A 132,071-nucleotide genomic window follows, 5' to 3' on the forward strand; every position below is an offset into this window, starting at 1 on the left:
GCTAATGGACCTGCGAAAGCTTTAGTTTTCATTAAAATTATTTTTTATTATGAAATATGTGTCAATTATTGGAGATAATTACATTAAAAGTTACTTAATTATGTATTTAATTTAAATTAAATCACATAATTTTAATTTGTTTCATCCAATTCACTTTGGTATAATCGTCACAACCGAATAGTGGACGGGAAAGTGACATGTGTTAATAATCTATTTATAGAATGTGTTATAATTTATGTCCTAATGTGTTATAATTTATGTCCTAATCTCTTTTTTTTTTCTAATTAACTTTAGTTTTAACCTAACTTAAATTTAACCATCTCTAAACTTACAACTAACTAAAGTTAACTCAAAGTTATTCTTTCTGCATGCATCATTTTCTCTTTCTTTTCTAAATTACCAAATCAAAATGCTCTAGTCACTCTATAATGTATCAGATGGAGATTTCACTTTTTAACAAGTCCGTTAACATAAATATTGAGAGAGATATTCTAAATATTAATAGTAAAAGCAATACAGTTTTAAATGAGGGTGACGAGGAAAATGAAAAATATAATAAAGATGAAGAAAATGATACGAGTAGAATGATAAAAGTCAGATACCATGATTTGATGTTAATGGAAACCTGAAACAAATTAAAGTGACAATTATACAACCTAAATTAAAATTAAGTGACTTTAATAAAATAAATTAAATTCAAATAATTATTATACAATCCAAATTAAAATTAAATTATTTTTGCAAAATAAACTGAAATTAAATGATCAAATTGAAACTAAGCGCATAATTAGATGACTAGTAGTACACTTAATTTACAACATTCATATATAGTTATCACTACGTTGGAGTTGAAAACTATATTCTTAAGAATTAAAAAGAGTTAAATGAAAAAAAATTCTAAAGGGATATAATGACATAAAAGAATATATATATATATATATATATATATAGAATTTCTTTCTATTTTTTAAAGGAGCTAGATATCAATTTAGATATCAATTCAGAAACTAACTGGATTAGTAAAAGTTTTTACTCTTCAAAGTAAAAGTTTTGAATTTAAGTCTTGTCTGCACTTTTTATGAAATTAAATCTTTTATATAATAAAAAATTAAAAAATATAAAATTCATAATAGTGCATCCAACTCTTTAATATTTACAACTAATATATATTAATTATATTTTTTATTAGAAAAAAAAAAAAAAAAGAGAGCCGGACATTAAACATTTCATAAAATATGTAATTTATAGAGGGTATAGTACATAAGAGGCAATAGGGTGATGGAGGCTGGCCGCATAGGGAAATACCAGTTGCTACTTAAACATCCTAATGAGTTGTAATGTGTGTGGCTCATTGTTTGGTCCATCCTACCAGCCATCATGAATTTGTAATATTTTCCCATCTAACATATCTTTACCAAAAAAAAAAAAAAACTATTTCATTTTAGACCTTAAAAGAACCTAATTTTTAAAATAAATGCGATTTTCATATAAGAGAGGCAAAAACATAACTAAGAAAGAAATAATTGGTAATTGTTGTTCATTTGTACACTTATTTGTGCATACATTTTATTATTAATTTAAGTTGGTCTTATTGTTATAATTATATTTTATAAGCCTTGTATTAAAAGTATAGGACAGATCAGAGATCTGCTTTTCAAATACAAAACCAGCTCAATCCAACTAAATGACGACTCATTTCTTTCATCAAAAGGCAAAGATGTTAAATATATGGACAAAGGGTCAATTTACCCCTCATCTTGTATCAAATAATTAAATACATCAAATTTTAATATTTTCTTTAAAATTTGTCCATTTTCAAGTCATTTTTGCTCAATTTTTGCTAACTCTAGGTAGGGATAGTAGCAGAGTGGATTTGTTTTAATATTCGCCCTACCTCAACTCTAAAAGGACAGGTTCAAATATTTATAATAGGGTCTAGAATGAATTTGGTTTTGAACATATTGAATTTAGATTCAATACATTGAATATTCGCTATCTGAATCCGATTATATAATTTTAAGAATATTAAATATTATATTTAATCTTTATTTGATAATTTGTAATATTATTTTAAATATGAGGAATTTATTATGTTTTGAGTTGTATTTTTATATTGAAATTTTAATTTTGAATTTGATTAGTTTAGCTTTTGTAATTTTTTTATTTTATTGGTTTAATTTCTAGTTTTTGTTATCATTAATACTTACTAATTTATTTTTAAATTTAATTATTATAAATGGAATTGATAAAAAGATTATCTATTTAATTATGTGAATAGTTATATAATTGGGTATTTAATGGATAGAGTATTTGCTGCCCATTCAAATAGTCATAAAATTTATTTTAAAAACTATATCTTAAAATGGATTTTGAGGGATTGAGATAATATGCAGATATTTTTATTTAGATTTATAATGATTTAAAAAATATAATTTTTTAAATAAATAATTTAAATATATATATATATATATATAAATACTTTTTAATTGGATTTGGATTCAAATAGCTTTAAATGGAAGAATACACATCTCATTACCATTCATAACTCGAAGGCATACTAAAAATTTAAACCACATTTGAGGTTCTTTGGCTTCAAACCAGAACTGCACTCTTTACTTGTAAGAATTAAAAAGAGGAACTAAACCATTTATTGTAAATATTCATAGATTTTGACAAAAAGTAAAATTATAATTGAAACTAAAAAGGTGTTTGATTCATCGATCTTGTATATCTGATAGTTATTTCTCACTAAATCGTTATATTAAATCATCTGATAAAAATTTAAAAATTAACAATTGATAGTTGATTTACTCTCGATCAACTATTAATTATATTAATTTTATTTTAATTTTTTTTTAACAAATGATAACTGATTTAATTTTTTTATTTATTTTAAAAATATTATTTTTATTAAGACTCATTAATAATAATTTATTTTAAGTTGAAATTATATAATTAATTTCTATAAATTATAAATAATAATAATAATTTGATTATATTTAATAGTTAAATCATTATAATTTTTATAATTATGACATTTTAAATTAGAAAATTTTCATCAATGGAATTTAAAATTCAATTTTTATTCTCAAATAATTTTTATAACTACTTTTTAACGATAAATATAATTGAAATAAATAAATATTTTTAATTATTATAAATTAATTTTATTAATTTATATTATTAAAATAATATAACAATATAAAAAATACTCGTTTAATATACAACAATAACTATTAATGTGATTTTTTAAATGATTTAATTTATTAGCTACCAATTATTACTGGAACAAACTGGGGCGATTATCATATTGAGGAACAGAAATTACCCCCAGAAAGTGGGTAATGAGATTTAAATAATATTTTTAAATCTTATCCTCTACCCATTTTAAAGTGTAATGTAATCTCACAGTTGATTCTGCTGTGCTTTCTGTTAAAGAGTTTTGGGCTGATGAGTAAAAAGTCAGGGAGGAAGACATGCATTTGGCTAATGGCTCTTATATTTTGTTTATTTTTAAAAGGAGAAGTAAAGCCAATGGGAAAATTCTCTGATAAGAACACATCCTGATTGCCACTAAGGCTTTATGTGTTTCTCTCTGTAGGTATATAAATATAAAGAGAAGATCCATTGCAGTGAAGAGAGAACGAGATACTAGACAGTAACATACATACACAGCAAACGCCACAACACAACAAAAAGAGAAAGTCTCCCTCTAGATTTTCTCTCTTCTACTCAAAAGAGAAGACAACTTTTTCATCTTTTTCACTACTGTCTGCAGATCCCAGATTCCAGAATTCTCCCAATTCTCCATATAAAAGGTTTATTCAACTTCCACTCTCTCTTTTACCTTTTCTCTATCTCCTTCCTTTCACCTTATATGTATGTATAGAATACCAAGAAACAGAAGAAAGAACGGAAAGGAGCAGAATTGCATCCGCTTATCACTGTTATGAGGCTCTTTCTGTTTGATTGCTGAGAAAGTTGATAAAAAAAAATAAACAAAAGGGAAGTTTTCCATACGTGTTTTCAGTTTTAACCCTTTGCTCACTGTCATTCGTTTCAATTATCAGTAAAGAAAAGACAAGGGAATTCCAATTTTCATTGCATTTTCTCAGCAGCCAAACAAAGGAGAGAAAGTAGCTTGTGAAAATCCACTACTTTTGAATAGTTCAAACGTTAGTCCCTTGAAATTCTGCTAATCCACGCTTCCTTGTCTCTTTCTTTTCTTTACCTTCTATTTTTGTATTTAACGGTCTTCTTGTTAGTTATCATCAACCTTTATTATTTCCCATTTTAAAAGTTTCCAATTTTAGACCCTTTTAAAAGCTTGTTTGTATATTTTGCATCTTCTTTTATTCATTTTCTTAATTACCATTTTCCATCCAAGAAAAGAAACCTTCCAAAACAAGCTGATATGCATTTAGTTTCTTTCTTTCTTCTTGGCAAAATCTTTCTTTCTTTCTTCTTGGCAAAATCATTCTGCTGATAGTCTAATCACTTTCTTTTGAGGTTTGCTTCATTTCTCTTGAACTCCAATCTTATTGCCTTTATTACCAATTCTTGTTTTTTTTTTTCCCATTTTTATATGTAGCTCATGCTATTGGTTGCTCTTTGTGTAGTGAGTGGAGAAAAAGAGTGGTGTGATAATTGGGTTCTTTTTTGTGCAGGGGAATATCTTGGAGAGAGAGAGAGTAAGAGAGAGAGAATATATTTTTGAAAAATGAAGAATTCAGTTTCAGAACAGAGTTTTTACATAGAGAGTGAAGAGGAAGATGAAGAGAACAGAGGTGGAGAAGGTGGTGAAGATGATGGAAATGATTCAGAATCTGATGATTCTATGGCTGATAATAGGCAACAAAGCAAAACTGGTTCTTACAACACTTCTTGGCCTCAAAGTTACAGGTTTATGCTCTCTCTCTCTGTGCTTGTGTTCTGTAATAAGATCTTGATCAATTTTGGATCCTTGTTTTAATTCTGGATTACCAGTTGGGCTGCGATAAAATCTTTCCTAGGATTTGATTTCTTTATTAACCTTGAAACAAAGGTTAATTGATTTTATAGGGTTAATAAAGGTTTGATTGGCTAACTTTAATAGGTCTTTGCAAGAAGACAGAAAGTACTTTACTCATGCTGCACCAATTTTTGGCTATTAGTTCATTTGAAAATATTGGAATTTGGGGCTAAGTTTTCAAAATTAAATGTGCTGACACTGAATAGGAGAAAGATTTTTACCATCGCCAAGTAATTAGATTACTTTGGATTGTTTTGATTGGTCAATCTGTAAGATATTACTTTGAAGATGGCGTCACAAACTGTCAATTAAATCTTCAAAAGTTTGATATACTTAACCACCATTGTATTTTTTTGATTTTGTAGGCAGTCAATTGATTTATATAGTAGTGTACCATCTCCAAGTGTAATTCTTGGAACTCCTACACTATCAAGATTAGGCAGTTCATTTCTATCCTCTTCAATACTAACAAGAAGACACACTCCAGAATCACTACCTTCTGTGACAAAGCCTCTAATATCAAGGGTAGAAGATGAGGAGTTGCCACAACACAGGCGGAGTTCTCATTCTTTACTTCCTCCAATTCCCTCAAGAAGATCTTCTATAAGAAAGGATGAGAAAGCATCCCAGATTTCTCATGAACTTCCCATTTCTCGCCAAAGCTCCTACGGCCAGGCTGTGATTAATGGTAAGTTTGAGCTAACAGCACTACTCATATTTTGATTTTATCATTATTGTTTCCATCAAAGGTGTCATAAAAGAATTGTTTATCATAAAACAGTTAATTAATGCATCTACATACATGATAAGTAGTCAGTCAATCATTTAAGTTGAAACAATGGCATTTATGATCTATCTGGAACTATTGAAAGAATTGTGATTGTCATTAGCCCTCATCATACACCCGCCTGTCATGCCACTTGCTGCATTAGAATTACAACAAATTCCAAGCCTAATCCTTTCTCAGTCAGCACTTCAATTGTGAGGGACCACATAGACCAATCATGTAGTATGAAATATCTTATTACTTTTTTTTTTTTTGAAAGGAATATCTTGTTACTTTTTGATAACCATTCCCTACGGGGTCCAAAATTGAGCAGTGGTGTCTGCTACTATATCTTGTATTTTAGTATGTTCTTGATTCAGCTAATGCGACTTACATGTCTCCGCGGCTCAATTTAATGAATAAACTATTGTTTTCACCAATCATTGTCAGTAAACAACCAAAAAGCTGCCTTAAAACATGGTAGAATATGTTATGTTATTTCTATTAATAAATTACAGGTTGTCTGACCAGCCTTTGTCTATTGCCCATTATTTTCATCCCTTATAGACTTAATGACAATGTTGACCGCATCCTCTTGAATTGTGGTCTGGAGGCTTACTCTTATTGCACATGGTTCGCATGAAAAGACCAAGTAAAATGAAAAAATGTCTTGCCTGATTTATCCTGTTAGTTTTTCCTGTAGAAGTAAATATCTTAAATGTTACTAAAGATTTACATTTCACTAATTATAAGACGTCTGAACCTAATTGCATATAATGAACTTGAACCAAGAGGAGGTAATTTGATGGATAATATGTTCTAATTGTGGTTTATAATGTAGGCATGAATGTTCTATGTGGAGTTGGAATTTTATCTACTCCTTATGCTGCCAAAGAAGGAGGATGGCTTGGGCTTTCTATATTGCTTATTTTTGCAGTGCTTTCCTTCTATACTGGAATGCTTTTACGTTATTGCTTGGATAGTGAACCAGGGCTTGAAACTTATCCTGACATTGGCCAAGCTGCTTTTGGCACTATTGGTCGGGTTGCCATCTCTGTAAGTTTAGTTAAAGATTTTTACAGACATCTCACTCATATTATGTTCAAAATGATGTACAATCAATTCTTTATTAATTGAATAGGACAAGGAATCAGTGCCCCACCAAAGGCAGATAGGCCATTATGGATTTAGGCCACCCCATCATTCCTACCCATTAGATAAATTTGGTTAATACATTAACTTAATATTGATGGTCAAGTAAAAATGGCAGAGAACGAATAGCAGATTGATCTTATATCATGCACTAGTTAACAAATTTAATTAGCCACTAACGCTATCATCTTTGCTTTTGTTTTTTTTTTCCCTATTTGCAGATAATCTTATATGTCGAGTTATATGTAAGTACAGCTGGCTTTTCCTATCTGATTTGCTTTTTCCTTTTTGTGCTTCAATTAATTTAGCATACTTTTCAGGGAAGATGCATGGAGTAACTAAATTCCAAATAAGTTTCTGCACTAAGATTGTTGGGTCCCAAAATTTTGATTTAATTGACTGAACCCACCTTTGTATGTGCCTATGCAACTAGTAAACAAGTGACATGAGGCAAAGTACTAGAGACTTCTTCTCATGGTGCCTGCCTCACATTCTCTCTTATTTGTCTGTAGGCTGTTGGATTAAATTATTGACTACACATGTGTTTGCCTCTTAGTTGGCTCAAGTTTCCAATAAGATGCTTGATACTTGGTAGATCTCATCCATTGACAGTTGAATTGCATATATAATAAAAAGAATGGTTTCTTAACATGAAGAAATAGAGCAAGAGTGATTAAACTGACCACGTGTCTCAATCCTTTGAACATCTCAACATGGTGTGAGTATAGTGCACCTTGAAGGGAGATATAGATTCACATGGAGTTTCTTTTATTACTTTCTACAAGGACAATGATCCAAGCAAAGATATTCCCATATGATTATTCTATCTTGAAAGTCATCTTTGTTTGACTCTATTCATTTGATTCTGGATCGATCTTCTCTTTGATTTAGCATCAATAGCCACTGGAATATTTCTGAGACAGTTTGGCAATTTGTCTAGGCCCCTACAAAATTAAACTATTGAGCCTTATAATTTGTTTATACAACTAATTGTACTATATTGACAAACCAAATTAATTACATTGAATCATGTCCTAGATTCTTATAATATGAGAAGGAAAGTATGGTAATTGTTAGACTTGTGTCTTAACTTCTTCAATTCAAGTGTTCATTGTTGATGAATGCTAACACTGGAGAAAAGGAGAATACTTAAAGGTCAGTGTGCAGTTTGCCTGAATGGTTCAATGCATTAATTTTGTCCGGTTCCAATGTTGTCAAGTACTTGACTCATTTTGGGAATAATTCATAAGTACTGAGTTTATCATTTCAAATCTTCTTCATTCGCAGGCTTGTTGTGTTGAATACATTATTCTGGAGAGTGATAACTTATCCTCTTTATTTCCAAATGCACATTTAAGTTTTGGTGGATTAGAGTTAAATTCACACCATTTATTTGCTCTGTTGACCACACTTGCTGTTCTTCCAACTGTTTGGCTCCGAGACCTCAGTGTGCTTAGTTATATTTCTGGTGAGTGTTCTTAAACTGTAAAGCTAGTTTTTGGAATTGAAAACATTGTAATTTGAGGTCCAGAGAGCATCAATCAGAGTCCCTCTATCCCAGTTTCTATAAGTTGCAATAATCTATGCCATGGCATAATCTGGTGCAAGTTGGATAGGCAATAAATTGAATTGTTGCCCAGAATGTCATGATTGTATTATGATATATTAAATACTCATATATGTTCAAGTCCTTCATTGCCTATGTCTTAATTTCAGAAACTACGAGAAGCATATCCAGTTGCAAGATAGTCTTATCTTGAGATGTTCTTATGTCCCTTTTGCAGCTGGTGGAGTTATTGCATCAGTATTAGTGGTTGTCTGCCTATTTTGGGTTGGTCTGGTTGATAATGTTGGCATTCATAGCAAAGGGTCAGCACTGAACCTTGGAACTCTCCCTGTTGCTATTGGTCTTTATGGTTATTGTTACTCAGGACATGCTGTCTTCCCAAATATATATACCTCAATGGCACAGCCTAACAAATATCCTGCAGTTCTCTTAGCATGGTATCTTAAAAATGCTTAACCATTTTTACTTTTACAAAAAGAGTTCACTTCGATTTTAAGGATTTCTAAGTGCAACCTCACTTGATTTTCTTCTCGCAATCAGCTTTGCCATTTGTACTTTGATGTATGCCGGAGCTGCTGTTATGGGATACACAATGTTTGGAGAATCAACAGCATCTCAATTCACTCTTAACATGCCACAAGATCTAGTAGCCTCAAAGATTGCTGTGTGGACCACGGTATGTCCATTACTTTTGCTTACCTTTTCTATCACCTGTTTTTTGATATATTCTGTTCAGTGGTTCTAGGTATCTTCAATCATTTTCCTATATACAGTAAAACCTCTCTACAATGATAATAGGAATAACCTTTGCATAGTGATAAAATATTACAGTCCCAATTTGGGTCAATTATAAATAGAAATAAACTCTCTGTTGTAATAAGTCATAAATCTTTTAAATCCCGCCTTAAGAAAATATTCCTCTATATAGTAATATTTATATATGTAACTTTAAAAAATATATATTATGCTATGTTTTATCTTACTGTAATATTGTTTTGTCTCATCAATCTTATTTGTATAATATGACAAGATATTTACTTATTTTATCTCTGGTTTTTATCATTTCACCAACAATGATTAAGTATTAAAGTACAAAGAAAAATTTTGGTATTCAAATCTCCATTAAGTTATAACCTCCTCATAGTCATAAATTTATTTGGTCCCAAGTGTCACTATAGAGATATTTTACTTCTTTGTAGTGCATTGTTAAGAAATATTTGTTGGTTGCTCACCACTACGGTTGCAACTTTTTTTCTTAAACAATGTTACTGCACTATTTCTAAATAAGAATAACTATGATTCAATAGGTTTTCTACTTATTTGAGTTCCCTTGTCCTTTTCTAATTTCCAATTTTCTTTTTAAAGCATGTTCTAGATCTTTCTCTTTTATGATCAGTATACAGATTGTTGCTTACAAACTATTACTGTTTGTTCTTTTGCAGGTAGTTAATCCATTTACCAAATATCCTTTTCAAGAATGATATTCAAATTATGTGCAAACATTATTGTTTCCCTCTATGACCACTGCTCTCTATTCTTCTGAAAAATGAAAAACTCAAACCAGATGAATTACAGTCCCATATTTGTCTCTGCTTCTATAATTGAAGAAAAAAGATGTGCTCTTCCTTAATTAAAAGCACATATGCATTAACCATGTCCCCAGTGGCAATGAGTCTGGAAGAATTGATACCATCAGACCATCTGAAGTCTCACCTTTATGCTATCTGCATTAGGACTGTATTGGTAATCTCCACTTTGCTTGTCGGTCTCGCCATTCCTTTCTTTGGTAAGTCTCTCTTGATTCCTCGTTCATTTACTATTTCCTCCTGTTTAATTGAAAACCATATTGATTTTCTTCATTTTCTTAAGCATTTGAAGACCCAGTTTTCATATTTCCTGTTTCTTTAATTTAGTTGCAATTATCAATCCTCAACCAACACTTCATTTCATCTCAGGTCTGGTGATGTCACTGATTGGATCCTTACTCACTATGCTTGTAGTAAGTTTTATTTATTTGCAGCTTCTACTTCGAAGTACTGAGAAGATTAATTCCTTTGTTGAATTATACTAACAACTAATCTCTATGCAGACCTTGATACTTCCATGTGCCTGTTTTCTGAGCATCTTGAGGGGTAAAGCAACCCGGTTTCAGGTACTCCTGCCATCTCTGTCAGCTCCTCTAATCTGTACTTTCGGTTTTAGTGATCTGTTAAAACATAGTAATGCATTTTTCTACACTCCCATAAAGTGACGCAATCCCTTCAGGAAGGTAAAATATTAACACTTGCACACTTAAAAGAAAAGTTCTTAATTTCTTGTTAATCTTTTTTTTCTTTTCCTTTGTGCAGACTGCACTTTGTATTATAATCATTATAGTAGGAGTCATATCATCAGTCTTCGGGACGTACTCAGCCCTGTCCAGAATCATTGAGAATTTGAGCAGCTGAATTTTGTATTATGCCTCCATCAACAAAGGGTTTATCTTCTTATTGTCTTCCATTTCCAATTTTGAGATGATTTTCTTGTTTTTTTACTCTGTCCTCATTTCCCCATTAATGCATTCATAATCTGCAATTTTGGTAAATGTTTTATTGACATTACTTAAAGAAGGATCAGTATGGCTGTATCTGAAAGTAGTTTTCATTCAGCAAAGGCAAAATGTATTTTTAAGCTCTTGAATTTTTTAATTTTATTTTATTAAATTTTTTAATTTTTATTTTGTTTCATTGAGTCTTCTATACTTTTATTTTTATTATCGAAGACATAATAGTTTTTAGTCAAAATAGAAATAAAAGTATAATGGCTTAATAGAACAAATAAAAGTCTCACGAAATATTTATAAAAAGTCTTTAATAAAATTAAAAATAAAAATTTAAAACCTCAATACAATAGAATAAGAATTTAAAGGCTTAAAATAATTTAATAATTTAATAATAGATTTTGCCATCAGAATACTGTTGGTTTGTCTTAATGATAATAAGAGTATTACATTATATTATTTTGTTTTATATAATATAGAAATATATTATAATCCTAGTTGTTTGAAAGACTAATGTAACATCAAATAAGGCATAAAGATCAGCACATGTAACCAAATATCTAACTTGGCATTCTTATCTTCTTTATAGTTCTTTCCTCATCTTTTATAATAGTATATGTTTATCCCATTCATTTGAATTTGAACATTATTAAATTAAATATTTACTGTAATCAATGATTTAATCCAGATTTTGATTCTTTGGTTACTCTAATATTATTGATTAAGTATTTTAGCATCACATAAAATGGATTTATGCTTTTGAATAAAATACATAAAAAGAGATTTTGAAACTCATAGATTTAATCAAAATTTATGAATTTTTAAGATTTTATTATTTGAATTAAATATAAAAACAATAAAGTTTTATTTAAAATTAAAAATAATTTTGAAATAAAATAAATTTATTAGGGATAATATTAAAATAAAAAAAATAATTTAACAATCTATCGTTTTTTTAAAACGGTGGATTTTGGGCATTCTCACCTAGTAAGTGAGAAATTAAAACTCTAAAAATTAAAGGATTATGGATGACTGACTTTTTAAAATTTATAGATTTAGACCACATTTTTACTTGCCAAACTATAAATTCAAGCTAAATCCATAGATTTAACAAAATTTCTTATCCAAAATCTCTCAATCCAAACCACATTTTAAATTATTTGTGTTCTTATATGTAATACCAAACGACTAGAAGGATCTGATGGCTCTCCTGTAATATGATTTCTTCATACTTAGCCAAGTTTTCACCTTTCACTATTATTCTGTGTCTTTTATTCCGGGTCAGCCGAATTCAAGGAGTGATAGACTTCTCGGATGAACACATTTTCTCAATTGACTGTCCTGAATTTTTGCATGCCTTGATCCGAAACTAAAGGCAAAAACCCAGGAATTATAGATCTAAAAACACAATCCAACACAATGGTTATTAATAATTATACTTAGAATAACCTTGTGGATGGAGCAGAGAGGTGACAAGTTTTTCTCTCTAGGAGAGCTTCCAAACAAAATCTAGTTAAGGGTCACCGTTCATGGTTTTGCCATGAACAGTGAGCTTTCATTTTCGTGTTCTGTGTATATTTGATTTTTTTTTTTTCTTTATATAGTGCCTCTAAGTAGGCTTTGTCCTTTTGGTGTTTTGGTTTCTCTTATGGGTTGGAAGTAAAAAGGGACTCAGATAAGAGAGGAGTTATTGTTCTTCATTGATAGAATGACGTTGAGGGTTTGTTCCTTGTATTCACAGACAGTAGAAGAATTTCTCTTACACTCTCTGTTTACGGCATAGCCAGATCAAATGAAATTGATGCCTGCAGGTGTGTATTTGATGTTCCCAGTTGATACATGATCTTCAAAGGTTGGTAATGGCATTAAGAATCTTATTGGTCGCCCTGCAACTTGGTAAAGAATGAAGATTGGGCCATGTGGACTTTTAGGCATTTTCTTTTAGGATTTTATTAGGACTAAAAAAAGAACTTTCTCCTCTTAGTTCTTTCTCATTTCCACCGCTACCATCACCGTCTCAACCACCGTGATAACATAACAACTAAATCATACTTCCCTCTCTTATCCTTTTTTTTTTTTTTTCTCCTTCTTCCACAACACACCACAACTTAATATTTTTTAGGCAAACAACTTCCATATTATTTACAAAGACAACAGCCATTTTAAAAGTTTTCCAATTAGTAATTCCAGTGGACATGATCTTTCTTGACCGTGAAAATCGAATAACTACCATTTGAATTTATGGAAAAATATGGTGTAAAAATATATAAATTCAGGAAGTAATGGCAATAATTATGTTGATTATGGAATAACAATGATGCGAGTGTTAGAATTCCTTTATGTTGGGATTCGCTTCGATTCGATTCTAGAATCATATAATAGAGAAAATAATCAGGATTTTGAGTGAGGAAGCGATGTTTTTAAGTATAATTGCTAATAATGAGGAGATCCTACGGCTTTGTTCCTTTATCCATTTTATCTGCTTTAATTGTCTTTTCCCCAATTTATTTCAATTTTTTAAGTTTTGTATTTAGAAAATATTTTTTCATATAATAATATTATATATATAATTTTTAAAACTATATATTATGCTCTATTTTATCTTACTGTAGTATTATTTTCTCTTATCAATTTTATTTGTATAATATGATAAGATATTAACATATTTTGTCTTTGGTTTATATCATCTCACCAATAAAATTAAATATTAAGTCTAAAAAAACAAATTTAATTCTCATATATACATTAAGTTATACCTTATTAATATTCAAAGTTCAGTGTTAGATTTTCTTTTTTATGTATATATTTAAAAACAAATTTGATGACAATGGATGCTTTGTAACATAATGAGTAATTCGCAGGTAACTCTTATGCATCAAGATTTGTTGTTTTTAATGTGAGTTGGTTGCTTATGTTTTTGTGGTTATATGTAAAATGAAAGTGGCATCATCAAATTATGTTAATATGGACATACTATTTCAAATTGTTTTATGTCTAAAATATGGAAGGCATAAAACAATTTAATTTCTATTTCATGATCAAATGTATCTGTGAGACTAAGGAATGACAAATTACATGAATCACTAATAACAAAGATATTTTATATAAAAAGAAATGGTCCAACGTGATTATAAAATCATGGACTTAATTGTCAAAGATAATATTTTAAAAATTCAATTGAAAAATTATATGGCCATTTCATTTTTTTCACATTTACAATTTTACTTTTCTTTTCAGAATTATTCTAATATACTATATATATAAAATAGCCAGCAATACCCTGGGAAGTATCAGTATCAAGAAGCCTTTTCCTCCGCGTACTTCTGTTGGGAGCAAATTTGATAAGTTATATCAGCAAAAAAAAAGAATAAGATATTTTGCGTTTTATATATATATATATATATATAAATTTATAAAAATTAATTTTATTTTAAGTTTAATATAATTAAATACTAAATTAGTTTAATTATATATAGTATTTAGTTATTAATTAATTAAATATATTAGTTTTATTTATTAAGATTTATTTATTTATTTTTAAATTTTAATTAGTAATATTTAATAATTATAAGATTTAACTATAAAAATTTACCTCGTATAAATAATAAAAAATTATATATAAATTTATCAGTAATTTATATTAATAAAAGAAATACAAAATAAATAAATCATTTATAATAATATTAATTTATAATTAATAAATTGACTTAGAGTGTTCTAATGAAATTCAAAACTATATATAAACTAACTTACAATTTAAATTATAATATATATAATTAATAAATTATTTAAAATTATATTAATTAACTTTCATCATAATCGAATATCTTATAGACCATATCAAATACGAAACTAGTTTATTCCTTTTAATTTGGACACTTCCTTTTCAATTTTATACGTATAAAATACGAATAAAGTATTATAATTATTATGGACCCCCTCGGCCTCAAATCAGACAGAGAAAGGAGGGGGTCCATTGAGTTCTTACGCTTTCATGTCTACAACTCAGTTCACCCGATTACTTACTACTTACAGAGATGAATCCAATCCGGAATATGAACCATAAAAGAAAATGCCTATTAAACCGATCACAAGAATACCACTTACAGTACCTATTATCCAAAGGGGAATTCTTCCAGTAGTATCGGCCATTTATCCCACTTCCCTCCACATTTAATCAAGTGGTCGTGCTAGAGACATAAACAGTGATAGATAATTATTAGATGATATACTTCCGATGGGATAAGAGAATTCCGTAAAATGGTATAACTTTTTAAATGAATATCATTCTAAAATTTGGAATTTTTATCTTTTGCCAGAAAACTCTATAAAAAAATCATGTCGCTAAATTAATCCACATTGGTCTAAATTTATAGTTTTGAGTGCAATTAGAGTATATATTGACTATCACATTAAATGTTGTTAAGAGAAAAATGAACAAGAAAAAAAGAAAATAAAGGAAGAAATAAAAGGAAATACATCATCGATGGCAAATTCCAAGAAGAGCACATAAAAGTCTGCATTTGAAAAATTGAAACTCACTTGTCCCACAACACCAACTCTCCATTTCTCAATTCTTCAATAACTCGACAAATTCTTTTTTGTCTTTCTTTCTTTCTTTATGAAGGTTTTTACCTACATTTCTGTTCCTTCAACTAAATAAAAATCTGAGAAAAATAAAAATAAATAAAAAAAATCACTGTTTTTAACGAAAAAAGACGCATGGCCAAGACTATACATTTCTCTTCGTTGCCAAGATTTTTACCTTCAACATCAAACCCATTGCACATTCCTCCTGACATTTCAATCTTATGTCAAAATCTTTCAACAACTCCCACCTTCAAAACACTTTCTTTGCCCAGAAATTTTCTGGGTTTTTATTTTTCCGGGAAAATTCACGTTGTCGGAGAGAAAATTAAGGTTCTTGATGCTTGGAGTGGAGATGGGTCTTTGCAAGAGTTGGATGATTCCCCTGTATCAATTGAGCTGGTACCCATTTGCAGTGAGAGCCAATTTGATCGGGTTATAGCAGAGGCACAGCAACTTGAGGAACCTGTTATTATTATTTGGTATTTCACCATCTCTTTTCTTGATGTCAATGTCTTGTTTTTTCTCCTTATGGGGGGTTTCGCTTAAAGTGGTGTGTTTTTGGTTCTTTTCGTCTGTTTCTGTATCTGGTTTTATGTTTGTCTAATGGAAATGAAGTATAGCATTAGACTTTTTTTAACTCTTAATCCTGTAGATATGAATGATGATATGTGTCATATTTAGTGTTTTATTTATTATTGATGAGGTTTTTGGTTCCATATGGTTTAATGGATGATTCTGCTTTATTTAGATATTTAGCAATTATAGTTGGAGGAAGAGTAATCTAAAATCCTATGTGGACTTTGTACGGTTCTGAGTCTCACAATGCAAAAATCTCTGCTAGACTAGGACAAGTTATTTCTAATTCTGGGTTAGGTGAAGCTTCAAAAGTAGTTAAATGTCATTTGTGCTTTTGTTCTTTATCTCCTTTTCTTTTTGTTACATTTGGTTGCATTAATTCTTGGCTGTTACAGTACAAAGAGACTTGACAAAGACTATAATTTTACTTTAACTTGGAGAGAACTTAGCAGTATATGAATACTCTGTTTATTCTCTATCCAACAGTTTTCAGTTTGTCACTGTTAGCATAGCATTTGGTTTGTACGTGATTGACATTCTTGATCATATTGAGATGTTCTAAAATCTGTCAGAAGACTTTTCCTTGTTTAGAATTTTCTGTGCTTAAGCTGATCGAACCATTATTGAGCATTAAGACAACTCCAAATTTTTTTTATTTATTTATGTTATGCTGTTATGTTGAAATATAATATAGCTTGTCCATTCCCTGTTTAAATTAATCAACTTCCAGAATATTTGCATATTTTGCAGTGGATATATAAGGCTTTTCTTTGTCATCTGTTGTAGTGAAGTTAAGCAAAATGTATTTGTACTTGTAGGATGGCCAGTTGGTGCAGAAAATGTATATACTTAAAACCAAAATTGGAGAAGTTGGCAGCTGACTACTACCCAAGGTTTGGTTTATTTTCCCATTTTTAACTGCAGCATTTTAAACAAAAATGTGTCAACTTAGAAATTTGGAAAGTGAATGAATGCCAAATTGTATTAAAGTGTTGAAATTTGTCACTTTCGCTTCCTACCAATTTTTAATGAAGCTCTTAACATTAAAGGGGAATTTTAGTTCTTGTCCTTCTGTGTTACTGGAACAGTTGTCTTGCGATTCCATTAGTAGCTTGTAGGGAACCAAATGAGCTGATTGTATGTTATGTTTAGAGATGCTCGCCGAAGCTGTTTTACAAAAATTGGAAAAGTCTTCCTTAGGAGAATCAGATCCACCCCAGTACTAGTACAAGCAGAAATGAGAGTGAGGAAAGTGTTTAGCATTGGTTTTTTCAATGTTTAGCATTTTAAATGTGCATTATGTGTTCATTGGCTATATTCTTGCCTCCTTCCATTTTGTCATCCCTGAATCCTCTTTTGGTCAATGTATTGAAGACTATTTAGGACTGCTAGAATGTCATCTCTCTCTCCCTGACATGCGGAGAAGTTATTTTTTTGTGAAATTAAACAAGAGATTCTTCTTCCAAAATAAATGAATTGGAGAAGTATTGATCATATGTTTAAGAATTTGATTTGGATGTGTGAAATTTCTCCAGTTTACTTGGGAATTAAGATTGTTCCTTCTTTCCATTTAATCTTGTGATGCAGATTGCGGTTCTATTGTATTGATGTCAATAATGTTCCACACAAGCTTGTTGCATATGCTGGAGTCACTGTAAGTTCCATATTTCTATGGAGTTTGCACTATCTGTAATTTGTCTTGCAATCTGATTTTGTTCTTCTATATTTAAACCGTCAAAATATCTAATTTTGGATATAGCTTGATAGTTGAAAAGACATTCTCTCTTGGAAAAAAAGCGCTGGAGAGGAAGGATAGCTACATTAAAAATCAATTACTTGCTGAAATTCTGGTAGTCTTAGGGTCACATTCTTCTGAATATTTCTAGTTAGAAGTCCCAATCTAGTTTTAGTAGCAAAATTCCTTGGTGGATAAAAGGAATTATTCATGACTATACCTTGACCAACATAAGTTTCAATCTAGGTACAAAAGATGGTATGAAGTTCATTGATCAATTGATTAACAATGAAAGTTTAATTCATAAAATTATATGGCAGTTTGCTAACCCTGAAAAGACACAAAACTAAGAAATTTACTATAATAACACAAATGAAACAAAAAATAACATAAAAGCCATAGTCATTCCAAATTATGGTCCACCAACTGAAAACAATACTAAAACATGCAAAAATAGTGAACTTTGACTTTAGACTTGAATTGGTAAGCTGGTCGGGCTGGTTGGAGCTTTGAACAAGGTTTTTGTTAATACCTTGAAATCCCTGTAACTTCACCAAGATCAAATACAACTAATAATTATCTATTTTAAGACTATAGGCCAGTGTCTGGGCATTTAGCAATCAGCCTGCTGTAGTAACTCTTCCTTACTTATTTCATATTTTTCTCTACTCCACTTGTGAATGATGATGCCATGTATAACCAGTGCTTGAGCCTGGATAAAGGAAGAGAATCGTGATAGGTGACAACTAGCTGTATGTCATAAGGTTGAGCATATCAAAGCCTTGACACGAGAGAGTGGAAGACTAGACAGGTAATGGTAACAAGTGAAGTCAAATAAATCTAAGATACAACTCTGCATAGAAAGGGAGAAAAAAAATGAGCTATAACATTTACATCACTAAGTTTTGACCATATGAACACTTTGATACCTCTTGTTTGAAAATCGAAGTCAATGGTCACTGAGTCTTTTATCAAACTCAACACGGATAAATATTTTTATCAAATTACCATAAATTTTAATTTTTGTTTCGAACAAAGTTAATTATCTTAGCAATTTAATTTGTTTTAATTTTTCATTTAGCACAATCTAATCATAGTGTTTAAAAATACCAATCAGTAATTAATTTGAAATCAACATTAATTTCGTTTCAAATAAATAAAATATTATACCTAAATAAAAATTAATTTATTCATTTTTAATTTTTTCTAAGAAATTAAAATAATATAAAAATTTAATAGAAAATAAAAAATTATAAATCATAAATATATGAAATATTCATATTTTATCAAATTAATAGAAAATTAAATATATTGAACTCCTAAAATTCTTAAAATATAAGAAGTATGAATTTAATAAAGTATAAATATTCTCTAAAAGGCCTAAAATTTTTATTTTAACAAGTTAAAAAATTATTTAACTATATACTGTTAGAAATTAGGATTAAATTAAGCTAAAATTGAAATAGTTACTTTAACTTGATAACAAAGTTTTCTTTTTTGAGTTTGATACTCATTATATTAAGTTTAAGCACCAAATTGAACATTTTCCTTATTGATTAAGTTGACTATAACTAAAACATCTAATGGAGTGACTTAAACGTAGATGGAATCAAAACTAAGTGACCATTAAATTGGATTTTCAATCAAGAGGTATCCAAGTGTTAGTACGGTGAAAACTCGGTTATATAAATTTAATTCACTAAAAAATTAATCCAAAGGACTGACTCCAACTTTGCCATTGAAGCTTCAATCAATTGGATTATCTGCACATGATTATGTGTATTCTGTAGGTTTCGGTAGGTTTGGACTACTTGCCATTTGAGTGTTGTTTATGATGCCAAAGTCTACCTTGTCATATGTGTTCATTAAAGATAACTCTAGAATAGTTGTGACCAGAAATTAAAAGAATCCTTATGTAACCATGTTTGTGGGATACTTGCAAAGGAGCTGGACAACCAATATAAGATAGTCTTTCAACACTGTTAAAAGCAGTTATTAGCCGCGTACAAATTCAGTTTTAAACTAATTGTACCGTGTAAAGGTTTCAAATAAATTTAAATGCTGCATCTGCTGGTATCTAATTCTCCTTATAGTAAAATTTACTAGGCATACAGGTACTGAGACAAGCGGGTTTTTGATTGAATTGTGCTCGACTTCCCTGTAGTGTCAAAAGTTTAGTTGTTAATATAACAATTAACTGTTAAGATATAATCATATGCAGTCTAGGTAGCTTGGATCAATCACTGAAACATAAACTACATGAAGTAACTTCAACCTCTCTGAAAATGATTTATCCTTCCTCCTTTATTATGCCATGAGAGTCATTTCAATCTTGTTAGTCCTCTGCTATTGCATATCATTTACAATTGACAATTTGTCATTCTTTCTCATGTATTTGACTGTGGCGGACAACAAAACTTCGCAGAAAATGCCTACTGTACAGGTAATTTCCCTGAATCAAGTAGCATTTCTTGAATGACCCCCCTATTGAACCGTTCTTAATCTGAGCTTGGATAATCTGGCTTGCTTTAAAGTGTAATTTATTTATTTTATTTTATTTTTTCAAGAAAAATGGAAGAAAAAAAACAATGACAATCTTTGGTGTTACAGCTATGGAAGGATGGCAAGAAACAGTCAGAAGTGATTGGTGGCCACAAAGCGCATTTTGTCATTAATGAAGTTCGTGAAATTATTGAAAATGAGGGCACCATATGAAGTATGCTATTTCTAGCTTTGCTCCTTTCAAAACTTGTCTTTTTTCTCCATGTTTTCTTGAGAAGGATATATTTTCTCCAGAAAGGTAAACCCGGAAAAGTTATAGCCTCAAGAGAATGAAGAGTTGACTTGTGTTTTGCAAACCATCTTGTTTGTAGCAACAAGGAACTCTGCAGTCTGCAGAGATATACAATAAAAAGAAATTTTGGCTACTTAAGTTTATATACATATATGAATAGGCTCTTCTCATTCTTTTGGGGGACTTGTCAATATGATTATTATCTTTTTGGCTTTTAGAGCCTAATTAACATGCCAAAGGTGACATTTTTCCAAGTGAAAATAACTAGTCAGGTTTGTACAAGCATGGTTTGGTGTTCAGCTGGTAGTTGAAACTTGAAAGCCTGTCTGCAGGTGACTAATGAGTAATGGCCCTATATGCTTCAACATCTCCATGTGCCCCAATTTGATCATTTCCATATGTTTTGCTCCCAATCTATCTTATACAATGGAAACTTTTATATTTAATATTTAATAAATGATTTTTAAATAATTCTAAAAAAAATAATTATATAATTGAATATTTTATTTTATAATTATAATATAATTGAATATTTTTATTTATTTTTTATTTTATTTTAATATAATTCGATATTAATTCTATTCATTAATAAAAAATTTGAGAAATTAATTTCATTTTTGATTGGATGATTAAAAATTTTAATATTTATTTTAAAGAAGTTGTAATTATTAATTATTAAAGAAAATATTTAGAAAGAAAAATATTAATTACTTGTATATTATTTTTCTAATATATTTTCTGATATTGTGTTTGGTTGAAATGAATGATTTTATGAGATTTATTTTTAAATTTAAAATTTATATATTTGATTTAAATTAAATTTTATTTAAAATTTTATCTTATTAAATTTATAAATTTATTATAACTAAATTAAATTTTAATAAAATAGATAAAATTTTAATGAAATTTATATTAATAAGATAATATATTTTATTAGATTAATTTCATTTAATTATTTCTTCTTTTTTCATATTTTTATTTCTGTGATTTTTTTGTATTACAAATTATTTAAAATAAGATATGAATTTTTTGTTTGAAGTAAATTCTATAGTTAGTGACATAAAAATATTAAATAAAATAAAATTTCCAATGAATCCAATAAATATTATCGGTATCTATTACTTTATTAATTATTATTATTACTTTATTACTTATTATTAGTAGTAAATTTGAGATTTTAAAATTTATTAAATAAAATATAATTTTTTAAATTTAAAATCTAATTAAATTGTAAGAACGTTTGTTTTAGAAAATAAAAATTTTGAATTTAAGTTTCTACTTTTGTATTGAAGGAGTTTTTGTCTTTTTCACTAATATAAGGAGATGGTTATCTCCTAATCTATTGTATTTCTCATGAATTAAAAAAATATATATATTTTTTTAAATTATTAAATATAGCACATGAGCTACCAAAATAAAAGAAGTGAAACTAAAATATAATTTTCTAACTCAATCTGAAAGTGTTCATATGTAAGTAAACTATAATCTTGAAAATGACATCCTAATTATGGAAGTATGAAAATAGCTGTTCTTATAACATTTTCCTAAAGTTACTTTCATTCCATTTGAATTAGCTTTTTAAGGTCTTTTTTTCTTATAAAAAGTACTTTTATGCCAAAAAAAAAAAGTTAAAATAAGAAATTAATAAGATTTGAGAAAAATCTATAAATATTTTTTTGAGAGAATTTCTATTCTTTTTAGAATTTTGACTTTAACTATATTTTTATTCATAGTTTGAAGATTAATATTTGGTTGAAATTAATTAAGAGATTTATTTTATTTGAAAAAATATATAAGAGAAAAAATAATATGGAAATAATAAATTCGAATGAAATATTTTTATGTTATGGAATATATTGATAAAATAATGGGTAATTTATTTAAAAATTTTATCTATTTTGTTAGAATTTATTTTAACTATATAACTAATTTCATATAAATTTAAATATATAAAATTTTAAATTAATTCTCGCTTTATTCAAAATACATAAACTTTAATTTCAAAATGAATTGCATAAACTTTTTAAGTTTTAACCAAATGAATTGCATAAATTTTTTAAATTTCAACCAGATACAGTGTAAATGAAATCATCATTTATTATTAATTTTTAGTTTTGATATAAATCTTAGTCTCTAATTTTTTTACTCTAAATAATAATTGATTTAGTCCTGAGATGTTATTATGTTTAGTAATTAATTAGTCCTTAGGAGATTGACAAATATAGTATTTAATATATGGAACTAAAACATTTTAGAAACATAAGACTGTAACATAATGTGAAATTGGGGTATCTATTTAATTAAAAATCAAAATTAATTTTGCAGAAGCAAGATTCTGCCATGTATCCTATAATAAAAAGACCTTATAAATATTCTCCCACTATCGATTTTATTTTTCTAAATATTAATACCAATAATAATAATAATTAATAATAATAATGATAATGAAAAACTTCTTATCTTGTTCAAAATAAATGAATAAATCTTCTTATTCCTCCAAAAATGCCATAATAACGCTCATGCACGTAGAAACCGTCCATCACCGTCAATTTTACATCAAACGGTCCACGCATCTCCTTCTCTTCCTCTAAAACAAACAACCAAACAAAGAAACAAACACTTTGCTCCCTAAAATATAAAAATTTACTAAACAGAAGTTCAAGAACAAATTATATATGTATATATAATAAAGAACCAGTGAACGTTTCGAAGAATTTGGTTGTGTAATTTTTTTTTTTTTGCTTCTTCTTCTCTTCATTGTTGGACGCGGCAGCGTTTTGATTAAGCTTCTGTGAGTTTCTCGTAATTCTTGATGATTTAACCTTTTCTTTTGCTTTGTGTAAAGGAAGTTGTAATCTTGAGTTTTAATGTAATGTATCTTTATGTATTTACTGAGTTATTGGGTTTTTTCTTTTGGATTTAGTTTGGTAAAAGATTGATTTATTTTGTGATTTGGAGGAGTTGATGTGGAGATTGGTGTAAAAGGTATGGAATTTTCTCTTGATGCAATTTTCTGATTTGTTGTGTTTAATTTTGTTCTTGTTGGTTTTCGTAAAGCTCTGTTTGGCTGCTAAGAAAGCTCTAGAAAATACGAAAAGAAAATTTATTAGCTTTTGTTTGGTCGTGAAAGGTTTTTTTTTTTTTTTTTCTTCTTTTTAATCTTGAAAAGCACTTGAGTTCTCAAGTCTCAATTATGGGCCAATCAAACTAATTCATTTCTTTTTACTGGTTTTGATTTTTTGACAACCCAAAATAACCTTAATTTACCTTTTTTTTTTTGTTTTGATTGATTCCATGAGGGGATTCGGAAAAGGGGTTATCTTTTTAATACATTTTTTGTGTTAATCATGAATATGTATAATGTGCAACCCACTATGTGGATAACAATTTGATAATTTGCTGATATCTTGTTATTTTGTAGTTATTTTGCGGCCTAAAGTTTTGGTGTAAACACTCAACTACGTTTCATTTGAGCACTTATCCTACTTTGATGTTCAATTTTGTAGGAACTAGCCAGTTTTTGAAGTGATTTACCCTAAGTTCTTATTATTTAATTTTATTATTGGCGTATTCTGATGATCTTTATTTCTTATTTTCATGAAGTAAATCAAAGTTATAAAGATGGTCACTGGGAGTAACATAGATATGCTACTGAGCCTAGATGATCATCTACAAAGGCCCAATGGTAATTTGGAAGATAGTTTCCAAAGTGAGCTAGAGATGATACTACAAGCACAGCGCAATCAGCATTACATTGATCGTGAAAGAGATCTCAACATTTATAGGAGTGGCAGTGCCCCACCAACTGTTGAGGGATCATTAAGTGCTGTGGGTAGTCTTTTTAGGAACCCAAATTTTAGTGATGTTAGTAGCATTAGTAATAGCAGCAGAAGTAATACAGTTCTGAGTGATGATGAGATTCGCTCACATCCGGCATATCTTTCTTATTATTATTCTCATGATAACATTAATCCGAGATTACCACCACCATTGCTGTCAAAAGAGGATTGGCGTGTTGCCCAGAGGTTTCAAGCTAGCGGTCCTTTGCTTGGAGATATTGGAGACTTGAGGAAGAAAAAGTTCGTGGATGAGGGTGATGGTTCATCACTTTTTTCGTTGCAGCCGAGGCTTTCTGCACAGAAGCTGGATAATGATTTGATGGGAATACGGAATGTTAGAAATAATTTCTCCATGCAGAATCCAGCTGAATGGCTTGATAGGGGCTCAGGTGATTCGAATGGACTGCAGAGTGCTGGGCTTGGTGCAAGGAGGAAGAGTTTTGCTGACATTCTTCAGGTAATGTATTTGCTGTACTTACTGTGTTCATGAACTGCTTATACATAATACCTGTTGGTTGTATGTGCTTGGATATTCTCTTTTAGTACATGGTATAACTGCAAGGGGATACTTTTAATTCATTTATTGTCACAGGATTCTTGTTGCTGCATCCTATTTGTATATGCTGGCTTGATAATTTTATCATTTTGTGTGGTTACTTCAAAACTTCAATTTATATTTGGCCTACTTTTGTTAAAGGATAGATTAGATTTTTGAGGTTTCTAGGCTGTGATAACATTTTGTAGCACAGGCCATCCCACGTTCTTATTATGATATTCTACAAAAAGAAAAAAAGAACTGTCTCCTGTTATATATACTTTTATGATAAAACTGGTGAAATTTACATTGACACCTTAGGCCAAAACCTGGCTCTGCCACTGATAATTTTCCTTTATAGGATTTATAATTGGCTCATGGTTGCCTTGAGTTGATGCTCACACCTGTAATGTGGTGTGGTAGGCTTTGTTGATTGCTAACTTGACATGGGTGAGGGGGCTTTCTTTTTGTAATGGATGTGTGATAGAGCATCTTGTATTTCATAACAATTAGTAGTAGGGTAATCCATGCATACAGGCCTCATATTCCAACTTTTTGAGACGAGTGACTATGGTAATAGATTCTCAACATTTTGCAAGGAAATGGATGGAATAGTGTCTTTTGTTGTTTGTTATTAAGAAATTATTCATGAGGGATCTCTAGTTTTGATCAGAACACCCTAAGGACCATAAAGGTAGATCTAAAGACATCTTTTACTGCCATAATATCTCTAACTGCCTATGTTTTAGTTGTATTGCTTGGAAAACAAAATTCTACTAAAAGCCTTTTGACTCTCTGCATAATACTGCAGTGGTGTGTTTGCTTTGAGAAAGTGATTATAAATGAGAGGAAGAAACTAATCTTTTCCTTGTCTGAAAAGCCATATAACCTCTTATCACAAATAGATAAATTCTCTTTTGAAGGGCATATAAAGTTATATGCATTATATATCATTACACTTCTGCTCCATGTCTTACAGAACCAAAAAATGGAAGTAAACTTAAGTTCATTATTTTTCTTCCCATTTTAATTTCCTAGTCTCTGTTGGATAGCCAAGCATACAGCAAGAATTGGTATTTGGACATCAATTCTAATTCTATATCTGGACATTTGTTATTGTTCCCTGTTATACTGAAATCAGGTTTGCTAGTCTAGTAGATCTTGTTGCTAATAAGGCTTAAATTGTACAATTTTAATAGAGCAGCAACTGATATTATTAAGAAGTGGCCATAATCTGGAAGATTTGACCAATTTAGGTGATCCTTTATTGCAGATCAAATATCTGAGTTTTAGGTCTTCAGTCAAAGTTATGGATGTATGATTTTCATAGAAACCACCGAGATATAATTTTTGTGGTTACTCAAGTGTTGCTCTTTTTTTCTGTGAAGATGTCATTTCTAATTTTCTATTAACTAGGCATGAATATCAACAATGTGTTGACAATTTCATTATTGCTTTGCGATGGTTAACAACTGACAGTAGTGTGGTTTGCAGGAAGGACTTGATAGACCTGCTTCCTTATCAGGCCATCTATCGCGCCCAGCCAGTCATAATGCTTTTGGCGATCTCTTGGGCACAACTGGGATATCTGATTCCTGTCCAGTCGGTTTTGCTGGTGGATTAGAGTCCTTGGATGGCTTGCGTTCTGGATCAGCTTCCCCTGGCCTGGTAGGAGTTAAAAGCCATGGCACAACTGTTTCTCATTCTTTTGCATCTGCAATTGGCTCATCACTTTCAAGGAGTACAACACCCGAGCAGCAGCTAGTTGGAAGGTGTCCAAGTTCTGGTCTTCCTCCTGTGGGGAGCAAAGTTGCTTTTCTTGAGAAAAAGAATGCTGTTGGCTCTACTGCTCAAAATGGTCATCTTTCTGGCATAACTGAGCTTGGTGAAATTACAGCTACATTATCTGGTTTAAACCTCTCAAAACTTAGGCATCCAGAACAAGATAGTCTCATAGAGCTGGACAATCAGGCGGACTTTCTTTTTAACACATCCGATGGTTATAACCATCTCCAGCAACAGCTCAGAGACAAATCGAATGCTGAAAATTTCTCATTTTCGGCTAGCTACATTGATGTAGCAATGAAAAATGGTGCCATGCCAAACCTCAATGCCTCAGAGTTTAATACAAATGGGGAAGTTAGTATTCCCAAAAGAACTTCCTCTTTTACCAATCTTCACTCCAAACTGAATTCCTCTGGCCTTGGAGGTTTGCAAAGATCAAATGGGCATCTTCAAAATGCAAATATTCCAAGTATGAATTTTGTTAGTCATTCACCTGGTGCCTACACCAGCAATCAGAAGCTGGATTCCTTGTTGAAGAACCATCTTGATGCAGGTTAGTTCTGTTATTCCTTGTGAAGATTCACTGAAACTTACTTCCTTATGTGTGTGTGTGCAATTGTATTGATGTTTTCTTTTAAATTGTTCAGGTTCAGCTTTAGGTGGCAATGGAGTTGGACATAGTTTGAATAGGGCAGGAGATCAAGCCGGCCCTGAATTTCATTCTCAAGTTATGGACTCACGTTATGCTCAGTACTTGCGCAGAACTTCTGATTATGAAACACGTACAAATGGTCAACTAAGAAATTTTTTTGGTATTTCACATGGAGACTTGGATGAGGTCCAGAAAGCATACCTAGAGGCATTGCTTGCTCAACAAAACCAACAATATGAGCCTCTACTGGTTAAATCTGGCAGTATGAATCAGGGGTACCATAGGAATTCGTCATATGGCCTTGGCATGCCTTATCTAGGAACTTCAATGGCAAACTCTGTCCTTCCTTCTGTTGGATCTGGAAGTTTTCAGAATGAGCAAGTTGCACACTTCACTTCCACGGTAAGAAATTCAATGGGAGGATCCATTGGGTCATGGCACCCTGATGTTGGCAGCAACATAGAGAGAAGATATGTGTCATCCTTATTGGATGAGTTCAAGAACAACAAGACAAGGTCTTTTGAACTTTCGGACATTGTTGAGCATGTTGTTGAATTCAGGTATCATAAGATACTTGCTTTGGTATTTGTTTCACTTACCCTGCAACTGACTATTCAGCATAACTTTTCCATATGTACTTTGCAGTACGGATCAGTATGGAAGTCGCTTTATTCAGCAGAAATTAGAAATTGCTACTGCTGAAGAAAAGAACAAGATTTTCCCTGAAATTATTCCTCATGCTCGTACCTTGATGACTGATGTGTTTGGAAATTACGTCATACAGAAAGTACGGTAGTTCCTTATTTGGAAATATCTAGCCACATTCCTTGTGCCTCAGATTATTTACTAACTCGAGTATGAATGCAGTTTTTTGAGCATGGTACAGAAAGTCAAAGAACAGAGTTAGCCAACCAGCTAACTGCTCATGTTTTACCTCTTAGCCTTCAAATGTATGGATGCAGAGTAATTCAGAAGGTTCTTTCCTAAGCTCTTTGTGTCATGACTTCATGATCAAGTATAAGCTCATACACATGCCTAAACATTTATCCATGTTTTCTTGTTCTTGGCACATATTTTTTGAAAGGTTTTGCTTGAGGTGTTGTTTCTGCTTGATGTTCTTTTTGCATGTGATGCTTCCTTTCATTATAATCTTCTTTTGCATAAGACATAGCATCTCTTTGATATGAGGTTTCCAAGAAAGCCTAATCTCATAACACTTCAGTTAATGATTATTAATCTGATTTAGGTTGTTCATAAATGAGCTTATCTTAAGTATCACTTATGGTATGATATTAGTCTACTTGTTTGTCAAGATATCTGTATTTAAGCTTGCTGTTTGACCATCACAAGGGAAAACTATAAATTTCATTCAGATGACTGGTACACCTATCTTTCTTATGAGTTAGAATCTAGGGATAATTGGTATGTGGACAGGCTTTAGTTATATGATTGGGGACACTGTTACATGTACAACCTTTTATCCTTGTTTACTTCCAATATATGTTGGATGCTTATCAATGTGGGAAAGGAGCACATAATTGTTTGATAGTGGTGTGAGATGTGCGACATCGTCTTAAAGGATAACCATTGTTACTGTTGTTGATTTTGGCTGTGGCAAGCACTTAATGCTGTAGAAGTGACTATAGGCCTTGGAGGTGGTTGGTGTGGATCAGCAGACTGAAATGGTGGCAGAGCTTGATGGTTCAATCATGAAATGCGTTCGTGATCAGAATGGTAATCATGTTATTCAGAAGTGTATAGAATGCGTACCTGAAGACCGAATTCAATCTATAATCTCTTCTTTCTATGGGCAAGTTGTAGCACTTTCCACGCATCCTTATGGCTGCCGTGTCATTCAGGTCAGGAATATTTATACATTATTTTGTCCCCTTGTGGTGGGAGTTTATAACATTCTCAATTCTTTAGTTCTTTCTTCTGATATGAACAGAGGGTCCTTGAACACTGTGAGAGCATTGACACACAACAAATTATTATGGATGAAATTATGCAATCTGTGTGTGTTCTTGCACAAGATCAATATGGGAATTATGTAATTCAGGTATTGAAATCTTTCTAGTTCTGGTTCATGACTTTTATTTGATTGGGAATCAGATTCATTGTAGCTTTGGCTGGTTGGTGTTGTCCTACATGCTAATATAGATAAAAGGAATTTGCCATTTTTTCTACTTGATGACAAAAACTATAATACACGGGGAAGCATCTAAGCAATAATACATATTGCTTGCTGACAGAAGTACATCATATTCTTCTATTAAGCTTTATATTGCTGTAATAGTTTTATGCATTCTTTTTTCTTGGTGAACAAAAGCTCCTGAGAACTGCTCTCGTTCTTCATTTATACATGCACTATTACATTGCAATATTACTGTCCTGATTTTTATGCTTCTGCTCAATAGCATGTCCTTGAACATGGCAAACCACATGAACGTTCTGCTATAATTTGCAAGCTTGCTGGGCAAATTGTAAAGATGAGTCAGCAGAAATTTGCTTCTAACGTTGTGGAGAAGTGCCTAATTTTTGGTGGTCCTGAGGAGCGTCAAATTTTGGTGAATGAGATGCTCGGTTCTACTGATGAAAATGAGCCCTTGCAGGTATTTATCCAATCCTTGATACAAATAGCTTCTTAATTGTAGTTTTCTTGTGAAATTAGAGAAATGGTTACATACTGTGTGAAACGATTATTTTGCATGCATTTGTAATCCATGATAAAAAAGGCTAAATAGCAACCTGGAAAAGCTAAACAATTTTTTGACACACATTTGCTTATGTTTTCTAACCAACAGGAAAAAGCTAAAAAGATAAAATGGATGACATACTCTCTGGTTTCACATCTTATTGATATATCAAAGTCGTTTTGCCTTGTTGGTAATCTCTGTTTAGTTTTCCATTTTTAACTGGCTGTGCATAGTTAAAATTTTTGCTTGGTGATCGATATGTACGGAATTATAAGCAATTGAATAACAGTCAGACCCCAATGTCCTTTTATGTTGTTAAATGGGCTTAGCATTATATAAGCAATCCCGATCAGTAAGGTGGAGTGAACACTTAACTCTACAACATGACGGAACATCTAGCTCTTTAAAGGTTCAAAATACCGAGTCTTAAGCATTGCCAATACAATGTGGTAAACATTTTTATTCAAGTTACAATAAATTTCATTGGTCTAAAGGGTCACAATCTTTATTCTTTATGAAACTGGTGCTTGTTCGGTGATTATTAAAATATGTGAAATGCAAACGGCAGGTCATGATGAAAGATCCATTTGGGAATTATGTTGTGCAAAAAGTTCTTGAGACCTGCGATGATCGGAGTCTTGAGTTGATTCTTTCTCGTATCAAGATTCATTTAAATGCCCTGAAGAGATACACATATGGCAAACATATAGTCTCTCGTGTTGAGAAGCTCATTACTACAGGAGGTGAGTATTCTTCTCCCTTCTTTCATGGGCATAAAAAGAAAATGCTGGCAGGCTTTTTAAAGTATTTTTTTTACTACTGGCTTACATATAAATTTCCGGCATCATTTGCAGAAAGGCGCATAGGAATGTCATCCTCATTCTCCTCGTAAGGTACTTTTTAGCCAGAAACGTGGAAGGCACTTTTTCTTTGCCGCACAGGTGGAAGATAGTAAAAAGATGAAAGATACTTTGTACAGCTAACATGGAAGGCAATTTTCACAAGTTATCTCATCTTTTATCTTTTGCAGTGATTATAACTGTAAATAAACATAAAGCTATGAGGCCTATGGAATAAGATCTTTTTGTTAATATCCTTATTGTAAATTCAACTCTCTTATGTAATTAATAATGAGTCTTCTTATGAGATTAGGTAGAGAAGATCAGAAAGGCAATTTACAGTTTTATGCCTTTCCGAGAGCACAAATATCTAATTAGTTTGTAAAGAGATATTCAGTGTAAATGTCTAATTCGGATGATAAAAGGAATTTCATTGGTCTAACTCGCATATATATACATGTATATATTGCACAATATGTATCCTCTTGTTGCACTTTGGCCTTAAGATCCTTGTCCTAGTTGTGGCATATTTCGTGGCATGGGTAATGGAATATGAGGAATTATACCTGAAACAGACCAGACGTATTATTTTTAACATATACCATTAAGATGAATCCCAATTTTACAGTCTTCAACAATATGCTATCCAATGCCTGCCACTGCCATAGCCAACTTTAGGGGGTTGCTGACCATTCTAAGCTCCACGGCTCCAAGTTGATAATCACAGGATGCTCAGGACGGTTTCAGTAAATCAACTTTCAACTCTAATTAATACGAGTTTGAAGCTTTGTAATTCGAATCCAATTTTTGAGATTCAACAAATGAATTGTTCACCCTTCTCCTCCTCTTCTTCAAAATCACCTCTGATTCATTCATCAACTTAATGTATTTCTTCCTGACCATTACCAATGGATGCCTCTCTATAGCCGATTCGTCTCTATAAGCCTCTTTAAGAATTGCAGTGCAAGTCTTGTTCCTAAAAGACAAATAAAACATATGGGGATGCCTTTCAAATGCCCTGTGCACCTTTTGGGGCAACCCGTAATACTTCTTAAGGCACAAAAGCTTCTTCCTTTCTGCTGAATGCTCAACAAACAAAGACAGCAACTCATGAAGAAAGCCCACAACTCTTTTCTCTGAAATATCACTGTCAGGGTCTAATGAATGATCCTCGTAAGGTGATACATAAGGGAGCTTTTGAAACTTCTTTAACCAATCTTGAATCTTCATCCTCAATCTCAAACCCTTTGATGGAAAAAGTGGAAACTCAATTGCCTCCATTGGTTTTCCACAGTATACACCTTTACTCATTGCATTTCGTTGCAAAATAGAAAGAACCCTTTCTCCACTGTCTACACTCAATCCCTTTAAGCCATCCTCTAACTCCACTACCTTAAAAGACCCATCAAGATTCTTATCCGGGTTTTGCAGGAAATCCTCTGGCAAACCTATATACCACAACATCCCTTGGATAATCTTGAAAGGCACTACCTTTTCTTTACTCATCAATATAAACTTCTTTAACCTTTCTATCAAATCCCCTTTACACTCCTTAAAGACCCTTTGCTCTTCTCTATCAATCTCAATAGCTTCTTGGGTTAGTCTAAACCAAGGCAGATTGTACTTAGGACCAATAAACTCCTCAAAGATTGATGGGTATTGCCTGAAAAACCTAGTAACCTTGATTTTGACGTCAAACTGCAATCCTTTCTTTGACACATCAGAGATTGGGATACAGCCATTAGGGTTTTGGGTTATGATATTCTTTAAAGAAATTATGGGTTTTAGCTCTAGAGACTTGTGTATGTGCTCTATTGAGTCGTAATATGGATCCTTTTTCCATTTCATGTAAACATCAACATAATTTTGGGTTTGAATATACTTATACGAAGGTCTCTTGGGTTTTATAGAGGGAAAGATTGGACTTTGAGAGATGGACTGAGGAGTTTTTAGGGTTTTAGAGTTGGGTTTTCTGAGGTACATGAGGATTGCTGTGTTTGAGAGATGTATCTATCTGCAAATCGGTGCTCAAAATTGTCACAAGAAATATGATGTCGTTTTGGAGGAGTTTAGTATTGTGCAGTAGAGGTGTCGTTTAAGGATGCTTGTCCTTTCCTCCTCTCCGCCAGTTGAGCTGAGGTGGGTAATGTAATGTAAGGACAATTATGGGAGCATAAGGCCTGATGCAGGAGCCACTCATGCTGAAAATTGACCCAACTCTCTTTACCTTCCCTTTTAATCATAAAGCCTTAGGCTCTGCTTGGATTGGGGATAAGGAGGGGGAAGAGAGGGTAAGGGAAGGGAGGGGAGATTTGTACCCTTGTTTGGGAAGAAAGGTAGAAATTAAATTGAAGGGTAAGCAAGAGTACACCTTAACCTTCCATACAAAAAAAGTGCTCATTTTTGTTACACCCTAAATTGGAGCGCAAGGAAAGAGAATGAAGTAAAAAGAGTTTTTTTTATTAAAAATAATTAATAAGTATAATTTGTAAAAGACCAATAAATATGATTACGTTGAAGAAATTACATACTAATCTTATTATAAATATAAACTTTTTCTCTAAGCTTCATTAATCGTATTGACGAAATTATTGTATTTTAACTGCGATTTGCACATTAGCAAGAAACACATTTCACTCGAGGACTATATGAAATTATGCAGCTGTTTTTATTTTTTTCTAATTTTATCCTTATATAAAATAGATAATCCATTAATGCTCTTTATTTATTATAATTTCACCAATTCTTTAACTACATCTTTGCCCTATATTTATTTTTATCCAAATAAAAATCTTTCTATTCATCTTTCCGTACACAAGCTTGTGATATTATTTTTTATTTAATATAATAATATTTTATTATTTTATTATTTCAATAATAACGTCTATGTTATAAGGATAATATTTATATTTTTATTACTTTACTTTCTTTACTTACTTTTCCCTCTAAGCAAGGTGACACCTATTATCTTTCCTTACTCGAACTCCTCCCCCGAACAAGGGAAAGGTAACTATGTACATTTTTCCACCCTTCTCCTCCCTTGCCCTTTCTTACCTCTCTTACCTTCCATTAATTACTCTAGTTTTTTAATAGTAGAAGCATGCTAGTTTAGTTGATGTGGATCTACATTTAAAGTTAGTTTAGAAGCCATTGGGATGAAATATAAGATAAAGACATAGTGGAATAATGATTGGTTAAAGAAGATGGGCTAAGAACAAAAAGGAATTAATAGTAGAGTCAATTTTTAGAAAGAATGATACCATGTAAAGGATTCACCTATTTTAATCGGAATTCTTTAAAATACTATATTGGATAATTTTATCTAGACTTGGTGTATACACCACAACTAATAGAAAAATAACACATATTATGAGTGTTTTATTGGTATTGGAGGATTAACATATATGTCCTTACCATAATAGGCTTTGTGTATGTCCCCACCTATACACCAAACAGATAGATGATTGATATATATTCATTATATACCAAACAGATAGATGATTGATATATATTCATTCATTTAAAACTAATGAATATATGTCAATCATCTATCTGTTTGGTGTATAGGGGTGACATACATAAAACCTATTATAATAAGGACATACACAAAACCTATTATGGTAATGAATATTATAATTTTTGAAATCCATTTTTATAGTAATGAATATTAAACTCCTAAAACAATAACAATTAAACTAATAAAAGAAATAAAAAGTAACAATCAAACAAAAAAATTATAAAATTAGAACCAATTAAATAAAAATGCAGACACCTTCTACTTTTCTTTTCCTCCTTATATTAGTTTTGTTATTCTGTTAATCTGTGTATTTTGTGAGAAGTCTTTTCCTTATGTCGTGGGATTAATCTCGTTTGTTGCCTTCAAATCTTTATCTAGTTTTAACTTATTTTGATCTTGACCTTACTAAGGATAAAGACTTAAAAGTAGGTGTTGTAACTTTGTAGGTAGATCCAAACTTGTAACAAATCTATCTTTACAAGGCATGTTCTCAAAGGTGCAATAGAAAGTGAGTTCTGTCTTTTTATTTTAAATTTATGATTGAGTTTCAGATTTAATTTTTCTTGGTTGAAGCTTAGCCATGGTGTGTCCTTTTCTACTTGTAACAAATCTATCTTTACAAGGCATGTTCTCAAAGGTGCAATAGAAAGTGAGTTCTGTCTTTTTATTTTAAATTTATGATTGAGTTTCAGATTTAATTTTTCTTGGTTGAAGCTTAGCCATGGTGTGTCCTTTTCTACTTGTAACAAATCTATCTTTACAAGGCATGTTCTCAAAGGTGCAATAGAAAGTGAGTTCTGTCTTTTAATTTTAAATTTATGATTGAGTTTCAGATTTAATTTTTCTTGGTTGAAGCTTAGCCATGGTGTGTCCTTTTCTACTTGTAACAAATCTATCTTTACAAGGCATGTTCTCAAAGGTGCAATAGAAAGTGAGTTCTGTCTTTTTATTTTAAATTTATAATTGAGTTTCAGATTTAATTTTTCTTGGTTGAAGCTTAGCCATGGTGTGTCCTTTTCTACCTCCTACCATATGTCCTTGAGACTTTGATTACCTTGAAGATGATTTTGATCACCTTATATATTTCAAGCCCACAAATAAAGTTTAAAGAGCTGCATTTCTGACTTTTGGTAGTGCACCTCCTTACATTCTAGAGGTTTGATTGTTGATTTCTTGTGCCTAATATGTGTAGCTTTTGGACTACGCATTTAGCCTTGTATTCAGCCTAATGACTTGATGTATGTTTTGAGGCTCATACCACTTTTGTAATAGCACCTTTCGGTAATGAAATTTAATTAAAGAAATTTCACGGGTATTATTTTTTTAAAGAAATTTTTTATTTTTATAGTTTAAAAGGATTATAATTTTTTTAAATTTTTTTTTTATTTATACAGTATTTTTTTTAAACTTTCATAAAAAGAAAAGATACCAAAAAGATATTATTTTAATTAATATTATTGTAATGTCGGTTTTTATTTTATATCTTTTTATATTTTTAGAATTTCGTTAGAAAAAAGATACTAAAAGTATACCTAAAAGATATCTAAAGTTTATTTATTTAACTTGTATTATTATAAATTTTTTTCAGAATCTCGTCCAAAAGAATATATTATAAATATACTTAAAAGTTACTGAAAATATATTATTTTTAATTTATATTATTGTAAATTCAGTTTTTATTTTATATCTTTTTATTTTTCTAAATTTCGTTAAAAGAAATACTAAAAATATATTTTAAAGATATCAAAAATTTATTATTTTAACTTGTATTATTATAATTTTTTTTTTTAGAATTTCTTCTGAAAGAATATATTAATATATGATACTTAAAGGATATTACTTTAACTTGTATTACAGTAAAATCACCTAAATAAGCTAGGTTTATCATTTTTATTTTATATTTTTTATGTTTAGTATTCGTGAATTGAATGATTTTATAATTTTTAATAGCAACTAATGTGTTGTAATAACATGAAGATGTATATTTTAAAAGAGAGTTAAATGCAATTAAAATCACAACCTTTTATATTTTTTGCAATTTTAACAAAACCTTTCAATTTTGGCAATTAGAGGCATAAAGTAAAAAATATTTGCAATTCGAAGCAACCTGGTAAACACCGTTTAAAATTGTCTAATGTGGTTAACGATAGTGCAACTCACTTCAAAAAATTTTAACACATCAATAACACCTGGTGAACTTTCTAAACGCACCGTTTCTACTTGTAAAGCCCTAAAATTCAAAATCCTAATTCAAATTTGTAAATCCCTAATTCTCATTTCTCAAAAAATCAAAATCTTTAATCCCTCTCTTACAAGAACATAAACTAATTGACGATTTCTCATGTATTAATCTACTATTTTCGTAAGTGTCAATCACTAATTTATCCAAGACAACAGATTTCCTGTTTTTTCAAGACAACGAAAGTGTTTTTCATCATTGGAGCACTGAGCTATCGACATTGTCAATGGAGGTTGTATAGTAGCATGATCCCAAAAGAGCAAACTTTTGCTATCAAGTTCTATTATGGGCACCATAATTGCCATAGAGAAATGAAAAATAGACAAGTTATAACAACATGGGTGGCAAAGGAGTATCTTCATAGATTTAGGATGAACCCTAATTGATCTATTAAAGACTTAGAGCACGACCTCTTGGATAAATTTGTTATGAGCATAAGTAATTAGAAGCTGTATAGGGCCAAGTGGAAGGCGCTTAGAATGCTTAGAGGGTCTGTTTTTTATCATTATACTATGCTAAGGGCTTATAAGGCAGAGTTGATGAGGGTTGATAAAGAAAGCAAGTTTGAATTTTTATTGGATGAAGGGAGCAGTTCTCAAAAGTTTATTTATAGGATTTAGCTCATTGAGAAAATGATAACTTAAAGGATGTAGACCCATATTGAGTTTTGATGGATGCTTCTTAAAGGCCTTTTTGGGAGGAGCATTACTGGCAGCAGTGGTAAAGGACATTAATGACCAGATGTTTTCTGTATTCTAAACAGTGGTGGAGGCAGAAAATGAATATTTCTGGAATTGGTTCTTGGAAAAATATTCCAAGAGTTACAAGTAGGCGTCTTGGTTGGACTTTTGTTTCTAACCAACAGAAGGTATAATATGTTTATGCTTTATCCATTAATAGTGTATAAACTTTATTATTTGTAATATTGTGTTTATCTTACTGTCTTAGACTCATCAATACCATTAGCAAGCTAACACCATTTACAGCATCGCAACTGTGCAAGACACGTTTATTGTAACTAGAAAAAAAGTATAAAGGGCAGACATTAAAGAATATATTCTGGAAGGCAGTGAGAAGCATGTACAAGGCAGCATTGAATGAGGCATTAGATGAGATAAAAGCATGTGAGCATAATTTGTGGTTAAGAATAATTACCCAAGAAAGGAGGAATATGTCTTATTCTTTATCGGTGAAAAGAGCAACACCAAAATAGGAGTTTTCTATTTATTGAATGGTAATTGAGATATAAAAGATTCCTATATAAGAGAGAAAAAAGAGAAGAAGAAATAATCCATTCATCTTCAGGAAATCACAATTGACAAGAATACTTCTTTATCAAGAGAGAAAAGAGAGGAAAAACCAAGAGAGGTTATATTTCTTAGTGAGGATAAGCTCTTTTCTACAACAAACTTATGGTTTGTACAAGTTGTTGGTATATTCCTTCATATAGTAAAAATAAATCACCCGGAGGACGTAGGTAATTTGTCGAACCTCGTTAAATTCTTGTGTGTTCATATTAATTTTATCATTCCCTATTAGTCAAAGCTTCCGCATCTACTCAATAATTGGTATCAGAACCAAATCAAGATCTAAGGCGGTAAAGTCTGATTTTGGAAACAATGGCTGCTAGTAGTGAAATTGTTAAAGTGGGTAAGTATGATATTGAGAAATTTAATGGGAAGAATGATTTCTCCTATTGGAGAATGCTGATGAAGAATCTGCTAATATCTCAAAAGCTACACAAGTCATTGTTGGGTAAGGATAAGAAACCCGGAGATATGAAGGATAATGACTGGGAGGAGCTCGATATGGAAGCACGTGCTGCCATAGTCTTATGTCTCGAAAGAGATGTCGCATTCATGGTGGATGACGAGGAAACCGCGTCAGGTGTGTGGGCAAAGTTGGAGGCGAACTTCATGACGAAGACTCTAACGAACATAATCTATATCAAGTCTCAGTTATATACTTGTAAGATGGAGGAAGGAATTTCACTCCATGATCACATCAACAAATTTGATAGGATAATTTCAAATTTGAAGGATATTGATGTGAAAATTGAAGATGAAGATCAAGCTCTTATGCTTTTGCTTTCTTTGCCGAAATCATACGAGAATCTTGTTCAAACATTAATGCTTGTGGGAGAGACACTAACCATGGATGAAACTAGAACGACGCTTCTAGTAGATGATCCACGGAAGGTGGCCACTAGTGGTATGACTAATGCAAGCAATGAACAAGCACAAGGTTTGTTTTCAAGAGGACGGGGTAATGACAGAGGAAATAGTAAAAGGGAAAAGTCTAGATCAAAATCTAGATCTCTAGCGGAAACTCGTTGTTACAAGTGTGGTGAGCTTGGGCACTGGAAGAAGGATTGTCGTAATAAGAGGGTGCAATGGAAGAACAAAAACAACAAGAATAAGGGAAATCAAGATGTGAAGCACGAAGCTAGTGTAGCTTCGAATGAGTGGGACGCAGAATGTTATTCCTTTACGTATGAAAATTCAAGCAATTGGATTCTAGATACTGGATGCTCTTATCATATGTGCCCAAACCGGAAGTGGTTCACTTCCTATAAGCCTATGGATGGTGGAACTATTTTGATGGTAATGACCATGGTTATAATATGGTGAGCGTTGGTACAGTTAGGATCAAGATGCATGATGGTGTTTTTAGGAAATTAATGGATGTTAGACATGTCCCCGATTTAAGGAAGAATTTGATTTTTCTAGGTGCATTAGAATCAAGAGGATGCAAGCTAATTGGTGAAAACAAGATTCTAAAAGTTGTTAGTGGTTCTTTATTGGTGATGAAGGAAATTCGTCATGGAAATTTGTATCATCTTGTTGGCAATATAATTACAGGTGATGTAGTGGTTGGAACTAGTGGAGTAAGAGAAACCTAATAGAGTATACTAGGCTTTGGCATATGCGCTTTAGACATATGTCGAAAAAGGGTCTAAATTTACTTGGTAAAAAAGGCTTGTTAAAGTACATGAAGAAGCCTTGTATGGAGTTTTGCAAGCATTGTGTGTATGGAAAATCACACAGAGTTTCATTCTCAACAAGCAACCATAAAAGCAGAGGGATATTAGACTATGTGCATACAAATGTTTGGGGTCCGGCTAAAATTGCTTCTAAAGGTGGTTCCAGGTACTTTGTCTCGTTTGTAGATGATTACTCAAGATATGCTTGGGTGTATTTCCTTAAGCATAAGAATGAGGTATTTGAGACATTCAAACAGTGGAGAGAAATGGTTGAGAACAGAACGAATAAGAAGCTGAAAACTCTGAGGTCTGATAATGGTACAGAGTACACAGATGGCGCTTTCAAGAGGTTTTGTAATGAAAAAGGCATTGTTCGACATTGGATAGTCAGAGACACACCACAACAGAATGGAGTCATAGAAAGACTGAACCGTACACTACTTGAGAAGGCTAGATGTATGCGCTCCAATTCTGGGCTGGGTCGTGAATGGTGGGCTGAGTCGGCCACAGCTGATATATTGTGAATCGATCTCCACATTCGACATTAAATGGAGATTCCCTTTTTAGGGTGTGGTCAGGAGAATATGCAGATTATAGAAGACTTAGAGTGTTTGGATGCATAACATATTATCATGTCAAGGACAACAAGCTTGATAATAGGACCAAGAAGGCAATTTTCTTGGGATATGCAAGAGGAGTCAAGGGCTATCGTCTTTGGTGTTTTGAGGATTCTAAGTTTGTAATCAGCAGGGATGTTACTTTTGATGAGAACTCCATGACAGCTTTATCAAAAGCGGATGTACCCAAAAGTGGTGATGTTGTAACGTCAAAATCTCAAGTAGTTGAGATAGAAGAATCTGAAGACCAACCAGATTCTAATCATGATCAAAAGGAATATCATGGTGATAGATATTGTCAAGAAAATGATGAGCTTGAACATGAGGAGGTTCAGCAGGAAAATGCACAAGTACTACAACAACAACAGCAGAAGACCTTGGCTTCTACTAGGCCAAGGAGAGCTTATAAATCAGTTCAGAAGTATTGGGGCTGACGAGCCTCTGAAACATTACGGGCAAGTAAACTTGTTAGAATACGCTCTCTCAGTGGAGGATGATGAGCCGTTCACCTTCAAACAAGCTATCAAAGATATTGATAGAGAGAGATAGTTAGTCGCTATGGAGGAAGAGATGGAATCTCTCCATAACAACAAAACATGGGAGGTAGTCCCATTACCTGTGGGAAAGACTGCTATTGGTTGTAAGCGGGTGTATAAAAGAAAATCAGATTCATCTGAGCTTGGTGGTACAAGATACAAGGCAAGATTAGTGGCCAAAGGTTTTGCACAGAAAGAAGGCATGGATTACAATGAGATATTTTCTCCTATGGTAAAGCATACTTCTATTCGGGTGCTTTTGAGCATTGTTGCTCATGGTGATCTTGAGTTAGAACAACTCGATGTCAAAACAGCCTTCTTGCACGGAGACTTAAATGAGGAAATCTACATGTATCAACCAGAAAGGTACAAAGTAGAGGGAAATGAGGGTCATGTATGTCACTTGAGGAAATCCTTATATGGATTAAAACAGTCGCCTTGACAGTAGTACAAGCGATTTGACTCTTTCATGCTAAAGCATAGGTTCTCCAGAAGTGATTATAATTGTTGTGTCTACATTCAAAAGCTTCGTGGAGGTGATTATATTTATCTCTTATTGTATGTGGATGATATGCTTATTGCTTCAAGAAGCGTGGTGGAGATAAATAAGTTGAAGGTCAAACTTGGTAAGGAGTTTGATATGAAGGACATGGGCGCTGCTAGAAAGATACTGGGTATGGAGATCAGAAGAGAGAGAAAAACTTGTCAATTATCCTTGAGTCAGAATAGTTACATCGAGAAGGTTATTGATCGGTTTGGTATGAGAGATGCTAAGTCAGTGGTGACTCCGTTGGCACAACATTTCAAACTCTCTAGTAAGCAATCTCCTATTACAACACAAGAAAAGGCACACATGAATGGTGTACCCTATGCTAGTGCAGTTGGAAGTTTGATGTATGCTATGGTGTGTACACGTCTAGATATTTCGCAAGCAGTCAGTGTTGTCAGTAGGTTCATGGCGAAACTTGGTAAGGCACATTGGGAAGCAGTAAAATGGTTATTAAGGTACTTGAAGGGTACTACCGATACTAGACTATGCTTTGATGGAAATACATGTCAAGTTAGCGGTTTTATGGACTCGGACTATGCAAGTGATATAGACAAAAGAAGATCTACCACTAGTTATGTTTTCAAGATATATGGTGCTCTGATTAGTTGGAGATCAATGCTACAAGCTACAGTTGCACGCTCAACTACAGAGTCTGAATATATAGCTATGGCAGAGGGAGTGAAGGAAGCATTGTGGTTGAAAAGTCTTTTGTATGACTTGGGAATAACTCAGGATAGTGTGGATCTTTGGTGTGATAGTCAAAAGTGCGATTCACTTGGCTAAAAATCAGGTCCATCATGCTCGTACAAAGCATATTGATGTTAGGTATCATTTTGTTTGAGATGTCATAGAAGATGGTGATATTTCTCTTATGAAGGTACATATAAAGGATAATCCCGCGGACATGTTAACCAAAGTTGTGACAGGCAGTAAGTTCCAACACTGCTTGGAATTGCTTCAGATTGGCCCATGTTAAATTGCCCGAGAGGGGCATAATCCTTCGGGACTGTTACAGATGAGGTGAAGACTATATGGAGGACAGGTAGAACTATGGTTGGCTTGATCCCGATCAAAGGGTACGTAGGTAGTCATGAGAATAATGATGCAGCCCAAATGATGAAGTCTATTACGCATGCGGTTATTCTCGTATTCGTCCAAAATCTGAGGTTTTTTTAAATTGTGTATAAGGTGGAGAATTGTGAGCATAATTTGTGGTTAAGAATAATTACCCAAGAAATGAGAAATATGTCTTATTCTTTATCGGTGAAAAGAGCAACATCAAAATAGGAGTTTTCTATTTATTGAATGGTAATTGAGATATAAGAGATTCCTATATAAGAGAGAAAAAAGAGAAGAAGAAATAATCTATTCATCTTCAGGAAATCACAATTGAAAAGAATACTTCTTCATCAAGAGAGAAAATAGAGGGAAAACAAAGAGAGGTTATATTTCTTTGTGAGGATAAGCTATTTTCTACAACAAACTTGTGGTTTGTACAAGTTGTTGGTGTATTCCTTCATATAGTAAAAACAAATCACCTGGAGAACGTAGGCAATTTGCTAAACCTCGTTAAATTCTTATATGTTCATACTAATTTATCATTCCCTATTAGTCGAAGCTTCCGCATCTACTCAACAAAGCAGAAAATGAAGCTACTTATATTAACTTTCTAAACAGGGACCCTAAAAATTTTTGTAAGCCATATTATACTGTTATACTTTAGTCTGACATGGTAGACAATAATGTGTGCAAAGCTTTTAATGGTTACATTATGAAAGCTAGGTCTAAACACATTATTGATATGTTAAAAGATATAAGATGTGCTTTGTTGGAAAGGCAACATAAAAAGCTAATGGATATGAGTGGTTGTCAAGATAGTATTTGTCCTAAGATTAAGGTAAAGCTTGAGAAATATAGATATAATAGTAGATTATGTATAACCAAACCAGCTGTGAGGGGAAAATCTCAAGTGATAATAAGGAATATGATCGGTTTGTAGTGGATTTGATTCATAAGTCATGTACTTGTAGGGTTTGCGACTTATCAGGGATACCATGTATGGATGCATGCATTTCAGGAAACAGGACTCTGCATCATACATTGACCCTTATTATAGTGTGAGTAATTATATACAAATATACCAGTTTGCCTTAGAGCCTATAAATGGCAGGATATTGTGGCCAACAGTTGAAGGAGCTGCCATTAGACCACCTCTTTATCGAAAGATGCTATGAAGGCCCAAAAAAGCTAGAAAGAGAGCCCCTGAAGAAGACCCAAAAAACCCTTATAAGCTAACTAGATCAGGTATTCAGATGACATGCAAAAAATATGGCATAGTTGGCCATAACAAGAGATCATGTAAGACAAATGTGGAAGCTACCCAAAGACCGGCTAGACTTCCAATAAGTACATGCTAAAACTTTATGTTTAATCTTCATGATTAATATTGTTAGGCATGAATTGACCTAACTCTGGTTGAGCTATTTTAAGGTCAAAAAAGGCAGATCAAGGAAAACACCTCTACCTGACGAGGGGACTTCACAACAACAATCTACTCCAAAGTCAACTTAAACAATACAGAGGGAGACAACCAATATAAGTACAATTGAGTTCAGAAAGGTCAGATAAGGATATGGTGTGAGAATATTTGAAGAAACTAAGAATATATACACGAGGGTTTATATATTTGACTTGTTGTCAATTACTTATGATGTGTATATATCACTGGTTACTAATGTGTTTCTCTTGTTCTTTTGATAGATGCTCAAGAATAAAAGGATAAGATACATATCTGACATAAAACTGCAACAAAGATAACCATAACCAGAAATGTAAACAAGCAAATTGCTAGTGTACCAAATGTTGCACTCACTACTAGTGAAATAACTAGTATAACAATAGCTTCCTATGCAAGGTCTATTGTTTCTTCAAGGGCTGCCAATGCATCTATATCAGCTGGAAGAGATATGAGAGGGGGCGTAGAACACCAACTAGAGGAAGAAACTTTGGTAGTAGAGCTATTAAAGGCAAAGGCATAGATAGAGGCAATACGTCAACACAAATTCTAGGAATTCAAGAAAGCAATGCACACTGAAGTGAAAATATTTTCTTATTTTGTTATTACTAGCTTATGTTATTATTAATATTTATGTTGTTATCAGTGGCTTATTTTATTATTACTGGCAATATTATTAGCCACATTCTATAACTAAACATTTTAATTATGTATTGGATTTATTCCAGTTTGTTTCAATGACATTTCCATTTGTTGGACTTAAATTCCTTCTTATTGAGTAGGTTGTATGTTAGTTTGGCTACCAACAATAAACTCAAAATTTAAGCTTATGCAATACAATCTACTTTCATTCATTGTCAACATTTACTTTAACATTTTCAACTCTCGAAGCAGTTGAGTCTTCTGGCACTCAGCTTCTTCAAACTTCTTTCCCAAACGTACATTACTTAACATTAGCTCTTCATTTTTGCTTAGGGCAGCTTCAACTTTCTCGTTTATCATTCTCCATATTTTAGCTTTACATCTCACTCTCCTGCAAGCTATTCCTTTGAGCCTTCAACCTCAGCATTAACCCCCTTTAGAAGCATGATAATTCTCGATCAAACCATTCAAAAAAAAAACATTCGTCAAGCTTGAGAAAATTGAAAAAGAAATCAAATTAGAAAGCAATTTCTATAAACTCTAGAAAGAAAGCAACATCACATTACAGGAATAACCACTTACAATTCTTCTTCCTAGATTCTCTTCAGTCCATGAGATTAGAAAGTCAGCCACCATGTCATGGCCACAATACTTGGTAGGAATGGCACTTGAAACAGTGAAGTGCTTGAATTCCCAGAGCTTTGTGCTATTTTTGAGAGTATTGATTATGCTAGGGTTTCAATTAATTTCTTCCCTTCTATTTTAAACAAAACGTTGAGTTTTGAAAGAAGTCAAGATGTCAATGACGTGTTAGAGTGTTGTGATAAATTGGAAAAGCTTATTGGAACTTCGTTATCCATATCGCACAATTTCAAACGGTATTTACTAAGTAGTTTCAAATTGCAAAAATTTATAACGTTATGCCTTTACTTGCAAAAATTGAAAGATTTAGTTAAAATTGCAAAAAATAAAGAAAGTTGTGATATTAACTGCATCTAACCCTTTAAAAAATATATCTAATATACTAAAGATATATACCAAAAACAGTTTAAAATATATAAAAGTAAAATTAAAAAAGTCATTTGATGATAATAAAAATATACCAAAAAAGTGCAGTTCTAAAGAAAACGGTATAAAGAAATTATTTAAAAACAATTGTAAAAGAACTTTGAAAAGAAATCGTAAGAAAAAAATTGACCAAAAAAAAAAAATTTGCCGCTCCTAAATTAATTTAATTCTTGGTCCAAAAAAAAAAATTACTAAATATCCGCAGATATACAAATCCAAATTCTATGTAAAAATAATAAAATTAAACTTGAATCCACCAGACTTTGGAAAAAAACAAGAGGCAAAATTTCTCACACTTTTGTTCTCTCGAGCCACACAGACGAACAGAAAACCTAAATTGTAGTTTTATTAAAATGACAATTCCTAGTATCAACAGTGGTACATAATTTGTCCTGATTTGTATCCCAGCTAAAGAATGCTGGTGATTCTGATTTGTACACCAGCCAAACAATGCTGGTGTTACCATCAGCTTAGCAAATATCTGCCTAAGGCAAGGGCCTATATACAATAAGAAAATGCAAAAGCAAAAGCAAAAATAAAAAGCCAGAAAAGAATAAAGAATTAATTAGAAAATCTATGGAAAAATGGTATGTACAAGACATCTCTACCCTATTCTTTCTCACAGTAAGCATTATAATTACATCTGGCACTACGTGAAAGCTTTCTACCTCGTATGAGTCTTGCTGTTGAAAATTCTTAGCTTCCAAGCATCCACCATCTTTTCTTTTTCTTAGTCTCAGGCAGAGGTAGCTCTGTATGGTAAGAACAACAACTAAATAAATGTACAAAAAGGATAACAAAATCATAAAGGAAAAAGTTAATTCGCTTACTTTTTTTTCCAAAATATAATCAATATAGAAACTTGAAATAAGCAGTTTATTCATGTAAATACAATAATGTATATGAGTTGTAGAAAGTTTACCTCCTTCTGGATAAATTGAATTGTAGTGCACCTCTGCCCAAAAGCTTAAGAAAATAACTGGCCAAAACAAAGTCATAAGCATCTTAATAGTATGGCATGGCACAAGGGTAAAAAATGAAAGCTTCCAAACACCAGTCCATATTTTCAATCCAACAAATAGCATTTAATTGATCAATAAGCCAGTCTTATTTGCAAAAGAGTAAAACCGGTTTTCTGAGGTTCTTCATTTACATGAATTCATAACAGCAAACAAAAAGCTTAGGAAATCTTTCTTACCCCGTTCAGACTTCAAAGTTTGCGGAAGGATCTCAATGTAACATGTATCCCGAAATGAAGTTAGCACAAATATCTTGACACCATACTGCAATTACGTGAAAACATACACTGATTATCCATAAGAAAAAAAAATTATAATAATTGCAGGATCACGCAAAGCACTTTGGTTCATCTAAATATGCAGTACAGTTTAAAAAAATCCAGATTTCAAATTTAAGGTCATTTATTATGACATATAACCAAAATGGAGTGACATTGTTTGAGTTTGAGTAGAGATGCTTTGACCATGTACAAGGCAGACCCTTAGAAGAACCAAAGGAGGGTCGTGACTGCCTTCAAAGCTGAAGACATGGAAGGACAAAAACGAATAAACATTTCATGGAGAAAATGGACATAGATAGGTACGGCGCAGTAAAAGGTTTTGGACCCACATCTAACTTGAAAGCAAGACTTCATTGAGTTTCATAGAGTACTAGATCAAAACTTCCTGTCCTGTAACCGATTCTTTCTATGAGCCCTTCAAAATTCAAATGGACAAGGTTTTAAATTGTTGTCAGAAATTTGGGCCCAGATTGCAATGGCTGTAGCAATCTCAAACTTCGCTTCACTCTTCCCAATTCTCTTCCTTTTAATGGTCATGGCTATAACTCCAGGACTGCTGGCTCATGCCCACAAAGAAAACGCCAAAAATACCTGTTTTGTAGCATATTCATTCCTGTGTCTTAGATGGCATGTAACAGCTCTTTCACATATGATTAGAAATTTCAGTAATATCCGGCACATATGCTACTGGAAAACTGAAACTCGTTTCAAAGTGGAATTGACCTTATTTGAACAAAAAAGAATTTAAATTGTATCAACAGCATTAATACAATAATTAACTTTAGGTAGCAGAACAAGTAGGCTTAATTAGATAACCTCTTTATAGAAGATTTTGAAATCACATATAATAGGGCATTTGATGTGATAAAATCATATATAAATTCCTTAAAAGTTTAAGCTACTAAATAGGACAAGGGCCAAATAACAACATTGCAACCAGGAAGTACAAAAGGTGTTAGGTTGTTGCCCATACCGAATCTGCAGCAGCTTGCAATGTGACATGATCACCCCATTCACCCGTCCTTAATATATTACATAACAGGTGGCAAAAAAAAGAAACAAATGAGTATAATCTACTTCAATAAAGTTTTAACAAACAAAAGAAATAAAGGTCAGCAACAAACTTGCTCATTTTCTTCAAATAGTCACCATAAGCCATAGGAACATAACCCTCATACTTTTCTGGGCAAGTCTTCAGCTGATGATAATATGATGTCAAAAATTAGCAGGAATCACCTTTCTAGGTTATCATGGGGCATGGCATGATAAAAATCAAACACATTCAAACATAAATAAAGTTGTTTACACCATCAAAAACCTGAGAAATAACTCGTTCTCTTATGATTTTGTGGTGCTCAGCAGAACGATAGAGTTGATCTGATAAGGCACGGAACTGAGGAAATATGAAACTAATAAGACAAATTTCAGTTGATAACATGTATGAGTAATGAGGGGGAAAAAGAGAACAGCTTTTTAAACCCAGAAAAGAAATTTCCAATTTAGAAGGAACCAACCTGACAGTTTCCATCTCCTTGGACTTTACTCTCAACTAAATCATACAGCTTCAACCTAAGACCAATACAATGATGTAGATGTTAACTTCCAAAACAAAATGAATAGTCTTCTACTAAAAGGTCAATATGAACACACAGCACTAAACTTGGCAGAAGTGAAACATTAAAAAGAACTATACTTTGCAAACCCTACTACAGTATGTTGAGAATATGCGAATACATTATACATCATGCAGAGATTTAAAAATGCCCAAGAGATACTAAAATGTTACAACGATAGTTTTAGCCTTAATAATTAAGAGAATCCATCATAATCAATGTTTTTGACGAAACGCTCTGAATGGCACTCAACAATCTACCACCTGACAAATTGTTACCTCTTGTACTCCACCATAGTAAGTTGTAAACATAAGAAAAAGAGAAATATTTGGACCTCTACTTAAAAAAGCATGTTTGACCAATACATATTTTCATAGAGATTAAGCATAAACAGCATTTAAAGAAGAAAGAAAGAACATCAGACCTGTCTAACAGCCTTTGATGATCTGATACGACTTCATCTTCAGATGGTATTTCTCCATTAATTTTTGGAACATGCTGCAAAAAAAGAAAAAAAGGAAACATATGAGAAATTCATAAAAGTTAATAGTCAGCCAGTATCATAGTGTGACTAACAAATTAGTATATTAAACTCCCATGCGTAGACTCTCCCACTCTTCATTTCAGCTCAATAACAAGTACTACTATAAAATCCCAAAAGAGGTACTGCAACCCAGGTACACAGTGTTTATATAGGAAAGCATCAAAAAACAGCCAAGGTAATCGACCTACCCAGCGGAAGTAATCACTTGAAGTGGTTAATATCAGTAAGTATTCTATGGAACTAATTGCCGGTGACATATGGATGTGATGCATTCATTAAAAATTGGAATAAGTTACTACTGCAGCAACTTGGAATTCATTAAAAAATGGTACAATTTTTTTTTTTTTTTTTTTTTTTGCATTTATTAAGCTCTTTAAATCTAACCATCAGTCATTCCCCACTGGTTTTTGTATATCATGAATTATTAAAATGTACTTTGCTGAAGGAATTTTATCTTATTTTCAGATGAATATGATGTATTGCAGTTATACTTACAGGAACAGGAACCATCTGATTTAGCCTCTTGCCCACTTCACCATCAAGAGTAGACTCATCTGCTATTTCCAGGAGATGTGACAGGTCTTGCACTCTAAAGAATTCTTCTCCAGTGCTACGAAAAGATTCTTCTCCAGTATTAGGAGATGAAAAAGAAACCTGTGCTGCATCATTATCTTCACTTCTACTATTGCTAGAAGAATCTGACTCCTTTTTGCTGCATTCATCAGCATCTATATTGTATTTGCTGTGACCCTCATTTCTGTCCTCTACAAATGGTGGATACTATTCAATAAATGAAGAGGATAAAAAAAACCCCAAAAAAAAGCAATGAATTAAACAGGAATGAATTCCAACTACCAGAACTATTACTTCTTCCAGGAGAGGCAACCCAGTTCTGTGCAAGAATTGATTCTTGCCCGGTATTATGAAACCCAGATGCTTCTGCAGCATCAATACGTGAAAGCTCCTCTTGAAGGGCACGTGCAATAACCGCATCATTCTCCACATTATTTGCATCTTCATTATAACCTTCTATAACATACCCAACTTGACATTCACTTGTACCATAATGGGTAACACTATTACATGGGCCAGAATGCGGTGCACAAACATCTATTAGGGTATGGAGACCCCAGCGAACAACATCGGGATCTTGCTCATGCACAATCATCGTGATTGCATAATTAAGAAAATGTTTCAGAGCTAATCTAAACAGTCTTGGTGATACAGCTTTATGTTCCAATACAAAATTTTATTAACTACGGGAAACCTGTAAAATAACCACGATAAAATAAAGCACAATGATTCATTATTTGAAAGAAAGAAAGAAACTCACACATAGAGAAGAACAAAACTGGAGTTATAAGAACATAGATGAACTAAAAATACAAACGAAAAGAAATCATAGATACGGGTCCAAAAGAGGCTTCAAATGGGGTTCGTCATAAATCTTCATGAAGAAGAATAAAAACCAAAAGAAATTAAAAAAAAAAAAAAAAACATAAGCATAATTAAATCAATAGAATTCTTCTTACCTATAAATTTATCCATTTATTTACTTTGAACATCATGTTTAAACTAAGAAATATTGATCATGCCAGCACCTTTAAATTTAAACAAAGCACCAATCCAAAATTAGAACATACCAAATCAAAATTTTTAATTAGATGTATCACCCCCTGGTTCCAACTTTGAAATGGATGAAAAAGAAAACATGAAGAAGTGAATAAAACACATAAAATTTCTTGGATTGAAAAGATAAACAATGAACAAAACCAAATAATGTACCTGAAAGATAATATCAAGAAGAGAAAGAAAAGAATCCTTCTCGTTGAAGAAAATGGCGGTTGTGATTAAAGGTCGAACAAGTTTGCGGCTATTTGTTTTTTCTTTGAAACGAATTTATAGGTGATTGAATATCGTAGATTAATTGGCGTCTATTGAAGCGTCTTTTCTTGAAAATCGTTATCTTTTATACTGTACATATTTAACCCAAAATTTAAAAAGTAAATTAAAAAAATGAAAAGAAAGAAAGGGCACGCCAAAGCGGACATGACCGGACAAGGAGAAAGGATGATCCTTCGCCGTTAGATTGGAGGCTGTTGTCGTTACTAATCGTAAATACTTAAATATTATAAAAAGATAAAATTAAAATACTTATTAGATTAAATCAAGAATTAAAAATATTTAATAGATTATAAAAATAAAATTTAGATATTTATTAAATTAAATTAAAATTTTGAAATATTAAATAACTAAATAACTAAAAATTTATATGTTTAAATATTATTATAAAAAAATGTCACGTTGCTATGATTGTTTTATTTATTAATTTATAATTTTTTAAATAGAAATATTTTTAATGTTTAAAATTTAGAAATTAGTATTACAATTAAAAAATTTAATAAATTTTGGGGTTAACAGTTGTCAAACAAATCACTTGATTATTGTATTTATTATATTAAAATTTACCAAATATGACTTTTGGAAATAAATTTTTGAGGTTTTCTAAACCTTTTTAATTTATTTTAGATATTAAAAATGGCTTAAAGTGTGTATATTATTATGTTTAAAGTGTAATTTTCTCAACACTGGTTACAATAACAATATTAAAAACATTATCAGTCTAATTGAGAATATTTCAGCTGGTATTAGCTTACTATTGAAGAGCAAACATACTACAACACCCCCATGTTACAGATAATGCAAACAAAAGACTATGAGGCAGAGAATGATATTCTCAAAAGAGTTGAAGGAATTTTAACTGTTGTCTGTTTTCGTAGCAGAACTGAGAGATTATTAGGGTGGATCCCTCTGCTGGTCTCTTGGTTTAGGCTCAACACAGATGGTGCTTTTAGTGCGGTGACCGGGCTAGCTAAGGCGGGTGATAGTGTGGTGGTTTCTCTATGAACCTTAGTGCTTGTTCCATTACTCATGCTGAGCTACGAGGGGGTTTACAAGGGTTTGCTGATGGCGTGGGAGTGTGGGTATAGGAAACTTCTGGTTGGGACAGTGCTTGCGTTGTGTCGTTGATTCTTGGACAGGATGATGTTGTGGGTTCCTATGCTTCTTTTATTAGAAGCATTCGGAGTTTGCTGTCTCAGGCTTGGCAAGTTAAAGTCTATTATGTGTAGAGAGAATCCAATTTTGTTGCAGATATATAAGATGGCTGGAACAGCCAACGAGCTTCCCCTTGGCTACCGCTTCTTCCAGGAGCCTTCCCATTATATTCTTCAAAGGCTTTTTCATGATAGATGTGGGATTATTTATCCCTGCATGATAGTTGAGTAGGTCTCTTAATTTTTACCTACCCTGGTCATAAAGAAAAAGACTACGAGGCAAAACAAAAACCTAATTCGTCTTGCACGTTTTGGTGCTTTTCGCTCGTTATAGCCAAAATATAATAATAATAATAATAATAATAATAATAAGGGAGAAAAAAAATATTATGTAAAAAATTATATATTGTTAATAATTTTGACAAAAATAAATATTTTATTATTAAAAAATATCGATTTGTAAGGATTCAGCTATTTTAACTTTGATTAGACATCGTTATCATATTGTTTATATTTGATGATACGAATTTAAAGGTTAATAATTCTTAATTTTATTATTTTACCGTCAAATTGTGATTTAGAAGTCATAGATCTAATAAGATTGATTAACAGGTAAACAACAATATTTTGAGTTGTAAAGCTCTAACCTCATTTCAAACATGAACAATATAATAATAATGGCTTATCGGAGTAAAAATGATTAAATCATTGTGAATCGCTACTTTTAATAGTAAAATATATTACGACCCAATCTGTGGGTCTGTGACCGATGCTAGGGAATATGTAGGGTTAAGGCCATCGAAACCCGTAGTAAACCTAACTAGCCAATGATCCAAATAATCGCATACATAAATATATACTATTTAAATAAACCAACAATTCTTTCACAATTCCTCAAATAGTCAAAATAATCCTAATTAGATTACTAGAAAATTTCCATAATCTTTAACAGACCAAGATAAAATATAAAGTACTAAGTACACTATTGTGGAGAGTATAGAATTTTAAATAATTTTAAAATACAAGAGTTGAGATTTCATTACAATGAGCCTGGGAAAAGAAGTTGGGCTGCAAAAAGAAGTTGGCGGAGAATTTAGCTGTCATCTGAAAAATTTAAAATTGAAACTGTCAATATCAAGAGTGAGTTAAAATCATATATCTAAAGTAAAGCAGCCATAAATATAAATATGCAATCGTTGATAAAATAATGTGAAACATCACAAAATAATATGTGTGCCATAGAATAATTTAAAAATAAATGATTTTTAGCTCATAAGAGAAGAGCACTTCAGCAAAACCCTAACCCCAATACTAGCAGCCTTTCAGCTCTCTTATTCCAATAGAACTGGCGCCCAAAGAGCGAAGCTCAACCAGAGTCCTTAAACCAGTCTGGTCACTTAATTTTCAATATAGTCGGCGCTCATAAATCAATGCTTGACCAGGGACCTTTCCTCCGGCATTCAAATTCTCACAGTCTAGAAAGTTATACTTAACCAGGACACATTCTAAAAAAATTTTTTTGCTACCTTTCTCTGATTAATACCGATGCGCACGCCGTCCTGATGCAACTCCTCATATGGCATGTTCTATTACCGTCTCATTCCGAGTCAATATTTAATTATAATATTGACAATATGGAAAATGATATAAATATCAAGAAATTTAACTATTATTCAATAACTTATTATATAATATTAGATAACACATATATTGCAGACATAAATTTAATTAGTTAAGTAAATAGTAAATAGATAATTAAATTCATAATTCTATTATTTAGATGAATAGTAATTAACTAATCTAAATTTATAAATTCATAAATAGGATAAATAATAAATAAATTGTTTAGATCTATAAATTAATTATTTAAATATAGAATAAGGGATAATAATAATAAAAATTCATGCAATATCCACAACAATAAAATATATGTTAATACGATAATAATGTTAATAATATACATAATAATTATTAATCGAAAATGCTACATAAAAATTTGGCAAGGTACATATGCAGAAAATATATGACTTTAATTCATAGTTATGTAGTGCTCCACAGTCTGCTCCTACGCCTCGAATGGAGCCGGCTGGACTGACTGATTATCTATTTACGAAAATAATTTAATTAATAAGGTTTCTAGGCCTCGACTCCTAGATTAGATTGCCTAAGAAATACCGACTCGGAAATTCTATCGGAAATATGCCAGAATCACCCCTAAAATATGAACGTTTATCTCATATATAACGGGTCTAAAACCTGCTAGAAATACTTCAATTATTTCATAATTATTTAACAGAAGTCCAGTCATCAAAACTGCATTATTTTCCGACTCCGCAATACAAGGCAAATTACAATGCAAAATCAATAGTCCGGCAAAATAATAATATCATTCTCAAAACAACACATAAATATTTTTCTTGCATTTAATTTAATGAATCACCGCCTCAATTTACACAATAAAATAATAATTTCTTTTATAATTAATCTGCAGTATTTTTAGTGTAACGCCTGCATTTTCTCATCATCCATGTTATGTGCATTTACATTTAATCATTGGGCATATGATGGTATATCAATAATATTTTTATTTTATGAGAACAGATATATATTAATTATAAGTAGAGAATAAGAAGCATGATATTAGATTATTAATTTAGATAAGTTGATTAAGTACTTTGGTTATGTGTATTAAGCCTTAAGACTTAATTGAACCAATAGTTGAAGGTTGGGTAAATAGATTGGACTTAAAAGATACAATTAAAAGTTAGTACCTATATATGGTTAGTAAGAATTAATTTAGGATGATAAAACTAGTTTAAGTAGGTGATGGCATTGAGAGATGAATCTTGGAAATTGGAACCATGAGCAAGCTCATTTTACCTCTTCATTTCTCTAAAATTCGTACATGGCCAAAAAAATATAAAATTTGGAATAAGATAGAGGAGTGGAATACCTAGAAAAACTTAAGATTAAGATAGGATTTTGCCAACTATTGAAGGAGCCAAGCTAAAGCTAAAGAATTTAAGCATATTAGCAACCCAAAAGCTGAAATTGGTAAGTTGTTACTTGAGTGTTATTAATTTGTCATTAGGGTTCTTGATTACAAATTGGAAAAACTTCATTTGATGCTCTCATTGATTAATTAAAGGTCTGATTATCATGAATTAGTAGAGTATTGAATGATTGCATAGAGATTAAGCTTGATTTAAGTTTAAGTATGTCAAGATAGAAAACTGTCAAAATTCCAGCAACCTTGATGTTCTATATTTTAGGCATAACATGGGTTATATGAGTCCAAATTAAGCTTAATTGGTGTCTATAGAAATTTTGAAGAGTCCTCTATAACTTTGTAGTTTTGTGATTTCGCTATTTTTGCCGTTTTAGTTGCTTAAATTGAGCAAACAGATTTCTGCTCGGGTACAACTAGCCGTATGACCCTTGCTCAGTAATTTGAAGATAATTAAATCTATAGAAGTCGGAATTGAGTAATTCTTTTTGGAGATGAAACTAGACGCATAGCCGGATATGTCTATTTAATATGAGATTTTTTTATTAAGCCAATTTTGCCCAGCAATAAATATACCTTGGTACTAAATTCTGTCTAGAAAATAGAGATGTTGTAGATTAGTTTTATGCAATTTATTTGATGTTAATTTAAGTTAAATTGGTATTTAACTAGATGAAAAATGTTTCTACGATATTAAAACAATAATTGAGAGTCTTAGAGGAAGAGTTAATATGAATTAGCGAGGGGATGATCTTGTAATGCATTAGAACTAGCATTTACATGAATATTTGGAATATGCATGAAATGTGAATTGATGAATGTGTTGACAGGTACTCAAAGGCCTGGAAAGGAAGTTGTGGAGAAAGGAGGTTCTTATATGCTAAAGGAAAAAGTGTATTTTGAGTAAGTAAATAGTTAATATTTGCTATATCCATATATTTAATTAAATGTTCTACGAATGGTTGTGTTTGCTTAATATTGTGTTGTGTTTGAATGAATGAGATGGAAATGATTGGTGTTGAGTGGAACAATTGTTATTGCTTGAATATGATATATAAGTGAAATGATTGAATTGTGATGTTAAGTGCATATGTGCATGTGAATGGTGGATTCCCCTGTAAAAAAAATATATATATCTATATATAAAGCCTTGGGAAGCTAAAGCCTAGAGAGGCTATAAAAGTGTATTATGTGAGAATGAGGCGAGTACGTGTCGATAGGTGAGGATGAGGCGGAGCAGCATTAAAGGGATCCACAAGTCGTGAGAACTAACCATAATTGTTGAATTGTATTTCTTCTATGATGGTTGTACTGAATTGAGTAGAATGGTATGAATTTATACCTAAACTATGAATCATGGTAAGTTATGTGATTGGGTGGAAATTGTATTAAGTGTATGTGATATAAATTATGTTGATTATTTATTTACTGAGCTGGATACTCACCCCTCTCCAAAATTTTTTTTTTCAGATTTATAAATAGTAGTGCATCCGTTGGTTGTATCCGAAGTCTAACTTTTAGCAGTTCTGTCAGGTTGGGCCAGTTTTGTGAAGTCTCCTCCTGATGCATTTTGTATGCAGTTATGTGATATATATAGAAGTGTGCCTTGTAAGGCATAAAAAGATGTTTTGAATACTTGTTAAATGATGTTTAAGTATAATTATATGTTTATACGTTAATAACCTTATATCTTGATTCTTAACAATCTGCATATTGACCTATCTATATGTAGTATATAGTTTACGACGCTTGTATGTTTTCTGCCTAATGTATATTGGTTAGCATGTAATGGGGGTGTTACATTTAGGATCAGACGACTAATTAATTAATAATAACCAAGAATTGATACACCAAATATTTTCTAATACTTTTTAAATAATTTTCAAGGTCTAAATAAAATTATGCTCAACTGAAATCTGAAATTCTACGCCTCCAAAATCTGGTACCGCCAACGGTGTCGGATTTCGAATGCAGAGACGCCCATGCGAATCTTGAGTTGCGAGGAGTTCAAAAACACCAAAATCACCGCCTAATCCTTGCCGAAAACCGCTAGATCGCGGTGAGAAGGGAGTTGCTCCGATGAGACTCTCCTAATGCTGCTGGTGGAAGAAAAATGGCGGGGGAAGCTGGCTTGGGATTGTCGATGGTTGGGAGCTCGATTCCGGCATCGGACAGCTGAAAGGACGGCGGTAGGAGGCGGCACTTACAGCGGCAGCGAGAAGGAGCGATCCTCTCCCCGAACACGACGTCAACAGCAAGAATGGGAGAAGAAGAGGGCAGCGCCCACGACATGAGGGGGAAAAAAGAAGTCTGCGGTGGCTTGTAGGAGGTGCAAGCGGCGGAAATGAAAGATATGGAGGAGGAGGAAGGGATAGTGTCGGGAGAGAAGAAGGAAAGGAGAGAGGGGTCTTAATATAATTTGTTTAAAAATGAGGAAAGATAGGAAAAATGTACATAAGCCCTCCTTGATTATGATTTTTATTGTTTATTAATTTAATTTTATTGAAAAAATATGTCTATCATAATATAAATATTTATAGTATAATTTTAACTTGATTTATTTTATATTTATCAACAGTACAAGGACAATTTATATTATGTTTATATTATATAATGTTCATTTGAATGAAATAGTGAGTATGATTTTCATTAATGACGTATATCTATTGACAAATTAATGAATAATATGTCTATAAATAATAAATATTTATATCAATCATAAAAGAATTTCAATATGCATCACAAAAATAATAAAAGCTTTCATAAATAATCAATATTTTTATTTAAATATATTAATGAACATTATACGTAAAGATAATGAACATTGCGGTACCCGATAATGAACATTAATATTAATATTGATGAATAATGTATGGAACAAAATAAATATGAACATTAACCGTAATAAATATTAAATTTACAGATAATGAATATCTCAATATAAAAAAAAATTAATTACAATAGACTATTACATCTAATGGACATTATACATATAGAAAATAAATATTTTAATACATGTAAATAAATAAAATAAATATTAATAATGTCTATGGTCAATCAGAATCGGCAAAATTGGACAGAAAATATTTGGTAGTCATAGACACCCCAAACTTCCACATGGAACTGCCCAAAGTTTTTCCGGAGGTACACCCCAACAAGAATATGAGTCAGAACCAGAATATGAAGAACCTGCTCCTCAGAATGAGCCTTCCAGGCAAAATAGTGAGCCTAAACGTCAGGATGGGCATGCCTCAGGATATGGTGGAAACGGACCTCAGCAAGGATCCAGCTCAGGATATGGTGGATATGGAACTCAGTATGGGAATGACCCAGGATATGGTGGACCTGCACCTCAGAATGAGCCTGGCACAGTTGATGGCTATGGTTGGCAGCGTGAACGAATTCCAAGGTTTGGAATGACAAGTGGATATACTGAAGATGGGAAACCAGCCTATGCACCTTAGTATTTCAGTGATGAAAATCCTAATGCATGCCAAATTATGTGAGCTGCTTATTCTATGTTTTTCTTTATCTTTCTATAATAAGAGAATAGTAAGAGATAAATAAATATGCAGAGTAATAGCTTGTTCTAGATATTCTCTTTATCTTCAGAAGGATTGATTATGTTTTATTTAGATTTTTAAGTTTTGAATATTAACAAGACAAGCACTCTAATCCTTTTTTTTTTTTTTTTTTTTTTAACCATTAGTATTGAACTCATCAAGTGGCATATTATCATTTTATTTCGGCCTCTTCGGAGAACAAAAACAATTTGGTCAAGCCCAAATAACCCAATAGGCAAGAAACAATCATCAAGCAAGAAAATAATCATCAAATCCCAATAAGAGAACTGTTTCTATGCATTGTAAACTAATAAAGTTAGTAATGAAATTTCCACTTCTCATGTTTATTATTTTCCTTTTTCCCTATCCTTGCAGTGATTAAAAGATTTCATTTATAAAAAATGTTGACAACCAAACAGGTATGTTGCAGAAAAGTATAAGCAATATGCACCAGGTCAAGTATATGACTATGAGAAACCATTTTGAGAAAGGCTATTCAAGAACTTATTTATATTGGTAAAACCTTTACAATTGTATTTCTCAGTACAGAGAAGAGTAATTTACATGTATATCAAAAAGGCTGTCTCACTACTCATCAGAACAGGACTATCTCACCTGGTTTTCCTTAACATGCCCTCACTAGCTTTGGTGTCCATCTTCTCCAAGCCAGCCACACTTTCTCTCCGATTTCTTGATTCAAAAGCTTTCTTTTTAATCGTTCCCGTCTAGACATTTCAGATGCATCTTTGGGAGCCAAGCTCTTCATAGGGAGTAAGGGGCTTCCTAAATCTGTTGTATCCACAATTTTGCTAACCATTGCCAGAACTTCACTCATTTTGGGGCGTGATTTGGCCTGACGAATCAAGCACCGGTTGGCAACAGCAGCAAGTTTTTGGGCGGACTTCAGATTATACTTTCCCTCAAGTCTTGGATCCAAAATCAACTTGAACTTCTTTAGATCAGACAGGTGTGGCCTGACCCATTCTAAGAGTTTTTGCTCCTCCTTGGGGCGATTACGGTCCAATGGACGTCTGCCAGTGATAAGTTCATAAAGAAAAACACCATATCCCCACACGTCACTTTTAGATGTCAGTCGCCCAGTCTGAATGTATTCAGGGGCTGCGTATCCAATGGTTCCAACAACCTGTTTCCGAGTAAGAAAAACTGTTTCCTCAGTTGCTCTAGGTCTATGAAATTATACTTTACCAGAACTTAAAAACGAAAATGGGAAGGCATAAAGTTAGGAAAATGAGTCCACTTCTCTGTAAAATTTTCAGAAGTTATATTTGCAAATACAAGAGCTGTTAATTGGTTGGTATATTACTTACAAATATATTAATGATCACTTTGAACTGTTATAAACATACCGCAGTTGAAACATGACTTAACCCATCTGAAGGCCCCAACCTGGCCAACCCAAAGTCTGATAACTTTGCATTCCACTGGTCATCTAGCAGTATGTTGGAAGACTTGAAATCTCTGAAGATAATCTGCAAAGATAATGAAGTGAAAATGGTAAATGCAGTAAAGGTGAAGCGAAACACTTTGATACTGTTGCAAAACATTATTGGAGTATCTGAACAATTGAATAGAAGAGACGGAAGACAGGGAAGCAAAACAAGAAAAGGTAAGCATAATGTTAATCTGTGCTTGTTTCCAGATCCTGATAGATAAAATCTAGTAAGCAGGGTAGAGGGACATGGTAGTGCTTAATGAAACTCTTCGTTTTCTTAAAGAATGTGAAATCACCCTCCGTAAGGGTCTACATTAACTATTAACCAGAGGGAAATTTGAAGGATCTTATTTGTCGTAAACTGTTTTGTGGTATTTGATCCCAGAATGTTGCTTTCATTTTTTTGCTATTGCTTTCTCTCTTTCTTTTTTTGTTCTTATACACCAGCTCCTTGAATGCTAATCTTTTAGTGCTTAAAAGCTTAATTATTATTTTACCATCTCATTAGTCCACTGAAATTAAACCAGCCAACCACGTATTATAATTAATATGACAGAAAACAAAATTTACCTGAAAATCCATTTCTTCATGAAGGTATGCTAAGCCTTGGGCAGCATCCTGGGCAACTTTAACTCTAGCAGCCCAAGGAAGAGGTGTCTGAAATCGACTTGACAAGTGATCCTGAACACTTCTGTTTGGCATATATTCATATACTAGTAAGCGCTGGATTCCTCTCTCGTCGTCCTCAGCGCAATAGCCCACTAGTTTGACAAGATTTGGATGTTCAACAACTCCTAAAACTTTCACTTCTGTCACCCATTCCTTGTGTCCCTGAAGAAATGAGTGAAGGCATGTCAAAATCCTGTACTTAAAATGTAAGAGTAAAAAGAATATATTCTAAGAGTTTTTTTTAAATTTCTTATGAAACAGTATATGCCAAGATTTACAATGCACAGATAAGACATGATGATGAAGGAGAAGAATGCCTGCCTGCAGCCCTCTTCTACTGAGTTGTTTAACCGCAACATCTATCTTCTTATTAGGATCTTCAGTGCTCCGAATTACTCCCCTATACACACTTCCAAATCCACCCTCTCCAACCATGAGAGAGCGGCTGAAATTCTTTGTGGCAGACTTCAACTCAGAGAATGTGAAGACTCTAAGATTACTTTGTCTCAGAGACAAAGCTGCAAATGAGTTCTTTGTAGAAGACTCTGTGCTAAAATCTGAGACATTCTGGGAATTGAACTCAGACCCAGATCTCTTCAAATCACGATCGGTTGACATTGACATGGAAGTAGAAGCCGTAGAGCGGCCAGAAGCAGATTTTGTAGTCTTTGGTTCTTCATTTTTCTCTCTATTGGAGAAGTAAAAGCACTTCATAGCACCTAAAGGACCAATTCCTTCACTGCATACCTCCAATTGTAGCAACATTAAGACAATGCTATGATTAAAGCTAAGGACAAATACGTTCCAAATAAAGAAAAGTGCAAATTACAAGTGCAGATACCAAAATATTTGTTAGACAGTATATTGAATTACAACAGTAAATAAGTATGAAACGTTCAAGATCAAAAACACCAATCAGAGACCAACTTTCTTGAGAATACATAAGCTAGCAAATAATCGTACAATTAATTCCCAAAAATCAACATTTTGATTCCCCTTCTTGATTAATTACCAAAAACTAAATGAAACAAGAAGCATTAAGAACAAGGCAGTGATTGTTCTTGTATTGAAACCCTTTAAACAAAGCAATTGCCAAGGAAAATTCTCAAAGGTAACCAAAATACATTATCAACTAACATGATCCATAAAGTTCCAAAGAAACTATCAAAACGATACTGATAATAATGATGATACAAACCCAAGTTTCATTCAAGAATCCTAAATTCCAAAGCAATAAAGTTCCAATCTTACCAACTAAATATAAGGGAGAAAAAAAAAAAAAAACATCTCACCTCTTATATATCTCAGCAGAAATTTTTTTTTTTTTTCTTTTGTCTGAAATATGAAAAAGAATAATGAAAGGAAATGATATCCTTTGGGATTAGAGGTTTTCACATTGAGGGTGGTGGTGATGGATTTTAAGAAAAATACAGAATCCAAAAAGAAGAAAAGAGAGAATCCCTGAACCCAACGACGAGCATTCCATGATATAAGGCAAGTCAATACAAGGCAGCTGGATTCTAGCTCACCAACCAAGAACCCCATATTTTTTTAAAGAAAAAAAGAAAAGAAACAAGAGACAAGATTGATTGAGTAAACCCCAAAAGAAAATAATAATAAAAATAACAATAACAACAGCTAAAAAGCAAGAAAAATATGGCAAGAAAAGTTAAAGGTGTGAATAGGGGTGCTGTTTCCTTTTTCAAAAAACAGAGAGATAGGCTTGTGGGGTTGTTTTCTTGAAGAGATGGGATCCTTGAAGGTGAAAAATCAATGGAGAATTAGTCATATAAATGGGCAATTAGGCACAGATAGATAGCTACAGTTTCTTTTGTAATTTGCAGCTAAAAAATATTAATTTAATCTCCGTGAGTGAGTACGTGGATGTTTCTAATTTTAATGTTAGTTAGAAGTTGGAAACCATGAACTAGCTAGCTGTTCTTTCTCTTTTACTTTCTTCTCTTTTTTCTTTTTTTTTTTCTTGTCTCTCTTGTTAAAATATTAAATGGGCTGTGGGGCAAAGGGAAAACAACGCATTGCCAATAAATTTCTTAAAAAAAAAAAAAGGTGATGAAAGATTTAAAAGTCAAAAGGGATAACTCGGTTTATGATGTGGATATGAGAATGTTGATGATCGATGGTCAGGATTTTCTGTTGCTCTTTTCACTTTATTAATATTACTTGTCTCTTAAAAGATATATAAAATCATGATAAAAAAATAATTTCACCTTCTATTTTTTTATTTAATTTATAATTTTTTTTTATTTTCTTATATGTTTATTTATAGCCTGATTTTAGAAATTCTTGTTTAATATGTAAATATATATAGCAGTGATATATAAATTATTAATAATGACATGTTATTCTATTTTAATTGAGATTTTAATTTAACTATAATTGTAATCAATTAGCTAAATCGAATTATTTAAATGAGATTAAAAAAATAACCAAATTCAGAATTAAACATAAAATATCAAGCTAAGTATAATGATAGTAATTTATATTGATAATTGATATATGAGTATTAGACTAATTGATATGAGAATATTTAATTTATTTTTAAATTATAGTGAACTTATCAAAACTATAAATATTTTGATAATTTTAATAAGACCGATTCAAACTAACCACGTGATACATTATTTATTATTTTCGGTAACTAAAATAATAATTTTTAACTGTTGTAAATAAAGATTTATTGATAAAACTAAACTTCGTTTTTAAAATATTTGTAAAAGATGATTCAGATTTAATGATTTATTTTTAAAGTATGATTTTCTAATTTGAATCAAGAAAAATTAATCTAACTTTATTAGACTTTGTCAAAAAAAATCTCATATATTTATATATATGAATGTCAATGAGTCTCGTATTATGTTTAAAAAAATCAATTAATTTTGATCGGATAAATAATTGGCAAAGATTTTATTAAATTTAAGAGATTGGGTATAATATTAAACTGCTATAAATTTTCAATATTTTTATACTAATGAACATTATAATAATGTTGTATAACATTTATTGTATAACTAATCATGTATTTTCATGCAATTTACTTTTATTTTTCTCAAAAGAATTAAACTTTATCTTAATAAACAATTACTTTTAGAATTGAATTACTATATTATATCAATCATTAAATATCAATATAAACTACTAAAATCATTTTTTTGTTAAATTTTAAGTAAAGGTTCATTCTTTTGCTTAAATTTCAAATTCTTAAAAATTTATAAAATCTAGGATTTATAAATATTAAACTTATGAGATTTTAGGACTTATTTTCTTGTTATTTGAGATTTTAATTATCTAGTTAAAATCTCACAATCATTTATATATTAAAAAAAATTATTTTAAAATATATTATCCTTTCGTATGTGATTAAATATAATAGTTAATATTTGAATAATCTCAACCTTTAATTACAGATTAAGTTTTAATAAAAAATACTTATTTTATTGAACATTCATTTTGAATTAAGCTGTAGAGATATTATAAACATAGTTTATAATTGTTACTAAAATACTAGAGAATCTTAATTTTATTTATTGATCGCAAAAATTCAAGAATTTTAATTCTGATATAATCTCAAATTAAATTTTCATTAGGTTTGTTGTTTTAGGAATTTAATTTTTTTAATTTAATTGTCTAAAAAACCAACTCAATTTTATAAAGCTTTGATAACCTATAATTTTAATTTTTTATTAAAAGAATGAAACCTAAATTAAAAAATAAAAAATTTACAAGAATATAATTGTGATACTCTACCATCAGAAAAATTATTTTGTAATTATAGACAATCATTATTATCTTAATTAATCTATTAATTCTATATATTCTTCTATTTAATTTAGGATTTTGCTAAAGTACTATAGTACTTCACTATTATAAATAATTAATCATTATTTTTTTATTGATTCATTTGTTTTATATCCTTTTACCAATTTAAATTGTTAAAAATCCATACATAACCTTCAGTTTTTAATGGTTCTTCTTTTTTGGTCCTTCCAAAAATGTTTTCTACTATAATTATCAAGTCCAGTATTCAAACTTTAGAAAGAATACAAACTTCAACACAAGTAAGTTATGGAGGAACCAAATCCATCCTGTAAGAACCACCTCATAGGAGCCAAATCCATTAACTATAGGAGGCAATTTGCCCAAGAACTTTATGTACTCAATTGATTTAAACCTAATTGCAGTGGTCACTATAAAATCCTCATTTCCATTAACTATTTGCTTGGTTAGGGTTTTTCTTTTTTAGGAAAAGAATTGCAGCAGTTGAGAAAGAAAAATGATGATGATTTCTTTTCTAAAACTAATTATAGATCATAATTTTTAATAATATAAGAAGAAGGAGAGAAAAAAAAAAAAAAAAAAGGAGGAGAGTAAACTAAAATTGGAGAACCCACCAGCTAACCTTTTCACTATTATTTTTCTAATTTCATTTAACGGTTGACTAACTCTGATGTTAGTCAAAGGGGCTCGTTTCTATTTAGCAAAAGAGATTGAGGACCCATAATAGGAAATGTGAAAATCGAAGGCTTATATGAACTTTTTGCAAATAGTTCAGAGGCTTATTTGTTTAATAATATTTATAGAAAAGAAAAGGTAATAAGGTACAAGAAAAAATTTCGAAACTAATTGAGGATGTGCAATTAAACCCTCGTTAGTCAAAGTGTTTAATTTTTGAACAGGATTAAAAAAACCCAATTGTTAACAGAATAATTACTTTTATCTGTAGTGCGTCCCTTATAAATATCAATCAAGGATATATCTCATTCTCTTTATGCTTTAAAAGAAATTAAATTAATTAAATCAAATAGTGAAATATAAATCGAAAAAGCTCTAATCTAACTCAACCATTAAGTAGCACTGCCATTGCCACTTTTTCTTTTTTGAACAAAGAAGAGTGACGAACAACAAGCAACAATAAACTGTGGGCGATGAACAGTTGATGATGAACTTTGAGGCGATGATGGGGACATTTGGCGATGGTGGTCTCTTACTCTCGCTACTAATAATCGATTATTAGTAGCTACAATCAATGAAACAACGAGAAAAATGATTTAATTCTTGAGTGATTTATCCTGTTAGCCTAGATGCTTTGTCACAAGGCTAAAGTCCCTAATTTTGATTTTGACAATCAAATTAAGGCTTTGATCTAGTGTTTCTATAAGTGTTGTTGTAGCATTAATTCAAATTAAGAATTCAAGATTACCTCAAAATCGTGACCGTACCTTCTTATGGCGCAACCTCGAAATTGACAAATGTAAGGGCAAAAAGATGTGAAGTCTTATAACACAAAACCGCGACCACAACACAAGAGGCGCAGCCGTGAAAGTCGAACTTTTCAAGGCAGAAATACAAGGGTTGCAATGGTCAGAAATCGTGACTGTGCCCAAAGGAGGCACGACCGCGAATTTCATGAAGCGTTATTGATTGTTACAACTTGCCAATAGTTATATTTTGAAGTCGCCAATGCCTGAGTGCCACGTCAGCTAGCCGTTGGAGCAATTTCAAGAACTGCGACTGTGATTTGCATTCTGACAGTGCATTTATTACACTATCTAAAATCAAAAATTAGATGAATTTCTTGGGATACATAAATAATGAATCTTTAAAGTTTATAGAAAAAAAAAAAAACCCACCTTAAATGGTCTTTAATGGTTGATCAACAACCTCCAAAAGCTTTCATTACTATACATTCAATTTCTCTCTTCTTGTAATCTATTCTAACAATCTTTGGTTGTTGTAAGAGCTTGAATACTCTTGTGAGGTTTAAGTATTAGGCAAAACACTTGAGATTGGGTTTGAAAATTAGCCTAGAAATTTTTTTTATTAAGGGTGTGAACCTAAAAAATATAAAATTATATATTAATGTTTGATGTGAGCCCAAAACATTAGATTAAGAGTGAGCTTATTAAAACTCCACCTATAAAGATTAAAAATATAATAAATATCTAATTAAAGACCGGAGAGTACACATAGAGTTAGTTAACACTCGAACTACTGTCATTTGTTACTTCTTCTCTATCTCAAAATCCTATTCTAATTCACCGATTCAACTTCGAAATATATCCATTTCTCTCTCACAATGCCATATATGCCATATATGGACAACAATATTTATGTATTTTTCATCTTTTTATTTTTATTTTGCATTTTTTCTTTCTTTTCTATTATATATTTCCACAATGAATTTTTTTTATTCTGCATTTTATAGATTTTGATTAGTTTTTATAATATTTTGGGTGTTTCGTGTTGGATCACTAGATTCTTTTCATGATTTTAGGTGATGGTAATAGAAAGAAGAATAACCACGGTGGTATTAGGCGGCAATGGAGGCAACAATAGTGGTAGAATTACTGTTATTATGTAATTTTTTAAATTTTAAAAAGTATTAATTTTGGAGTTTAATTATTTATATTATTTATATTTAAAATTATAATTAAAAATATTTAAACCCACATTTCTGTATACTATTGGCTTTAATTTTTACTGGGCTGCACTACTGACAAAGAAGTTAATGAGCCCCAATAGATTAAGCTTATTTAACCCTTTTAAAAAATTAAAAAAATAAAATTAAGCCATATTAGAGAACGATGCTTTAATTTCATATTCCAAATTAGTTCAAAGATATTTTTGGTACCTCATGCTAAAAGAAAAGGCAAAAACTTGGCCAGCACCAGCGGTGAGCACGGTTCAGTCAACCGGACTATACTCATAGAAAAACAGATCAGGTAATTTTGGCTTTTTTAAAAATAAAAATCATTAATTAAATTTTTAAAAATAAATTGGTCGATTCAAAATTGTTTGAGAAATTTAAAATTAGTTTGATTACGTTATAGTCTTAAAAGTCTTTTTTTTTTTTTTAAAAAAAAACTTTCTTTTGAAGTGCCCTGCATGTTTGTGCACTTTCTATTGCTTTAATTTTTTTTTTTAAATTATTAACTGATATAAGAAATATAAAATCAAATCAAATCTTGTTTAATTTAATCTAATCTTTTTTTTTTCAATTTTATCATTTTATAGGTCCTAACTTTTAAGGTAAGTTGGTCAAGGAATCATATCAACATACTTTACTTTTGAATAAATATTAAATGCTAAGTATATATGGTATCTGGTTAAAGGCAACAAAAATATTCAACTATTAACCTATTTAGGGTAATTAGTTATTTGAGTATTAGTAACTCTTTAAATATGTAAAGAATCTTCAATGTTTGTGAGAAGATTAATATATGCTAAAATAAGTAAATTATTTATGGAAATTATTTTTAAAAATAAATAAAAACAATTTAAGTAATTATTTCAGATTTAGTCTGGTTATTTTCTTACTTAATTTTGGTTGTTACTAAATAAGAGAGAATAATAATTTTGTCGAGTATAGAATAAATAAATATCTCTTTTTTTTTCTTGTAATATTTTTTAAGAATTGATGACAATAATTAATGTTTGTAAATTAAATGTATAAAAATATAGAACTTGCAATTTGAAATTGTTTTTATTAGAGAACTAAAATGATAAAAATTAATGTAATTTATGAAGATTCAATTAAACTGAATGATTTTAGCAATTAATGTCAAAGAAGGCCATATAGAAAAGGAGTCGATGATTTTCATTCTCATTTTGTGGAAGTTTTCTTTCTTTATTCTTTTTGTTTCTTTTCTATCAAAATTGAAGAATATGTTATTGAGGAACTTAAGTAATTGTAAATTACATATTGCCAAATGCCATTCAAATGGACAGATAGAAGATAACCAAAACATGAAAGAACCTTCCTCTCCTATTTATTCTCCTGTCTTTATTCTTTTTGGGAAAGTTATGGATAAATCTCTAATTTTTTAGTAAAAATATAATTAAATTTTAAAGTAATTTAATTATAAAGTTTGAAAATATAATAATTATATTTTTGGAACTATTTTCTATTTTAACGGCTAATGATTATGTCGATTTTTCTTTGTCAAGGTAAAGAAAAATTATTATTTTATAATTTTTACTATTAAATAGAAGAGTTAATATTTTTTTATGTTATAAAAATATAAATTTAAAAAAATTAAAGTAATTTTTTTAAACATTTTTCATTATACTATAAAGTAAACGAAGTCAACTTTAGAAATATAAATATTATTTTTAAAATTTTATTACGTCTGTGTATTCACATAAATATATTAAATTTTAAAATTAAATGTTATGATCCAATATATGAACACGTGATCGGCGCTAGGGAACGAGGAAACATAAAACTATCAAAACCTATAGGAAACCTGATGAATCGCTAACTCAATCAAATTATAATTTTATCCATTATAACACTATTTCATTACTAATTTTTAACCACCCCAAACAATACATATTTAAATCAGCCTGTCAGCATAATTAGGTAATAACTCCTCGGTTGGTTTAACATGCCAAAACAAAATAATAAATTTTAGAATCACTACTGCGAATAATCTAAAATTCTAATAATCAAATATGCAAATAAAATTAGTTACATTAAGCCTAAAGATGAAGGAAGTCGAGCTGCCAAAGGAGAAAAACTGCAGCAAACCTAATAGATACCTGAAAAATAAAATTTGAGACTGTCAGTCTATCATAAAATTTATTTTGCAATTTTAGACAATTATTGATATTATTTTAATAAATTTATTAAGAATTTTGCTAAAATACTATTATAGTACTCTATTATTAAAAAATTATTTTTAATTATAGATAATTAATCGTTATTATTTTAATTAGTTCATTAATTTTATATCCTTTTACTAATTTAAATTGTCTTAAAATCCATATATAACTTTCAAGTCTTCTTTTGTGTTTCATGGTTCTTCTTTTTGCTCCTTCCAAAATTGCTTTCTACTGTAATTATCAAGTAAAATGTTCAAACTTTGAAAAGAATACAAACTTCAACACAAGTATGTTGGATCATTTTAAATAATTACTAACTTATTTATGGAGGAACCAAATCCATTCTAGGAACCCCCTCATAACCTCAATTCTAAGAGGAGCCAAATCCATTAACTATTAATTCAGTTAATAAAAAGAATTAGATTTATAACCTTGATTTTTTATTAATAAAAAATTAAAAGAAAACTGAAATGAGAAAGAAAATGATTTTGTTCTTTAGTTCTTTGAGTTAACGGATAAAAATATCAAAAATTGTTTTTTAAATATTATACAAAAATTATATAAAAAATTCATATCCATCTGAAGTATATAATATAAAAATTAATATTAACAATATAACCGGTCATTTAATTAACTGTCAATTTCTTAAATTGAATATCATTAACGGACGGGTTAACTGAATCTTTTAAAAATAAAATTAAAATTGAACCGTTCGATTCAATTAATCAATTTTTATAATTCGATTCCGGTCAGTTTGTTGATCGACTCACCTATAGTCAGAATTGTTCTTCCTCACACGTACATAAAATTATTTGGGAGATTTCAAATTAGTTTGATGCCTAATATTTACAAGCTCTGGTAGTTAAGGGCCGAGATACTGTTGGTCAATAAATTGATATGGCTTGTGAAGTACAATAATTATTAGGAAATAATTGAGTTAGAGTTGTAGCTATGAGTACTACAGACGGTCTAATGAGAAGAATGTAAGTGATTGATACGGGAGATCCTCTCAGTGTTGTTCTAGTCGGCAGGGCGACTCTAAGATGAATTTTTAACGTGATTGGAGAACCTATTAATGATTTAGGTCCTGTAGATACTCGCGTAACATCCCCTGTTCACAGATCTGCACCTGCCTTTATATCTTAATTTTTTTTTAATAACTGCTGCATGTTTTTGTATTTTTAATTGCTTTATTTTTTTGGTTAACAGATAATATAAAAACCAAATCTTAGCCTAATTTAACTGAATCTATTTTTCTTTTATTCTTTTCGATTTTATCATTTTATAGTTCCTAACTTTTAAGGTAAGTTGGTCAATAAATCATATTAGCATGCTTTACTTTTGAATAAATACTAAATGCTAAGTATATATGGTATTCCGGTTTAAGGCAACAAAAATATTCACTTCTTTACCTATTTAGGGTAATTCATTTTTTAGCATGAACTTAATAATTCATCTCTTTAAAAATGTAAAGAAATTTTAATGCTTTGTGAGAAAATTACAGAAATTATTTTAAAAATAAAATAAAATAAATTTAAATTTAAAGTAATTATTTCAGGTTCAATCTAGTTATATTCTTACTTAATTTTGGTTGTTGCTTCTTACAAATTTAGTTTTTAGGTATAATTCATTCAATTACATGTTCAAAAATAATGTAAATTTTGTTTAGTATATAATAAATCTCTCTTTTTTCTTTTAGTGTTTTTTAAAAATTGATGACAATAATGCATGTTCATAAATTAAATATATATAAATATAGAATTTGCAATTTTAAATTATTTTATAAGAGAACTAAAAATGATAAAATCAATGTAATTTATAAAAATTCAATTAAACTGAATGATTTTAGCAATTAATTTCAAACAAGGCCATATAAAAAAGGGTCAATAAATTTAGTTAGTTTTCTTTTTTGTTTCTTTTTTTTGAACTTTTCCTAAAATAGTCTCATCTTAATATAGGCAAATATAATTTTCAGTCTTATTTTGTGCACAAACCTCGGAAGTTTTCTTTCTTTATTCTTTTTCTTTTGTTCTTTTATGTCAAAATTGAAGAATAAGTTATTGTAGAAAGAAAGGACAAATTACATATTGCCAAATGCCATTCGAAAGGAGAGTGTCAAATATTTGTTGAAAGGAGATGACCAAAACATGAAAGAACCTTCCTCTCCTATTTATTCTCCTGTCTTGGTTTGTTTTATTGAATGAATTATTTTGTTAAATTACATTTAAATCTTTAAACTTTAAAATAGCTTAATTTTTACTTTTAAAGTTTAAAGAATAAAAAAATTATATTTTTAGAGTTAAATATGTTCAAAGTTCAAACTAGCCGAGCTTGAACTTTTCAAGCCTAGATCTAAATCCCGCCTGATTTTATTATATAAACCTAAAATTTTAATAAAATATAATCCGTTATAAGAAATATAAATTTCTTTATATAATTTTTAGAGCGGACCAGATTTATTGAGCGGGTCTCGAGAAAATAATATTTCAAAATCTAATAAAAAATAATCGAGCTTTTTCGAGTTCGAGTTCGAACAAACTAAAATTTTTCGAGTGGACTTAAACGGGCCATATGGATATCTAAGCTCATGAAGTACTTGGAGCTAACTCTTATTTTAACTATTAGTTATAGTGTTGATTTTTTTTACTAAGATAGAGGAAAAATTATCATTTTATGTCTTTTTCTATTAAAAAAAAGCTAATACTTCTTTAAATGTAGAAGATATAAATTGGAAAAAGTTAAAAGTACTCTTTTTTAACGTCTAAAATTAACCGGTTCTCATTCCATTACATTATACAATAGAAGAAATTAATTTTAATGATGCAATTATTATATTTTTAAAATTCTAGAAATATAATTAAATTACTTTAAAACTTATAATAAAAGCTTTAGTCAAAAGTTGAGGGACTTATTTGTAGGTTTTGCCTTTATTTTTGTTTAGTTAGTAGCAAATGGACATGATTGCTGGTATTTCTATTAGTGACCAAATTAACATAAACAAAAACAAAATTATTACGACACAACAGCCGGCAAGTGGCAACTATTTGCCAATTCCTTAACATTGACCTTGAACTAACCACATGCTCCCTTACCTTAACCATTTCAAAGGGCCCAATATATCCCACTTCGGAACTTCAAATTCTCATACCCAACCAACAGCCAATCTTTGATTCATCAACTTCCCAGTATTAGCTTTGCTTTCTTTTCTTAGCTCAAATCTTCGCTTGCTTGATTGATTTACTCATTCTTTTTCCCAATCTTTTATTTCTCATTTTACTCTAATTGCTCAAAATGAGCTATCCTTCCTGGAAAAATAATGACTTTTGTGTTGCATTGACTTATCTTTTGTGAGTAAAAGTCTTGACTTTTTGGGTTGTCTTAATCCCAGAAATGAGCCTAAGGAAGCCAAAAATCTTCACTTCTTGTTCATTGCCATTGTGGGTTATTTTTGTTTTTAGTTTGATAAGTTTTGCGCAGTGTCAAGATGTTGGTGACTATAATGAAGTTGAAAACCCTGCCGTTCTTCCTCTCATCACTCAGCTTGTATATAGCAGGCTATCAAACCTTACCACAGTTCTTAGTAGAGATATCAGCAATCGGTCTGGTTTCTGTGTGAAGGATCCGTGAGTTGCCTTTTCTTAGTTTATGTTTCTTTGTGATTGTTGTTCTGGATTCTGTGTTATCAACGGATTTCACCACATTAAATATGCACTACTTTTCTCAAGTTCTGCTTCTTATTTTGTTGGGTTCCTAATAATGGTCTTGAGCATTGGGTATCACCTCTCTCTCTCTCTCTACAAAGTTTAGCTTATTGTTTGCCTATTGAGTTTTGTGTTCTTGATATCGTTCACTTTAGGTGTTTTGACATTTTATTCTCTGAATAATATTGTTTTAAGATTTTTGATGTCTGTGGCACATGCATAAGGAGTTTAGCTTAAAATCTTATTTTGTTTCAGGGAAGCTGATTGGAATCAAGCCTTTAATTTTTCTTCCAATTTGGATTTCTTGGCTTCATGCATTCAGAAAACTAAAGGTATAGATAACTTCAATTAGACAGAAAAATGCTGAAAAGAGAAATAAAATACATATAAATACTTAGACACTTAATTTATACTCTTCTTTGGTTCCCATTTAAGTAACTCTACTACAACGAGGCTGATAATTAATTGAGCTGAGGTTTTCACCTCTGCCAATAAATCAATGAATTGATAGCTTTTGAATTTGCTAATTGGTATATCTGACACTATGAATGAATTCAGGGTTTAACGAAATAAAAGATTTAAGAACAAGATTACCTTGGAGGACAAAGAAATATTCCATGGGATCTTATACTAGGTTTTATGTGTTGAAAAGGTGTTTGCTGAATTACTACATTTTGCTCTATTTTCTGATAAAATCACAGTAATTATGTTGGCTATTTGGTTCATCAGTGAAATGTTGGTAATTTTTGATGGTACCACCCTAGTGTTCTTTATTATCCACTGCACTCTGCAAGTTATGAGAAAGTACATTATTAGGCCATAAGCAGTGTCGCTTTAAGGAATTTAAAAGGAGTATCATGGACAGAACTCTGCATTATATGCTACTTGTTCATTCTTATTTTCTTGTCTGTTCATTTTTATTCTTTGCTATCTGAATTAGGATTTTCTGCTATAATCTGCTTTTTCATCTCAACATTATTCCTTAGTTTTGTCATAAATTGTGGTTAGTTGAATCTGTTGAATAGGAGATATCACAAGGCGGATATGTACGGCAGCAGAAATGAGATTCTACTTTAATAGTTTCTTTGATCCATCAGCAGTTGACAATTATTTGAAACCTAACAAGAACTGTAACTTAACCTCGTGGATTCCTGGTTGTGAGCCGGGATGGGCTTGCAGTATTGGACAAGATCAGCCAGTTGACCTTGAAAATTCACGGGTCATTCCTGCAAGAACTCACAGTTGTCAGACTTGCTGCGAGGGTTTCTTCTGTCCCCATGGTCTTACATGCATGATACGTAAGTATTTGTAATTAAGATGCTATATATGTTTTGTAACAAGTGCTTTCATATATGAATTGACAAGCATTGATGCTAACTTTTACCTATTTGCAAATGCTATATGTAATTGGTGGTAATAAGTTATATATGTGTGTGTGTGTGTGTGTGTGTGTGTGTGTGTGTGTGTGTGTGTGTGTGTGTGTGTGTATTGCATGTATGTGTTTGTATATGTGTGTTCCCTAGAACCAGGAATTCAAATTTTATCATCACTTACATGAAAAAATAGAAGAATAAATGTGACAGTATGTAGTTTTCTATGTCAAAGTCAACCATTGAATTTACTGCTCACAAGAATCAAGTTAAACTGTTACTTGATTTACTGAGATGTTTGTTTGCGTACTCTCTGCCTAAGCTCTAATGATTTTCATCTTCTTGCACTTGCATTGTGTTCTTGAAGCTTGTCCACTAGGTTCCTATTGTCCACTTGCAAAGCTCAATAAGACAACTGGTGTGTGTGAACCGTAAGTTCAAGTTCCAGATCCTCATGTTCAAAGTTTAGTTCTCTAGTTATAAATTAATGCATCTGAATGGCCCATAATGTGCAACAAATTATATGGCTTTGCAGATATCATTATCAGCTACCTCCGGGACAGCCAAACCATACTTGTGGAGGAGCAAACATATGGGCTGATGTTGGTAGCAGTAGTGAGATATTCTGTTCAGCTGGATCATTCTGTCCAACAACAGTCCAGAAAACTAATTGCAGTAGTGGGTATTAATTTCTTTCCCAGCTTATTTCACCATTAATGCTCATCACAATTATTCCATATAATGTGTTTGCAATCCGGTTGTAATACTTTAACGTTGTATTCTGTTACATAGCTCTGTAGTTTTGGTTCAAGCATTTCTGGTTGTCTTTCATATATATTTACTAACGTGGCTTCATGTCTTCATGCAATTTTAGACATTATTGCAGGATGGGCTCCACATCTGAAACAAGTAAGAATTCTGTCACTATTATCCTTACCATCATCAATTTCAGTGTGAGAATTGAATACTATGTGTGCGTGCACATTGTAGTCTATTTTGGATTTGGTGAAGGGTCATAATTCATATACTTGCTGTTGTTAGATATCTTCTTTCTCTATCTGGAATTTTGTATTTCATCTCTCCTATATAGCAGGCTAAACTCTTGATGTCTAACTTGCAGATTGCTTCAAATTGACATCATGCAAAGCAAACTCTTCAAGTCAAAATATTCATGCATATGGAATTTTGCTCATAGTAAGCTGTTCACTTTATGGCTGAAACAGATCTATAATAACTAAATCTTTCTTTGCTTCATGCCCACATTGTTACTTCCCAGCAAGACAATTATTTGAATCTTGATGAAAGTGAAGTCCTATTTTATTTTTGCTTCTAGAACCTCATTTAATGCAATATATTTTCCATATTTTAGTTTTACATTTTCATGAACATAATGTGCTGGATGCACTACTCAAAGTAGCTGGTTAGTTGACATAGGTGCCAATTGTTTGCTTTGCAGGCTGCACTGACTACTGTCTTGCTTATTATTTACAACTGCTCGGACCAAGTTCTTACCACTCGAGAGAGAAGACTGGCTAAATCCAGGGAAGCAGCAGCAAGAAGTGCAAGGGCAACAGAAAAAGCGCGACAGAGGTGGAAAAATGCAAAAGATTCTGCCAAGAAACACGCAAGTGGATTGCAAGCTCATCTCTCACAGACTTTTTCTCGTAAGAAATTTGACAAGCATCCTGAAAAGCTTAGGATTTTGAATCAAGATAAATCTGAGGTAGAAGATGATCTGTATCCACCTACACACTTAAGTACTTCCTCTACATCCCTGCCATCATCTGCCCCATCAAAGGGAAAGAAAAAGGAACCTAGTGGCCTCATGCAGATGATGCATGAAATTGAGCATGACCCTGACGGTTATGAGGGTATCAATCTTGAAGTTGCAGATCCAAATGCTAAAGGACATACACCAAACAGAAAAGAAATGACTACTCACAGCCAGATTTTCAAGTATGCATATGCTCAACTTGAGAAAGAGAAAGCTATGGAGGCACAGCAAAATAATCTTACCTTCTCTGGAGTAGTTAAGATTGCTACAAATATTGAAATTAAGAGAAGGCTTTTAATTGAGATATCATTCAAAGACCTAACCCTTACTCTCAAAGCCAAAAACAAGCATCTATTAAGGTGTGTAACAGGGAAAATCAAGCCTGGTCGTATTACAGCTGTCATGGGTCCATCAGGAGCTGGAAAGACAACCTTTCTTTCTGCTCTTGCAGGGAAACCAATTGGATGCAGGGTGAGTGGTTTGATTCTTATAAATGGAAAGAATGAATCAATCCACTCATATAAAAAAATCATTGGTTTTGTGCCACAAGATGATATTGTGCATGGAAACTTAACAGTGGAAGAGAATCTGTGGTTCAGTGCTCATTGCAGGTATACTTCACAATGCTTCTTTAACATTTCAACATCAAATTCATGCATATTTATAATTCTATGGGCAGAATAATACTGTATCCTTTTGGGGCAGCAAGAGTTCATGACCAATAAGCAATAGCATATGTTATATTGCCTTTTGCTAAATAATAACCAAGCATGAAATACTTTCCAAATTACCATTCCTGTCTCCATCCCTTTGGTGTAATGATATTACCAACTTGCTCCAATTAAATGATGGTTCTGTTGAGACTTATTAGTAGTTGTATGAAGTCGTACTAAATTGAAATTCTTGCTTCTATTGCTGTTTTTGTATTTATCTCATCTATTTCTTTCTGCAATTTTTATGATGGCTTCTCAATAATCCCTATGTACTTGTTGCTGCTCATTTTCCATTATGCACTCATGCTATTTGAAGACTATCTGCTGACTTGCCAAAACCGGACAAAGTTTTGGTTGTTGAAAGAGTTATCGAGTCGTTGGGGTTGCAAACAGTTCGGGATTCGTTGGTTGGGACAGTTGAGAAGCGAGGAATTTCAGGAGGCCAGAGGAAGCGAGTAAATGTTGGCTTAGAAATGGTAATGGAACCTTCACTTTTGATCTTAGATGAACCCACCTCTGGTCTGGACAGTGCATCCTCTCAGCTTCTTCTTAAAGCACTTAGGCGTGAAGCTCTTGAGGGGGTGAACATCTGCATGGTTGTTCACCAACCGAGGTATCTTCGATAATAATTGATCTTCATTTTAAGATACTTCTTGTTTCATTGTTTGAACTTGCATTTCAATCCTGTGGTTGCAGAAGTGATGTGTACCATTTAAATTAAAAAAATTAAGATTTCATTACAGTGGATGAGACAGGGTTAAAGTTCAAATGTGGCTCTATATCAACAGTTTCAGATAAAAACTATCACACATCTTTAACAAGGATGGAGTCTTGATAGCAATCTATACATGCCATTATATGATATTACCAATTACTATTTAATACCCCTCTCATTCACCATGCCTGGGGTGGTTTAAAATTTCTTGAAGTTAAAAACTATATTTGTGTCATGAATCATTGCATTTCAGATAGTAGTATTGGTAGAAGTATTGCATATTCTACTTGTTACCAAGGCATCCTTGCCTGGTCCAAACAAGCCTAAATGCTTAATCAATTTTCAAGAGGTATGAACTCGGTATAAAAGGACCCCCTCAGAACTCTTTGTATTCTTGGATAATGTGAGTATGGTTTCTTCTGATGTTATTTTGATCTGATAGCTAGAAATTCTTTTTCAGCTACACCTTGTACAAAATGTTTGATGACTTAGTGCTGCTGGCAAAAGGCGGCCTTACTGTCTATCATGGTCCAGTGAAGAAAGTGGAAGAGTACTTTGCAGGCCTTGGAATTAACGTGCCAGAGCGTGTTAATCCCCCTGATCACTATATTGACATTTTGGAGGGTATAGTGATACCAAGTGCAAGCTCAGGCGTGAATTATAAAGATCTTCCTGTCAGATGGATGCTTCACAATAGGTACACTGTACCCCATGATATGCAGCGGTATGTTGCTAGACTTGAAGCCCCTGTAGTTATAAATCCAACCCATGAATCAAATCTTGGTGCTGTTGGAATGGAGGAACAATCTTTTGCAGGGGAATTATGGCAAGATATGAAGAGTCACGTAGAGTTGCATCGGGATAATATACGCCATAATTTCTTGAAGTCCAGGGATGTGTCAAATCGGAGAACTCCGGGTTTATTCCAGCAATACAGATATTTCCTTGGCAGGTAAATTCTTGTTTATATGACATTTTAAGGTGCTTTTGAGTTTCTTTTTTCTTTTCTCAAGAAATGTCTTTAGAATAATTTTTTAAGTTGATGGAAAACTAGTTAGATTCAACTCCGGTGACAAGATATTTGAAGCAATGTGTTTGCTACACATTGTTTATCTGTATGACAAGATACATGAGTGGCTTTTGCTTGGAGACTTTTTAAAAGATTATTATCATAGATTATTTTTAAAAAAGTGTAGTAATAAATTAATTTCCAAACCTGTTGTAGATCTAGCTATCAGCATTACACTATAAATATATATTTGGAGGAGTTTTGCCAGAAAAGAAGGGGAAATGTGATTTTGCATCTTGGCTTGTTAATAAATATGATGAGTGGTACTGGCAACTGTCTCTGTTTTTAGTCTATTATCTAACTTTTTACCCTTGAAATCTTGCAGGATAGGCAAACAGCGACTAAGGGAAGCTAAAATGCAAGCCATAGATTATTTGATCTTGTTGCTTGCTGGAGCCTGCTTAGGATCACTAGCAAAAGCGAACGATCAAACTTTTGGAACAGCTGGTTATACATATACCATCATTGCAGTTTGTAAGTTGGAAAAGCTCTCAAGCTGTGGATTCTTTTTTTTCTTTTTGGTTCAATTCAATGTGCTATCTTGATTTGCAAGTGCAGACATTCAAAAACTATGAAGATTGGATTTATTTAGCAATTTGAAATGAACATATTTGAACTTGATACGTTACATTTAGTGTTTGTAATGTATTGACCTTTTTAGGTTGGATAGATTTTTTTTTTTCCATGAATGCCAATTGTAACTTGTTTGGGTATAAATTTGACATATCTGGTGAAAAAAGAAGCAACTTCCAAATCCATTCTATTAGATTTGAATTGCTTTCATTTCTTTCGTTCACATTTCTAATCATAAATTTCAGTATTTTAAAGTAAATACTCAAATGAATACTCGCCTTTCAAATTTCTCGATCCAAATGCACCCTTACAGAACTTTGACTTGTGTATCCAGCTAAATCATGTTTTTTACACCTCTCCAAACGGGATACATTCTACCCGATCTGTAGTCTTGGGGCAAGATGCCCCTCTTGCAAATCAGCCAGACCATAGAGTGTAAAGTTGCATATAATAGACTGTTTCACTTTGCAATTAAAATATCATTCAACATTCCATTCTATATTATGCACAAAATTTTCTTCCTTACCATTATTTTGTCACTTGTCTCAGCTCTCCTTTGCAAAATAGCGGCTTTGAGATCATTTTCTCTTGATAAGTTGCAGTACTGGAGGGAAAGTTCCTCTGGCATGAGTAGCTTGGCTTATTTTCTTGCCAAGGATACGATTGACCATTTTAATACAGCAATTAAGCCAGTGGTGTATCTCTCTATGTTCTACTCCTTCACCAACCCGAGATCTTCCTTTGTGGATAATTATGTTGTCCTGCTCTGCCTTATTTACTGTGTGACTGGAATAGCCTATGCATTGGCCATCTTTTTTGAACCAGGTCCAGCCCAGCTGGTGAGTAATGGTGTCCACAGTGACAAGATTCTCTTAATGAATTTGGATTTTCATATAGGTCCCTTACTCATAACAACAAGCTTCATTTCATGCAGTGGTCAGTTCTTCTTCCAGTTGTTTTGACTCTCATTGCAACAAGGCCAAAAGATAGTAAAGCCTTGAAGAATATAGCAAACTTATGTTATCCTGAATGGGCTTTGGAAGCACTTGTGATTGCAAATGCTGAGAGGTATGATAATCATCTTCTTTATTAATAAATTTCTTAAAAATATAGTTATTTACTCCTTGGTCTATATAGGTATACCTTTAAAAGGCTCTAGACAAGGTAAATCTGGAAACACTTTGAGCATACAAGATCGTGCTACAATTTATAATAATTTTACTTCGTAATCTCAATATAGATTCATTAGTACAGTCTCAAATTCTGAATAGTAGCACCAGCATGCAGTTCTTCACTGCAGTGAGCTATTACACTTTTCTTTTGACAGTTTCCTCTAAGCAAACCTCCCAGCTGGCATACATCCTTTACTTCCTTTTATTACTAACTGAAAATATAAGTGATTTCTTAAATTGGCCCTTAATTCAAACGAAGTTGTTCTTTAATGGTGGAAAAAATTGGATATGTGTTACCTAGACATATACCCATTTTTAAACGAGAATGCTTTGAAATATACCCACCAAAAAGAACAAGAACAAATTTTCATAATTTGGTTCCAGATTATCTATTTAGTAATTTCAAATAAAAATTCTCATTCTTAGAATTAAGTTACTCCTCTACGTGGCCATATGCCATATCATCGAAGACTAGTGGGTTCTTCTTTGGTCTCGCTTCAAACCGGAAGAATATCTTCATGGAAGATAAACATTAACATTGTGTTTGGTTGAAATCTATAAAATTTATAGAGTTCATTATAAATCTAAAGTTAATGTGCTTTCAATAAAGTGAAAGTTAATTTAAAATTCTACATAATTAAATTTATGTAAAATTAGTTATAACTAAATTAAATTCTAACAAAATAGATAGAATTTTTAAATGAATTCCACATTAGTAAGTTAATATATTTTATAACACTAAAATATCTTTTTCGACTTTATTATTTTTAATTTACTTTTTCTCGAACGAAATGAATTATTTAGTGGATTTAACCAAACATAGCATAAATATAAGGCATGTCAAGCACGTTATCTGTTCACGTGGTCTTATAAATATTATGGGAAATAATGCATGTTAAGGGAGGAACGAAGAAAACAAAAGTACTCCTTGTTTATTGCCAAATCCTTTTTTATACTCAAAACTAGCTACTAAATGCATATAAATTATAACCAAGGTCAATTAGATGAAGAGATTATTTCTTTAATGAACCTGTGTAACCATAACCATTTCAACATGGGAATAGAGTCTACTACTCTTGAGCATTACTAAATGTCTATTCTTATGAAAGTTAACTTCAAACTTTGAAGCTCTATCCTTCAACTCAAAAATTTATCTTGGAAATGTATACTTGGTGTGGAATATGTATATTGATCAAATTTTGTTTTTGTTTTTGTTATTTTTTTTTTTTTAATTCAGGTATTATGGAGTGTGGCTGATAACTCGCTGTGGTTCACTTCTGAAAAGTGGGTATAACCTCCATCATTGGTTTCTTTGTATATTCATCCTCGTCTTGATTGGTGTGGTTACTCGTTTCCTAGCATTCTTTGGTATGGTGACATTTAAAAAGAAGTGATCGCATACTTTAAAAGCATCACTCTTTTGGTATTGTACACGCGTTGCATGTGCGTACGTATATGTATATCCAAGATGCAGAATTCTGCAGCAACAGGGAGGCAATATCTCCAGCAACATTCAAGGCAGTGGACAAATATCAGGATGACGAGTTGAGTAACCCAGGCCATCATCGCGCTTGGAATTATTATAAAATAGATATCACCAGGTCTTACAGTATAGGATAGGACATAACAAGGGCAGCCACCAAAGAACATTATCTGTGACACCATAGATCAATGTTTCTGCTCATCTTTTGCGTGATAAAATGACATGGTTCATTGTATTTGCAAAATGTCAGATGGCTTTATTTTCAATGTTTTATGGCCGTCAGTGCCACCAGGTAGAGTTGCAAGATGAAATGAAAGGGGTTATGCTGCAAAGAAAGATTTGTAATTTATACATCTTTTTTTCTTTTTTTCTAATTTAACAATGTAATTCTACTTCTAACAAGTACGTAAGGTTGTCAGGATCATCAATTAAAGACGTACATATCAGCCTCTAAACCTACTCCTGTGACACCATAGATCAATGTTTCTGCTTATCTTTTGCGTGATAAAATGACATGGTTCCTTGTATTTGCAAAATGTCAGATGGCTTTATTTTCAATGTTTTATGGCCGTCAGTGCCACCAGGTAGAGTTGCAAGATGAAATGAAAGGGGTTATGCTGCAAAGAAAGATTTGTAATTTATACATCTTTTTTTTTTTTTTCTAATTTAACAATGTAATTCTACTTCTAACAAGTACGTAAGGTTGTCAGGATCATCAATTAAAGACGTACATATCAGCCTCTAAATCTACTCCTGTGACACCATAGATCAATGTTTCTGCTCATCTTTTGCGTGATAAAATGACATGGTTCCTTGTATTTGCAAAATGTCAGATGGCTTTATTTTCAATGTTTTATGGCCGTCAGTGCCACCAGGTAGAGTTGCAAGATGAAATGAAAGGGGTTATGCTGCAAAGAAAGATTTGTAATTTATACATCTTTTTCTTTTCTAATTTAACAATGTAATTCTACTTTTAACAAGTATGTAAGGTTGTCAGGATCATCAATTAAAAACGTACATATCAGCCTCTAAACCTACTCCTGTGACACCATAGATCAATGTTTCTGCTCATCTTTTGCGTGATAAAATGACATGGTTCCTTGTATTTGCAAAATGTCAGATGGCTTTATTTTCAATGTTTTATGGCCGTCAGTGCCACCAGGTAGAGTTGCAAGATGAAATGAAAGGGGTTATGCTGCAAAGAAAGATTTGTAATTTATATATCTTTTTTTTTTTCTAATTTAACAATGTAATTCTACTTCTAACAAGTACGTAAGGTTGTCAGGATCATCAATTAAAGACGTACATATCAGCCTCTAAACCTACTCCTGTGACACCATAGATCAATGTTTCTGCTCATCTTTTGCGTGATAAAATGACATGGTTCCTTGTATTTGCAAAATGTCAGATGGCTTTATTTTCAATGTTTTATGGCCGTCAGTGCCACCAGGTAGAGTTGCAAGATGAAATGAAAGGGGTTATGCTGCAAAGAAAGATTTGTAATTTATACATCTTTTTTTTTTTTCTAATTTAACAATGTAATTCTACTTCTAACAAGTACGTAAGATTGTCAGGATCATCAATTAAAGACGTACATATCAGCCTCTAAACCTACTCCTGTGACACCATAGATCAATGTTTCTGCTCATCTTTTGCGTGATAAAATGACATGATTCCTTGTATTTGCAAAATGTCAGATGGCTTTATTTTCAATGTTTTATGGCCGTCAGTGCCACCAGGTAGAGTTGCAAGATGAAATGAAAGAGGTTATGCTACAAAGAAAGATTTGTAATTTATACATCTTTTTTTTTTTTCTAATTTAACAATGTAATTCTACTTCTAACAAGTACGTAAGGTTGTCAGGATCATCAACTAAAGACGTACATATCAGCCTCTAAACCTACTCCTGTGACACCATAGATCAATGTTTCTGCTCATCTTTTGCGTGATAAAATGACATGGTTCATTGTATTTGCAAAATGTCAGATGGCTTTATTTTCAATGTTTTATGACCGTCAGTGCCACCAGGTAGAGTTGCAAGATGAAATGAAGCTGCAAAGAAAGATTTGTAATTTATACATCTTCTTTTTCTAATTTAACAATATAATTCTACTTCTAACAAGTACGTAAGGTTGTCAGGATCATCAATTAAAGACGTACATATCAACCTCTAAACCTACTCTGAAAATTTCAAGCTCTCTAGAAGAAATTGGCTTATTCAAGTCAGTACATACTAAAAGAACAACAATCATACAGACAACTAAAGATAAAAGGTCAAAGCAAAGTTTAAGACAATGAGATGCTTCTCCTTCAGATCCCTCGAGATGGGTTTGCACCAAGCAAATATACCATCTGGATCAACTGTAACTTGCCATATTGGGGGATTCACCTTCTTCCATGTTTTGTAATTTCCACTGGAAAAAATTGCTTCCCATGTAAGTTGCTAAAAAAGTGTAGCTGGAAGATCTGGTTCGTGTGAACATCAATATTTTGATTTTGTATGGATGATTTGATTCTATGTGTATTAAAGCCTACCAGAGATTAAAATGTCCAACAATATATTGCTACATATTTTACAGATACTCATTTCCATATAATGTCTCCTAAAAATTGAAGCGCCGGAACACCCCTGATCTCTACATCAACTAAGGGCGCCCGTATCAATGTCAAGCTGGAGAGTTCTGGATCGCTTTGTATCATATCAAGAGCACGCGTCTGATCCTGTTTAAACAAAAATGATTCGCAATCTTTGTCTCAGAACTTATCCACAATTCCATGATTTAATTAAATTTAAATCAAAAGGAAAAATAAAAGCTTCAGTTTTTTTTTTCTTCTCAAGTCTTAACTGCATTATGTGCTCACAGTTTAAGGTATCATAGTTTGCTCATGCTGCTATTAGAAGTGTAAAAGCTGGAAATGAAAAATTAAAATAATACCTTTCTTTTCATTGCACAGAACTTGCAGTCAGAGGCAGATGGAGGAAGAATTTGATTAACAATAAGTCTCTTAACTGGGACATTCTCCTTCTTCAAGGAGGCATGCAACCTAGATGATTCACTAATTGCCATTACCTGAGAAAAATAAATCAAATGGTAATGATAAAGCTAATATGCTGAAAAGTATTCTTCTGGCACAAAGTAAGTTAATTAGCAATCTGATGTTTGGAAATTTTAAGATGTGTTCCACTGCAAAAATATCAACACTGAATAGCTTTCCCCAATTCTTAAGCAAAGCAGATATTAACCAAACAAAACAAGAAAGAACCAAACATGGATTTTTTTATTACTTGAAATATGAAATGAAAAAATAGATTTCCAGCCAAGTTTACAAGAAGAAATTTCCAATTTTACTCCAGAAGGCTTATAATTGAAACAATTTAAATAAAATTCTAAAAATTTATTACCGTGGGAATTGTTACTACGACAAACTCAGTGGAGTCAGTATCACGAAAAAGCTCACGGACTTTTATCATCCTTTCCCTCAGCCGTTCCAACTTATCAGCCTGTGTATTTTTTTTTAAGAAAAAGGAAAGAAAAATCAGGAAAGAAAACTAAATGAACTGAGAGCATAAGGTCTGCTCCAAGGGATTTTGGATTTACAGCATCCTGTCGAGTTTCTTCTTGTCCAAAAACAGATTTGATGGCAGATGTGGCGGAAGATATTTTTTGTTTAAGCTGGAATAAAATGCAACAGAATTTTAGAATCATTTCACGAATAACCAAATAAGAAATGCTTTAAATTGTAATTCCATGTAAAACCATATTAATACTAAAACCATAATCCGGTTAACACAAAAACTGATGCTGTGGTCTTCTGTACTTGTCGGCCATATTTTTTATGAAGCAACACATATAGAATACAAAAATTTAACCAACTAGAATTTTTCAAAACTGATAGGATTATTAACATGAACAAGTAGGGGAAATACCAAAAGAAGCCCAAAAAAAAAAACTCAAAAGAATAAAGAAATTTGATACTTCACTGGTTTTGACAAGCAGTATTAGTGAGCACCTCAATTGTAAAAGATGATTGACTCAAATAAAAATGAAATTATAATATGTCAATAGTTAAGCTAAGATGTATTAAATAGCAACAAAAAAGGATAAAAGAATATCCACAAAACAGAAAAGAGGGTCTTGTTATTCAGGTAGCTCACTCTCTCTCTCTCTCTCTCTCTCTCTCTTCAATGAAACATAACAACAAAAATCCACCAAACAAAGAGAAGAATTTGTTAGCATACTTTCACTCTATTTAAAATCCAATCAAACCATACTATCGACACTGTTGAAGATCCAAACACTAGAAAGATCTTCCAATCTCCAGTTGCTGATTCAACCTCTAAATTTACACTTTTCCAAGTGATAAATACTGAACTTTCACGGTCAAATATATCAGCCAAAGTGCTTTTACCCTTTACAATTGTCCCTTGTGAAATAATACCTTCATTATAAACTTCATTTTTTTGGTTCTAGCTCAAAGGATAGACATTGTGATCTTCGTCCATTAATAAAAACATAGATGAAATTTGCCAGCTATACTCCTCAATTGTTAAAGAAGTAAATAAACATTTAACATCCTAGTAATTTGATAGATGTTCTATTAATTTATTTGAAAAAAGAAATATGCAGATTAGCATGATTCAAGATGGGATCTCTACCTTCAATATCTTGCCTATGGATGCATCCAGGAAGTCTGGCAAGGACAACAGTCGCAATGTATGTCCCTATATAGAACAATCAGGAACCTCAATTGATCAATTTTAGAAATTTGTCATAAACTGATATAACCATATGGTGCTTCCGCTCACCGTTGGGGCAGTGTCAAAAACTATTCGAGTAAACATTTTATATTCTTGTGATTCTAGAAATTGCATCACCTGTCAAGAGTCTTTAATCAGCAAAGAAACAAGAACAGGGCAGGTGACATGTAGAAAAAGCATAATGAGCAAAGCAGAAGACGTACTTTTGAAATTGCTATAGCTTCATCCAAACCAGGAGGCGGTGTGTCCAGTAGCTCTCCCAATTTCAACTCTCCTAACTTTGTCAATGAGGGATAAAAACAGGTCAAAAGAAGAAAGAACCACAATAAGGCAAACATTTGCAATTACAAAACTACATTTGGCACCTGTATTTGTGTAAAGAAGGGATCAAATTATAAGATGGGTTTCATAACAGTATAATTACAACTCTCCTACAATTTTGCAGCAGTACGCCTATTTAATTAGACTAATGAAAACGCCATGCACTTATGTGATGGAGCATGTTCCATATCATTGAGGCCGTCAAACTTTGAAATCATTTGGGACAAAAATACAGAGCTTTGCAGTCCTATGGGACAAAAAACAAATCAGATACTATCTAAGGTTGCATCGCCCAACAAATATAGATGAACTAATACCTGTTCAACAATCATTCCGAGGCCCATGCCTTCCATGAAATCTTTGACCCCAGTTCCTCCATTTTTCTGACTAGCACCGCGAAATTCTTCCCTAGCCTTTTCAGGGTTTATCTGTTGTAAAATAACAAATCCTACTCAGCATGTAAACAGGAAAACCACCACAAGCTTATTACAAATCTTTTCCTTATAACTAGTACGGAGTCAAAGGAACACAAAGATAAGGTCATCAAAATTGACAGGAAGGTTTAGCAAGCATACCTCAAGTGCATACAGTGGATAATCAGGTCCTTCAACTGGTACTAATGTCCCTCCAGCTAAATTCTAAATGAGAAAACAATGGCAGAAGCATTATCAACTAGTTTATGTCATGCTGTACTTTTTAAGTGTGAAGAAGAATTTCTTAGAAAATAAAAGAATAGAGTACTTTTCACTCTTTTACCTGAGCAAACGAATCACTCAAGGAATGTGCTGGATCAGTTGAAACCACTAAAGTGGGGTGCCCATTATTTGCGAATTTCACAGCAAGTGAAGCAGCACAGCTCGTCTTTCCTACTCCTCCCTTTCCACCAAGCATGTAATACTTCCGTTGTGTGCCAGAAACCATCTCATCAAATCCAGCAACATCTTCTGCTGGAGCAGCCACTGATCTCACTGACATAAATAATAAACAAGAAATTTTGATATTCATCAGAACAATGCATTCTTAATAAAGCACAAAACAAACTTTTATTTGAAGCTTATGTTTAACTAGAAAAGCCTAGGTAAATTCAACCATTTATGATAAGATAAATCCTAATGACTCCTACCATGTACGGTGCCAAAAAGGTCACAATCTCTTTGTTGCTGTGTCATCTGTTGTAATAATAATAAGTTTTCCTATATCTGAAAGTTTAGCCTAATCTATGATCCATGCTAATACCAGTAGCTTTTACAGGTCATGGAAGGCTCTCAAACAGAAAATATTTAGTCATTCACATTCTGAACCTCTGTTCCTTTTCTTTTCTAATATATTCTCAGTAATTCACTCTGCAATTGCTTTTTTTTCTTTTCTCTTCTGTCTTATAGAATATGATATTTTGCTGAGAAAGCATGAAAGCGGAGTACCCCATTGAGGAGAAGAAATCCTCCAATGAGATTGAATTAATTACCATAAAACAAAACAAAACAATAAGAAGAGAAAAGAAAAGAAAAGAAAAAATAGCTAAAAGAAAAGGAAGAGATAAAAGTAATGCTCTTGAATCAAGTAGGGCTCCGAAGAAACCACCATAAAAGCGCAGGAATCATAAGCCCCCAAAGAACCTAAAGATCCTATCTTGTCCCATGCTAAAATTAGGACAGCCTCTGCTTTTTGCATAAATATGCATTTCACTCCATCTAAAGACTTCACAACATATCAAAAGAAAGCATAATTTCTAAGAAAATTGGCATCTTTCCTGCTGCCAGAATCCTGTCGAATGAAATTTGTTCTTTCACAATTAAAATAGAATAACTAAAGGTCCGGACATCTTCCATAAGATGCCACTAGGAGGATCATATTACTCTTTGTAAACTCGTCCTTACTATATTGTGTTGGATACAAATGATCCTAAAGGAAGAGAAAAAGGCTAAACTGTATTTAAGTCCTCTCAGTTTTATATTCAATCTGGACTAATAAAATAAAGAAAAGACCTTTACAGAAGTTATTTTAAATCTGTGATTTCCCAGCTTTTCATCCAAACATATGGAAACTTGTTTTAACAGGAAAGATCAGTTCAAGTTTGAAGTCACTTCAGCTGAATGTTCCCTTTTTGGATTTTATTTAACAATTCATAACAAGAAGGTAGAGGAAACCTTCTACTCCAGTCCTCACTCTTCATAATTATTTATTCTTCCTAATAAAGCATTGCAAGCTATTGTATATCTATTTATTCTCATTGTATGCTCCAAAAATCCTTCATTCTAAACTAGAAAACTTTTACCAACCAGAAGTGTATAATTCCAATAATTAAGTGTTATTACCACTCAACCAAAGAGATACCCGAAATTCATAATTCATGTAAGAATGACAGGTTATAAATCAAGCCACAAAACTCTATAATTGGACTAAAAGCTTAGCTCAATACGACTAATAGCATGAAAATTAAGTGAAAATAGATAATACCCAATAAAGAAAACACTTCGAAAAAACTGGGTATTAAAAAGAATACCTTGAAGTGAATTCCTGCCAGGCTTTTGCTTGACAGAGAAAGCGATAAGGCTTGTAGCAAGAGAGGGAGAGGTGCCGGTTCTTGGTGCAAAAGAGAGCAAACCCACCGCTGACATAGAGTTTCTTGGAGTGAATAGATTGTGAAGAGAAAAGGAAGAAGTAGAATGAGTTACGATACAGGAAGCGATAGTGGCCATTGTATTCTTTTCTTTTGTGTTTTCTGGTGATGGACAGAGGCGTGTTTTTTCTTTTTTTTTGGACTTGGTACCTCGCTATATGTTATGTAACTATTTATACTTTTGTATTTTTGTTTTCCTACTCAGTTGTCGCTGGGTTCAAACCCGAACCAGACTGAAATTGGTCTGATTACATCCATAATCGGACTGGTAATCGTTCCGGTTCATAAACTGATCCAGAATCCTGAGGGGAGTGGGGCTGGTTAAGAGGCCACTCTTCCCTTTAACCGTGAATGGATTTCGAATTGAAATTCCCGTTCGGAGTCTGTTCAAACCAAAAGAAAAGTATATAATGAATTAATTTTGTCAATATCAATATCTAACTTAATAACTAACATTTCTCTTTTTCCTAAAAAATATTACGTTTAAAATTTAGTTCTTTTGAAATAAAATTATATTGAATCGGTTACGATATTTTAATTTAGAATTATAAATCGAACCCAAATCGATAGTTTCAAACTGATTCTTTTTTTGGTTTATCCTTCATATTTGGTAGTTTCAAAATGGTTATGTTTCGAGTTTATTCTTCATACTTGGAGAATCAAAATTATCATTTCAGAATAGTTATCTTTCAGGTTCACTCGTTGGACAGGTTTGTTGTTGCTGCTGCTTTCAAAATATTCAGCCAATAATTTTGAACTCGAAATCTATATAATCAAGGATCCAGTAAAAGCATCAGGATATGAAATTGTGCAAAATGTTGCAGTTAGCGTACTCAATGGCTCTATTATCGTTAATGTTTTAGGGTTTCGGGGAAATATCAATTGTGTAAGTTCAGAAAATTTAAGGGCTAAATGATGAAGGATTAAGAATTTATAAAAAATTAAGAAAAGGCATAAGAATTGCCTGCCCCACTTGATTGCTTTTAGGTTTGAAAAGAGAGGAGCAATTTGGATATTCAATAACCTAATGCATCAGAAAATTATATAAAATCTGGAGGGTTCGTTGCACAGTTGGGGGAACTAAAATAATTTTGAACTTCTTGACCTATTAAGTTAGCTGCTCTATTGATTAAAAAAAAGGGGTTAGCTGCTCTATTACTATTGGCAGTCTTCCTAACATAAAATTGAATCAATGCATTCTGTAATTTCATTTCAAGGAACATCACTATGTGATTGAAAATTGAAAAACAGGTTAAACAGAATGCCATTTGAGTACAACCTAGGGTGTTAATTTCTTTTTCAAGTATTGTTGGCAGATGATTTACTCTTTCAAGATTTTGTTTCCAGCTAAATCCTCGAGAGTTAAATTAAGAGTATCTGTAGAACCTTTTCTCACTTCCTCCCCGCGGGCAGCCAGGAAGTCCTCAATGCTTCCTGGTTCTCCAAACCATCCAAGGCGATCTGCTATCAGGTGTAGGTTATTACAGCCACCACAACGTGCCACCACCACGCCTTTCTCGTATGATTCACGGCAAATTGTCTTGACAGATCTTGTCTCACAGACCTTGCAGGTAAAGATCATTGCAAGGTCATGCCTTGGTGATGTTTTCAAGCTGGATACAGCGGAATACTTCACAGGAGAATCTTCATTGCTGTTTATATCGGAAGGAGCATTATCTGACTCACAATTACGATTTGGACAACTGCTTTCATGATTTTGTGAATCCTCTGGTTGACTGGCTGGATTTGATTGCGTCTGAAACCTTCTTCTATAAAAATCATTCCTAGCGAAGATTGAAGTTGTAGAAGGAAGAAATTGCCATGCTGGTTCTGTCAGCAAGAGTTTCATTTATCAAAAAAAAAAAGAAAAAACCAAGATACAAAGTAAGATTGCCCAAATTTCAAATAAAATGCATAAATATCAAGGAAGAATACCAGTACTATGAAGGTAAGAAGCTCTTTTGCATGTATGCTATGCACATGCGCATACACACACACGGATAGAGAGACAACCAAGTACATTATATTATATCAGCTAAAAGTCCATTTCTATATCTTGTCTTTCCTAATTTACCCAATCCCCATGAACGTGCAGTCTCCGACATCCCACCTACACCCAGTATGAAGTACCTTAGTCATCTATAAATTGCTCATCTTTGCTCTAAAGCATTTAGAGAGTTCCTACTTCATCAGTGTCTACAATATATCGTGCTCTCATCTAATTTGGTTTCTTAACATGGTTAAACCTTAAGGGTTAATAACTAATTCTGTAAGGAAGTTCCAAAGTTTGCATACTTGTCATCAACTTAAATTTTCATTGACAGATACTATGAGGATGTGATCAGTCAAAAAATCGTTATATGGCTAAAAATCATTATACTGTTATTGTCTGTACAATGATCACCAAGTTTAAACAGTAGTGCAATTTCCTTCCTCGCTCTAGACTTAACTAAGTGTTTAATATATGGCCAAACGTCGATAATGCTTATGGTACAAAAGCTCATTCGAACTTCAAATCCACCCTAATATGATAAACCTTTGATAGGGGCCCAATCAAATGAGAAAACAATTAACTTTTTAAACTACAAAGTGGCATAAGTTAAATTATAGCATTCAAATGCTTTGCTTATTATAAGCTTTGTCAATCCTAAGTATAATGGTTTAAGCTGAGATGGTTGACTACATGAGCAGCTGACTAAGATAAAATCACCAATAAGCAGCTCATCTGAGGTTCGTAAGAACTCACCGGTCACCACGCACTTGGTCAAAATATAAGTTAAAGACTGAAGCATGGCTAAGACCCAAAATCTGTCTGAGTTCAAGTTAACCATTGCCCACTAAACTTACAAGAAAAATGAGCTTATATATTAGAATTTCTTGTTTCTAATGAACAGTCTAAGCACAGTAGAAAAATTACAGACAACTAGCTTGACAGTGTGTAACTAATTGAAATTCGTTTTATTTGTTACTTTGAGGGAATACTATCTTTTATACTTGAAACTGGACCTGCGGAGATGGATTATGCATTCAAGCACATGATTTGAAAAATACATGAAAAGGCTCATAATACAGGATAAAGAAAGAGAATTAATGAATTCCATAAAAATCTTATTTCTTATCGACAAAGTTACACGTAATTGATATGTCACATAATCAAGTCCATGGTAGCAAGTGCTGATATATATGTTCTTGTATATTAACTAAGCCATTCAACATTTTCCAAATTCAACCATCTAATCCAACTATACGAGAACGGTCTCATTCACTTGCTAGACTCAAAACTAACATATTAGAGATATCCAACCTCAAACATAGAAACTTGCAACTTGTAGAAGATCATTAAACTTCGGAAAGGCTCTCAATTTGATCTACCAAACTCAGCACAATTGCACATCTTGTACTTTTCTTTCATTATGCTCCTAAACAATTCAAGCTACGCTAGATCATTAAATTCACAATAGCCATGTCGATTTTAATTGAATTTCCAAAAGACCCATATCCCCTTCTTCGTTATAGAACTCAGAAGAAGCAAATAATCTACAAAATTATAAACAGAGCTCTAGCTTTTAAAACACAGAAACCAAGATATCAAAGAACTAACCTTTATTAAAAGAAGAGGTGCCGAGCTGGTTATTATGTGTAAGGACGGAGAGCACTCGTCTTATCTGCAAGAGGTTTCTAGCTGCCGCCATGAGTACTTCCTGTTCAAGCTCGCAGGCTACTGCCTGGAACAAACTAAACAATCTTATATATAAAACGAAAGATTAGGGGTGACATTGACCTATAAGTTTTAATTAGGGGTGAAAGTCTTATATGAATAATAGAAGGGGCGGTAGTTTTTCAATTTGGCCCATACTTTATGTGAAAAATATAAGTCCATCCTTTAATGTTTTTAGTAATACGTCATAATTTTCTCAAAGTTTAGTTAAATATTCTTTATCCATTTTGTTAACAGACAAATTTATTCTTAAAATGTTATTAAATTTTATAAAATGAATTACTACGACTCCTTGTTGTGCTATGTTACTAAGTATCAAATTTATGAGAGTTAAAAGGATAATTAAAAATGAAAGTTTTGTTATATCTTCAAAGTAAATTATGATTATGATAACTTAATAATAATTATATTTAATGATATTGATATTGATATTAACAAAATATCTGCAATTATATTTTTATCATTTAAACTTTATTTCACTTAAAAATATATATATAATATCAAAAAAAAACTTATATCAAATATTATAAAAAGACACTTATAACTTTATTGATTATTTTAATATTGTAATATGAAACTAAATTTACTAACATTTTAATAACTTAATAAATTATAAAGAGTCTATAACAAATTATTTAATTTGATTTTAAAAATATATCAATAAACTTATCGTGTTTATTTTATTTTTTAAATCTAAATAACTATTAAAGATTTCATTATCATAATATGAGATATTGAAGTTCTTATTATAGTTATTTATAAGAAATCAAAAAATATAATAAATATTTATTGTCATTTATCTTGTTATGTTAAATATATTTCACTAGTTGATAAAAAAATAAAATTTTAAGATTTAAGAATCTATTGAACGAGCAAGAAATTGTAATATAAGTCGAAGAAATTTTTATAATATTAAAAGTTTATATGTTTTGAGTAATAGAATATTTTTAAAAAATTTAATGAAAAATAAAAAGTATATCAAAATAATTTTCAAGAAAGTTATAATATATTATTGAAAAATAAGAATTTAACTTATGTATTTTATATAACCTCACAGGGTCATAATGATTTACTCTTTCTTTTATCTTATGATTGCTTTTTGATACATAACTTTTGGATATTGTGAATTCGGGATTAAAAACAAACTAAAATTTAGTTATATGTTTTAGAAAGCACATTTTTATCTTAATATAAATATTAAATACGAGATAAAAAGAATCTATCAATGCTAATAAAGCTGGATAAACTTAAATAATATTTAAAAATAGTAATTCACCGTTAATATATATTTTTGAAATATTTTTAAATATATTAAACTCTTTATTAAATAAAGATGAGCCATAAAATCAATATCGAATGACTTTTCTTTATTTCAAATACAAAATAAGAATTTTATATAATTAATTATTAATTTAATTAGTTTTCTAGTTTTGCTGGTTTGAAGCCGAGATTGCCAGTCGTTCTATCTAAAGCAGAATCAACTCTAAATCGACCCTAATAATTCCATGCCGGTTCGACTCCAGTTTCATTCCAAACTAATTTTAAAATTATCCGGTTCTAGTTAGGTTCAATTTTGAACCGGCCCGTGGCCAACCCTACTGTTCAATAAGAATTGATCCTATTATCCAAATAAAACGAGGCCTTTCCGACCTGTTTCTTTTTTGTTTTTATATTTTTTAGAAGGACGTGTTGCTCATTCGTTTTCTTGTCACATGTTCCTTCTTCCTTTTCTTCTGGAATATTCTCATTCAACACCAAAACTTGAAGGATAAGTTACACTCACGGTCCCTAGCTTTTAGTCCAATTCTTGACATCATCCCTAAGTTTCATTTCGTAAAACAAAACTCTTCCAATTTTAATTGGATTTCTAATAAAATCTTTAAAAATTGTTATGGGAAGATGTTAGAAAGCATGAGTATTTATTTTTTAAATTTAAAATAAATTATTAAATTATTAAAAAATATAAATTTTTAGTTTTAATTAATAATAAAAATTTATAAAATTTTGGTCAAACTTAAACAAAGACATGCTGAAATCAATTTCTAACTTTGAGAGGTTTTATTTACCTTTAATAACTTATCAAATTTATAAATAGTTGTCATCCTCACTGAAAAATAAGTATCCCATATAACAAAACCTTAAAGAGAACACCTAGGAGTCATTTGGATTGAAAAAAAAAAAATTCTAAATGAGAGATTTTATAATATTTATGAATTTAACATATATTTATTATAGCAGAAAAAATAATCTAAATTTATAGATTTTAAAAAAAAATCATCCTCTAAAATCACTTATTTCTTAAAGTTTTAATTAACCTATGAGCATCTTCAAAGGATTCATTATAAGAGCTAAACTCTTTATTATAAAGAGCCATTCAATAAAATAAGATTCCAAGACACTCTTTATTTTTTTAATATAAAATAAAGAGTGGATTTGACTCTCTATATTTGGAGAGTCAAATCTCAGAACATCCCCAATGGTGCTTTTTATTTTAAAGAGTAAGTTTTATAAACATTTTAAGAAATATTCAAATATAAAAAGTAAAATATTTTATTTAAGAGCATCCCAATGGTGCTCTTTATTTTAATGAGTATTTTTTATTTAAAAAAGAGCATATTTACTTGTAAAGAGTGTGAAATTTTACTTGAGTCCGATGGACTCTTTATATTTTCATCTCTATTTTGTTTTATTCATAAATATTAATATTTCGATTTGTCCCTCTTTTCCTTTTATTAGAATTCTCTCCTTTTATTTCATTACTCTCCATCTATTACTTTAATAAATTCAACCATTCATTTCATATTCACATCCAACTTATTATAAAATTTTTGTAACTCTTTTTTCTAGTACATCATGCTTTCTACTTATTTACTAATTACTATGCTTGATGATTTTGAATCGGATGATGATTTAGAGATGGCAATACCTACTATATTGCTCAAAAAAAGAAGAAGGACAATACTATATTATGATTCAGTTTATGGGCATTGCCTATATATGGCATGATAGAGTTCAAGGTCATCACAAGCTTTTTCATGACTACTTTGGAGACAATCTTGTATATTCTCCAAATTTATTTTGAAGGAGATTTCGAATGAGTCGATTTCTTTTTCTTCGTATTCATGCTTTAGAAGTTCATGACCCATATTTTGTTTAAAAAAGAGATACTGTTGAATTTCTTGGTTTGTCTTCTCTCCAAAAAATCACTGCTGCAACAAGGATGCTTGCATATGGGGTTGCAAGGAATTATGTTGATGAATATATAAGGATTGGTGAAAGCACTGCTATTGAAAGTCTCGAAAAAATTGTTAAAGTAATAGTTTTAATTTTTTTAGAGAAATACATGAGATCTCAAAACAAAATTGATATTGGTAGATCGTTAAAAGAAGGTGTTAGCCGTGGTTTTCCTGGAATGTTATGAAGCATTTAGTTGCTTGGAAAGGGATGTATGTCAGCCAAATTCATGAACCAACTATAATCCTTCAAGCTATAGCTTCTTATAATCTTTGGATATGATATGCATTCTTTGGACTACCTGGATCACATAATGACATAAATGTTCTAGAGCGATCATTTTTCTTTACAGATCTTGCTGAAGGACATGCTCTACCAATCAACTATTCAATTAATGGTCATGATTATACAATAGGATACTACCTTACTGATAGTATATATTCTCCATGGTCAAATTTTGTGAAAACGATTCCATTTCCATAAAGTAATAAGCACAGACAGTTTGCTACAGCTCAAGAGTCGACAAGAAAAGATGTAGAACGAGCATTTAGGGTATTACAAGCACAACTTTTCACTATGCATGGACCAACACGTTTTTGGCATCATGAAACTCTTAAAGACATTATGAAAGCTTGCATCATATTACACAATAAGATTGTTGAAGATGAAAGACATATTAAAGATTTAGATTTTAACTATGATGCAGTTGATGCTATTCCAAACATATCAATTTCACATGAGCATATGGTGGAGCTTAAGGAATTTATTCAATGTCATCATCGCATTAGAGATAGAGACATTCATTCTTAACTACAACAAGATCTAATTGAGCATATATAGAAGATACATGAGAGATATATAATAAAGAATTATCAATGGATAAACTAAGATAATGTATTATGTTATTATTTTGTTCTTAATCGATATTCTGTTTTTAGTTAATGAAAGTGAAAAAAAACTCTTTTTTTTTTCTTGATTGATACATTAGACAATCAGGTTGGAGCAAACTAATCCTAGTTAATTTGTATTTTGATTATCTGAAGGTCAAGTTTCTGTTTTAATTTGATCGGTGTTGTCATTGCTTGTCATGTGTAAAAATAAAAAATAGTAAAATAATTATTTTTTAAAAAAGGACTTATAAGTTAAGCAACTGACAACTTGTGAGAATTGAGATAATTGAGGCTGCAATAGAATTAGGAGTTAAAATCAGTTAATTTTTTTTTAAAGAAATGATAAAGAAAATGGTTTGAAAAATAAAAGTAGCAATTTAAAACTAGACATGCATAGACAACAAAACTAGTCATGCATAAACATAAAAATACATTTTCTTTTTGATTCAGCAATAAACTAACAGATCTAATCAGTTAGTAGAATTTATTATTGTTAGATCTCCTTTCAAAATTTTCTTTCTGGCTTTGAATATAAAAATTTGCAAGCATTTTAAGGCATCCCTATTGTATCTATAGCTATTATCCTTTCATCTTCTTTCATTTGTTCTAATCAAAGTTTTTCTTACTCATAGGTAAGCCTCTCTTGTCCTTGAGCATATGCCCGTTCAAATAATTATAATTTCTTTTTCTTGAATTGTTTTTTTTCCTCTCATTTCTTATAATAAGTTCACGTAGGAAATTGAGTCATTTTTCAAATCTTTGCCCTTCCTTTTCTTTCTATCTTTTTCAGCTTTCCTTTCAAGTGGTCTCTCTAAGTCCATAAAGTTAGATCTTGTAATATTGTCATCTTCAAAATTCACTTGAGTTTCTGAAGTAGGAGTAAATATAAGGACTTTTGTACTTGTGTTTTGCTAGTTTTTTCTTTTGGCAATCTTCCATCCATTTTGGCTGAAGTCTTAACAAATCTCAACAATGTTCAAATTGGAATAGAGATTTACCATTATTTAGTTCTTGGTATAAGAGTTTTGCTTTAGCAGTCTAGAAAAGAAAAGAAATACAAACTAAAGAATCTAAAATAATATAAATATATTTATAAAATATAAAATGTTAAATACTTTTTCTTGGTCATTAATACCACTTTGGTGTCTAGATTCAATTTGAGCATAGCATCCACGGAATTTGCTTGTAGCTAACTGAATTATTGACCAAGGGCTCATCAAAGGAACTTGTATTCGTTCAGATTCAAAAGTTTTGTACCTATGAAAGTACTCCTGCAATCATGCCCAATATACTTTATGTTTCTATTAATTTTCTTGCACAATATCTAAACTAATATTAAGCTATGCTGACATGATGAGAAGATCTTCTTCTACAGTAAAGTTGCCACCACGTGAGCTTTTAGAATTAGATTCAACTAAAGTAGATAAGTGAAATTCTTGAGTATTGGTGAAAACAGAAATATTATCAGAGTTTGGAAGTTGGATTGAAAATTAAGAATTCTCAAAGGAGTCATTACCAATTTGAAATTCCATAGTTTAAAGAAAAGAAAACAAAGCATGAATATATAGAAATCTTGAAATCAAATTACAGTTGTAGAAAGAAAATGAAAAATGCTATTTGAATACATGACTATTGTGAGAGGAAAAGAAAAAAAATCATTTTTGAAGAAAAAAACCTCAAAAATAAGAGATATTAATTAATAAACTATATAGGAACTTGTAGTGTATTAATTACAAGAATGATAAAGAGTGAAATTTGGCTCTCTAATGCAAATAGCCAAAGTCACTCTCTACTTTATATTTTAAAAATAAAGGGTGTATTTTGGAGTCTTGTTTTATTGAATGACACTTTATAGTAAAGAGTTTAGCTTATATAAAGAGCCCTTTGAAAATGCTCTAAGTCCAATGAACTCTTTATACTTTATTCATTATTTTATTTTTATTCTATAAGTATTATGGTTTTATTTCTCTTTCCTTTTTTTTACTAATAGAAAAATAAGAACTGTAATATTAATTAATCAAGCCCATAGAAATTTATTGTGTATTTATTAAATATAAAGTAGAGAGTGAAATTTGACTCTCCATATATAGAAAGCTAAACCAACTCTCTACTTTATATTTAAAGAATAAAAAATGTAATGAAATATTATTTTATGACATGATTTTTAAAATAAAGAGCACTGGAGATGCTTTCACTCTTTATCCTTATTGTAATTATCCACTACAAGTTTCTATATATTTTATTATTGGCCTAATAACACAAAAAATCCAAACATTTATGTTCAATTGTGAATTTGGTCCATCCTTTTAATTTTTACTTAAACGGTCTGATTTGGCTAATTGATTGTAATTATAGTCAAATTAAAATCTCAATCAAAATAGGGTGACGCGTCATTATCAATAATTTACACATCACTGCTATATATATATTTACAATCACACACGAGTTACCAAGGTCAGGTTATAGATAAACATGAAAGTGAATGACAAGTGAAAATCATGAATCAAGAGGAAGAATGAAGGATGAGATAATTTTTTTCTCATTTTCATCGTAATTTTTATGTATTTTTATTTTAAGAAGCAAACGATATTAGTAAAGTAAAAGAGATTAGTATATAAAGTTAAGAGGGTAGCATTCAATTTTGACCGTGATTTTAATTTAGCTGCGATTGCAATCAATTAGCTAAATAAGACATTTGAGTAAAAATTTAAATGATTGACCAAATTTATAAAAAGAGACAAATGTTTGAATTTTTAAGCTGTTCATCCTATAATCCTCATGCTGTAAACTCAAGGCAGGAGAAATCCTCAAGCTAAGACTGTATAGAGGCACCTCGCCATGTGAGGTCTTTCTGCTCTTTTAGATTCTTATAGCCGAGTTAGCCCTTTTGGATCATAGAAGAACATATCGTGCAAGCAATTAGTTCATTGCCAATGGATCGAGAAGAAGAGAAGGAAGAAATTTAGAAAGCCATGAGAGAGAAGAATATTAAGCTCATAGATGAAAGGAAAACTTGCCTCTTGAATTTTATACCATTGGGAAGAATCTGGAGCTTCTGAGCCTGATGATAAACATCAAACCCTATCAGAAGGTCTTTACTTGGAAGATCAGAACTAATGATATGCGTCCATACCACGCAATCATGAAAAAACTGTATCCCGATTTTCTGCTTTGTGATCAGAGTAGTCTTGAAGGTTTGACCATTTGCTGCTCTGAAAAACTGATCATGAGGCTTCCAGTATTCAGATGGAAGGACTTCGGGATTCATCATGCTTCTTTGAGCTCCAGTGTCAAAGGAAGCTATAACTGAAACAGGTTTTGCATACTTTGAAGGCAAAACTTGTATAGGAACATAAGGGACTGGAGGAATTTTGGTAGCAAGCTGAGATAACTCAGAAAGTGGATATGGAGAGAAGGGATACTGCATTACATCTCTCAAGATATCTTCTTCTTTTTCTTGTCTCAAAGAGAGACTGATCATTAATATTGGGATCTTGCTGTCATCCGAGTCTGAAATGGACTCTCCTGAGGATTCAGTGGAGTTTGAATATTCTGCCTCGATCCCAAAAAGACTCTCTGGAGTAAGATTATCCTGTTATGATAGAAGTGACTCTATATCCTCTTCAAATGAATCTGGAAAAGACATAGACATGCTGACTTGTTGTATCATCCTTGCTGATTTTTTCGGATTCTGGGGACAATTCTTAGCATAGTGTCCCTTTCTTCTGCAGATATAGCATCTGTCAGATTTGTGGCCTTGATTCCGCTTTTTCCAGAAATATCTGAACCCTTTTGAGCGCATCTTTCTTTCTCTGAATTCTTTGTTTCTGCGCGGGTATTTTTGAAAATGATGCCCAATCTTTTTTTTATGGTTGGAGCAGACACAGTTTGAGGCCTTGCATTTAATATTGAGATGATTTTTGTTACAGGCCTTTTGAACTATCAAATCTCGCTGAGATAACCTTCTGAACAATTCTTGCTGGTCACAGAGTCTCTTGATGGAAGAGAGAGTGAATTGCCAAATTTCTCCAAGAGTGATGGAGGTGACCGGTTTCTTTGTCGCAGCAATCATGTTGTTGACCTCTGGTTGTATCTCATCTGGTAATGAGGTGATGAAAGTATACTTCAACGTATCATCATCGTCATGCCCTCCAGATCCTTTATTTTCAACGAACAACATTTTCGGTCAAAGTATTCTTGTTTTTATTGCCGTACAACAAGATCATAACTTCCAAGAAACTGATTATAGAGGCTGTTAAGTGTTGTGACTATCGTGCCAATTACTGCATGTTCGTACTTAAGATATCTGGTGTCCAGCAGCGACATATGGGCCGTAACCAGTAGACCCATCCTACCATGATATGAGATAACTAGTCTGACAGCTCCGATATAGAGATGCGTATATCCCTGTTTCCTCCATTGTTCTATGAAAGAAGTTGGGATCTCAAGGGTAACATACTGCTCCTGAGTGGTAGCAGTGAGAGAACATTGAGAAAGGGAGGAAGATTGAACATATTCTTTAACAGATAAGGGTTGTTTGTGGATGATTTGGTTGAAGGTTTTCTTAACAAAATTTTATTTTTTGAAGATATTGTATGGGTTCATGATGGGTACAAGAGTGTTTTCAATTTGGAAATTCTCAGGAATATGAGAAATCTCCATAAGATGGTCAATCTTATTGGATATGGTTTTTCTGCAAGAAGGAGAGAGTTGTAGAGTAGAAGTGTGAGTAGTAATCTCTGAAGTCATGATAGTTGGGTTTCTTTTCTCTGTCACCAAGGCTCTGATACCAAAATGGGAGCCGAGAATGTCCTCATTACCAGATGAGATACAACCAGAGGTCAACAACATGATTGCTGCGACAAAGAAACCGGTCACCTCCATCACTCTTGGAGAAATTTGGCAATTCACTCTCTCTTCCATCAAGAGACTTTGTGACCAGCAAGTTCAGAAGGTTATCTCAACGAGATTTGATAGTTCCAAAGGCCTGTAACAAAAATCATCTCAAGATTAAATGCAAGGCCTCAAACTGCGTATGCTCCAACCATAAAAAGAAGATTGAGCATCATTTTCAAAAATACCCGCGCAGAAACAAAGAATTCAGAGAAAGAAAGATGCACTCAAAAGGGTTCAGATATTTCCGAAAAAACCAGAATCAATGCCACAAATCTGACAGATGCTATATCTGCAGAAGAAAGGAACACTATGCTAAGAATTGTCCTCAGAATCCAGAAAAATCAGCAAGGATGATACAACAAGTCAGCATGTCTATGTCTCTTCCAGATTCATTTGAAGAGGATATAGAGTCGCTTCTATCAGAACAGAATAATCTTACTCTAGAGAGTCTTTTTGGGATCGAGGCAGAATATTCAGACTCCACTGAATCCTCAAGAGAGTCCTCTTTAGACTCGGATGACAGCGAGATCCCAATATTAATGATCAGTCTCTCTTTGAGACAAGAAAAAGAAGAAGATATCTTGAGAGATGTAATGCAGTATCCCTTCTCTCCATATCCACTTCCTGAGTTATCTCAGCTTGCTACCAAAATTTCTCCAGTCCCCTATGTTCCTATACAAGTTTTGCCTTCAAAGTATGGAAAACCTGTTTCAGTTATAGCTTTTTTTGACACTGGAGCTCAAAGAAGCATGACGAATCCCGAAGTCCTTCCATCTGAATACTGGAAGCCTCATGATCAGTTTTTCAGAGCAGTAAATGGTCAAACCTTCAAGACTACTCTGATCACAAAGCAGAAAATCGGGATACAGTTTTTTTATGATTGCGTGGTATGGACGCATATCGTTGGTTCTGATCTTCCAAGTAAAGACCTCCTGATAGGGTTTGATGTTTATCATCAGGCTCAGAAGCTCCAGATTCTTCCCAATGGTATAAAATTCAAGAGGCAATTTCGTCCATACACAGAAACCTTTAATCTATTCACTATAGCAGATACAGGTCCACCATTTTTACAATACACAGAGAAATTCCTTCTCTTTTGTCTAGAATCCCATTCACATTTTCAACATCCTCTTCCCCTGTGGAAAAATCCTCAGTTCTATATCAGCCTCCCTTTCAAGCTCAATGAAGATATCAACCCAACAAGGGCCACACACCTAGGAATGTCTCCTACTGATCTAGCCCTTGCCAGATCAGAATGCTTGACTCTGTTACAACAAGGCCTCATTGAGCCCACAACCTCACAATGAGCCTGTCAAGCCTTTTATGTGGAAAAAAGGTCTGAAAAGATACGGGGAAAAAAGAGACTTGTTATAGACTACAAGCCTTTAAACCATTTCTTATAAGATAACAAATTTCCTCTCCCTCGAATCTCGAACCTTAAAGTCAATATCCAGAAGGCCCAGTTCTATTCCAAATTTGACCTCAAAGCGGGCTTTTGGCAATTGGGTATTCAGCCCTCAGAAAGATACAAAACAACCTTTTGTATCCCAAATGCCCAGTATCAATGGACAGTCATACCTTTTGGGCTCAAAACGGCTCCCATTTTGGCCAAATGGGAGCCGAGAGCTGTTCATCCTATAATCCTCATGCTGTAAACTCAAGACAGGAGAAATTCTCAAGCTAAGACCGTATAGAGGCACCTCGCCATGTGAGGTCTTTCTGCTCTTTTGGATTCTTATAGTCGAGTTAGCCGTTTTGGATCATAGAAGAATAGATCGTGCAAGCAATTAGTTCATTGCCAATGGATCGAGAAGAAGAGAAGGAAGAAATTTAGAAAGCCATGAGAGAGAAGAATATTATACTCATAGATGAAAGGAAAACTTGCCTATCTTTCATTACCTATCGACTTCTCCTCTTATAGAGGAGTGTAAATAAAAAATGACAGAAAAATATAAGGTGGGAATCTTATCTTTGACACATGTCTTCCTTAGAGGAAGAGATGTGATTTTCCACTTACAAAAGATAAGTCTAATAATATACTGACAGCTCACTCACATGCATATTAAGACGACAAGTCTTAATAATGCACTTACTTTACACATGTGAAAGATAAAAAATAATGCACTGAAAGATGAATTTGACACTTCATCTTTTATTACATATTATTATTGAGGAGAAGGCTTGTCTTCACGTCCAGCGCACAAACCACTAATTTAGAAAACACTGTCATAGTCATCGTCATCCAGAGGTTGAGAATCTTGCATGATGGCATCCTTCTGTTCATTGGTCAGATCCAGATCATCTAGTGGAGTTGGAAGTATGGGAAAAGTGGAATATTCAATAATGGGGTGTTCAGTTTCAGTCCATAGATGTCCATTATAAGTGCAGACTAATGGTGTAGAGACATCAGTCGTCCCTAACTCATTTCTTAGTTGCAGAGCCTGCTTTAGATCCCTTGTAATTGTTGGAGGAGCAAGATGCAAAGGTACTTCAAACGTCCTCCAATAATGACAGATGTTTTGAGTTGCATAAGTGTCTCTTGAGAACTGAAGGTAAGGCCTGTGGAGGATGAAAATGGCATGATATCCTGAAGCCTTGGGATTATTGTCTGTAATTAATCTGTTATCATGAATAACCTTAAGAAGTTTCCTTTTCCATTGTTACGGGATTTTGAACCATGTAAGGTATATCCATGGATATGTTCCAGAATTTGTCTCATTATTGAAGAAGTGTAGAAGATCCATGACGGGTATTTCAATAGCATGATAACAAATTATAGAAAGATACCATAAAAACTATAATTCACTTTCAATCTGTGGATGGGTATGAGAAAGGTGATAAATGAGACACCAAGGGCAATCTGGGTAAAAGAAGTTGGGTTGAATAGGTAGTGAGAAGGTTTGTTGGAAAGTTGCCAAATAATGAAACATCATATTTCTGGCAAAATCAGTGACTTGTCTAGTTGTGAGGTTGGCGGGAAGATCTGGTGGAGAGGGAGGTTGCAGAGTGGGTTTGGAGGACGAAGAGGCCATGAAGATTATAGGGAGATTGACTGTTGAGGTGAGGAGGACTATAGGTTGATTTTGTGGTTTTGAGAGTCTGGATAAGAAATCTAGGATGAGATTTCTCATTCCTTTTATATGCTGGACTTCAAAATCATACCTACTGAACCATGATTTTAACCTCAATAACTGAGGCTCTGGTAAGGTCTTTTGGTTGGATTCAAGGATTTTTGGGAAAGAAGAATTATCCATCCGAACCAGGAAGTGCTGTCCAATCAGAAAAAACTCGAACTTCTTTATCCCATATTTGACTGCCAAGATCTCCTTGTAGGTTGTGTGGTAATATTTTTCTGAAGAAGAAAACTGTCCTGATGCGTAACCACACAGTTGTTCTTTACCATTGAGATTTTCAAGGAGGATGGCCCCGCATAATCGGACGCATCATGCGAAGGATAAGATCTCCTGTGGATGGGATAGTGAGAGGTGGAGGATTGTGAACCAACTCTTTTAGTTTTCAGACATCTATTGTCTGCTCTGTCCCCCAAAGAGGAGGGTCCTTTTTGAGCATCTTAGAAAGATGACATGTGTAATTGGACATGTGTGGTATGGATTCTCTGACATAATTGAGAATCCCAAGGAATTGTTGAATTTGCTTTACCGAGAGATTTTCTTCTGGGAAGTAATCAAGCTCCTTTGTCAGATGCGGACCATACGTGTATTGGCCGTTTTTGAAATGCATGCCAAGAAACTCTATTTCTTGTCGGCCAATAAGACTCTTTTTCTCTGACAGCATAATGCCATATTTTTGAATAATAGCGAGGAACTGTTTCAGGAGTTGATGATGTTCCTCAGCTGTTTCCGAGAATAGGAGAATGTCATAAATGTAGATCAAAGAGGAGTAAAGGATAGGCCAAAAAATTTCTATCATGGTCTTTTGAAATTGTGAAGGAGCCGTTTTGAGCCCAAAAGGCATGACTGTCCATTGATACTGGGCATTTGGGATACAAAAGGCTGTTTTATATCTTTCTGAGGGCTGAATACCCAATTGCCAAAAGCCCACTTTGAGGTCAAATTTGGAATAGAACTGGGCCTTCTGGATATGGACTTTAAGGTTTGAGATTCGAGGGAGAGAAAATTTGTTATCTTGTAAGAAATGGTTTAAAGGCTTGTAGTCTATAACAAGTCTCTTTTTTTCCCGTATATTTTCAGACCTATTTTCCACATAAAAGGCTTGACAGGCCCATTGTGAGGTTGTGGGCTCAATGAGGCCTTGTTGTAACAGAGTCAAGCATTCTGATCTGGCAAGGGCTAGATCAGTAGGAGACATTTCTAGGTGTGTGGCATTTGTTGGGTTGATATCTTCATTGAGCTTGAAAGGGAGGCTGATATAGAACTGGAGATTTTTCCACAGGGGAAGAGGATGTTAGAAATGTGAATGAGATTCTAGACAAAAGAGAAGGAATTTCTCTGTGTATTGTAAAAATGGTGGACCTGTATCTGCTATAGTGAATAGATTAAAGGTTTCTGTGTATGGACGAAATTGCCTCTTGAATTTTATACCATTGGGAAGAATCTGGAGCTTCTGAGCCTGATGATAAACATCAAACCCTATCAGGAGGTCTTTACTTGGAAGATCAGAACCAATGATATGCATCCATACCACGCAATCATGAAAAAACTGTATCCCGATTTTCTACTTTGTGATCAGAGTAGCCTTGAAGGTTTGACCATTTGCTGCTCTGAAAAACTGATCATGAGGCTTCCAGTATTCAGATGGAAGGACTTTAGGATTCATCATGCTTCTTTGAGCTCCAGTGTCAAAGAAAGCTATAACTGAAAAAGGTTTTGCATACTTTGAAGGCAAAACTTGTATAGGAACATAGGGGACTGGAGAAATTTTGGTAGCAAGTTGAGATAACTCAGGAAGTGGATATGGAGAGAAGGGATACTGCATTACATCTCTCAAGATACCTTCTTCTTTTTCTTGTCTTAAAGAGAGACTGATCATTAATATTGGGATCTCGCTGTCATCCGAGTCTGAAGAGGACTCTCCTGAGGATTCAATGGAGTCTGAATATTCTGCCTCGATCCCAAAAAGACTCTCTGGAGTAAGATTATCCTGTTCTGATAAAAGTGACTCTATATCCTCTTCAAATTAATCTGGAAGAGACATAGACATGCTGACTTGTTGTATCATCCTTGCTGATTTTTCCGAATTCTAAGGACAATTCTTAGCATAGTGTCCCTTTCTTCTGCAGATATAGCATATGTCAGATTTGTGGCCTTAATTCTGCTTTTTCCGAAAATATCTGAACCCTTTTGAGCGTGTCTTTCTTTCTCTGAATTCTTCGTTTCTGCGCGGGTATTTTTGAAAATGATGCCCAATCTTCTTTTTATAATTGGAGCAGACGCAGTTTGAGGCCTTACATTTAATCTTGAGATGATTTTTGTTACAGGCCTTTTGAACTATCAAATCTCGCTGAGATAACCTTCTGAACTATTCTTGCTGGTCACAGAGTCTCTTGATGGAAGAGAGAGTGAATTGCCAAATTTCTCCAAGAGTGATGGAGGTGACCGGTTTCTTTGTCGCAACAATCATGTTGTTGACCTCTGGTTGTATCTCATCTGGTAATGAGGTGATGAAAGTATACTTCAACGTATCATCACCGTCATGCCCTCCAATGACATAATAAAGCTTAGACATAGCGGAATAATGTCTTTCTAGATCCTTTATTTTCAACGAACAACATTTTCGGTCAAAGTATTCTTATTTTTGTTGCCGTATAACAAGATCATAACTTCCAAGAAACTGATTGTGGAGGACTGTGACCGCTGCTGATGGAGTTGGTAGTGTCACAAATTGAAGCATGGTATACTCAGGTTGTGACTGAAACTAATCTCGTAAGCTGCCTGTGAACCTTGTGACAAATGCAGCAAGAACCCTTTTGAGTGTGGCTCCATCAAGGGTCATTTGGAGATCAATCCATGCCAAAAATTCGGAAAGCTTATCTTTCCATTTTGATGGAGGCAGATCATCAAAGGAGAACCAAGGTCCCGTGCCATTCGTCGGTTTTGACCTTGGGTATGGAGCTCTAGTGGGAGCAAAAAATGACTGTGCATCCTCATCCTCAGGTTCCACTACTTCTGGGCCGGGTTCAGTTATAGGGGTATTCATCAGAATTTCTGTGATATCAGCCATCTCCGAGATATTTGAGGAAGAATCAGAATCATAAGGACTGATGAGTGATTGGTCTTGTAGTTTTTCTTTACAGACTGGAGGAGGAGATATTTTCTTTTGCTGGGTTACTGTGTCTTTTGGGTAAAGATGGGAGAAAGTGCCAAAAGGTTGGTAGAGAGTTTCTTGTTGTTCTGGCTGTGGGAGGAAAGAAAATGAGGAATAGTATGAGGGAGCAATAACAGAAGATGTAGAGGCTGCTGATGTAAAATATGGAATTGTAGAAGACTGATCTCTTCGAAGATCATGTTCAATCTGATCAATTTGCCTTTTAAGCCTTGTAATCTCCTTTTCCTTCTGGATGAAGGCTGGAGTGATCGGTTGAGGAACTTGAAGCTCTTTATCCAGAACTTGATATCTGGCAGTGAGAGATGAATAGAGTTGGAGTACTTCCTGAGAGAATGTATCCAACTTATGGTCCAACTTATAAGCCAGATGTAGAGCCTGATCCAGTTTTCCATCTATTTTCTTCAGATAGGAATTCTGGACTATAGAATTTGAGGTCTGCCAATTCAGAACCTCTTCTGGTAGAGTGAGGGGCTCTATAGATCCGGAAGGAGTAATCCTTGAGGGAAGAATTTTCGATCTTTTATTCTCAGTCTTCCCCAGAGGAGGAAAATCTTCTGGTTGTAATATAAAACAGCTTTGGATTGTATGGGGTGGTTATACTGCCGGTAAATCAGACTGAATTTCTTCTCTGCAAGTTGCAGGAGGACTTTTTTCAAACTTAACTCCCAATTGGGCCAAAAGTGCCTTCATTTCATCAAAAGTGATGTCAAGGACAGTCTTTCCTTCTTTTGCAAGAAGATCTAAGGCTTCCTTAAATATTGGGAGAGGAGCTTGCTCTGATTTTCTTTTTGTCTCTTGTGGATGCCAATCCGAGGACTGTCTGGATCCTGGCCATCCGGCCTCGGTTCCATGACTGAACATGGAGTCTCTGGAGTCATATTTCTTGGATCTTTCTTAGAATGCTGAAAATATGGTTCAGCAAAATCGAGATCATCTCCACAAGTGCATCCTGATCGGCACATTCCTGGGTCAACATCCCAGATGAAGTGTCCTTTTATTCTGGTAGCATAGATCTGATGTCCAGAGGACTGGAATGAGTGGATAGGGATCTTCTCCTTAGGTCTAGATACAGGCTGTATCATTGATGCTTGGAAGATAGAAGGTGCAGAAGAAGATTCCCCTGTCTTTGTAAAGATCGTCTTTACCGTACCATCCTTTTGGTTGACAAAAAGAGGGTCGGTGGCTTGAATAGGCTTGGCCTGAGATGCCTGAAGCTTTTCATAGTTAGTCACCCATTCAGTTGGGATCAGCTTCTGCAAATCTTCCTTTTCCAGCTGCCTTGGGGCCTGGACTATTGTAGGAATCTGGCCAGAGTTAGCCATAATGAATAAAGCATCAGAGGAGGCTTGAAAGCCTGGAATCTAGAGATTAAAGGCATGGTCCTGTAATCTATAGACTATCTGATGGCGCAGGGTCGCAGAGAGAGCATCAGTCACTTGATTTGCTCCCGTGATCTGGACTTGGACCTTGAGTGCAGTTGTCAGATAGGAATCGTGGAGAGATAAATTAAAATTGGGGAAGAAAGTCAAAACAACACTCCCAGTGTTAAGTGTTGTGACTATCGTGCCAATTACTGCATGTTCGTACTTAAGATATCCTGAGGTAGACCCATCCTGCCATGATATGAAAGGACTAGTCTGACAGCTCCGAGATGGAGATGCGTATATCCCTGTTTCCTCCATTGTTCTATGAAAGAAGTTGGGATCTCAAGGGCAACATACTGCTCCTGAGTGGTAGCAGTGAGAGAACATTGAGAAAGGAAGGAAGATTGAACATATTCTTTAACAGATAAGGGTTGTTTGTGGATGATTTGGTTGAAGGTTTTCTTAACAAAATTTTGTTTTTTAAAGATATTGTATGGGTTCATGATGGGCACAAAAATGTTTTCAATTTGGACATTCTCAGGAATATGAGAAATCTCCACAAGATGGTCAATCTTATTGGATATGGTTTTTCTGCAAGAAGGAGAGAGTTGTAGAGTAGAAGTGTGAGTAGTAATCTTTGAAGTCATGATAGTTGGGTTTCTCTTCTCTGTCACCATGGCTCTGATACTAAATGGGAGTCGAGAGCTGTTCATCCTATAATCCTCATGCTGTAAACTCAAGGTAGAAGAAATCCTCAAGCTAAGACCGTATAGAGGCACCTCGCCATGTGAGGTCTTTCTGCTCTTTTGGATTCTTATAGCCGAGTTAGCCATTTTGGATCATAGAAGAACAAATCGTGCAAGCAATTAGTTCATTGCCAATGGATCGAGAAGAAGAGAAGGAAGAAATTTAGAAAGCCATGAGAGAGAAAAATACTGTAAAAAAAATAATAAAATAGTATTTTTAGCACGTCAGACATTATAAATACCAATGTGGATTTTTTTATGTTAAATGAGATGAAAAATAAGAGACATGTGTAAAAATGTGTTGTAAAAATAATAAAATGATAAACTTATCCATCATATACAAATGTGTTTTTACTAAGTCATTAGAGTTTTATAGCACAATAAATATTAGGATTTATAAATCGGAGATTAAGGATTATGACTACTAAATTGAGGATTAATAGGGGTTAGAGCAAGAGAGTTATATAAGATAAAATTTACCACGAGACTATATCAGTAATAAACTTATTTTAGTTGTTGACGTGTTTACCATTTTTTTGCTCTGTCATCTGTATTTGTAAAAACTAAAAAAAAATCTGAAAGTCACATTATAAAAGCAACACTTTATTATTTTTTTTACAGGTTACAACACTTAATCATTAGTTATTAACACTCGATTGTCATTTCTTAATAAGTTTATATACAAAAAATATAATTATCTTTTACTATTTTTGGCTTTATTTTCTAAAAAATAATACTTTTTCCCTTTCAAAAAAAAAAGAAGAAAAAAATTAAATTATTAATACTTGTTGAATAAAATAAAATAAAGATAAATATAAAGACACTATTGGACTCAAATAAAATTTCATATTCTTTATATTTAAATATAAATAAAAATATTTTTATTAAATAAAAAAATACTATTTAAAATAAAAAAACACATTAGAAATGTTATTAAAAATTAAAAAATTAAAAAAAATTTAAATTTTTAAATATATAATAGATTATTATAATATATAAATATCTTTTTATTTCTATATTACTCCTAATAAATCCTTAATCGCTAAAGAACAAGAATCTGTAATCACTTTCAAGCTAACACAGGTGTGATTTTGGAATAGCTTTTACATGTTTAAAAAGATTTAATAATAATTGGAAAAGTAATTAAAAATCCCATCAAAATTAAACTATATGAAACCAGGTAGCTACCTTTACAATAAAAACTCCTCTCCCACTCACTTCAAATTTATTAATATCAGTAAACACTTCGTCTCATTTATTAATATCAGTAACTCCTCTCCGTCTCATTTATCACAAAACGCATATTCAGCTCAAGCTTCTTAATTCTTACGAGAAATACCATTAATTAAGATCGTGAGACTTTTTTCTTTTGGAATAATTAGTATTAATTTGAATGTCAAATGAATGGCAGAAGTTTGAGTCATGTGTTGGCGAATGCAGCGGAGTCCACCTACACGCCATCATCAGATAGGGTGATTTTGATACTTTATCTAGATTTTCTCAAGATATGTTAAATAAATATTTTAAAAAGCATGAGGATTTCACTTTAAAATTTATAGTTTACTTTTTATTATTTTAATATCGACAAATAACAAATAACGGTTAAATTGTACCATAATATTAGCAAGCGCTGATGTGATAGTTGAACGAATAATAGTTATTGCATTCCATGTCAGAATCTCTTAACGGTATTATGCAATTTGGCTACTATTTACTAACAATAATATTCACATGTTACTAAAATGGCAAAAAACAAACGATAATATACCATAAAATAAAAATACATCAAACCACAAGATAATATAGTGAAGTTTTCCCTAAATGTTTTATCTTAATTTTAATTAAAAAAATCAAATTTTAGTGAATTTGATTGTATTATAAGTTTAGGGATCAAACATAAATTTTGATTTTTTCAAATCGGTTTTGGCAAACAAATAAATGGAAGGAATATTTATTCTAACAAATAAAATTAACGTAATATTGAAAAACAGGAAACTATACAACAAATGCTAGCACATGATTATGTGGAAAATTACAACAAATGCCACTTTGAGAGACATAAAAGTCGTTGGTACCACAGTTTCACCTCAAGTGAAAAGAAAGAAATAGAAATTATAACTAAGAAAGAGGTTTAAACTGTAATAATAAGTCGTGATTATAATCTCAAAGTTTGAAGAAGCCTTCAACATCTCAAAGTTATGATCTCAATTAAAAGAAGAAGAAGAATTATTAAAACCCAAGAGAAAGAATTTTTGGTATGATTTGCTGGATGAAACACTCTCAAATACAAATGCAAGCAAGCAACTGGGATAAAATATTTCATTGACATGTTCCAACATCAACAGGGGTCAAGATTTCAGATAGTCTTGGAATTTTGTTCCTATTCTTTGGTTGTTTCCTCCACTATGTTCATCAATAGAATGAAGAAACTTGTTGAATAATATCTGAGGTAATACCAGACAAGATCATAACTGAATATATATATATATATGCCAACATGTAGTATTTGGTTGGATCAGAAATAATTGTTCTTTTAAGATAAAGTTATAATAAAGATAATAATAATCATACAGCTTTAAGGGTAGTTTGTTGCACTTTTGAGTTGTTTTGTGGTGTAGGGTGGATGAGTGGTTTTTTTGACAGCTAAAGTTGTCTGTATTAAATTGTATTTTTCTTTTGGTTCTGATGCTAGTTGATTGATTTAAAAAGATATCTATGTGGATAACTAATTTTAAGTGATCTTGGAAGCTAATCCCCATTAAGCAAATATTTAAAAGGTAACATCTCCTTGTTCGCATCATTGTTAATGGCTGCATGTTTCTGTTCCTTACATATGATATAATGCCTATTTCATGATACCTCTGAGCTCATCTATGTCGGAGCAAACACAAACTTGTACATCTCACCACAAGGAAACTAATCATCAGAAGAAGTTTATATTTTCTTGGCCAAGCAAACTAGGTGTGACTAACTTGAATAAACTTCTTTTTTCAATTGTTCCTCTCTACTCAATTCTCAATGTTGCAGAGTCTTTACAATTGCCAGAGACAAGCTAGTTATCAGAAGTAGGCATCTAGCTCTATACTTGGCCCCTTCTAAACCTCTGTTTTGCTAGCTCAATCAGCTAATATCTAACTACAGAGCAAAATACACCAACTAAAAACATATACAATAATCAACAAAATTTTCTACATTTGTATAAAAGAATGTCTATAAAATCGTATAGCTTAAGGACTTGTGATGATTCTTGAAACATTTATACCTACTATAAAGTCGCTTAGGTTACGCTTTGATTGAGTTTCCTCTATTTGATCTTGATCCGACATTGGTATTGCGATGACCAATTTGTTCTCCATCTTAAGCTTTAGATGTAGCAGTGGCACATTCCACAACACTGCAAAACCCATATGGTCCTCCCTCTCCCCATTTTGGCAGTTCAAAAAAAATAATAAAGAAAAAGAATTCAAGTGATAAGTCCAAATGCAATAGAAGCCATCGACAAAATCATCCATTGATCAGCCATTATCATGTTATCATCTAGGAGCCATAGATACAGAAAAATCAATTGGCACACCAATTTTCTCAGCCCAATTCTTGGATTCCAAATACAACTTAGACACCCTAGTAGCAACCTGCTCCATATCCGGCCGCTTCTCCGGTTGTTCCTCCACACATTCCAACCCTACTAACACCATCTTCTCAGCCACCTCCACCGGATATGAATCCCTCAACCTCCTATCTACCCAACTCCTCACCCCACTCCCACCACTAGCCACCGCGTTTTTCGCCCCTTCAATCACACTAACCCTCCTAAACCCTCCACTCCCTTCATCAAACACATACCTCAATGCCTCCTCTCCTGAAACCAACTCCAAAACCACCACCCCGAAAGCATACACATCAGATTTCTGTGTCACAACTCCACTTGCTTGAAACTCTGGCGCCATGTACCCTCTTGTCCCTTCAATTTTCATACCTTTACTACTACTCCTAGTTAAACTTTTCGCCTCCAATTTCTCCATTTCTCCACACAGCTCAGCCGTCCCAAAATGACAAATCTTTGCATTTAATGAATCTTCAGATACTATAACACTCGAACTTTTTATATGGTTATGAACAAAGACTGAATCTTGATCTGTACAGTGGTGTATATAATCAAGCCCGTGAGCTATATCTGTTGCAATTTGCATTCTTGATACCCAATTTGACAAAACTGTGTAATTGGGATTTTGTGGATTTCGCAGACAAGTAGATAAGTTAGCACCATGAATATACTCATATACAAGATATACATAACTCCCTGAAGTGGAAGCACCCAAAAGCTTAATCAAGCTACTGTGATGAGTTCTACAGATGGTGGATAACCTCTGCTGCAGCTCAGGCAATTCTATGGGGTCGCGGCGGAGCTTTCTCTGGACAAGAACCACCTCTTTATTGCGAATATGGCAGCGCCAAGAGGTGGCAGAGGAAGAAGAAGAAAAGGGTTTTGAGAGGAAGTTGTTTGTGGCTTTGGAAATTTCACTGAAGTTGTAAATGTTTGGATTCTCTGGTAAAGAAGCTTTAAGGCTTTTGAGAGATGGTTTGTTGGAGAAAGATGATGACTTTGAAGTGTTCTTGTAATGGTTATTAGTGTAGCTTGAGGAGCAAGATGATGATGATGGGTAATTATTACCTGGATAATTGGTAGAAGATGATGATAATGACGTAGACGATGATGGGTTTGCAAAAGAAGAATGGTGTGATTTTGGGGATAGAGATTGGATTATGCTTGTGCTCCTTTTTGATCTGCACATGAGGATAATTGGATGGAAAACAAATTCTTTTGAGGTTCCGGTGGGGAAACTGGTGGCGACTGGGTGGCATAGAAGCAATTTTTGGGACTAAAACGCCGGTCAGATTAGAGAAAGAGGTGGATCTTTGGAGGATAGCAGTTTTGTCTTTGTCACAGAAGCAGAAGAAAGATATAAGTATTAAGGAAGAAAATAATAAAGAAAGAGCAGACGGTGATGGATGTTAATTCTTTGAAGAAGATGAAAGGCAACACACGTCTGTTGGCCCCTCGACTTTCGTCTTTTATTACATTGACCTCCTAAATTTTAACTTAGGTTCAAGTAGCAATTTTTCCCCTGAACTTGTTAGCCAGGTTCAAATCACCCCAAAATCCACTTTTTTAGCCCAATTACTCCATACATTTGATAAATTGGTTGATTTTCTTACGGAGTTTAAGAGTGGACTTCTCAACCATTTGTAGCCAAGTAAGCTATAATAAAAATATGTACAACAATACTAATTTTAAATTCTTTTCTTTTTTCCATATGTAATACTTTTTTTTTCATATTTTGTGAAATTTTTTCTCAAAAAAATGAAAATAATTACTATAAAAACCTATATAATTTGATGGACCTCTCTCTAAAGTCTTTGTTCATATCAATAATGATATATTTTACTTTGAGTTGAGAGCATGGAACCCTAAATGATATTGATGTTGATAATCCAATTAGGGAAAATTGAGGCTCTGGATAATGACTACAAATCCAAGTGAACAAATAATCGAGTCCATAACAAGAACAGCTGCAACTTTCAAATCCATAACAAGAATCATCATGCTCTGTTAGGTAGTCAAATGGCTTCATCTTCCAGCAGTGACTCAACCTGTACATTCCAAATTTACACACTTTGATTTTAGGGTTAAGATCTTTAAACGAGTTTAGGTGAAATATAATTCATGGTCATCCTCTTATTGACAACATACATAATTTCTCTTATCATTCCAAATCAAGTCATCTATCCATTAACAAAAACCAAAAATTAGTATTAATTGTTCTGAGTTGTCGAGGTATTTTAGCCATAAATGAGGATGATTTTTTATTTTCCGACTCTAAACTCGGTTGTCAATTCTTCTGCAATTCAAATTCCATTCTTTTGAAAAAAAAAACTTCTTTCTTTCGAAGAGGATGAGGAAGAGCAAGAGCATATACTCGTTTTGATAATGCAAGAAGATTATAATGTTCAAATATTATTATTAATTTTTATCTTTTAAAATTTATTAAATATTAAATATTATTTTTTTATTATTAAATGTGCGCACGAGTATCATGCATGAATTGGTGGACTAATTAGGGCATCAAAGATCATTTTTGCTAATATACAAGGTAATTGGGCCAGAGAATTAATTTTGGACAGATTTGGATTTAGTATGAAAGTTCAGGACTTAAACCTTTTAACTTATGTTATTTTAAACTCTTTATGTGTTTATTTATATTCTAATAATACATCTTTTACGATTTATATATTGCAGTTTTATTAGTCCGTGTAATAATGAATCATGATAATACAATAAAAATATATTTAATAATTAAATATTAATTTCTGTAAAGTATACAATGAAAATATATTTTATTTAATAAATATATATTAGTCCAAACCTATTTTAAATTCTTAAATCTTCTTATTTATTATATTAAATTTTTACGTCTTACATTAAATTTTTAATCATGAAGTATTAGTTGGTATCATTAAATAAGTCCTTTGCTGTAATAAAAAAATACAACACAAATGAAAATATAGACACTTAATGCATTAAAATAAGAATTTAGAAACTCAATAGAATAAAGAAAATAACTCAAAGGCTTACATATGTGCATTGCCTTTCATCTTCTTGAAAGAATCGAACATCTTCTCTTTCTTTATTTAACATAAATGAAAGTAGAAGAAATTAATGTAATGAGATCAAAATCTAAGGGCTCAATAGTATAAAGCTTCAAACATTAGGGGCAGAAAATGTGTTTTGCCAAGACGAACAAGACTTTGTATTAAGTAGGCCGAGACGTGGCACGTAAGGACACAGTTTTTTCCTTCTCGACTGTGATTCTCATCTCTCCCAGGCTGCACGCTTGTTTTCTGTTTGGTTTCAGTCAAAGGGAGGCAGGTTTTCTCATTGGAGAAAATTAATTGTGACGTCATACAACAAACCATATAGTCCATTCATATCCTCTCTCTCTCATTTTATGCCTGAAATATTTGTCAAAGAAAGACGTCGAGAGATGCTTTGATTGTCCTAATGCATTCTAAATTCTGTTAATCTATCGGTTTTATCATGAGTAAGATAAAAATATGTGTATATATCACCATTAATTCTTACTAATAATAATGTGGAGTTGACACGATACACTTTACGTTCTGCCATGTAAACACTATGTCAGCAAACTATAACTGTATCACAGATATGTTAATCAAAGCTCAGACTCCATTATATTTAATTTTGCAGAAATGGCTTTTGCTGTAGCTACAGTTGCAAACTGCAAACAATGAAGGTGAATTATAAATTTTGGTATAATTAAAGGATCATTCCTTGTAATAACTACTTCAGCAATTAAGTAGAACATGCAGCTCCATTGGCATCATTCGTCACTGCCAATTGTTCTTTTGTACTGCTTGGGATGACCTGAGAACGCTTCTTTGAGGACAATACAATTTTTTTTTTTTTAAATCATTGGAACTTCAAAACCCAAATCATCCTCGCCTTTAATCATATCTTCTATCTGCTTTTGGTGTAGGTTGTCAGATAGGCCTTGCTTTTCGTATTAAATAGAAGACAAGTGAAATAATTGGACTGTTTTTTGAATGTTCTTAAAAGAGTAGACATATATAGAGTCATGCTATTGGGTGTAGCTTTTCTGTGTCAAGCATGGTACAAAGCAAGCCTTGGTCCTTCGTCGTGGAAGTGCCTTTCCTTTTTTTAATCAATCTTATCGTCACTTTAAGAATCCAGATTAATCGACCTGCATGGATTGAAGTCGTTCAGTGTTTCAGCATTGCTAAAGTTCCCTATAGATCGCAGTTGCAAAGGTGCCATTTACCTTCATTTCTCAAACAGCACAACAGAAGAGGACTTGAAGTGTCCTGGATTAACTACTTTGGGTCTGCCCTCTGAACTATTGCACGAACATTCCAGAATTATTCCAGAAGTGATGAGGAAGTGGAAGAACTTTAAAGGGTTTAATACTTGGAAACACCTGCAACTTGACATACCAAGAAATTCATGCACGAAGGTTCTAAAGTTGGTTGATATGATTTTTATAATGACCTGTTATCCTTTTAATTTTAATCTTGAGCCTAGTTCTGATTTGGTTAATGCATTTCCGCATGGCCCACTTTATGATTATGATGAAAAACTATTTTGATGGGGTTTTGCAACAATCAATGTCTTTTTCTTTTGAATGTAAAAAAGAAATAAAAAATCATAGCTTTAGGAAAGGCACTGCGCTGCATCTGCATACATATATATTATTAAGGGTAAAGTCCAAAAACCATAACTGTAGTCTGTATTTTTCAATTTTAGGTATATGATATTTTTCTTTCAACATTTACTAGTTTACTCTGTTAGCAAAATGTAATAGGACTTTCATAGTTTTCACGCCCGCTGCTTAACCATTACATGGCTATGTAATAGTGTACACTTATTTGTGGTAACCATGATTTTATATAATAATGTCATATTAGCAATAATTAACACTGTAATTACTGTATATTTGATTTCGCTACTGGAATAAACTGCAATATATATTGATTTGCTAAAACTATACCACAGCCATGTGGTTTTCTTTTCTTATTACTTTCCCCTGTTATTAGAACCAACATACTTATAGCTAATGTTGATCGTTAGAACCTTACTTCATTTAAGTTTGAATTTAAAATGAAAAAAAAAACAGAGAGAGAAACAAAGGGAAATTATTGTTTACTAAAATACCTGGATTATAAGATGTTTCTTTTTAGCAAAGGATGACGAATGGCGGCGGGTTGCTGATTGCCATGAATGATACCCTGTACATGTTGCATCTTGACAAGGCCTTTACCAATTAATAACTAATGGAACATATTATAAGATGAATTTACATTTCTCAGTTCGTCGATTTGGGGGGTTCAAGTTCCATCTCTTAGCACGTGCAAACAAATTAGTATGCAACAACCAATGATGGGGCGTTTCTAAAACACTGGCAATTCTAAGCAATCTCACTAGCACTCCAGATATCAGCAGTTCGGACAGTAATCGTGAATTTTGGAGCAGGTGGAATAGCAATCCATTGGGTCAGAATGAAATACAAACAGAAAGTATTTTTGTAATGCAGCTAACACAGCCTGCACTGATATTTCATTCATTTATGTAATAAAAAGTACAAACTACTTATTAGTAAATAAAAGAAATACATGGCTAATTCAATGCTGAATAAGAGGAATAACTAATGTAAACTATGACTGAATGATTCTAGCTTAAATATAGGCTGAAGCTATGTAACCATATTTAAAAACTTCAAACCGTAACAGTAGCAACAAATCACGTTATTTTAACTCTGCCGCTCAAATGAAGGGGTGACACCACCAAGCCGAGTTTGTCACGCAGGAATTGAAAGCGAGAATTTGTTAATGCCTTTGTAAGACAGTCTGCTGTCTGATCATGTGATGACATACATCGAATTTTCAGATCTTTTCTTAAAACCATGTCTCTAACAAAATGAACATCTATCTCAATATGTTTTGTTCGAGCATGAGGCACAAGATTGGATGCAAGAGCAACTGCACTTAAATTATCGACCCACACATTTGGTCTTGAAGGTAGAGGGAATGCAAACTCTTTAAGAAGAGAATTTACCCAAGACATGTCTATAGCAAGGTTTGCTAGGGACCTATACTCAGACTCGATGCTCGATCTGGCTACAATATGTTGTCTCTTCGAGGACCAAGAAACCAAAGTGTCATCAAAATAAACGCAATAACCTGCAACTGATTGATGATCATCTGGACAGGTAGCCTAATCAGCATCAGAAAATCCACTCAAGCAAAGTCTGACACTGTATTTGATATGCAAACCAAAGTTGGTTGTTGGAGAAATTGATTCAATTTGTTGACAGAATATGCTATGTCTAGCCGAGTATGTGTGAGATACTGAAAAGCTCCTATAATTTGTCTATAAGAAGTTGGATTCCTCATGACTTCTCCTTCTTCTTTAGATAAATTTTTGCCAGTTGCAAGTGGTATTGAACAAGCTTTAGCATGCCCCATCTCAGCTTTTTTTAACAATTCTTGAATATATCTCGATTGTGTAAGACACATTCCTGTTTTATCTCTGTAGACTTCAATGCCGAGAAAATGATGCAGAGACCCCATGTCTTTTAGAGTAAAAATCTTGTTTAACTTATGAATGAAAGCTTGCACAAGTTCTCTATTATTGCCTATTATCAAAATATCATCAACATAAACAAGTATAAATAAGACTTTGCCTTTAGACTTAACAAAGAAGAGAGAGAAGTATTGCATTTGGAATGACTGAAACCCCAATCAACTAATGTGTTCTTTAACCTGTCAAACCAAGCGCGAGGAGCTTGTTTGAGCCTATAGATGGCCTTGTCGAGTTTACACAAAATCTGGTTTTTCAGGATCAATAAAACCCTCAGGTTGCACTATATACACATCTTCAGCCAGTAAAACATTAAGAAATGCATTATTTATATCTAGTTGCCGAACTTCCCATCCTTTTATGACAGCTAGAGTCAACACAATTATTATCATAGTGGGCTTAATGACAGGACTAAAAGTCTTAAAGAAATCAACTCTAAGAGTTTGGTGGAATCTCTTTGCAACCAACTTCACTTTGTAGCGTTTAATGCTTCCATTCGTACTATATTTAAGCTTGAAAACTCACTTCCTACCAAAGATTGAGTTAAAGACAGAGGTACTAAGTGCCATGTTATATTCTAGATAAGAGCTTGATACTCAGCTTGCATTTCCTTCTTCCAATTATCATTCCCGAGAGCTGCTGAAACACTCTATAATGTTTAGATTGTCAGCAATTTCGGCAATACCAGTAAATGGCAACTTTGGCTTGAAAATTCCATTTTTCCCCTTGTCATTATAGGATGTGCATTCATTTGAATTTCTCCACTTGTTTGCAGCATATCATTTTCAATGATACTTGAGAATTGATCTGACTCAACATTTATGGAATCTGTTGCGGTAACAATTTGAGTTGACTCTCTTGGTGAAATTGAAGTAGAGCTTCCAAGATTTGGTGATGCTATTGGAAAAGCTTGTTGATGATCTATACAAGTAGAAGCTGCATTATTACTCATGTTATTAAATGAGTACCATATTGATGGAGAAGAAATGAGAATAGGAGTTGACATAGCTTTGGTATTGAGAAAACCATTAGCAAAAGGAAATTCTTTTTCATTGAAAATTACATGCGTTAAAATATAAATTTTTCCTATAGAACTAAGACATTTATATCCTTTGAAAAGCTCACTGTACCCTAAAAACATACATTTAGTTGAATGAAAGTGGAACTTATGGCTTTTATATGGTCTAAGACATGGAAAACAACTACATCCAATTTTTTTTTAGAAAAGAGTAATCTGGAATTTTGTCAAACAACTTTTGCATAGGTGAAACATCATGAAGAATAACGATTGGTAATCTATTTTTTAGATAAATAGCACTTTCAAAAGCTTCCCACCAATATTTTAATGGCATTTTAGCTTGAGCTACAAGAGTTAAACCCACTTCAACAATGTGTCGATGTTTTCTTTCCGTTCTACCATTTTGGACAGAGGCATATGGGCAAGTATGTTTGAAAATAATTCCTGCATTTTGAACTACTTGCCAAAAAGGTAAATACTCAGTTCCACAATCTGAATAAAGTTGTTTTATGTTAGTTCCAAATTGATTTTCAACAAGATTTTTGAAATGAATGAAAGCTTGGACAACATCACCTTTAACTTTAAGAGGATAAATCCAAGTAAAGTGATTAAATCATCAATAAAATGAATATAAAAATGACATCCAGATGATGAGAGTAATGGTGCAGCCCCCAAAGGTTAGTGTGAATTAAATCTAGGACATTTTTTTCTTGAGAATGAGAATCTTTAAAGGGTATGGCATGTGATTTTCCAAACTGATAGGCATCATAAAAGCTGATGTTATTAGTTGCAGAATCAAGATTACATTTTTTAAAACTTGAAACAATACTTTTTTCGATGGGTGGCCTAATCTCCTATGTCACGCATCCTCTTTTGAAGAAATCAACGGACTCAAACATGACTTTGATTTTGATAAATTTGAAGAAAAAGAAACGACTCTAGAATTTAATTTTGGAAAACTAGACTTATTTAAGGAAGGAACAACTTCAATCTTGTATAGGCCATCTTCAAGCTTCCCTTTGAGTATCACCAGCCATGTTAGCTTGTCCTTCACAAAACAACCAGAAGAGTTAAGCACAATATTCACTTTGTTCTTTATTACCAACTGAGATACACTTAGCAAATTCTTAATAATTTTAGGAACACCCAACACATTATTAAGTGACAAATCTTTCCTTTTTGTAGATAATTTTGTGTTGCCTATATGACTAATGCCGAGCTTGCTTCCATTTCCAAAAAACAAGAGAATTCTTACCATTATAATCTTGCTTATGTTGCAGATTTTGCAAATTGTTGGTCACATGGTGGCTGGCTCCAGTATCAGCATACTAGGAGGGATCTTCAATTGTTTCCGGTGTAGCCATTAAAGCATTTGGAGTTTGACTTAATGATGAGCTACCCATGAAATTATGATCAAATATGTTCCAGCAGATAGAAGCAGTGTGGCCTCCTTTATCGCAAAGTTGGCATATGAGTTTATTTGCATTGCTGCTTCTATCTGCTGGAACATATTTGATTATAATTTCATAGGTAGCTCATCATCGAGTCAAACTCCAAATGCTCTAATGGCTACACCTGAAACGATTGAAGATCCCTCTTGGTATGATGATATGGAGCCCAACCACCATGTGACCAACAATTTGCAAAATCTGCAACATAAGTAAGATTATAATGGGGGTTAAATGCCCTGCTGGTACTAAACCTTAGTCAATTATATCCAATTGGTACCAAACCTTCAAATTGTTTCTTTTTGGTACCCCTCCTATTATTTATGTTTCTTCCGCCAGTACCAATAAGGAATCCGACAATTATTTGCTAATGTGGCTGCCATATTTATAAAGGACCACACACCACTTGCCATATCTGTTGTTGAGTTATTTACTTTATCCAAGTCAGCAATTAACTAATTACCTTTACCTTCAGCTAAACAATCGAGACAAATAATTTTCCTCCTCTAAGCCAACCCAACAATAACCGCTTTACCTCACAAATCAATGTAAACTGTTTTACTTCCACCTCCATTGTCAACACTCTCTGAACCTCTGGTCTCTGACCTTCTACTTCGTAGTTTCTTTATAGAACTATACCTACACATTGCGAGATTGGGGAGCAACGACACTTGACTGGCGAGTAAGGGAGAAATCCGAAGACCCACTAGTATACTGTAAGTACAAGCGCCTATAGTTATTCTATGGTTATTGAAAGAACTGAAGTTCTATCTATTTTAAATTTGCATCTTTGAATGCGTAATGCATGCTGCATTTCTTTAGAAGTTAACAATACAATGGGCTAGGGTTTTCCCTAAATCCTTTTTATTGGTTGAATGTTGACGATGTTTATTAATACTACTTTTCTTAAAGTAATTAATATTTGTTTAATTAATTTAGGGTAATTTTATTTTGCAGTGCCTAATTCCGAGTACTTTAGTTTGTATTGGCATGATTCTGGAGTTGATGGTAAAGGTCACCCTAAGCTATGGGATATATGAGCTGTTGATTTTTGTAGTTTAGATAAAATGTCTAGGATAAAAATAGATTCAATGGCTAGAGAGCTAGGAATGAAACTTGAAACAAAGATTATTATGTGGAAGGATCCTATAAAGAATATGAATGATGGATTGGGAAGCTTTGAAACTGATAGTGATGTTTTAGAAATGACAATATCTGTGGAGGATTGTAAATTGATGCATATATTTAGTAGGGATAAGTTTGAAAGAATAGAAGAAGCCAGGAAAGAAGTTGGGGAAGAAGTTGAGGAAGAGGCTGTGAAAAATATATATGAGATGGAAGGAGAGGAAGCACAAAATGAATAAAATATGGATGATGACAGCTGTAAGGATAGTGAGAATAGTGATGCAGATTCAGATGACAGTGAGTTTGTGGACTCTGATTATGACTTGAGGGATGAATATGTTGATGATGATGCCATGTTTGATAAGTTTGTTGATAAGGAGTTTGAGAGGGACATACCATCTACTTCTAGAACTGCTAGGCAACCTGCTGAGGAGTTGTCTGAAGAAACAGATGCCACAGTATATACTCCATCAGATGAGCTGTTGTCAAAACTGATCCCAATTTTACAATTCAAGGGATCATACAAGTTGTGAAAGAAGACTGTGGTGTTGATGTATCCAGACTTAAAGCATGGAGAGCAAGAAATGCTGCTTTGAGATTTATCAATGGTGATGAGACATAACAACTTTCTAGACTTCATGATTACAAGCTAGAACTGTTGAGAAGTAATCCAGGAAGCACTATAGTTTTTGATTTGAATGAAGGTATTTTTAACAGTATGTATGTGTGCTTTGCTGCATTGAGGGAAAGATTTAAGTTTTATAGGCCTTTCGTATTTTTGGATGGGTGTTGGCTAAAAGGAGTATTTGGAGGACAACTTCTCACAGCTGTTGCTTTAGATGCAAATGACTGCATCTATCCAGTGCCATTGGTGTGTTGTGCAGAAAGAAAACAAGCAATACTGAAAATGGTTTTTGGAGCTGTTGGCTGAAGATTTGGGGATAACAAACAGTTATCATTGGGTGTTCATGATTGATAGGCAGAAGGTAAATACTCTTCATAATTTCCTTTTCTATTCCTTCATATATTTTCATGACTGATTGACATAATGATATTAATTGTGTGTTGTTATTTTGGAATAGAGTTTTATTCTTGCCATTGAAGAACTATTCCCTAATTCTAAACATAGGTTTTGTGTTAGACATGGGCATAATAATTTTAAAAAGAAATTTAATAGTCTAGGGTTAAAAGAACTTGTGTGGGGTGCTGCTAGGACAAGTTATGTCCAGATATTTCCAAGGATAATGGAGAAGTTTGCATTAGCATCACGTCAAGGACATAACTACATGAATAACATCCTCCCTCATCACTGGTCTAGATCTCATTTTAGGACTGATGCTAAATAGGACATATTGTTAAACAATTTATGTGAGTATTTTAACAATTTTATCTTAGATGCTAGAACCAAGGGTATGATAGCTATGAATGAGGTTATAAGAACAAAATTAATGAAGAGGATACATAAGAACATGGATGTTATGAAAAGAGTGGCATCTGTTTACTGCCCTAAGATCTTGATAAAACTAGAAAAGTCTAAAGAATTTTGCTGGATGTTTATAACAGAGTGGTCTGGAGGTGAGAGGTTTCAAGTGGTTGGCCTAGGGGGACAGTTTGTAGTTGATAAACAAAAAATGACATGCACATGTAGAAGGTGGGATCTAACTGGAATACCTTGTTGTCATACTATATGTGCATTTTGGTATAACAATGAAAATCCTGAATTTTATATACATGATTACTACAAAGTTGAAACATACCTAAAATGCTATAGCCATTTGCTTAACCCAACTACCAGTAAAGAATTTTGGCCCAATTCAACTGCCCCACTAGTCTTACCCCCCAACCAATCAAACCAAAAAAAGGCAAACCTGCTAGAAAGAGAAGGTTAAAGGAAGATGAGATGGAGGCTCTAATAAAAAATGGTAAGGTCACTAAGAAGGGTTCTGCGATGACATGCACAGTTTATGGTGCTAAGGACCACAACAAGAGGTTTCATGGTGCTGGTGCTTTTACAAGGCAACAACAGAGGAGGGAAAAACTGCCTGTAAGTATACCATTCCTCTCATATACTTCTGCCTGCAATGACATATATGAACTAATAAGGAGTTTTTATACTAGGTGATGAGGAAGACAAAAAAACAACAAAAGAAAAAGGAATTAAATGGTGAAAATAGTGCACAGAATGTGTTTGAAACACATGAAGATGACCAAACAGCTTCAAATGTGTTTGATATTGACCAACCTGATCATAAAGATGACCATGGAACTCCTACAGGCACAGCTCCTTTAGGGACAGCTTCGACATTTGTCACCACTAATACCATTATCACAGGTAAGTAATCTGTCATCTCTAATATTTACTGAGTAATGTCAACTAGTTGTATGCTAACTTGAGACTTTATTATACAATTATTCAATATAACACCATCAGCAAAACAAGCATAAACCTGCAGTTGAGCTTGGCATACCAGCTCATTTAGTTGATTGTGGTGATTATGCTTCATAGTAGAAATCACATTTATACTCTACCACATCACCTTCAAAAACTACCACCAAGAAGACTAAGAGCATTAATAATTTGTTGAGTGAGCTACCACTAGATCTGGGCATTGGAAGACTTTCACAAACACAGAAAGGAGGAACTGAAGCTAAGGGAAAAAAGACTTTCAGACCTCCAAGGTTGTTGAGCAAAGATATTGGGGCTGAAGGAGTTAGCACAATAACAAAGCTTTAAGACAAAGAAAAACAGAAGATTGATGGAAGTGTTTCAATAAAGAAGAGAGTTTGGGTGCCTCCAGGAAATGCAAAGAACAAAGGAATTAGAATTGGAAAGAATTAAAATTATTTTATATTTTTGAAACCCTAAATAATAATGTTTGTTTTGATTGTTGTGTTGTTAATATATGTGTGAACCTAACATGTGGTTCTTTGACAGATTCTTTTGTAATGCCTTTTGACAGCCTTGGGTGTAGGGTTCATGTGGACAGAATTTCCACACCCATTCACTTTTTGTTTAAAGATTTGATTATTTAAAGTAATCAACAGCCTCACTTATTTATTAAATTGTCACTCAATTTGTCTGTTTCGAAACTTGCTCTATATGACAACTTGCTGTGCATATTTATCATAACAGTAACAATCAAATGAAGCAGTAGTAAGTAAAAATTACTGTGTTTATCATTTCATTCATTCATCATCAACTACTGTAAAAACCAAATACTCATTTATCATTTCATTCATTCATCAATTAAATACATAAGTAACAGTAGTTGTAAATACTACTGTATCCAAAGTACATCTTTAAGTTAAGCTAACAAAAGTACATCTTCTAAATAAAAATCCCAGCCACAGCATAACAACCAAGCTTAGACAGGTCCCTTATGCGCTTCATGCTCCTTTTTTCTACTTTCATTTTCTGCAGCTTTGAATTTAGCAAACTAATCCATTTTTGTACTCATTCAGCAGCTCAGTTGTAAGGTCAGATTCACCACTGTCCATTCTTAACTTAATAAAATGACAGAAGAAGAATCTGTACAAGAAGAAACCTTCATTGCAACTAAAAACATATCAATGTAAACTAAGAGAGCATCCCCAAAACTTACTATAAGAGAGCATATCCAAAACTTGCGCCTGGGTTTCCTTTCAGTTCGAGAGATGAAGCTTCACTTTCAGTTATTTTTGGCAAAGCTTCACTTGCCATTCCACATGCACATATAGATCAATGGCTCAACTCCAACACTAAGCACACTTTTAGTTGTTTCTTGCTCCATTTATTCGACAAGATAAAGAATAAGGAAGCTACAAAATCGATTATTAGAGAAAGTAAATCGATCCAAATACTAAAAACTAGGTTTCAAAATTGGAAATTTTCCTAATTTAGGATTATTTATTTGGGGTTGAGATTTTGTTAATTGCTGACTTGGATAAAGTAAATGACCCAGTAACAGATGTGGCAAGTGGTGTATGGTCCTTTATAAATCCGGCAGCCACATCAGCAAATAACTATCGGATTCCTCATTGGTACTGGCGGAAGAAACATAAAAAATAGGAATGGTACCAAACAGAAAAAAAATTGAAGGTTTTGTACCAATCGGATATAAGTGCTAAGGTTTGATACCAGCGGGGCATTTAACCCATTATAATGGTAAAGCTTGAAGATGGCCTATACAAGATTGAAGTTGTTCCTTCCTCAAATAAGTATAGTTTTCCAAAATTAAATTCTAGAGTCGTTTCTTTTTCTTCAAATTTATCAAAATCAGAGTCATATTTGAGTCCGTTGATTTCTTCAAAAGTGGATGTGTGGCATAGGAGATTAGGCCACCCATCGAAAAGAGTCTTGTTTCAAGTTTTAAAAGAATGTAATCTTGATTCTGCAACTAATAATATCAACCCTTGTAGTAGACAACTCTTGCTCTTGTATGTGTACCCGATAATTCTTTTGCTGCATCCCACAGCTCCTTCGATGTTAATTTCCACATTAGTTGAGAGGCTATGTTTGAACTCATGGTGTTGTACAGCCATCCTAAAAGTAATTGATCATTTGAGAGCTATTCTTCATACTCTGGATTGGGTATCTTAACCGTACTCTCTGGTGTGGTCTTTGGCATAAATTCTAGAGGACATGACTTGGTGCCAAGAACATAGCCATCTAGTTTATGGCCTCTAATAATTGGCATGATCATTGTTTCTCATAGGAGATAATTTATGCGATTAGGTTTGATTGCATTGTATTGAGTGGGTAAACTTCTATTTTGTAAACTGGACAAGAGATATGGCTCACTTGAGCTTGGAGTGCTTGGAGGAGTAGTCATGAGTGACTTTAATTGAAGACATTTACCTAGAAAGATGGCTCTGATACCAAAATAGAAAATATAAGTGTAAACAGAAAGTATTTTTGTAATGCAGCTAATACAGCCTGCACTGATATTTCATTCATTTATATAATAGGAAGTACAAACTACTTATTAGTAAATAAAGGAAATATATGGGTAATTCAATGCTGAATAATAGGAACAACTAACGTAAACTAGGATTGATTGATTCTAGTTTAAATATAGGCTGAAGCTATGTAACCATATTTGAAAACTTTGAACAGTAACAGTAGCAACAAGTCACGTTATTTTAACTGAATGGAAATGAGGGAACCTAGCAGAGACTTATTCCACAGGAGACTATGACTTTCCGCGTATAGCAAGAAAGGTAAGAAGGTATACTTAACTGCAGCTCCTCAGTGCATATTTCCTGATGCTTGAGTGGGAAATGCCTTGAAAATAGGGCTTTTTTATTATGCTAGGGTCCAATTCAATAACAGTCCTCCCTACCAGCACTCCAGAGCATTATCAATCTCGAAGATGCATGGAACCAATGGATCTCAAGTATTCCAGCTAACAAGTTTTTCTTGGGATTACCTGCTTCTCCCGCTGCTGCTGGAAGTGGTTTCATCCTTGTAGCTGATTTGACTTCCAAAGTCCTTCCCGCAGTTAAGGGTTCTGCTAAGTATTGAGGGGTTATGCTGTGGTCAAAATACTATTATGATCATCAAGAACTCTGTTTAAATTACCTCCTTATATTCAGAGCTTTTTGTGAACATATATTCCCTATTTGGGATTTTATATACCTCTACATATACTTCTTTCTTATGTGAATAAATGTTGAATTTTGCACTCTTCATTTTGATCCTTGCTTGGCTTTCTCTCTTTTCTGAATAACCAAATTCATACTGCTGCACAGGTTATTTATTACTTTCATGGTTTCAATATTGTTGACCATGGAACTTTGCGGACAATAGCTTCAATTCAAACAATAATGATCAAACCTGAATCATTCTTTTCCCACATGAATAATGGATTGTTCAGGTTGTTGCTGTATACAACAAACAAGCCATGCAAGGGGATGATCCTCTCCACTTTTCAGGCTTTTTTATAAGCTGCATGTCTCATGATTACTTCCTTTACAACAAATTAGTTAATGCAGTCTCCAACTTGTATCTTTTTAATTATTAAGCATTAATTCTAGTATTAATGGACAAGTATTACGATAGGTCTATATGGTGTAACATCAGAGAGCAATGTTAGGCACCACCTTAAACTATGAAATAATAATCGCCTCGAGGAACATTTTGGTTCCATTTAAAATGTTTGATTTTTTTTAGCTTAATATTTATTTATATAATGTATATTTCAAAAAATAATATTAAAATGTTAGATTTTTATTTTAATATACTATTATTTTTATATTATTATATGTTTATTAGTTTATTTTATTTTTAAATACTTACATACTATTTTCAATATATATATATTATTTATTTTCATAATATAATTACTTTTTAATTTCTTAATTTATATTAAATTCTTTTGATGTCTCTCTTTTCTCGAATTGACCAAAACTTGAGTATTTGGAATATATAAATTAATATTTTACTTTTTAATTGCCTGATATATTTATATGTGTATATATAAGATCATAGGAGGGTTACTATTTTTTATAGTACTAATAATAGAAGAAAGTTAAAATTTATACGTAGCTAATATGTATTTAACTTTTTTCAATAAAAAATTCACTATAAGAAAAATAACAAACTATGTATTGATTTGAGTTGAAATTTTTATTAATAAATTTTTTAAAATTCTATTGGTAACCCGTCATCTATGGAAATTAAAATTTAGCAATGGTACAAAAATAAAGATTTCAAAGTAAAATTAAATAAAAAAATAAAATATTTTAAAAGAAATAAAATTTTTATTACTTTGATGCGATATCAAAAATTCTAAGAATGTTCTCTCTTAGATACTATATGATAGTACTTACGTCAATATTTAGAAATAAAAAAGGGTACATATTGAGGTTATATAACTAAATAAACAAAAAGGGCCTATTGGCCCTCTTTTCTTAGGATATTCCCTGTCCTTCGTATAAAAAATAAAATAAAATGAATTTGGTGATCTCTTATGAAATGAACCCCAAGAATGAAAGATTGCAAATTAAGTGGTGTTCTCACTATCTTCAACTAGAGACCTGACCCTTGTAAATTTCCAACTTCTCTTATCGGATTGTATGAAACTGATTTTAACTAAATATTTTGATTTGTCAAATACAGATTCATTAAGAAGTCAGGAGATTGTAATGTTGAAACCCAATCAAACTCTGATAACATGATTAAGCTAATGAATCCATGATGGATTTATTAGTGTTTGTCATTATCAACTCATACTCCACATGCACAGACAGATTATATAAAATGTCGACAAATAAATGACAAAAAAGCAGTGTACAACAATCCAAAATGTAAGAAGACATAACTCATCAGCCA

At 32.6% G+C, this 132,071-nt stretch overlaps 10 protein-coding genes across 19 annotated transcripts; 4 read left to right on the forward strand and 6 right to left on the reverse strand.

Annotated features, from left to right (window-relative positions):
- The first annotated feature begins 3,422 nt into the window (after window positions 1-3,422).
- Window positions 3,423-11,212, forward strand: LOC8268569 (amino acid transporter AVT1C). Of its 3 annotated transcripts, none has more exons than XM_002530896.4 (13): window positions 3,423-3,818; window positions 4,668-4,902; window positions 5,377-5,699; window positions 6,619-6,833; window positions 7,151-7,174; window positions 8,217-8,397; window positions 8,714-8,933; window positions 9,037-9,172; window positions 9,939-9,958; window positions 10,137-10,282; window positions 10,452-10,495; window positions 10,586-10,648; window positions 10,845-11,212. In XM_002530896.4, the coding sequence occupies exons 2-13, from the start codon at window positions 4,721-4,723 to the stop codon at window positions 10,941-10,943; spliced, it is 1,653 nt and encodes a 550-aa protein (XP_002530942.2). In that variant the 5' UTR covers window positions 3,423-3,818; window positions 4,668-4,720; the 3' UTR covers window positions 10,944-11,212. The 3 variants fall into 3 exon arrangements, with proteins under 3 accessions (XP_002530942.2, XP_015581932.1, XP_015581931.1); XM_015726446.3 differs by lacking the exon at window positions 3,423-3,818 and adding an exon at window positions 3,858-4,175; XM_015726445.3 differs by lacking the exon at window positions 3,423-3,818 and adding an exon at window positions 4,265-4,509.
- A 4,168-nt stretch (window positions 11,213-15,380) lies between these two features.
- Window positions 15,381-20,863, forward strand: LOC107262189 (thioredoxin-like 3-2, chloroplastic). The gene is made up of 5 exons (XM_015726447.3): window positions 15,381-16,104; window positions 17,020-17,094; window positions 17,789-17,855; window positions 20,362-20,379; window positions 20,547-20,863. The coding sequence occupies exons 1-5, from the start codon at window positions 15,758-15,760 to the stop codon at window positions 20,649-20,651; spliced, it is 612 nt and encodes a 203-aa protein (XP_015581933.1). The 5' UTR covers window positions 15,381-15,757; the 3' UTR covers window positions 20,652-20,863.
- A 2,432-nt stretch (window positions 20,864-23,295) lies between these two features.
- Window positions 23,296-31,518, forward strand: LOC8268567 (pumilio homolog 4). Of its 2 annotated transcripts, XM_015726451.3 has the most exons (12): window positions 23,297-23,521; window positions 23,654-23,715; window positions 24,334-25,026; window positions 26,599-27,442; window positions 27,537-28,101; window positions 28,187-28,328; window positions 28,409-28,516; window positions 29,188-29,400; window positions 29,490-29,600; window positions 29,959-30,153; window positions 30,806-30,980; window positions 31,092-31,518. In XM_015726451.3, exons 3-12 carry the CDS (start codon window positions 24,352-24,354, stop codon window positions 31,127-31,129), a joined length of 3,066 nt encoding a protein of 1,021 aa, XP_015581937.1. In that variant the 5' UTR covers window positions 23,297-23,521; window positions 23,654-23,715; window positions 24,334-24,351; the 3' UTR covers window positions 31,130-31,518. The 2 variants fall into 2 exon arrangements, with proteins under 2 accessions (XP_015581938.1, XP_015581937.1); XM_015726452.3 differs by lacking the exon at window positions 23,654-23,715 and having other exon boundaries at window positions 23,296-23,521.
- LOC8268566 (protein WHAT'S THIS FACTOR 9, mitochondrial) lies at window positions 31,487-33,398 on the reverse strand. The gene has a single exon (XM_002530893.4). It carries the CDS (start codon window positions 33,057-33,059, stop codon window positions 31,845-31,847), a length of 1,215 nt encoding a protein of 404 aa, XP_002530939.2. The 5' UTR covers window positions 33,060-33,398; the 3' UTR covers window positions 31,487-31,844.
- A 12,667-nt stretch (window positions 33,399-46,065) lies between these two features.
- On the reverse strand, window positions 46,066-51,258 carry LOC8268565 (OVARIAN TUMOR DOMAIN-containing deubiquitinating enzyme 9). 4 transcript variants are annotated; one of them, XM_048375899.1, is made up of 11 exons: window positions 50,986-51,238; window positions 50,053-50,467; window positions 49,696-49,964; window positions 49,081-49,154; window positions 48,558-48,612; window positions 48,350-48,436; window positions 48,168-48,241; window positions 48,017-48,065; window positions 46,942-47,026; window positions 46,666-46,722; window positions 46,066-46,495 (listed from the first exon to the last, which is right to left on the reverse strand). In XM_048375899.1, exons 2-11 carry the CDS (start codon window positions 50,366-50,368, stop codon window positions 46,440-46,442), a joined length of 1,122 nt encoding a protein of 373 aa, XP_048231856.1. In that variant the 5' UTR covers window positions 50,369-50,467; window positions 50,986-51,238; the 3' UTR covers window positions 46,066-46,439. The 4 variants fall into 4 exon arrangements, 2 of the variants coding, with proteins under 2 accessions (XP_048231856.1, XP_048231857.1); XM_048375900.1 differs by having other exon boundaries at window positions 48,362-48,436; window positions 50,986-51,224; XR_007216412.1 differs by lacking the exon at window positions 46,066-46,495 and adding an exon at window positions 47,373-47,634 and having other exon boundaries at window positions 46,669-46,722; window positions 50,986-51,258.
- A 7,302-nt stretch (window positions 51,259-58,560) lies between these two features.
- On the reverse strand, window positions 58,561-62,704 carry LOC8268562 (serine/threonine-protein kinase PCRK1). Of its 2 annotated transcripts, XM_048376078.1 has the most exons (6): window positions 62,241-62,704; window positions 61,270-61,687; window positions 60,850-61,110; window positions 60,194-60,316; window positions 59,442-59,970; window positions 58,561-58,695 (listed from the first exon to the last, which is right to left on the reverse strand). In XM_048376078.1, exons 2-5 carry the CDS (start codon window positions 61,660-61,662, stop codon window positions 59,452-59,454), a joined length of 1,296 nt encoding a protein of 431 aa, XP_048232035.1. In that variant the 5' UTR covers window positions 61,663-61,687; window positions 62,241-62,704; the 3' UTR covers window positions 58,561-58,695; window positions 59,442-59,451. The 2 variants fall into 2 exon arrangements, with proteins under 2 accessions (XP_048232035.1, XP_015581944.1); XM_015726458.3 differs by lacking the exon at window positions 58,561-58,695 and having other exon boundaries at window positions 59,307-59,970; window positions 62,241-62,701.
- A 9,903-nt stretch (window positions 62,705-72,607) lies between these two features.
- On the forward strand, window positions 72,608-83,750 carry LOC8268561 (ABC transporter G family member 28). Of its 3 annotated transcripts, none has more exons than XM_002530888.4 (14): window positions 72,608-73,193; window positions 73,527-73,603; window positions 74,297-74,569; window positions 75,009-75,072; window positions 75,177-75,323; window positions 75,516-75,550; window positions 75,762-75,835; window positions 76,098-77,026; window positions 77,445-77,741; window positions 78,304-78,795; window positions 79,238-79,386; window positions 80,035-80,324; window positions 80,420-80,553; window positions 81,895-83,750. In XM_002530888.4, exons 1-14 carry the CDS (start codon window positions 72,961-72,963, stop codon window positions 82,049-82,051), a joined length of 3,351 nt encoding a protein of 1,116 aa, XP_002530934.1. In that variant the 5' UTR covers window positions 72,608-72,960; the 3' UTR covers window positions 82,052-83,750. The 3 variants fall into 3 exon arrangements, with proteins under 3 accessions (XP_002530934.1, XP_048231491.1, XP_048231490.1); XM_048375533.1 differs by having other exon boundaries at window positions 73,177-73,193; window positions 74,280-74,569; XM_048375534.1 differs by lacking the exon at window positions 73,527-73,603 and having other exon boundaries at window positions 73,057-73,193.
- Window positions 83,751-84,187: 437 nt separating this feature from the next.
- On the reverse strand, window positions 84,188-90,231 carry LOC8268560 (ATPase GET3B). Its single transcript, XM_002530887.4, has 11 exons — window positions 89,724-90,231; window positions 87,977-88,188; window positions 87,796-87,858; window positions 87,538-87,648; window positions 87,103-87,177; window positions 86,948-87,016; window positions 86,798-86,863; window positions 85,740-85,814; window positions 85,544-85,642; window positions 85,077-85,211; window positions 84,188-84,861 (listed from the first exon to the last, which is right to left on the reverse strand). Exons 1-11 carry the CDS (start codon window positions 89,917-89,919, stop codon window positions 84,724-84,726), a joined length of 1,239 nt encoding a protein of 412 aa, XP_002530933.2. The 5' UTR covers window positions 89,920-90,231; the 3' UTR covers window positions 84,188-84,723.
- Window positions 90,232-91,024: 793 nt separating this feature from the next.
- Window positions 91,025-93,599, reverse strand: LOC8268559. Its single transcript, XM_002530886.4, has 2 exons — window positions 93,442-93,599; window positions 91,025-91,670 (listed from the first exon to the last, which is right to left on the reverse strand). The coding sequence occupies exons 1-2, from the start codon at window positions 93,530-93,532 to the stop codon at window positions 91,162-91,164; spliced, it is 600 nt and encodes a 199-aa protein (XP_002530932.1). The 5' UTR covers window positions 93,533-93,599; the 3' UTR covers window positions 91,025-91,161.
- A 20,312-nt stretch (window positions 93,600-113,911) lies between these two features.
- Window positions 113,912-116,040, reverse strand: LOC8268557 (lysM domain receptor-like kinase 3). The gene has a single exon (XM_002530884.4). It carries the CDS (start codon window positions 115,785-115,787, stop codon window positions 114,528-114,530), a length of 1,260 nt encoding a protein of 419 aa, XP_002530930.1. The 5' UTR covers window positions 115,788-116,040; the 3' UTR covers window positions 113,912-114,527.
- Window positions 116,041-132,071: the final 16,031 nt, after the last annotated feature.

This window comes from Ricinus communis, chromosome 6 (genome assembly GCF_019578655.1).
Source record: "Ricinus communis isolate WT05 ecotype wild-type chromosome 6, ASM1957865v1, whole genome shotgun sequence".
NCBI lineage: Eukaryota > Viridiplantae > Streptophyta > Magnoliopsida > Malpighiales > Euphorbiaceae > Ricinus > Ricinus communis.

Coding starts and splice junctions, on each gene's coding strand:
- LOC8268566 (XM_002530893.4), bottom strand. CDS start 33,059: ATGTACCTCAGAAAACCCAACTCTAAAACCCTAAAAACTCCTCAGTCC.
- LOC8268560 (XM_002530887.4), bottom strand. CDS start 89,919: ATGGCCACTATCGCTTCCTGTATCGTAACTCATTCTACTTCTTCCTTT. Junction 88,189..89,723: donor TGGCAGGAATTCACTTCAAG/GTATTCTTTTTA, acceptor TATTTATGTCAG/TGAGATCAGTGGCTGCTCCA. Junction 85,643..85,739: donor AAGAAACTCGACAGGATGCT/GTAAATCCAAAA, acceptor AAAAATACACAG/GCTGATAAGTTGGAACGGCT.
- LOC8268559 (XM_002530886.4), bottom strand. CDS start 93,532: ATGGCGGCAGCTAGAAACCTCTTGCAGATAAGACGAGTGCTCTCCGTC. Junction 91,671..93,441: donor CACCTCTTCTTTTAATAAAG/GTTAGTTCTTTG, acceptor TCTTGCTGACAG/AACCAGCATGGCAATTTCTT.
- LOC8268569 (XM_002530896.4), top strand. CDS start 4,721: ATGAAGAATTCAGTTTCAGAACAGAGTTTTTACATAGAGAGTGAAGAG. Junction 5,700..6,618: donor CGGCCAGGCTGTGATTAATG/GTAAGTTTGAGC, acceptor TTTATAATGTAG/GCATGAATGTTCTATGTGGA. Junction 9,959..10,136: donor GTAGTTAATCCATTTACCAA/ATATCCTTTTCA, acceptor AATTAAAAGCAC/ATATGCATTAACCATGTCCC.
- LOC8268561 (XM_002530888.4), top strand. CDS start 72,961: ATGAGCCTAAGGAAGCCAAAAATCTTCACTTCTTGTTCATTGCCATTG. Junction 74,570..75,008: donor TGGTCTTACATGCATGATAC/GTAAGTATTTGT, acceptor GTGTTCTTGAAG/CTTGTCCACTAGGTTCCTAT. Junction 75,551..75,761: donor GGGCTCCACATCTGAAACAA/GTAAGAATTCTG, acceptor TCTAACTTGCAG/ATTGCTTCAAATTGACATCA.
- LOC107262189 (XM_015726447.3), top strand. CDS start 15,758: ATGGCCAAGACTATACATTTCTCTTCGTTGCCAAGATTTTTACCTTCA. Junction 16,105..17,019: donor GAACCTGTTATTATTATTTG/GTATTTCACCAT, acceptor TTGTACTTGTAG/GATGGCCAGTTGGTGCAGAA. Junction 17,095..17,788: donor GCAGCTGACTACTACCCAAG/GTTTGGTTTATT, acceptor CTTGTGATGCAG/ATTGCGGTTCTATTGTATTG.
- LOC8268557 (XM_002530884.4), bottom strand. CDS start 115,787: ATGTGCAGATCAAAAAGGAGCACAAGCATAATCCAATCTCTATCCCCA.
- LOC8268565 (XM_048375899.1), bottom strand. CDS start 50,368: ATGATTGTGCATGAGCAAGATCCCGATGTTGTTCGCTGGGGTCTCCAT. Junction 48,242..48,349: donor TTTCTCAGGTTTTTGATGGT/GTAAACAACTTT, acceptor TATTATCATCAG/CTGAAGACTTGCCCAGAAAA. Junction 46,723..46,941: donor AACTTTGAAGTCTGAACGGG/GTAAGAAAGATT, acceptor TGTTTTGGCCAG/TTATTTTCTTAAGCTTTTGG.
- LOC8268562 (XM_048376078.1), bottom strand. CDS start 61,662: ATGAAGTGCTTTTACTTCTCCAATAGAGAGAAAAATGAAGAACCAAAG. Junction 61,111..61,269: donor TCAGTAGAAGAGGGCTGCAG/GCAGGCATTCTT, acceptor TCATTTCTTCAG/GGACACAAGGAATGGGTGAC. Junction 60,317..60,849: donor ATGAAGAAATGGATTTTCAG/GTAAATTTTGTT, acceptor TTATCTTTGCAG/ATTATCTTCAGAGATTTCAA.
- LOC8268567 (XM_015726452.3), top strand. CDS start 24,352: ATGGTCACTGGGAGTAACATAGATATGCTACTGAGCCTAGATGATCAT. Junction 28,329..28,408: donor GAAATTACGTCATACAGAAA/GTACGGTAGTTC, acceptor GTATGAATGCAG/TTTTTTGAGCATGGTACAGA. Junction 28,517..29,187: donor GATGCAGAGTAATTCAGAAG/GTTCTTTCCTAA, acceptor AAGTGACTATAG/GCCTTGGAGGTGGTTGGTGT.